The 144,179-nt window shown below is 37.2% G+C and overlaps 1 protein-coding gene across 4 annotated transcripts; it reads right to left on the minus strand.

Annotated features, from left to right (window-relative positions):
* Nucleotides 1-10,752: 10,752 nt before the first annotated feature.
* On the minus strand, nucleotides 10,753-117,654 carry AP4E1 (adaptor related protein complex 4 subunit epsilon 1). 4 transcript variants are annotated; one of them, XM_037833981.1, is made up of 21 exons: nucleotides 117,166-117,654; nucleotides 115,176-115,247; nucleotides 112,444-112,567; nucleotides 94,175-94,248; nucleotides 92,965-93,086; nucleotides 88,951-89,110; nucleotides 81,957-82,123; nucleotides 67,605-67,678; nucleotides 55,290-55,412; nucleotides 55,077-55,186; nucleotides 51,934-52,073; nucleotides 50,863-50,975; nucleotides 50,637-50,755; nucleotides 45,437-45,739; nucleotides 43,352-43,466; nucleotides 27,663-27,786; nucleotides 23,297-23,552; nucleotides 17,183-17,737; nucleotides 15,709-15,899; nucleotides 14,023-14,180; nucleotides 10,753-13,844 (listed from the first exon to the last, which is right to left on the minus strand). In XM_037833981.1, the coding sequence occupies exons 1-21, from the start codon at nucleotides 117,313-117,315 to the stop codon at nucleotides 13,684-13,686; spliced, it is 3,411 nt and encodes a 1,136-aa protein (XP_037689909.1). In that variant the 5' UTR covers nucleotides 117,316-117,654; the 3' UTR covers nucleotides 10,753-13,683. The 4 variants fall into 4 exon arrangements, with proteins under 4 accessions (XP_037689909.1, XP_037689910.1, XP_037689912.1 ...); XM_037833982.1 differs by having other exon boundaries at nucleotides 112,444-112,590; nucleotides 117,166-117,206; XM_037833984.1 differs by lacking the exon at nucleotides 17,183-17,737.
* Nucleotides 117,655-144,179: the final 26,525 nt, after the last annotated feature.

Genomic DNA, 144,179 nt, shown 5'->3' on the forward strand with positions numbered 1-144,179 from the left:
TTTTCTGGATGGAATGGTCCCAAATTACCAACTGAAAAGCAGCTCAGAAGTTCAATAAATGTATCCCTGATTATTCCAATACCCTAACAGAGATTTGTGATTCCAGCAGTTGCAGGGTCTTTTGCAAACAAATCCTGACCTGTGCAGCACAAGGGTATGCTACAAGCCCAGACCCTCTGGACCTCACCTTTCCCTCAGATGACATCGTCCCAGTCCTAGAGCTCATCCATGTAGATGACAAAACTTCTCGCCATGGGGCCATCAACAATAGAGACTACTCCCCCAGGACTTGCTTTTACCAGACACCCCTCATTTGTTCCTCACTACTCCAGTTCCTACCTCGAACTAGGTATCCAACAACAGCTTCAGAATTCTTTTCGCCAATATAAGCCCCTGAGTTCCACTTCCCTGGGACTTGCCTCCTGCCTTCAAAACAAAAAACAGAAAACAAACAAAAAACACAGCAGCTAAAACCATATCACCAAACTGTAAGTAATAACCCCCTCAATTGCAACACCACCCTGAAATGCACACAAACATTATGGGAAACCAGACAATGCTTACAAAACGCACCACATAGGGGATTAACATCACACAATGTTTCCGTCACCCTCCACTGAGGGCTTGTCCATCCTATTTATTCTCCCACAAATCCACCATGATTCCTGTTTGCCAAAACCTCCAGCAACACACAAATATCCTTCACCTTTAACATCTTCTGCAACACAAAGAGCCAACATAATCCAATCCTAACATCCCTGATGCTGAGGCATATAGGGTTGGTAGTAGTGAATTAAAACAAAATAGGGCTTTATACATGGTCGTGCTGCCTTAGCATCTCCCACCGTCTGCAGTAACATAAGGGACTTTTGCATTGTCTCAGCATCGTAGACCTATCGTTAGGTCCCTCAGTGACCACCCCCAAAACCTGTGTATACATAATAAACAGCTTCTCCCTCTCTTCCCCTCGATCTACCCAGTTTGTGCCCCAGTGAAAGTCAAATACAAAACAGTTAGTGCTCCAGTGAAAGTCAAAGACAAACTCCCCAATCCCCACTTTTGATTAACCAACTGTTACAGTTTCACCATATAACACCATAAAGTCATAGTCCCCAGGTCCACTGTAACCTTTCCTCCCAGCAGGCCTGCTTGAGCCTATGCTTCTGATGAGTTCCCTGTGTGATCCTGTGACATGTGCCATGCCTCTCGGTGCTAGGACATGTGAGTGCTAACTAATTAACCTAATTAACTTCTTTCATACATTTCTGGTGTCACTTGTCCTTGTCCCACCTGACTGTTAATATAAAGATACTTACAACACCCTTGGTTTGGGGGACAGAAATGGCTAAGAAGGGGAATATGTTCCAAGAATAATAATTCTGTGTACGTTATTTTTAACATACACTAAAAATTTTTAAAGCCCCATTCATTCTCAAAAGTGTCTTAGTTTTGACAGTAAATTATATGGTCACCTTATTTAGAAAAAAGTAGTCCAGAGTAATGGTAATTAGCTCCTCTCTACCCTGTGCCCAAATGCAGAAGAACCAAGACACAACACAACCTTAGTGAAGAGACCGTTCTATCTAAACACCCCAGGAGGAGAACAGGGCTCCACAGTTACCTGTCCCCATCCCCACCTGCAAACTGCCTTCCAGGAACGTGTCACCAGAATAGTTCCTCAAAACCGGGAACTCCCTAAGGGCAAGGATCTAGCCCTGTGACTGAAATCCAAAAGGTGCTCAATAAACGATGAAAGGAAGGAGGGGCCAGAGGAAAGGGAGAGAAGATTTCTTCTGCCCGCTGCATGCTGTGTTCCTGCAGCTCCAACTCCCGGGGGTGTGTCCCCTTTTGTTCTTGAGTGTGTTCGTCTGGGGAAAATCATGGAAAGTCTGGCGTGATAACTAGTGCTTGTCCCCTCTCCTCTCTGGGCTTCTGGGCCAGAGCCACTGCATCCCCCTGGACAGTACAGTAAAGCTGCATCTTGGCCTCACAGCCAGCCTGACCCAGCTTCAGACGCAGCCTCAAACAGCCGGCCCAGCCCTGGGGTTAGGACACACATCCCCTGAACTCTTTGGGGCTCCTGCAGATCTGCACTTGCTCCTAGCACTCGGTACAGGAGCTGGAGTTCTGATTATTCTACATAATGCCTTGTTGGGAGTCAATCATGGCACACTGGCTGGGAATTTTATACTCAGAGGGTCTCAAGTCGATGTGGCTGAAATTTGAAAACATATTTCACATATATAAATAAAACTTAATTTCAAACATGTTTATTCCATTAAAATACACATATATTAGATATGCTAGATTTAGCTGAGAAGCACTCATTTTGGGTGATGATTATTCTTCTAACAACACAATAAAAAACACCTGTGAATAATCAATCATTAATGATTAACTTGTTGAAAAGTTTTCCTCTGGCTTTACAGTTACCTGCTTCAATTAAATAAAATAATCACAGTGTTATTTAATTTCCTGACCCAACTACCAAATTAATGTGAAATAAAACAAAATACAATGATCTCTCAATTTTTTTTAGACTAGCTGGAATTTCAGCATTCAGAATGACTTCAAACCTGCAAGTAACCAAACAAACAAAAAAAGTAAAATGTGTCTCTCCCTCCAGTAGAAAAAAGAAGAAGAACCTTCCCTGTGACAGGCTGTGACTTGTCAATCTGCTCACAGAAGTTATGGCAGAGTTCCCAAAGGGCCAGCTGCTCCTCAGCAAAGCCAAGAGGTGTGGAGACAAAAAAAAGGAAAAACGAAATAAGAAAAAAGGCAGAAGATATCAGGGAAAATCATTAAATCCTAGTCCAAGTCCCGTGAGTCTATTGCTGGATATCTGTGACCTACAGCAAGTCACTTAAGCTCTCTGAGACTCAGTTTCCTCATCAAGAAAATAGGAAAATAATATCTGTTAGAGATTAAGTATGATAGTGTTTAGAATGACTTCTGACCCACTGGTACTCACTAAAATGTTTTCTCATTGGGATGAGAAATTATTTTTCCTTGGAGGAATTTTGGATTTAATTAGAGGTAGAGAGTCATTGTGGACAGTAAGTCAATCAAATGGAGACATAAGTCTGAGATATACTTGCCATCCACAAGCTGGGATATGAGGGAGGCTGTGGGTTACAAACTAATTATGTACTCCTTCAGACAGAGGATAAATGGGTTTCATTTTGAGTGGCATCTCAGATCAACTAGTAATGGATGCCTGAAGTGTTGTGTCAGGAAGGATTCTGAAGCTGAGTCTCAAATCCAGGGGTAGGAGTGATGTGACAGATTGCAATGTCTGTCATGGTCTCAGAAAAGGAAGTGAAGGCACATGTGCCATTCCTGATTTCTATGCATAAAGGACAAAACCGCAATGCCTTTTGTAGCCAATTTCACAAAAACAAGTCAGACAATAATAGCTCTTAAATCATGTAACAATTTAGTTGAGAATCACTTCATTTAAAAAAATTGTCTAACAAAGGAAAATATCCTTACTGATAATATCTATGGTGTTACAGGGACAACTTTTTAAGGTAAGAGTATCCCACTTTACTGACATAACACGCTTGACTTGAAATATGAAGAAGAGGTAGGGAAGAGAGTTGTACAGATGAGGGGCTGACAATTTCCAACATTTAAGTTTGATGTCCATAGAAGGAAGTTTTATTCAGGAAACAACAATCTTCCCCTACTCCAACCCCCCAAAAACTACTATTATGCAAACATTCAAATCACAGTAGCCCAAAGTTCGCAGCATTCACCCACAAAGAGCATTTCCAATCCACAATGTTGGGAAGAGTTCAGTTCAGACTGGCCTACCACAGAGTTCTTAGCCTTGGACTTTTCAAGCAAAGCCCTATGCTCTGTGCTTTCCTAACCTATCTGGCAGTGTCCTTGATGCAAATCTTCAGGAGCTTTATTCTGATGGGAAGATTTAAGAATTCCTCTCCTACTCCACTCAGCCCTCTTAACAAACACTTAGCTGATAGAATAAGAGGCTCTTCCTTTTGCTGTTAATTGCACCCTGCTCCAACCCAATGCAACCTCAAGAACAAAGAACACGCCAGGCAAAAAGTTACCCATGAGCTTTAATTAGGGACTCACATACAGGAAGATTTTTCCTTCTGGCGGTTGGTTGGGAAATGGAAGTCAATGATCCACCCAAACAAGAGGAAATGGAGTGCTTTATGTATTTCAGCAGAGCCTCAGGAGACTTGGTTACAAAGAAACCTCAGCTGATTCTCATGAAAGTTGATTACCAACAGTGATTAGGCTGAGTGACCATCAATGTCTGTGCTCTGGTCACACCTGCTGTTGCATGCTCAAGACTCTGCCCTTTTCCCTAAGGGATGGCAGTTCTGACCTTGGGCTGCCACAATCCACCCCTACACAGCTGTTTGCATTGACCATAGGACAGACATTGTATCTATACTCCACAACAACAGTATAAGAGACAACAGAACACTAGGAGCCCCCCACATGGAGATAACAACTTCACAAATGATGCTGTCATGGCCTAGAAAGGGAATTAAACCATTCTACTGATACTGATAAGACCTATGATTTCAGTCTTAAATAAGAAGATCTTCTTCCAGATTTTCTGATATGTTGAATTCTGTCAGGCTAGCGGGGTGGTATTTCACCCAGTCCAACACACAGGGGTCACAGTCCAAGGCAGGCTGGTGGCAGTTCAGCATTGAGATATATTGTACACATAGATTACTGCAGAAGCCTATTGCAGAAAGGTATTTGCTACAATGTTAAGGTCGAAAAGAAGGATGTTTATGGGGAACTATGAGAAGCAAATCCTACTAATCTAATAGAATACAAGCTAAATTTCCATTAGTAGCCAGAAGTGTTCCTGGAGAGGGGGTATTATGAGGGGGTTTCAAATACCATATATTTTTCTCCCTGAATTTGCAGGGAGTTTTCTCGGGTTACATCCATTGTTAACTTAGGCATAATGAGTGTCCATAAAGTCATACAAATAGTTCCCTGGGGTATTGGGAGTCCTGGATTGATATAAATAACCTGTGGCATCTTTTGGTATAAACTGTGGTTCAATACTCAAATTTTGAACAATACCAATACCCCATGGGCTTAGAATACCCAACCAAGGTGGCTGCATTGGCCAGGACCAGGGCCAATCAACTTTGTTTTCCCCAATTTCTAGGATTTGAGGCACAGGCAAGAACAAGTTATTTTCATTACCTTGTCATGGTTTAGCATCACTGGTCTCTTTACCTGTATTCACCAGGCTTACATAGGTGCAGCCATTATTAATTCAATGGGAGTGGGAGCAGCTGCTCAGGGCCATGAAATGAGGTTGGTGATGGCCAGGTATAACCAACACTCTGCAGCTGTGTCTACTGCTGCACAATTGCTTGTTATCTTCTAACTGCTCATTTAAAAGCCCATTCATTCCTTCAATTAACCCTGCTGCTGTAGGGTTGTAAGGCAAATGAAATATCCATGAGATGTCATGTTCAGTAGCCCAGGCTTGGGTTAGTTGTCTGGTCAAGGGGGTCCCTCTATCGGTGTCCACATGTGTGGAGACCCTGAAAAAGGCACTTAGCTTTTCTAGGCTATGTAGTTTTGCTAAAGCATCTGCTTCAACATTGGTAGGTAAAAAATCAGTGTTACGGGCAGAGACATGAAACACAGTTACCTTTTGCTTAAGACAGGCAGTCCTGATGTCCTCCCACATTTCTTTTCCCCATAAGGGGTGGCTGGCAACAGCCCATTGCTTTTGCTTCCACTTGACCATTCATACTATCAGGCCCTGGTACACTGCCCAATTGTCAGTACAAATAGTTAATGCACCTCCAGGTTCATGAATAATGACCACCCATACAGCCCTTAATTCCAAGCCCATTGGCTGCTTTGCATAGTCCTAGTTTCCCACCATATAGCATCCATACTAGGTTGTATGGCTACTGCTGTCCAGATGGCAGGCTGCTTGTGTGCTGATCCATCAGTATACCAGGCAGACTCAGCTGGGGTGGGGATGGAGGGCTCTTTACATGGTATTGGCTGTCTTTTGGACAGAATCCATGTCCTCCTCTAGTGACCTGGTGTAAAGCTTAATAAACCTCTGCTCCTTGGGTAGCTTGCTCCACAGTTTAAACTAATACTGCATTTGACTGCCTATCAATATCCTCAATTTTAGCTTCAGCAGCTATTAGATCTCTTCACCTTTGTCTCTACAACACCCGCTTTGGACCACCATGTCCCCTCAGGAGGCAACCCATAGCTCTAACTCCAGCTCCCCTTCACCTTAGGTGATCTCTCTCTCCCAGGTGTGCAGACATTTGGGCAGCCTGTGAGATAGGCTGTCCTATAAGTGGGTTGAGAATGGGCACCAAAGTCCCATACCACTGACTGGGAGCAATACATCGAATTATCTCATTAATTCCTGCAGTGTAAGTTACACTATCCAGTCCAATGGCACCTGGCGTATAAAGCGCATGCTTCATCCCTAGCCCCCTCAATACATCTTGCAGTTCATCAATGGTATTCCAATTGGGGGTATGATGGGACAAATCCCCCTTGTGGGGCCACACCTCCTTACACTGGAATGTAAGCCAATTAAGTAGCAAAATCATTTCCATTTTAGAGGCTAACCAATATATGCATTCATGCAGAGAAGGATAGGTGGTGAGAGAGGACAATTTATTCATCTCATGCTCTGAGAGCAGTACACTGTCTGCACTGGTATCCCACAATTGCAGTAGCCAATTTGATAAAAATTCTTGAGGTTTTTTTGCCTACACTGAGTCCGTTTCTTGTAATTCAGAAGCGGTAAAATCCCACATCACAGCGCGTATTCATTGCTCAATGGGTGCGGCTGGGGCTGTGGCTGCCTCAGCAGTGTCATCCCCATCTGCCTGGGGGCCCAGTTGGGCTGGGACATACTCTGACTTAATCTTACCTTGGACCAGAGGGCGAACAAATTTATACCCTTCATCCTCCTTCTCCCAGTCAGACAGGGAATCCTCATCATCTGAAGAAAAATCCACTGGGTTCCAAACTTTGGGATCCCAATCAGGGGAAGTTAGAATACATCTTACTTGAATCTTAGGTAACTTCCTCCTAAGGAACATAACATGCTATGCTAATGTTTCCAAATTTTTATCTACTCAGCATAGCCTGTCATTTAAAGCATCTTTCCTGTTTGGCTACCTGCGTATCCCTCTCTAACTTAAGTGCCTCTTCCAGGCAGCAAACTGCTGCTTTAGCCATCAAGGCCTCTTCCACAGCTGATCGCAAGGCCTCCAAAAGTGGCCAGGTGGTCTGGCAGCTTTCCTTTTTCTTGTGAAATCCCAACTGTTCTGCGGCTTGTTGCAGGAGGGCTATTAGTCCAGCCAGTTAAAAGCATCTCTATGCCCCCTGGGTGGTCTATTGGTCTAGGAGTATAGCCACCCCACCCCACATGGGTGCTGCAGGCAATCCCGGGATTCCCCCTGGGGAGCCCCCTTTCCCAGTACTCATTCCTCCTGCACCCGGCAGCTCTTTGGTCACCTGGCTGGCTCATGAAATGCTCCAACCCAACTCAACCCAAAGAACGTGCTAGGCAAAAAGTTACCCATGAGTTTTAATTAGGGACTTACAGACAGGAGGATTTTTCGCAATGGCCGCTGGTTGGGAAATGGAAGTCAATGATCCATGCAAACAAGGGGAAGAGGAGTGCTTTATATAGTTCAGCAGAGCCTTGTGAGAGCTGGTTACAAAGAAGCCTCAGCTGATTCTCATGAAAGTTGATTACCAACAGTGATTAGACTCAATGACCTTCAATGTCTGTGCTCTGGTCATGTGAGCCTCTGCATGCTCAATCCTCCACCCTTTTCTCTAAGGGATGTGGGGTTCTGAACCCTGGACTGCCACACACCCCCTAACTGTAGCTGCCTGAAACAGTAAAAACCAATCTATAGTGGGGAAAAAAAAAGTCAGAACAGTAGTTGCCTTGGGGTAGGGGGATGATGGGGTACAGGAATTGACAAGGGAGGAAAAAGAACTTACTGGGATAACAGTAATGTTTCATGGCCTGATAGAATGTAATTATATGGATGTATCCAACTGATAAAGTTAAGTAGTTAAGATTTGTGTTATTTCAATATATGCAAATAAAAGAACTGTAAAAAATAACCTAGTGGGAGCAGGGAGTGGAAAAGTACAGATGAAACAAGAATGGCAGATATGTTGCAGTTGTTGAAACTGGCTGATGGTATCTGGGGTTCATTATGCTATTGTTTATTTTGTATATGTTTGAAATTTTTTATAATAAAATTAAAAAAAAATTATTGCAACTTAGATATTTCCCGTTAGACTGCTTTTATTCATGGTGGCAAACTATCACAAGAAGTGAAAATGGCATTCAATGTCCTAATTATCTTCAACAAAATCTAAATCCATGTTAAGAAAGCAACGTGAGAGAAACGATACATTCAGAGAAACTCAGAATCACAGATCGGTGATTCTGTCAAGTGCTTTGATATGCAAAACAGTCAATGTTTGTCCCACCTCTTTATAAACAGTAAGAGTTTGCTAAGGCCTAGTATCTCTACATTCTGGACCCCTCCTGCTTTACCTATAAAAACCCAGGTTCTTCTGGCTTCTAAGATGTACTTATTCTGTCTATAGGTGAAGAGTGGTCCAATAGTGTGTTTAAATCATTTCATTTTTCAGAAAACTCCCCCAATTAACCTAATAACCAATCCTATTAACCCAACAACCCAATCGACCATTAATCAATATCTAAGCTGGGAAAAAAAATAAATTCTCATACCTTGATATTTATCACCAATGAAGACCAGTTTGTTCTAGCCAATGGGTTTGCCCTTAATTCCATTAAATTATGTGGTAGTAATTCAGACCAAATTCCTCCCTCAAGGAATATATATGCTTTGTTATCATTCCTTAAATGTCTGGTTCATCCTTTCTACTTGTCCCATAATATAAGGGGTGGAAGAGGTGTACAATTAAATAGATTTCTAAGCATTTTTCTCTCACTGAAACACAAATAATCTCTGGGCTTCAGTCTCTATCCAGACTCCATCAGGAAAAAACTGAGGTCAGCCATTTAGTGGCTTTGGCAGTTTAATGGTTTGGGGAAGGAAAAGTAACTCATCCATTTAGCAAAATAGTTTAAAATAACTAAAGGAAATTGATTCCCTTTCTTGGAAAGAAGTCCACAGTCTAGCTACAACCACTTAAAGGTCTCACTATGTTTTCAGTATTAATGGTGCTTCAAAAAATTCAGTCTATGACATTATTTGCACTTTCCCCATATGCAGCCCCATCCTTTCTGTATCCAGGCTATACTCCTGAAGTTCTCAGGGTTCTCTGGGACTCACTTTTTGGGTGCACTCCTACCTTGGATCCATGCATCTACCATAAAAAGTGCCCTTGTGATGCATATGAAACACATTTCCTTTTAAGTAACTCAAACTTTCCAACTTTATCCCAGAGGGCATGTTCCTTCCCAGCTTTCCTGATACTGTTGACTTGATGTTTAGCTGTCTTTCTCCATTATCATACGGTTCAGTTTTCTAAAGAAATATATGATGTTATTTAGCTGGTAAGTCTGCCTTATCATATTCATTAGCTAACTATCTTTAACTTCCCTTATCAAATGTCCACTACTTTCTGTTCTATAACAAGTTCTTTCAGGTCAATAAAACTTTATGGTCATATACCATAATACAGAAAAGTCCACCCCACACCACCTCCACCCAAGTAATTTCTATCTAACCACATTACATTTGCAGAAAGTATCTTTTAATTGGTATGTCATGTTCTTATAAGACAAACCTCAGGCTGGCAGAGGTCTCATCAAACTTCCTCTCCCCCATCTGGTACAAACTGTGTAAGTATTTTCACTGGAACCCCTTTCTGCTGACTTATATCTATAAACCAGATCAGACTGCATCTCTTTACTTCTTCTGCGAGAGCCACAGGATAAAATTTATTTATAAAATCAATCCCTGGGTATTAGCTGGTCGCAGATTACTTATTTTAGGTTGAAAAGGTCTCTCTTGTCAATCATTCAATAAAATGAATGCCTATTATGTATAAGGCAAAAAGAACATAAAATACACACATAGTTCCTAAGCATAAAAAACTCAGTCTCTCATTATGTATTCACATAAACAAGTGATAATTACATGATCATTAACCCTGGTCCATTTGACTGCAGGCTCCCTTTAACAGCCTACTTTTCCATTTTTTTTCAATGCAGTGGGTATGCTGCTTTTAAACCTTCTTTTCCTTCAATCCCCCAAAGATGGGGCTTCAAGTTTCAGTTTTTCCTGCAATTCACTATAGCCAATAAGAGGCATAAAACACTGGAGTTTAAATTCCATTTAGGATCTGGCATTGTATTTTAGTATACACAATACAGAGAAGGCCAGGTGACTCAGCTTCTTTGGTCACTAAGTTTCCAACTGATTTACCTTGTTTCCTGAATCTTGGAGCATCTAGAAGGATAAGGCATTATAATCCACACACTAACCTGTCTGAAGCCCACAAAGTTCTCTCTAAATATTGTACAAAGGACTAGCAATACCTTTACTTTTATTCAATTAGACCAAATTCTTTGGGACTGTAATGAGTAAATTATTCTTTTCATCTTATTCCAATTGCTTTTGCCCTTTTTCCGCTAATGCCTATCAAATTGCTGATTAAATAGTATTACTTAGTATTTAGCTATTTAGATAATAAATAACATACAGACCAAAAAACAGAATAGATCACCACTTCGTATTTATCATGTTTAATTGAATTTTTTCAAATTACAGAATTCAACTCCAAAATAAGGAAATTAATGCCTATTATTATTCACTTGCATTTTTCCCTCCTAAATTCTGAACACAGCAAAACACCTTAAAGCCACATGGATAGGGTTCAGTGCACTTTCAGTGGCTTATAATCATGAGACAAAGACCACCTCTACCCATAAAAATATAACACAGCTCAATATTAAAAATATTAATCACATGAAATAAAATAAAGGAAAAAAAATACTGCACTTTTACCACAATTGTTTTGATACATGATAGGAGAGTGCTGTTTAAAATAATGCTCCTGTGCAGAGCATACGCTGTTCTTGGCATGCTTGGCACATCAGCACTTGGTAACTGCTCAGCTTCCATCTGCAGTTTCTCTAGCAGGATCCTTTACTTGGGCCCACTTTCCCCTGAGCCTCTGATCTGTCTTTCCTCACAGGGACCATTTCACAGGGAGACTAACCCTTCTTCCTCTGCCTGCTCAAAAGGTTTCTCTTTATTCTCCTGCAGATTCACACTTGCCACCGTCTCCATTCTCAGCAAGATGCCAGGCACAGAACTCAAGACAGCTAAGCATCCCCACTATAACTCTTGCCCCAGTTGTTGCCCCTTTACCTGACATACAAATTATGATTATCAAGTAAAGAGAATGAGTCTATACACTCAAAAAATTCTCTCTACCTCACAGTCATATTCCCTACTATGCAAAAAAGTTGGTGATGCCTGATTTAGAACTTAAAAAATTCAGTGAGTTCAGGCAGAATATAAACTGCTCTGAAGTTCTTTAAAATATATTCTTTTCTATTACTTGCTTTTTAAAATCATAAAATATAAAAATCATAAATATTCTACTAAACATTTCAGTAGAAACCCTGTTACCCCGCTTTTCTGGGTTTAGAAAGAACACAATGACACCACATACCCTTTGGCAGACCCAAAATTATGCTCCCAAACCTTAACCTTCCATTACACATCTCCCCTCATTAGACAGCTCTATTTGCCAAGCATGTCTCTCATGACAACTGCTTTTGTCACTCATAAATACAGCCTGTAACAAAGCAGCAGCAATAACTTGTTGTAAATCTCTCCCGGACAGCAACCCATCAGTTTGCTGGGCATCTTACACACTGCTCCACACTCGCCCAGCCTCAATGACCATACAAATACATGGAAGTAAGGACATAAAACGTTGAAGCACCAACTTTGCCCCAACGCTGCCTTCCTTTGCAGAGAGGGGATTTCCTCTTTCTTTGTCAGAGTAACAGCAGAATCAGGTAAAGAGGGGAGGGGAAGTCCTGCTGACAGAGTAAGGATAAAGAGGAAGCTGTGTCCCACCAATGTCCACCACAGCCCCATGATCAACACATTCCCTTCACCATAACATTGCTGGGAGCTTGATGAATCTGATTTTCTATTCAAAAGAAGAAACCTATTATGTGCAGGAAATTCCAGTTACATTTTGTTCTTGTAGCAAGGTTCTACTGCATGTTTTTAAAAGAATGAAAGTAACAAGATGTTACATTTTTAAAAAATGAATAAAATAAAAAAAAATACTGCTTTTGTTTTGGGAGGAATATTCTAGACACAAATGACTAATGAAACTTTTCAACTCTGGAGAAACCTCTTAGCATCTTTAACAAATATTAATGAGACAACCTAAAACCAGCATTCCTTCCCTAGGTGGTAAACAGTACCAATCAACCAGATTATTAACTGCAATTACTTGAAACAGTATTACCTGAATGGTCTCCATGGTGAAATGCCAGAAAGTGACATAATAAATATTTTCCACAGCACCATAAGATTTTATAAAATACTATTTCAGTTTTTAACATCAATGTATTTTGGTCCAGCATTCATATTAGGACCTTTTCCTTTACTGATAATAGTTCACAGAGGCCATATAGGCACATTATTACAACTTGAAAATGTCGTATTTTACTGAAGAATCTGAACGGTATTCTTAGACAGTCATCACTTTGGCTATATCCATTAAGTCCTAGTGGATCGAAAGGCCAGGAAGGATGGTTTTGCCATTTAAGCCCTAATCCCAAATTTAAATTGTCCAAAGGACCTAAGCGGTAATTGACTAAGATGTGTGCCATAACTAAAAACTCATTTTATATCTGTTTGCTTTGGTACTGTCTATGCTCTTAGGGGTTTTGTTTCTATATGATATTTTATAAATGGCTCTGAGTTTTTAAAATAAGAATGCAGTGATTCTCTTTGAAATTTAAAAATAAATGCAGCTGGAAAAGAAGACAAATTTTATAGTCAAATCATCTGGAATTATGTGTAACAAATTATCTATAATAAAAAGTATTTTAACACAGATTGGTTCCACCCAACATCCAGCATGCTTATGGATACACTACAACAGTTAATGTGTGCTAGACCAACTTGGTTCAAAACTGATCTAATCAAAACATAATTGAAAGTGTTGGCTGGCCCACAAAAAAAGCATACACTGCATTCCAAAGCCAAATAAAATTAGGTTTGGGATAATTAATTTCATGTCCCTCATCCACTAATGCAGAGTACTGAGACTTGGCTTTACTACAAATGAGCTAGCACTAAAGTAAATTTGCTAGAAAATTATTTATAACAAAATAAATATTTTCAGTCCCTCTATACTAAGTGATATACAAATCGTTAGCAGTTTATAACATTAGCTTAGGTCACTTTTTTGGGACCCAAACATACTGTACAATCCTGAGTAAAAGGTTAGGGATAGAGTTTCTTGGGGATCTTCTGACCAGGCATCATAAAAGAAAACACAAAACAAAATTCCTAATAATCCCCATTTTCATTAGAAGTACCATGAGTTCTTTTTACTTTGGTAAAAAACTTTATCTATGTAAACCTTTTATTTTGATGGAGTAAAATGTAAGCACAGCTTCTGCTAGGATCCCTCCATCACCTTTTGACATTGATACAGTAAATAGTCAGGAAGAGTAGAGCAGGAGGATCTGAACCAGAGGGCTAATACATCAGCACGAACTCGGCAATGCAGCAGGCAGGGAATGGATGGGAGCAGCTGACACGCCAACAGCCCTTCATTGCCTACAACAAAATGAAAATGAAAATTCTTTAATACTGTCTGAACAACACACTTATCTGAAAGATACTCATAATAGGAAATAAAGCTCTAAGAAATTTGATACTTATAAGAGTTAATTTGTGTTCTGATTATGAGAAAGCCCCTATAAACATAGGACTGCCCTTTCATAAGTTTACGAACCTATAACATCAACAACATGAAGTCTTAGTTTCTGTTGCAGGGTCTTTAGGGCAGAAGGCAGAGCAGCTTGAGAGTCAGGCACTTTTACATTTTGCTTCACATCATTTGCAAATGATAACCAGAGTTTGCCAAAGTCTTCAGTAGAAATTTTTAATGGTCTGAAAATAATTTTAAAAATTACATTTATGTCCAAAAGAATTAAATGATTCTAAACAAATACATTTCAAGGAACACATGAGAAAAAGACATACACATTCTAATAATTTTTGTAAATGCTTATCTCACAAAATTAATCTTTTTAAACCAGTGATGATTAGAATGCTTAGCATCATCATCCAATATGATAAAATACTGAATGCAGGCGATGTTACTATATGGCAAACATCTTTTCCATAAAATCACCCAGTTCTTTCTCTTCTGAGTAGTAGTCATTCCAGAAAGATTTTACCAATTAATTTCATTAATCCATCAAATGGAATATAAACCTTTTCTTTCATGTATACTTTGAACTTAGGGATAATGAGATAACTATCAAGAGTCATGTCAAATATTATCAATACAAAGACCCAGTACCTTAAATAAATTAGAACAGAAGAAAGTCTTTTAACAAATGTATAAAAAAATGCTCCCAAATAAAGGGTCAAACAGTTAACATTGGGTTTCTTTGCATGTGGCATTACAGGGAACTTTTATGTTCTGCTTACATTTTTGTATAACATTTGAATTTTAGTAAGTATGTATTAATTTTATAATCAGGAGAAAAAAGTTTTAATTAGGGATATAGAATTTTATTAATATATACAGAAGAACTATTTATGTTACATATACTGTGCTTCTTCAGGTTACTGATGCTCTCTGCCATGGGATATACCTTCACCGAATATAAGTTTTTTTAAGGCCGGATTCTAACTTATATAGCACCATGGGCATAAATACTGTTTTATAGACTGAAAGACATGTTTTATTAAAAGATTGTAAAGAGTGGGCAAAAATTATGGTAGTGTAATACAAGTGGATGTGTGGAGGTTAGACTACTTTTACAGATTATTACTGGTATTCCATATTCTCGGATCAGGCAACCTTCCTTTAAAATAATGTTTGAACACAGTACAAATAAATTTATAAAACTAAAAGAGAACATATTAACGATTGTTTTAAATTATTTTGGAAATAATAAACAGTGCCTGGTATAATGCTAAATACTTACTGTATGTTTAATAAAAGTTTAATAATTGTGCTGAGTAATTTTCTTACAGATCTCTAAAGTTTAATGAGCAGATTTTATGAAAGAATTAATGGAATGAAACACAAATTAAGCAAAATTTTTAAAACTTAAAAAAAAAAAAAGATAAAAGGAGTCTCTGAAGTTATCGCAGTTTGTTACTTCCCCCAGATATTTTCTCAGGTCACCAACCTATTCCAACTTAAATCAGGTGCACATAATAATCTCTCCTTATGCCATTTACTTTCCCTTTATAGCACAATTCATAATTATATATGTATTTATGTGATTGTTCAACGTCTCTCTCCCTAGAGTGGAAGCTCCCTAAAGGTAGGCGCCATACCTACTTTTTAGTTGTTAATAATCCCTAGCATCTAGCATAGCGTCTCTGTCCAGAGAAGATGCCTAATAAGTATGTGCTGACTGAATAAGTAACTTGAATTAACATCACCCAAAATATTTACCTAATAAAATCTAACAGTGATAAGGTTACTGAAAATTCCAGCTGAACAGAATGATTATCCACCATTTGATAATTTACAAAACCAGAAAGAATGCCCTCTGTACAAGGTTTTTCCAACTGCACAATATGTTGAAAGTTTTTGGTGCTTTCTGCTTCTATTACAGGTAAACAGGATCCAAGTTGCTCAGTGATCTGTAAATAAAAGTACTGAATCAATAACAGACTATTATATGGATACCAATTTTCTATTTACAAAAGCATACTAATGTGAGAAATTAGTAACAAATTACATTATAAAGATGCCTCACAACTAACTTGAGAAAAGTTCACTAGCACAGATATTTAATAGCATGCAGGTCAAAATGATATTAGAAACAGCATTACAATTAAATCCTCTGCGTAATTTTAAAAAGAGAGGGATTACTAAACTCTAAACCATGTAGCTCTCAATTCTGGCTGGCACCAGATTTTTAAAGTTAGGGCTTTAAAAAGAATAATGCAAGTGTTTTCCCTTAATTCTCCACCTTACTCAAACTTTGGTGGTAGACCACAGGCAACTGGATTGGGTTTATTTTGGGGTGGGGTGAGGTGGTGGTTGGTTTAAGTTCCACAGGTGTTTCTAATGTACATCTAGAGTAAAGAACTTCTGCTTTGGTCAGCGGCCCAGACAATCTCTCATTTAACATATTTCTAGCTCAAAGAAGAAATTTACAAAGAAGATATTCACAAACAAGAAAATCACAATGACATTCTCTTGGAACCAGGGAAGAAAATTCAGTACTGAGGCATGAGCACTCAGTATAAAATAATAAATCAGTGAGAGAAAAATTAAATAAACAGTAAACACATCTGTCCTTCAATATTCTTACTCCTTGATGTTACTGGATTTACATAAGCTTTGTTTTAGTAAATACTTTGAGAATTTTGTTTGGATGTTTATGACAAGAGTGAATGAGACATTTAAAGAGTACAGGAAAAGAGAACACAAAATACATATTGAAAATAATACATTAATAACACCATGTGCCATGCATTGCAGTAAGCATTTTACAGATACTGTCTTATTTAGTTCTCACAGTAACAGGTACCCACTATTGGTCTCTCATTTTACAAACAAGAAAACTGAGGCACAAAGTACAAATAACTCATTCATGGTAACACAGCTAATAAAAAGCAGAGGCAAGATTCAAAGCCAAGCAGTCTGAGTTCAGAGCCTTCATTCTTCATCTATGCTTTATCGCAATTCACTTCTATCTATGGCTTCCCCAATACAATCTTTATCATATTTCCTTTTGTCTCTTATAAATAATTCTTCTCTACTCAAAATAATAAAAAATTTGTCACACTTTTTTCTTTTTTTGCCAGAGAGGCAAGAAGAATGGGGAAGAAATTTATAAACCATTAGAAGAGCCAACAGCACAAATACTAAGCAGCATCCAGTTAAGGCAGAAATGATGAACCATTCATTGTCTTACCTTGAAATTTTCTGCAGGAGCAATTTCTAAGTTGGCACTTTTCAATTCTGAACCACTCTTATTAACAACTGACCAGACCACCAATAAACAATCATCTTTCCAAATTTTGTAAGAAGACACTGATATGGTTTCATTATTACAGACCTCCTTACGATCTAAATCCAAGTGTTCGGTAGGATCTTCCAACAAAGAAACTAAAGATGTTTCATTGGCAACTGAGGCTGCAGTAGACTGAGATGGGTGAAATATTTCCATGTTATTATCAGAAAACAAAGAAGGGGTAGACAGACTGCAACTGGAGAGTTTCTCAACTAAGGGCAATTCTGTGAGTGACTCAGAATCCAAAAGTTCTGAATTGAGAGAAAATTTCTTTATTAATTCTTTGTCTCCTCTATTCTGCAAAGTATCCAAATAATACTCTTCTTCATATGTTGCATTTGACAAAGAACTAAAGGAAGAACAAGTCATATTTTGAGCACTTGTTTCTCCACTTTTGATTTCCTTTATTTTTGACTTTTTTCTGAATTTTTGAGAGATGTTATCAGCTTTTCCCAGCTGCAAAAACAAAAGATAATATAAAAAGAGAATCATTCTACTAGTTACGAGTTTTAAACATGCTTCTATAATTTCAACTGAGCAATATACTAACTTGCTAAGGTTCCATCTGTAAAGCATACATTGGCAAAGAATCAGCAATGAATAAAATGTTAAGCCCTGAAATTCTGACAGCTACATAACTTTGAACTATTAGCTCAATCTTCTTTCTCATTAAAAACACATAAAATTAGAGAAAGAAATAAGGGCAAAAGGTCAGTCGTGAACAATTTTAAAAACCTATTAAATTTCAGAGTACTAGCTTACAGGATTGTACAAGCTTAAAACAGTGAGAAACAGCCTTTTTTTTTTTTAAATATAGTTTTATTGAGGTATATTCACATACCCTACAATCATCCACAGTATACAATCAACTATTCACAGTACCATAATATAGTTGTGCATTTACCACCAGAATCAATTTTTGAACATTTTCTTTACTCCAAAAAAATAAAAATAAAAGTAATAAAGAACACCTAAAACATTCCATCCCCCCCATCCCACCCTATTTTTCATTTAATTTTTGTCCCCATTTTCTACTCATCTGTCCATACACTGGATAAAGGGAGTGTGAGCCACAAGATTTTCACAATCACACAATCACACCATGTAAGCTACATAGTTACACAATCATCTTCAAGAATCAAGGCCACTGAGTTGCAGTTCAACAGCTTCAGGTATATCCCTCCAGCCATTCCAACACACTAAAAATTAAAAAGGGTTATCTATATAGTGCATAAGAATGCCCTCCAGAGTCACCTCTCGACTCCATTTGAAATCTCTCAGCCACTGAAACCTTAGTTTGTTTCCTCTCTCTCCCTCCTTTTGGTCAAAAAGATTTTCTCAAACCCATGATGCCACGTCCAGGCTCATCCCTGGCAGTCATGTTCCTGCCTGTAGGTTTTTTTTTTTTTTAATTCAGTTTTACTGAAATACATTCACACACCATACAATCATCCATGGTATACAATACACTGTCCACAGTATGATAACATAGTTATGCGTTCATCACCACAATCTATCTCTGAACATTTTCCTTACATCAGAAAGAACCAGAACAAGAATAAAAAATAAAAGTGAAAAAAGAACACCCAAATCATCCCCCCATCCCATCCCATTTGTCCTTTAGTTTTTATCCCCATTTTTCTACTCATCCATGCACTAGATAAAGGGGGTGTGATCCACAAGGTCTTCACAATCCCACTGTCACCCCTTGTAATCTACATTATTATATAATTGTCTTCAGGAGTCCAGACTGCTGGGTTGGAGTTTGGTAGTTTCAGGTATTTACTTCTAGCTATTCCAATACATTAAAATCTAAGACGTGTTATCTACATAGTGCGTAAGAATGTCCACCAGAGTGACCTCTCGACTCCATCTGAAATCTCTCAGCCACTGAAACTATTTCGTCTCATTCTGCATCCCCCTTTTGGTCAAGAAGATACTCTCAGTCCCATGATGCCGGGTCCACGTTCATCCCCGGGAGTCATATTCTGCATTGCCAGGGAGATTTACAACCCTGGGAGTCAGGTCCCACATAGAGGGGAGGGCAGCGAGTTCACCTGTCGAGATGGGTCAGTTAGAGAGGGAGAGGGCCACATCTGAGCAACAAAGAAGTACTCAGGGGGAGACTCTTAGGCACAATTATATGCAAGTTTAGAATCTCCTTTGCAGCAACGAGCTTCATAAGGGCAAGTCCCATGATCGAGGGCTCAGCACATCAAACCGCCAGTCCCAATGTTTGTGACAACATCAACACCAGTCCAGGTGAGGATGTCCAATACATCCGCACCTTCCCCCAGATCCTCGGGGCTGGGGAGGGGGAGACTGTAAATATATTTTTTATTATCTGCCCAAATTACTCTGGGATGTGTCACTATTTCACTCCAGCCTATACTAACCTACCGTATCTCACTTCCTATTCAAAGTTCCTTGCAATTGTGGTGTTTGAACAAATTGACTGTAGAGTTGTACCGTTTAGAAAATTTAGATCCTGTACCAAATAGATATCTCTTCCCTTGGTCTCATATGGAAGTTGAAGTTTTAAAACACAATCAGTTTCAACCTTTACCCTTTGGCCTGGCTTGCCCTGGTCTTAACCAGACCTGAACAGCCATTTTTTGAGGTTCCAAAGTTATCCTGTAGAATCCTAAGATGGTATCCTAAGGGTTTGGTTGGCCTAAATTCTTTATTAGTAACCTGTAATAAACATGATCTCATGAACTGTGAGTCAAGAAGCAGGAAGAAAAGTTGGTTTTATCTCAAGAGAAAACTGGCAGTGGCTAACTGGAATGCTCAGCAGAAAAATTCTATAATTGATTAGTGATGTTTGCCAGAAAGTCAGGGGATAGCAATGGCAAATTTGCCATTCTTGAGCCAAACCTTTTGAGGAATGGTCTGTGAATCCATATAAGAGGAGTGATGGTTCAAGTGTTCTCCTGCCTCATAAAGTCCCATCTAGAATCAGCACTGAAGATGGGCTACTCTAAGTTCATGTCTCCATTCTCCTGAGGCTTGTAGCCACCCATCATGTTATTAGTTAATGCAAATTCTAGTTAGTTCTTTCATACCTTCTCTATTCTCCTCAGGCCCCAATGGATTCTTCCAATTCTCAGCAGATGAATTTGTTTCATATCTTTCATTTTAGAAATAATTAAATCAGAGCTAATATGCTATTAAAACAAAAACGAGGTGGAGCAGGGCTAGGAGGCAAAGGACTCAAATTGTCTCTTTTTTTTAATCTTTTCTTTCTGTGTTTCGTTTTGGATAGTTTCTATTACTTTCTCTTCAGGTTTACTGAATTTTTTTCCTTCTGCATTGTCTAATCTGCTGTAAGCAGAAGCTACACAAGCCAAAAGACATTGGAGTGACACCTTTATTAAAATACTCAAAAAAAAAACAAAACAAAACAACCAACCCCCCAAAACCACCACCACAACAAAAACCAGTCAAACTAGAATTGCACATCCAGAAAAACTAACTTAAAAATGAAGGTGAATGCCCTCCCCACTACATGGGACCTGACTCCTAGGGGTGTAAATTTCCCTGGCAATAAAGGATATGACTCCAGGGGATGAATCTGGACCCAACAACGTGGGATTGAGAACATCTTGACAAAAACAGGGATGCGAAATGAAACAAAATAAAGTTTCAGTGGCTGAGCGATTCCAAATGGAGTTGAGAGATAACTCTGGTGGGCATTTTTATGCACTATATAAGATAACCCTTTTTAGGTTTTAATGCACTGGAACAGCTAGAAGCAAATACCTGAAACTATCAAACTGCAACCCAGTAGCCTTGGTTCTTGAAGACGATTGTATAGCAATGTAGCTTATGAGAGGTGACAGTGTGATTGTGAAAGCCTTATGGATCACATTCACTTTATCCAGTGTATGGATGGATTAGTAGATAAATGGGGACAAAAAACTAAATGAAAAATAGGGTGGAAGGGGGGATGTTTTGGGTGTTCTTTACTTTTATTTTTTATTCTTATTTTCACTTTTTCTGGTACAAGGAAAATGTTCAAAAAATAGATCGGGGTGATGAATGCACAACTATATGATGGTACTGTGAACAACTGATGGTACACTTTGGATGATTATATTGTATGTGAATATATCGCAATAAAATTGAATAAAAAAATCCATCAATAAAAAAATAAATAAGGTGAAAACAAAAATGAACCTTGATCCTTAAGGTGAACTATATAAAATATTAAAATGGATCTTAGATCTAAGCATTAAAGCTAGTTAAAATGAAATATATCAATATAGCTTCATCTATGTAACTAATAACCTTAAACATTAGAAAAATCAGTAGGGAATAGGATTGCTGGAGAAAAGAAGCCATCCAAAAAGAGACAGGATACAGATGGAGCACATCCAGTCAGGCCCAATCCTGTTTGCTTTCCCCTAGCAACATAGGAAAAGTTGGGGTTGAGGGGTGAGAAGATACATGTTAATTTTAGGTCTCACTTGCTTCTCCTTCTGCCTGATGTCACTTGAAGAACAATATGATTCAAATCACCTGATTCTCACATAGTTCAGGGTCCTGTAAAACACAGGGAATCTTTCTTTCTTTCTCTTTTTTTAAACTATTCTAGCAACAGCTGGACCAAATGGGGGAGTATAAAGGATAACTCAAAAAGACTTTATCATAATTTAAACACAAAAAAAATCCTAATTTCATTTTATTTCAAGCTCATCACAAAAAGTCTGTTGTCAACCTGTATGTTCTCCTGAGAAAGAATCTAGCTGAAAATTAAGCACTTTGTTGAGAAGGCAGGAATACCTCTATAGCAACAAGATTTGCAAATCAGGGCTCAGCACCCTTGGTGTAGTCTGACCATGTTGTAGTCTGACAACTGAAAACTTGCACCACCAGTGCCAGAGCATATGCTGGTACCCTCTCACCTCAGCCTTCCTTAGCAATTGAGACCCAAGATCGTCACTTTGCTGCTGAACTGCAAATGTTGACTGAGCGAGCATTAAGTTGATTAACATTTTTAGGGTGATTTTTTTGTTCTTAAGAGTGAACATCAAGTTTGAAAGAAACTGGATCTAGGACTGGATCTCAGTCTGGAAGAGTAGAGAGAGAAGGAATGTAGCATGGTTTACTCTAAGGATGGAGGGAAAATTCCACCAAGGGAGAAAAGGAAGATGAAAGAAACAGTATGATGTAAAGCTGAGGAAAATTCAGCTCCAACCACAATTTTCCACTGGGTAGGTTCATCAACCCACCAAACGAAGGATTACATGGTATTCCCATATGCTCAAAATTAACACTTGTGCTTCACTCTAACCTTTTATTCTTTTACTATGAAAATATATCAAAATACAAAGTTTTGAAAATCATCATAATCCTAATATCTGAATACAGTTATCATTTTGCATAATTCCTTTCAGTCTCAACACACTTTTATCTTATTACAGTTGTAAACGAGATAAATGAAACTTAATATTTTGCTTTTTTTGTTTAATGTATCTTTTCATCTTGCAATGCAGTATTAATCATTTTTAATGACTGAATAATATTCTACGTGAATGTAATTTATGTAAACATTTTCCTACTATTAGACATCTAAATTGATTCCTGTCTATGACCATTAAAAATAACATTTTATGAAGTACTTTTTCCAGAAATACATCACTATTGTTCAACTACTACTGTTAACAATAATTCAATCAAGTCACCTTCCCTTTGAGAACTGTCCCATCCACCCATAGGGGCAAGCAACTGTGGGCATATTGTACTATAAGGCACTGTCCCTTGCCCTAGCTGACTGAACTGGAAAAAACACCTGACTCAAGCTGAGCCGATTAGATTTTCTCTTTCAGGAATGTAGAAAGTGTGTTGCTGGTGGCTCTGGAGGTAGGAGGTGACAGAGCAAGGAGGTGATAGAGCAGAGGAAGTCAATTCCCACTACATGTGCAGATGATAGCCAGGAGCTTTTATAGAACCAGTTTTTTTTGTACAAAACAGGAGACAAAGACATTTAGATGAATGTAACTGATTACTTACCAAACTGATTGTACTTTCTGATCCTAGCCCAACAAATAATGATGATGCCAGGACCTGCTTTTCTTTCTCTTCTTTGGATTGGGTGAGGCCTTGTGATTTATCCTTTTTTGTTACAGTTTGATCTACATTCTCCATAATTACAATCTCTTGAGGAACAGCCTGAACTTCAGTTTCATCAATTTTGCTTTCCTTCTTGGGAAGATAGCCTTCTTTTCCCCACAATTTCTTTATACCTTCCAGCTTCAAACTATTTGTCCTAAAGAGATTGATAATGAAATCAAGGCAATTTAAATATAAATAATTGTTTACTTGAGGCATTTTTCAAAACATGGGCCTTTTAGAAACAGCTTTCATATTATACTGTACATGCCAGAAGTAAAACTCAGATCTATAGATTTTCTTTTTGTTATAGCCAGCCTCCCCTCACCACTCCCATTCAAAGGATTTAAGGCAAATGTACTGTAGATTTAGTAAAACTTTCATATCATTTGGTTTTCACTTAATTGCCTGAATAACTTATACAAAAACAGAACTACTATAAATCAGTTCCTTCCCCTATTGACTTTTCAAAAATATCTTTATCTTCAATTCTGATGGGTTAAAGATCAAAAATGACTTTTTACTTTCTTAGTTATGATCACCCAAAAGGGATTAAAACAACACAAATTTACTAAAGGTCCTGTTGAAAATTAAAAAAATATTTCAAATGTTCTCCCATTTGTAAATTTAATTTTAATCCAAAAGGTTTTTTAATGTGAACACTGGCTACATTTCTCCAAATATTATAGACATATTTTTATAAAAAGTGAAATAAGGTTTGGTTTATAAAAGAAAAATGTCATTAGGATTTTAGGTAAAAGAATGAGAGTAAAGAATTATTTATACCTCAGTTGAAGAAGAATTAAAGTAGTGATTGAGAGATAGCTGCCCAGCTCAGAAAGCCTATGGCAAGGCATCTAGGCAAAAAGTCCAGGGCCAAATTTGAATTTGGCCTCACCTCTATGAATCTGGAGTGACTAACACAACTGTAAGTTCAGGATGAAAAAGCCAAAGATTGTCTACTGCTTTCACATGAACTATATGTCCTTAGCACTTGGTTCATTTAAATATCCCTGTCATAATCCAAAATAGCATCTTAAAAATTTGCACTACAAGATAAGCAAACAGTCAAATGAATCTAAAAGGAAGACTCAGAAAGATTCATGCTGATTATTACTCCCATCTAACTTGCTGAAGAGGAAATTATGACCGATGTGATTTTCTGTACTATGGCTGAAACAAAAAAACAGGTAGCTATTCTTTTCATACTAAGTGAAGAACTAATGCAATTAACTACTAAGTGGCTAAGGAAAAAGTGTGAAGGTTAATAAATAGTGCCTACAAGGAGTTGGTCCATTACTCAATTGATTTTTACTGCTGAGGGTTCCTTTACAAGTATCTTCATTTTTTTCCTTCTTTCAGGAACCAAATAAATTTAAAACAACAAAAAACAACAACAAAACAAAAACAACTTAAAAACCATAAGTGTTAGTTATCTAACAAACCTCCTAGAAGAAAGGTGGTTGTTCTTACCAGAAGCAGATCTAAAAGTGACCTCCACATCTCTAGGATGCTCAAAAGCACAACTCTAGGGGATTAATGAATGGCCACAGTAGGATTACAGTGTCTCAGTTATTTTCTTAACCAAAAATACATCCTTTATTTTTTTTAAAGGGAACTAATCCCTAAGTTTTACTAATAAATGATTCAAGTGTTAGTTTAATAAAAAAAAGACAGGTGTGTTAAACCAGGTGTGATGCTACATCCAGATCCCCCTTCAAGGAGTTGTTGCCCCAGCTGTTGGGAATGCTGTCAGAAGACAGACTTCTGCTCTCTGCCCCTTCAGGGACTGCCTGAGCTGCAGAGAGCAGCTTCACCTAATGTCATGCCCATTCCTGGGACAGCCCTAATCCAGAGACTGATGAACAGAACCCAGCTTGGTTCAACTCAGGACAATACCGAAGGGCCATTTTTAGCTCCAGAGCTCCCAAGTGGTTGGCAGAAGCACTGCATCTTGATTTCTCCTGCCCATACCCACTTGCTTTCCATTCCTTCCACAGGTGTTGGTCCCAAGGACCCTCCTGGTTGCTAAATTCCATCTCAGGATGTGCTTCCCAGGGAACCCACAAAAACAAGTAAAGATGGGAAAGGGAAAGAAATTTGAAAATTTTTCCAGTTTATTTCATCTGCATACATGCTTATTACCAACATAAGCTTTTTTCTGTCATGTAACACATATAGATTGTCTAAAAAGTGGAGAAATACATAAGAGAGCAACAGATGACCTTTATGATATAAAACATATAACTTTATGTAACAAAATGTAACTTTGTATCATAAAGATATAAAACATATCTCTAGAAATTTTAACATGTCATCTTTGCCTGGATTTTAACACTATTATATATACGTGATTTTATATAGTGCACCTTTGTATTGTTTTTCACCAGACTCTTCAAATGCAATTATAAACTCTGATCAAGTAACCTCAAAAGATTAGGGGTGTCCCTTAACTCAGCTCTAGGAATCCCATTTGAGGAGGCAGCTGCCCAGTAACAGAGTTTAAAAGTAAGAAATTCTAAACTAAGCTTGCTGCTGCTTTATTCTCAGCTTGCCAGAGACTGCAGTAGAACAACTGTCTTCCCTCCAAAGCTCATGCACCTTACTAATTACCACAAGGGTTCCACATCTGAAATAATAGGTGAGCTGTGATCCTCTTTGGAAAAACACTTCAAGTTCATCCTTCATGTTCCATTCCACAATATAACATGTATAATTCCTTAGTTAGCTTTGCCAAATGCCATTTCCCTAGTATATGTATGCATATAGGATTTACAGGGCCCTGCCACTTCCTCCAGATCCTAGTTCAGTACAAAAAAAAAGGAGATGCTGCCATCTTTTGTGAAGGTAAAAGGGACATGTAAGTTCCTTGCTGGGTTTGGACAGTTCCTGTCTCTTCTTTGCTTGCCCCTCTGTTCCCTGCTTGGGGCACGTAATTGCTATCACCTCCACCACCACATGCCTACCACCCTGTTCGGAATACCAAAGTTAAAATGGCAAAGAAATTAAGGGTGTCAACAGAGCAGGAAAAAAAAAAAAGATAAGAAAGAGAATTTGAACTTATGTCATTTCACTCAGCATACTATTCTACATTCCTCATAATCTGTGTCATTTCTCTGATAAATCCTTCTTATAGTCATCTCACTGGATGACTGAGATCCATAGGCATGAACAAAAAATAAGGTGACTAACTTCTTAATGAACATACAAGAACGCAAAATTCAGATTCATCCTTCGAAGTGGTCACCTTTGGGAGTTTATGACATTTATTCCAACAATGCTCCCATTACTTAAAACATTTTTTAACTCTTTTAAAAGAAGCCTTCTTCAGAGACAAGAAAGCCTTTTTCATTATTTTATTATCACTTCAGGATGTTGACCAAAATCATCCAGATTGAACACTAATTTTCTTTGGTAAAGCTGTGGGCTGAAATTTGCTCTATAACCACTTGCTAAATTGTACTTTGAAAGTTATCACTGTTATGTATATATGTTATATTTCACAATAAACAAAATGTAAAAACAAAGCGTTGGGATGATAACTATTATTAATTATAGCACCTGTCATTTATCAATCACATACTATGTACTGGTTATACTAGGCATTTTACACACATTATCTCATTCTTTAAATTTAATTGTGTTTCTAAAAGTAACATAAGTATGCTTCCAAAAACAAAACCTATCTTCAAAGGATGAAAATTTGGCTCCAGGTGAGACAGATAAATATATCACTGATTTTCAAGGAGGTTGGAAAGACGTTCTGAAAACATTCTGAGTAAAAGTACATAGGCTACTCCTTGGGGAAGGACAATGCTCACCTGGGTGTATAAGTTCTGATATGCTTCTTCTTCAAAAAAAAAAAAAAAAATAATGTGTGTGTTACTGCTACATAAATCATACATTATCACTATGTGTAAAGCCTGTACACATCCCATGTGCCTTAGAACATAGGCTCTTAAAGTATATGGGCATATTGTATAACAGCAACACCTTGAGATACATAAATAGAAAACGAAACAATTGACCCACACAGAATTTAGCTTTCAGGGACCCCTCTTAGCCATTATATTAAAACATTTGTCAAAAATGTATCCTTTCCTTTGAAAAGTTTGAAGGCAACTGAAATAATAAACTTCTTGGAATTCACCCTATAATAAGCAAACAACCATAATGATGATGATAATACAAAGCAAAAGGCAAATGGAGTGTTAAAAAAACATTTAAGCAGTCATGTACTCTTAATTTTAATAAGAAAGGAACTTACTCTTTTAGTCCTGTCTCAGCACTATTCCCAGATACATCTGACCCAAGAGAAATGCCAGCAGGAGACTGTCGTCCAGTGAAAACAGATGAAGAAAAGGATAGTCCATATGGTTCAAAATTGAGAACTAGAATTTTAAAACAATAACAGAGGTTCATATTTAAAACAAAGCAAAAATTTTTATGAAAAAAAATCAAAACTTATCAAAGTTGTCATTTACCATTGAGATAACTGAAGGGTGGAATCCAGTAACAATTTTTAAAGTGGAAGGAACTTTGGAGATACTCTAAACAAATATTACTAATAATAATACCAAAGCAGCTACAATTACTGAATGACTACCAAAATCTTCATATTATTAGGTGATCAAAAACAAACTGTTGAGGGGGAGGAACCTAAGATGGCGACCAGGTGAGACAGAGAAAAAAACACCTCTGTGGAAAACACTAGATAAAAAACCAGAAAGGACCCAGAACACCACTTCCAAAGTAGCACCAGCCAGACAAGTTCTGCTAAAGCCACAGGGAACGTGCGTTTGGTGAAACCAGGAGTCTGCATTCTGAAATGAGTGACTGAGTAGGCTGATCCGTCAGCCACGCTGCAGTGGGGGGAGACGCTGGGCTGGCGTTTTTTTTTTTAAAAAAAGAGAGAAGCCCGGCAACAGCTGCAGATAAGATGGGGGCAGTCTGGACTAATGCCTCGGGGTCTGGGGTGGAGGATACCCCTTCCCACACCCACTGCAGATTGTCTCGGGTCCAGGGAAACAAAGGGGAGAAACCCAGCCTCGCAGCTGTCACCCCAGCGGGTGGGGCTGCTCCTGCCCGGGGCCGAGCACACAGCGCAGAGCCGAGCTGAGAGTCCCAGCCTCACGGCCTTCACCCCAGCGAGCGCGGCTGCTCCTGCCCGGGGCCGAGCACGCAGCGCAGAGCCGAGACAAGAAACCCAGCCTGACAGGGAGTCTTTCCTGCAGCACCGCTCACATGACACAATATCGGCCATGGACAGTGGCCTTGAATACACCCACGGCTGATTGTCCCGGAGCTAGGAGAGCAGAGCTGTGCAGAAAGGGGGAAGTTAACGCGTCCCATTCAACCATCTTTGAAGCGGGCTGGGAACGCCCCTACACAGCCCAGCGGCCCAGGGCTTCCCTGGAGGCTGGCGCTCACTTGTGACGTGGCACGGCCCTCCCCGCCTCAACAGAGGTCCTGGAAAAGCACAGCAGGGAGGGGGGAACCACTCGGAAATCCCAGGGAACCTATGCCAATATGAAGGACTTTTGTGTCAGCGTCAGAGAACAGCCTTAAATCTCTGGGAACACCTGGGAGGTTTGATTGTTAAACTTGCCCTTCCTCCCTAACCACTCAGGCACACGCCCCTCATTGAGTGCAGACAGCACCAACAACACACCCAAATTAAGTGCACCAATTGGACCCCAAAATAATCAGATCCCCACAAAACACAAAGTTGGGGAGAACTGACTTGAGAGGAATAAGTGACTCACGGATGCCATCTGCTGGTTAGATAGAGAAAGTGTATGTCACCAAACTGCAATTCTAACAAATTAAAGATCAAGTAAAGCAAATGCCAAGAGGCCAAAAACAACAGAAAATCTTAAAGCATATGATAAAACCAGACGACATGGAGAACCCGAACCCAAACACTCAAATCAAAAGATCTGAAGACACAAAGTTCCTGGCAGAATTAATCAAAGAACTACAGACAGGCAAAGAGAGCATGGCACGGGACATAAAAACAAACTGTTGAGGACTTCCAGGGAAGATGACAGAGTAAGGGAACTATAAAACTCAATCTTCCAACCAAAACAACTATTAAACTGGCAGGAACCGACTAAAACAACTATTGTGAAACTCCAGTGGCCAGAAGAACACTGCACAGCATCCAGGGAAGAGCAGAAGAGGCAGAAAGATTACAGTGTTAAAATGCTAATGCATAAAAAGTAATGATAAATCTAGGTTTTTGGGTATACAATGTACAAAGATATAAGTGGTATCAAGTGCCCAAAAACTGGAGGGACAGAGATGTATGGGAAAAGCATATGTGCATGCTATTAAAGCTAAGTTGGTATCAAGCCAAATAAGATTGTTATATATTTAGGGTATTAAATTTTAACCCCATGGTAACCACAAGGAAAACAGATGAAAAATACATCAAGACAGATGTGAGAAGGCACTCAATATGGTACAACACAAACAAGCAAATAAATACAAGAAGGCATTAATGCAAGTAAGGGATAAAAAAGGTATAAAACTTACAAAGGCTATTAAATAGCAAAATGGAAGAAGAAAGACCTGTATTATCAGTAGTGACATTAAATATAAATGAAATAAACTCTCCAGTCAAAAGGCAGAGACTGGCAGAATGGATACAAAAGCATGACCCAACTATAGGCTGTCTGCAAGAGGCTCACCTTAAAGTAAAGGATACAGGCAGGATGAGGGTGAAAGGGTGGAAAATATATATCATGCAAGTAGTAACCAAAGAAGAGCTGGTGTAGCTATACTAACGTTAGATAAAATAGACTTTAAGTCAAAAACAGTTACAGGGACAAAGATGGTCATTATATACCGATAAAGGGAAAAATTCAACAAGAATGTGCAACAATTCTAAATATATATGCACATAACAGCAGATCCCAAAATATATGAAGCAAATACTGACAGATTTGAAGGGAGAAATTCATGGTTCTACATTAATAGTAGGAGACTTTAACACAGCACTTTCAATAATGGATATCTAGTCAGAGTGTCAATAATAATCTAGTCAGAGCATCAATAAAGAATAACAAGACTTGAATGATTCAGTAAAGCAACTAGACCTAACTGACATATACAGAACACTGCACCCAATGAAAATAGAGTACACATTCTTCTGGAGTGCGCATGGATCATTCTCCAGGATACAAACATATGTTGGGTCACAAAACAAAGTCTCAATAAGTTCAAAAGTATTGAAATCATATTCTCTGACCACAAGGGAATGAAGCTAGAAATCAGTAACAGAGGGAGAAATGCAAAATTCACAAATATGTGGAAATTAAACGACATATTCTTAAACAACCAGTGGGTTAAAGAGGAAATCAGAAGCGAAAAAGTACAGCATATCCAAACTTATGAGATGCAGCAAACACAGTACTGAGAGGGAAATTTATAGTTCTAAATGCTTATATTAAAAAAGAAGAAAGACTTCAAATCAGAGACCTAATCTCAAAACTGGAAGAACTAGAAAAACAAGAGCAAATTAAACTCAAAGTAAGCAGAAGGAAGGAAATAACAAAGATTAGAGCGGAGATAAATGAAACAGAAAACAAAAAATAGAAATCAACAAAACCAAAAGTTGGTTCTCCGAAAAGATCAATAAAATTGACAAACCTTCAGCTAGAATGACTAGAAAAAAAGAGAGAGGATACAAACAACAAAAATCAGAAATGAAAGGGGGAACATTACTACAGACCCTGCTGAAATAAAAAGGACTATAAGAGGATATTATGAACAACTGTATGCCAATAAATTAGACAACCTAGATGAAATGGGCAAATTCTTAGAAACACACAAACTACCTACATTGAATGAAGAACAAATAGAAGCTCTCAACAAAGCAATTACTAGTAAAGAGATTGAATCAGTAATCCAAAAGCTCCCAACAAAGAAAAGCCTAGGATCAGATGGCTTCACAGGAGAATTCTACCAAACATTCCAAGGAGACATAACTACAATTCTGCTCAAACTCTTCCAAAACATTGAAGAGGAGGGAACACTCTCTAACTCATTCTATGAGGTTCACATCACTCTCATACTAAAGCCAGATAAAGAAACCGCAAGAAAACTACAGACCAATATCTCTTACGAATATAGATGTAAAAATATCCTTAACAAAATACTAGCAAACCAAATCCAACAGTATATTAAATGAATTATACACCACAGTCAAGTGGGATTTATACCTGGTATGCCAGGTTGGTTCAACATAAGAAAATCAATTAATGTAAGATACCACATTAACAGAATGAAGGAAAAAAAAAAACATGACGATTATTTCAATTGACGTAGAAAAGTCATTTGACAGAGTACAGCATCTTTTCTTGATAAAAACACTTAGAACACTAGGAATAGAAGGAAACTTCCTCAACTAACATCCTACTTAGTGGTGAAAGACTGAAAGCTTTCCCTCTGAGATCAGGAACGAGACAAGGATGCCCACTGTCACTACTGTTAATTCAACTTGTACTTGTTTGTATACATTATACCCCCCAGGAAAAGCCATGTTCTTTGATGCAATCTTGTTGGGGTAGACGTATTAGTGTTGATTAAGTTGGAATCTTTGGATTAGGCTGTTTTCATGGAGATGAGACCCAACAAACCGTAGGTAATAACTCTGATTAATTTCCCTGGAGGCATAGCCCTGCCCATTCAGCGTGGGCCTTGATTAGTTTACTAGAGCCCTATATAAGAGCTCAGACAGAAGGAGCTCACTGCTGCAATTTACAGAGACCTTTAGGAGAACGTAATCTAGGAGCAAGCAGATGCCTAGAGAGGAATGTCCTGGGAGATAGCCATTTTGAAACCAGAATTTTGGAGCAGACGCCAGCCATGTGCCTTCCCAGCTAACAGAGGTTTTCCGGATGCCATTGGCCATTCTCCAGTGAAGGTACCCGATTGTTGATGCCTTACCTTGGACACTTCATGGCCTTAAGACTGTAACTTTGTAATCAAATAAACCCCCTTTATAAAAGCCAATCCATTTCTGGTGTTCTGCATAACAGCAGCATTAGCAAACCAGAACAAACACTGTAGTGGAAGTTCTTGCCAGAGCAATTAGGTAAGACACAGAAATAAAAAGCAATCGATAGGAAAGGATGAAATAAAAATTTTCCTATTTGCAGATATGATCCTATATACATAAAATCCTGAGAAAACAGAAAACAAAGCTCCCAGAGCTAAAAAATTATTTCAGCAAAGTGATGGGGTACACGATCAACACCCCAAAATCAGTAGTGTTTCTATACATAAATAATGAATCAGAAAAAGAAATTAAAGAGTAAATTCCATTCATAATAGCACCTAAAATAATCGAATATCTAGGAATAAATCTAACCAAGGATGTAAAGGACTTACATGCAGAAAACTACAAAACATTGCTAAAAGAAATTAAAGAAGACCAAATTAAACTCAAGTATAGTCCATGTTCATGGTTTGGAAGACTAAATATTGTTAAGATGTCAATACTATCCAAAGTAATTTATAGATTCAATGCAATCCAAATCAGTATCCCAACAGCCTTCTTTGCAGAAATGGAAAAGCCAATTCTTAAATTTATTTGGAAGGGTAAGGGGCCCCAAATAGCCAAAAACATCTTGTAAAAGAAGAATGAAGTTGCAGGACTCACACTGCCCAAAGTTAAAACTTACTACAAAGCCAGAGGAAGAGGGAGGGGGAGAGAGAGGAGGAGAGGGAGAGGGAGACCGGGGAGAGGGAAGGAGAATGACAGCTATAAGGCAACAAAAGCAATGATAGCATCAACCCAAAGTAGAACAGAGAATCAGACAACATCACCAATGCCAGGAGTCCCAAACCCTTCCCCTATTATCCCCTCTCCATATGCATTTAGCTTTGGTATATTGCCTTTGTTACAGTAAAGGAAGCATAATACAATGTTTCTGTTAATTATAGTCTCTAGTTTGCATTGATTGTATTTTCCCCCCAATTCCACCCTATTTTCAAGACCTTGAGATGCTGACATTCATTTGTTCCACCTCATGTAAAAACATATTTGTACCTTTTATCACAATTGTTGAGCACCCTAGGTTTCACTGAGTTATAGAGTCCCAGTCTTTATCTTTTCTCTTTCCTTCTGGTGTCCCACATGCTCCTAACCTTCTTCTTTCAACCATAATCACAGTCATCTTTGTTCAGCGTACTTACATTGCTGTGCTACTATCTCACAAAATTGTGTTCCAAACCTCTCACTCCTGTCTTTTCCTTTCTGCCTGTAGTGCTCCCTTTAGCGTTACCTATACAGCAGATATCTTGCTTACAAACTCTGTCATTGTCTGTTTGTCTGACAATATTTTAAGCTCTCCCTCATATTTGAAGGACAGTTTTGCTGGATATAGGATTCTTGGTTGGTGGCTTTTCTCTTTCAGTATCTTAAATATATCAAACCACTTCCTTCTTGCCTCCATGGTTTCTGTTGAGAAATCCACACACAGTCTTATCAAGCTTCCTTTTTATGTGATGGATCATTTTTCTCTTGCTGCTTGCAGGATTCCGTCTTCGTCTTTGATGTTTGGTAATCTGATTATTAAGTGTCTTGGTGTAGGCCTATTCAGATCTATTCTGTTTGCGGTACACTGTACTTCTTGGATCCGTAATTTTATGCCTTTCATAAGAGAAGGGAAATTTTCATTGATTATTTCCTCTATTATTGCTTCTGCCCCTCTTCCCTTCTCTTTGCCTTCTGGGACACCAGTGACACGTACATTCCTGCTTTTCGTTTTGTCCTTAAGTTCCCAGAGACACTGTTCGTATCTTTCCATTCTTTATCTATTCTTTTGTGTGTATGCTTTCAGGTGCCTTGTTCTCTAGTTCCTGAGTGTTTTCTTCTGCCTCTTGATATCTGCTGCTGTATGTTTCCATTGTGTCTTTCATCTCCTGTATTGTGCCTTTGACTTCCATAGAATCTGCCAGTTGGTTTTCAAACTTTCTATTTTTACCTTATATACGCCCAGTGTTTTCATTATACAGTTTACCTATTTTGCCATATCTTCCCTAAACTTTTTGAATTCATTTAGTATTAGTTGTTTAAATTCCTGTATCTCAGTTGAAGTGTAAGTCTGTTCCTTTGACTGGGCCATAACTTCGCTTTTCTTAGTGTAGGTTGTAGTTTTCTGTTGTCTAGGCATGGGTTCCTTGGTTACCCCAAACAGCTTTTCCCAGACCGAAATGGGTTCTGGTCCCAGAAGGAAGAAATATTCAGTATCCGGTTTACCTGAGGGTGTGTCTTAGAATATTGGTACACCCTGTGAGGCCTCAAGTCACTGTGCTTTTCTCCCCAGCAGGTGGCACCTATCAGCCTGTAATTCCAGACTGGTGTAAGGAGGTGTGGCCTGTGGCTATTTTCCCGCAGGTGCTAGGGTCTGGTTCTGAATGGAAGGTGAGTAGTAGAGCTGGACCCCACCTCTTTTCTCTTAGGGGAGATAGACCCACTAGGGAGAAGTCATTAGCATTTCAATAGTCTCTCGTTGCCTGTGTTATCTCCACCCTTGTCTGGGTCAGAACTCTGGGAACTGAAAATGGCTGAGGCTTTCTCCACTGAGCCAAAACAGGGACAGAAAGCCCCTTTTAGGGCCAGTCTGTGGCCACCCTCCGGCTCTCCAAGGTCAGTCATCACCCAAAGCCTCTGTCTGCTTGTTGGGGATTCGTAGCTTGTATCGAGCAGTCCACGTTTGTTAATCAAAACCACAGTTAGAGCTCAGCTAAGCTGTATTCACTTGCTTGAGAGAGCTGCTCTCTAGCACTGTGAGGCTTTGAAGCTCGGGCCATGGGGGGAGGGGGCTCCTGGCTTGGATCCAGTTTTTACTTACAGATTTTATGCTGCAATCTTGGGCATTCCTCCCAACTCAGGTTGGTGTATGACGAGTGGACGATCATGTTTGTCCCCCCACAGTTATTCCGGATTATTTACTAGTTGTTCTTGGTTGTTTATTTGTTGTTCCACAGGGAATAAGTAACTTCCACTCCTCTCTATGACCCATCTTAGAGCCTCCAGCCAATTGATTTTTGACAAGGGGTAAAGACCACTCATTTGGGAAAGAACAGTCTCTTTAACAAACGGTCCTGGGAAAACTGGATCTCCATTCACAAAACAAATCTCCGTTTACCTCACATTATATATAAAAATCAACTCAAAATGTGTCAAAGACCTTAATATAAGAACTGGAACTATCAAACTCCTGGAAGAAAACATAGGGAAGCATCTTCAGGATGCTGTTTTAGGCAATGTTTTCTTAGACATTACACCCAAAGCACAAGCCAACAAAAGAAAAAACAGATAAATGGGACCTTCTCAAAATTAAAAACTTTTGTTCCTCAAAGGACTTTATCATGAAAGTAAAACAAAAACCTACAAAACAGGAAAAAATATTTGGAAACCACACACCCAGTAAAGGTTTAATATCCAGAATATATAAAGAAATCCTTCAACTTAACAACAAAAAGACAAACAACCCAACTAAAAACGTGGGCAAAAGTCCTGAACAAACATCTCTCTAAAGAAGATACACACATGGCCAGAAAGCACATGAGAAGATGCTCAACATATTTAGCCACCAGGGAAATGTGAATCAAAACCATAATGAGATACCATTTCAGACCCATTAGAATGGCTGCTATTTAAAAATAGAAAATAACAAGGGTTGAAGAGGATGCAGAGGAATAGGAACACTTATTCACTGCTGCTGGCAATGTAAAATGGTGCAGCTGCTGTGGAAGACAGTTTGGCAGTTCCTCAGAAAGCTAAGTATAGAATTACCATATGTCCCAGCAATCCCACTATTAGGTATATACCCAAAAGAATTGAAGGCAGGGACTCAAACAGATATTTGGAAACTGATGTTCATAGAAGCATTATTCACAATTGCCAAAAGATGGGAGCAACCCGAGTGTCCATCAGCTGAATGGATAAACAGGTGGCAAAAACATACAATGGAATATTATTCAATCATAAAAAGGAACGAAGTCCTGAGACATGTGACAACATGGATGAACCTTGAAGACATCATGTTGAATGAAATAAGCCAGACACAAAAGGACAAATATTGTATGATCTCACTGGTTTGAAACAATTAGAATAAGCAAACTCATAGGGTCAGAATCTAGAATAGCAGACAGAAAGGGGGGATAGGGAATGAGAAGTTAAGACTTATATGTACAGGGCTCCTATTTGGAATGACAGAAAAGTTTTGGTAATGGATGGTGGTGATGGTGGTGATGATGGCACAGCACTGTGAATGGAATTAACAGCACTGAAATATATATATCTGAATGTGAATAAAAGGGGAAATGTTAGATTGTATATGTGGTAACAAAATTAAAAAAAGTTTTTTTAAATCCATGGAACTACACTACACAAACAGCGAACCCCAAGCTAAACCATGGATTTTAATTAATAGTACAATTATAAAAGGATGCTATCATCAATTGTAACAAATGTTCCACACCAATATAAAGTGTTGGTGGTGGGGTGGTATATGGGAATCCTATATTTTATGCATGATTGTTTTGTAAATCAGTAACTTCTCTGATTGAAGAAAAAGACATTGTCCTTCATTTTTCTTTTTATCTCCATTAGAAGCTAAAAAAAGTGTACAATTAGGAAACAGAACTGATAAACCAAGTCTTCTGAAAATTTATTACTCTCATGCAAAAATGTCTGATGAGCTATGAGTGAAGAGATGATCATGTTTTTCCTAAACAAAACACTCCTAGGCACATTCTTTCAACAAATGGAGCCCTCAGTGTGAGTTCTCCCTTAATGATAAGAATAAGGTTTATTCAGGTCCAGATTTCTTTGACTATGTATAACCCAAATTAATTCAATCAGAACCATGAAAATTCATACTGTTATTGTGGTAGAGCAGATGCCTACCCCAATATCCATTTCCCTCCTTCTAAATAATAAAACCTTTGACTAGGTTAATGGCCACATAGAAAAGAGCTCCATTTCGAGTCCTTTGGCCTTGTGATGAGTTTTGTTCAATGAAATTATGCACATTATGCAGAAAGTATGCAACTTCTGGAAGGGAAAAATTCTTTATTCTCTCCTTTCCTGTTTCCTGTTGGCTAGACTGCAAGGTGATTCATGGAATACAAGCAGCCATCTTAGATCATGAAGCAGCACACCAAAGATGCCAGAACAACACAACAATGGAGCCTGGGTTTTTGATAATCATGAAGCCATCATTAACCCTAGGCTTCCTACACCTCTGGATTTCTTTAATTGGAGAAAGTATTAACATTGTACCTTATATAAGGCACCACACTTTATTTTCTAATATGCAGCTAAACCTAATCCTAACTGACACATTTAACTTTTTGAACTGTCTGGATTATAATACAAAAGATCTTCTTAAATCATAAAAACATCTAATATAAATGTGAACTATAATTATCATCCTCATTTTCAGATGAGGAAACTATGGCAAAGAGTTCGCCATAATTTATCCAAGATTACAAAGATAGGAAATGATAGAAGAGGATATAAAAACAGACACTCTGGTTCCAGAGATGTACTCTTAACTATTACACTGCCTTCTCCAAAGGTTACAGCACCTAATCTAAAGAGTACTAAATACATGCTCGTTTGTTGGCTGAATGAATGATATAGAAGAGGAATCAAAATGCAGTAGGGAAAAAAAAGGGGGGCTAATAATTAGGAGAACTGAGTTGTTGACATAGATCCGGTGTTAACTAGGTGTGTGAACTAGCTCTTAATTTCTTCATCTATAAAGGGAAGAGTTGGACTAGATCAGTAGTTTCCAAATGCTGATCTGATGACCAGGATTAAGCTGACTTCAGAGAATCTCCCAAGGACCTTGTTATATATATGGCCGAGCTTTCAGCTATTCAGAGGTATCTAAATAGGGCTCAAAAATCAATATCATTTTTGGTTCCTCAAGAAATTAAATGTAGAATTACCATATGACACAGCAATCCCACTCCTCTATGCCCAAAGAACTGAGAAAAGATACTCAAAACAAACACATGCACATGAACATTCTTAGCAGCACTATTCACAATTACCACAAGGGGAAAGAAGACCAAATGTTTATGAATGGATGAATGGATAAACAAAATGTGGTATATCCACACAATAGAATAATATTCGGCTATAAAAAGAAATGAAATACTGATACATGTTACTACATGGATGAACCTCAAAAACATTAAGCTAAGTGAAATAAGCTAGACACAAAAGGACATATATTGTATGATTCCATTTATATAAATTATCCAGAATAGGGAAATCCATAAAGACAGAATGCAGATGGGTGGTTGCCAGGAGCAGCGGGGAAAGGGGAATAGGGAGGAATTGCTTAATGGGTATGCGGTCTCATTTTGGGGTCATAAAACTGTTTTAGAACTAGATAGAGGTGGTGGTTGCACAACATTGTGAATGTACTAAATGTCACTGAACTGTACACTTTAAAATGGTTAATTTTATATTATCTGAATCTTAGCTCAATTAAAAAATATGAATCATTTTCAAAAACCTCTCTTTGTGATTCTTATTCATAATTATGTTTGGAAACCACTTGTCTAAATATCTCTAAAGTCCTTTTCAGCTAGAATATTCTCTCATTTAAAAATTTTCAATCATCTAGTTTAACCTTCTAGCCTATACTGGTCTCTTTTTATTAGGATCTGTGACAGTCAATCATCTAGCCTCTGCCTTAACACTTCCAACAACAGAGAGTAGCTCAAGAAATGTTTCCTATGTACAATTAAAGATAGCCAAAGAACAAAAAGAAACTCAAAACTAGAGGTAGGGAGTTTTGAGAGTAGAAAGGAAAAGACTAAACATGGGAGGGAACAGTACCTGGAGAGTAGATAGATGAAATTACAATTCTAAAACAAAAGAAGTAAAGATTATCATCTAAGATGATCTGTAAAGGCTCATGGATGAGAATGAAGTTCAAACCACAATATTTTCATTCTTCAGTGAAAACCTCCCAAGATCTATATGGTGATGAATGACTAGAAGGGCCAGAGATTTTAAATAGTTACCTAGGTGTGCAAGAGCTCATTCATATGCATGTGTGGGATAGGAGGAGAATAAGGGTATGCAGAAAGAATCAAGGTAAAGAAAAAATGTCTGAATTCCAACTTAATGAATATTCAGAAATCAGCCAGAGGAAGACTGAGGGGAAAGGGCAATTCACATGGAAGAGGAAGCATGAGCAATTGGCAGGAAAGTAAAGAACAGCATCATGGATATAGAGAACCATAGCAGTTTAGGTAAGAAATGATGGTAAGAGATACACGGGAAGTTATGCAGTAGGCAATGATGGGTCTCTGAAAGGTTTTAAGCAGAGGAGGACAGCAGTGAGATCTCTGTTTTGGATAGGCCATTTAAGTGGCAATCCAGATGAATCTGAGAAGGCAAGAATGGAGGCAGAGAGATAACCTGGAGTTGGGAGTTACTGAAGTAATCCAGGTGAGAGAGAGTAAACTATAAACTATTCCGGGCATAAGTGAGTATTTCAACATTTAACTTGTTTGTATGTTAATGACTTCAGAGGCCTTGATTATATACACATTCCTTTATCTTACTTCCTACTGTAGCTCTTTTATACCTTGACTATTTAGCTATATTTCTGTGACCATCCCCACCTGTAATTATTAATTTTTTTTTTGAGAGACTAACAACGCAAACTTAACCTGGGTTTCCAAAAGCAGCAGCTCTACAGAAGACAGATTATACTGCTATTTCCCCTTACTATTTCTAGTATTATTCAACACTGGGGCTACAACGTTTGAATAATGTTTTAAATGAATAATCCACAGTTTCCTAAATGCTTTTTTTCAGTGGTACAGTGGTCTGGAGTTATGTACCTCTGAAAAACATGTTCTTAATCTTAATCCAATCCTGTGAGTGGGAACCCATTGTAAACAGGATCTTTCTTTCTTAAATTCAGTTTTATTGAGATATATTCGCATACCATACAATCATCCATGGTGTACAATCAGCTGTTCACAGTACCACCATATAGTTGTGCTTTCATCACCCCAATTTTTGAACATTTTCCTTACTCCAAAAGAATAAAAATAAAAGTAAAAAAGAACACCCAATGCAGTCCACCCCCCCCCATGCCACCCTATTTTCCATTTAGTTTTTGCCCCAATTTTTCTACTCATCTGTCCACCCACTGGATAAAGGATTGTGAGCCACAAGGTTTTCACAATCACACAGTCACACCATGTAAGCTACATAGTTATGTAACTGTCTTCAAGAATCAAGGCTACTGGGTAGAAATTTGACAGTTTCAGGTATTTCCTTCTAGGTATTCCAATACATTAAAAACTAAAAAGGGGTATCGATATAGTGCATAAGAATGCCCCCCAGAGTGACCTCTCGACTCCATTTGAAATCTCTCAGCCACTGAAACGTTGTTTCATTTCACTTCCCCCTTTTGGTTGAGAAGATTTTCTCAATTCCATGATGCTGGGTCCAGGCTCATCCCCAAGAGTCATGTCCCACACTGCCAGGGAGATTTACACCCCTGAAGTCATGTCCCATGTAGGAGGGGAGGGCAGTGAGTTTACCTGCTGAGTGGGCTCAAGGCAAGGACACATCTGAGCAACAAAGACGTTCTCTGGGGAAGACTCTTAGGCACAACTGTTAAGTAGGCTTAGCCTCTCCTTTGCAGTAACATGCTCCTTAAGGGCAAGCCCCAAGATCGAGGGTTCGTCCTACTAAATTGTTAGTCCTCAATGTTTATGACAGTATCAGTAATGACCCAGGTGGGGAAGTCAAACATTTCCACATTTTCCCCTTCAGGGGGGGCCTGCAAATATATTTTTATTCTCTGCCCAAATTACTTTGGGATGTATCAGGATCTCACACTAACCTAAACAGGATCTTTTGACGAAGTTACTTCAGTTAAGCTGTGGCCCAAATGAAACAGGATGGGTTTTAATTCTATCATTGGAGGACTTAAAGAGAAGGCTACAAAGGGAGAAGCCACAGGGAACAGCCAGAACCTACAACTCAATGGAACCCAGTAGAGAAAGGAGAAGATGCTGTCATATAGATTGCAGGAGGAAGCTAGCCTGGAAGCTAGCTCTGAAACCATAAGCCAATAAATCCTGTTGTTTAAAACAATTCATTGTATAGTTTTATTCTAGCAGCTGGGAAACTAAAACAAGTGGGAACATGTAATAAAGTTTGCTCCCCTCTACCTCATCTATTCTCCCAATTCTTAATATCTTTCTATATTTTCCTGACGTTTAACCTTATAAAGTTGGCATTTTTCTACACAAGAGAGCTAAGCAGCATTTATAAAACTGACATATTTAACCACTACTCTCTGCAAATGATTTATAAAAATCTCAAGTAAGAACTGATTGATACCAGAAGGATTTCAGAATTAATACCTTTTTTAGGTAGAAAATGACAAGTTTCCCCCTACTCTTATTTTGTCTTATAGACAATACCTTTTCCAAGTTATATCATTTCACAATTTATTCCACAAGAATTTATTAAACACTTTCTATATCCTGTCTCATAGCCAATTTCCCTTTCCATGATATAACATAAACACTCTAATCCCATTAAATCTCAATTTTACTTTAAAGAATTTTAGAAAAATAGATTTAGAAGGAGAGGGAAAGACCCTAATTTGAGAGCTTAACCCTAATTATAATTATGGTTCTATGGAACAAAATGTACTTGGTAAGGAAATGCATCAGCGTGGGAAATTCCAGGGCCATCTACTTGACTTAAGAAAGAAAACAGGCAGTGCCAAGAATTAGGCTCTCCCCCTACCTTCCCTAGTCTACTCACTCTTGACGTGCAGTAGCGGAAACTGACTGGCCCCGATGTTCGAAATCAGGAAATACAGCAATTGGATCACTTCTCCCACTATAGAACTCCAGAAGATTTTCACTCTATACCCTGGATGTCATAAGGTCTTTATATAGTATGGTTACGGGATGGGCAACTGTAATTCAGAACTTCACTTTTTTCCCCTACCATATACTATCAATATATAAGAAGTTAATGGGAAGGAAATGGATTACCCTTTGAAAAGAATTAAATCTTCTAGGGGATTAAGTATCACTGTGCTAAATAATATATCAAAAGCCTCAAAAGAGCAAATACTTCCGTAAAAAGATAAATTCAAGCACATATAACATTAGCATTTATAACTCTTTGGTCTTATTATAGCATCAACCTTTTAGGTGTACTCATAACTGAATATGCCTAGCACAGAGCCTGGAAAATAGTAAATATTCAATAAAATCATTAAATAATGAATAAAGAAAAAAGGTTTTTCGGCACTGAACTGTATCGAAATATATTCCGAACTCCTCAGTAGATTATATTCACCTTTACTCATATGGATACTTGCCACCCACCAGCCAAATATCACAATGATTTTCCCTGTACCAGAATCAAGTCTTTCCCTAACAGGCTACATTGCCTAAATATAAGTTACTCTTCCCTTTTTTTCAGCTTGTCCTAACTTCACTGATCAGATATTTTGTTGGAGGAGGCATAATAATACAATTAAGCAATAGTAGAATGCTCAGAATGAAAATAAAACTCATCAGTCCATAATGACCAAGGTTTTTCCTGAAATTTTTCTGCAAATATGCTCTAACATCTGTCAGCCCTCTAGAACAGTGACAAACATGAAAATTACACAATGGTTGTCATTCTATCTTAGGCATTTATGTTTACTGAGCCTATCCAGACCCATGACTTTGGAATGCCTCTAGGCTAACCTATTTTTTCTGGGTATCTGAAGATCTAGACAGGGTAAACAGATCATACGCAGATTTAAAGAGAGACAATAAAAAGTAAATGTCTGTTTTTTTACTTACATAACTATAATAACAATTGCACGATAAATTACTTCACTACAATCTACCCTGCACCCACAAAAAAATTACCCTTGTCCTGAGAAAGCTTTTCCTCCTGGCGCTGGTGGTGTGGTTTGTAAGGTGCTGCCCCCTGACTGAGTCCTTCAGCCACAAAACTATCCAGAAAAGATAAGGAAGCATCTACCTATATTAAAATGAAGAAAAAATTAGGATATTTTTATATTCATATAAATAATTTTAGCCACCATATACTAAAATTAAAAAAAATTTAGGTGAAAATCAGAAGCTTCAATTCTAAAAGTGCTACTCAACTCTCTACAATCAACATCTATAATCAAATCACCTAGCTAAGAAAAACAACATGTCATTTTCAGTTACTATTAATATCACTGCATTGTAGAACACATTTTTGGGTACCCAATATTTTAAGGTATCATGTAGGTGTTATGGTTGAGACATAGGAAGACACAGTTCCTATCCTCAGGAGACTCGATGCCTACTATTAGAGACAGACACAAACACTATGAGAAAACTATTAGTTTTCTGTTGCTGGGAGCTAAAATCAAGGAGTTGGCAAGACTCGATCCTTCTGGAGGCTCCAGGGGAGAATTTGTTCCCTCTTTCTTCCAGTTTCTAAAGGCTGCCAGTATCCCTTGGCTTGAGGCCAGGTCACTCCAATCTCTGCTTCTGTCATCACTTTGCCTTTTCCTCTCTGACCTCCTCTCTCCCTTTTATAAGAACACTTGTGATTACATTGGGCCCATCTGGATATTCCAGGATAACCTCCCTATCACAACATCTTTAACTTAATTATATCTACAAAGTCCATTTTACCACTTAAGGTAACATCATCACAGGTCCAGGAATTAGTATGTGAACACCTTTGGGGAAACATCACTCAGCCTAACACAGCATCTTTGATATAACCTTCTACCTGAAAATACTTTTTCAAAAATCTATGGAAAATTACTTAATTTCAGCAGAAACAGAAAAGTACAAGAAAATAATTAAGTGAAAAGAAATAAGGGATGAAGAAACTTGAGTGAGGGGAAAAGGAGAAAAGAAACACTGAGAAGAGAAAGAAAAATGAGACAAACACAAGAGGATATAGTAGTCATAACATCAGAAACCACAGATTTGCTTCTGATTCAGTCAAGTATAAGCAAACCGCTCAGATAATTTAGAACAGAAGGTAATTCTCATTTAAATACCACATCATTTAAGTGGTATTTCATACTTTGGAAAGGTTTAGTTTCAACAAGATGGGGCTATGTCCTTGTTATCTATTATAGATGGTGTTGTGTCCTTGTTATCTATTATTAGGGACAAGGGAGAGTGTAGTTAATCCCTAGTTTAATACTGTATATAGCATATTCATTCACTCAGGAACATCTCTGGAATGCCTACATATGCTAAGGCAAGGTCTCTGCCCTTAAGAAGCTACTAAAAGAATGAACGAACAAACATTCAAAATGAATGCAAACCATGAAAATTGGACTCAGAATTAGTGGGCATACTGCCCATCCTCTCCTCTTTCTCAGCTATGTGACATCTAATAAATAGCAATTTATATTTCCTATCTTTGTGATTAACACACAGCAGTTTGAAAAATCTGGCTTTTCTTTGAAGTCTTCTGATAACACAAATCTGAGGGAGAGCAAGGTATGAATTAAGAAGGAGAGGAGTATTCAAGGATTTTGGGTTAAAAAGGCTAGTGGCTGAAAGCAGATGGGAGGAGGCAAAGTGTGTGATCAGGTTATAAAGTGGTAAAGATACTAAATGAATAAAATAAAATGGAGGACCATTTTTTCTCACAGTAGACAAAGTAAGAGGTAAATTTATTTATATTATTGAAGTTCAGAATACATAAAATAAATTCCTGAATTATTGTATATTAAAAGGGATTGCCAGAGAATATAAATCCCATCACAGCAGTTCTCCAGAAGAGTTAATCTTCTATGTCTTACTATTTAGGATCAGTTCTGAATGGAAGCTCTTAAACTGTCTATCAGATTAACATGAGAAAAACTCCAACCTTCATCTTAAGTGGTATAGAAACTATACTTTTATGTATTCCTGCTATATCACAAATGCAAGAATTACTCTACATTAAAGACAATGCAAGTTTTAAAAGATGAAACACAGATGTCTTACCACCATGTCTTCACAACTCTTATCAACTGGAAGCAAGCTCTTCATAAGTTCCACATTCTCATGTAAATGTTTTAATTCAAAGGCATGCTGTCTCATACAAGTATCCAAAGATATAGTAAATTCCTGGATTAATTTCTCAACCATGTTAGAAGAGTGTGCTTGGGGTGTCAACTTGGTCAGAGCAGCAATTAACCAGGCTTTCGTTTCTGAAGAAATGGAGTTATTCTTAAGTAACTTGTAGAGTTTGTTTATAACCACCTCTGGCATGTCCTTATCTAAGAGGTAGGAATACTCTCCCAACACCTATGAATAAAACCAAGAGACGTTTACATACAAGTGTGAAATTATGCAGCAAACTACACTAGGAAATATAAATAAAGTTCCTACTCCTGGAACAAATTTAATCTAGATAAAATATCCCCTCACAATAAGGGAATTTTTAGATAAAGAAACAATTGTACATTTTAAGTTCAAAATTATACCACAAGTCGAAAACTCAATATGAGAAGTTTTCATATCTTTGTCTTAACAACGTATAAAGCAGCATACTTTTATAAGTTAGTTTTCTTTTAATTTTCCAGAGTTGGTCTGTTATTATCTTCCAAAAAATATTTAAACAAGTGATTCTCACATACTAGTATGCCTAAGAGTCATATGACGTATTTCATAAAAGTTTCTGGGCTTTACCCTCAGGGATTCTATTTAGTAAATCAGGGTGGGGATCTAGGTATACATTTTGAACAAGCAGAAGGTAATTCTGATGTAGATAGTTCACAGAACAGACACTGAAGAACAATGATCTGTTACATATCCTTTTTCTTACATTTAACTTATTCAGATGGTATAGAATCTAAGAACAATTAATAGACGGATACTTCATTAAGTGTAAGATCTTTCTGGAATAGTATTTACAGAAATTTTCATATTTCTTGTGGAATACTGACATAAGCAAGAAAAAAAAGGGAGATGGGGAGAAGGCAACGAAAGAATTCATAGTTAGCAATATGAAGGAGGAAAGGAGACAGAAGAAGTATGGCTAAATAAGTTCAGCCCTTAAATAGCAGGATAATTTTTAGAGTGGGGTAATAAAAGATGAAAAGGTGGATTCAGAGGGAGCAGATAACCTATATCCCAGTTAAAAAACCAATGGCTGGACTCTGGGCAAGATAGTGGTATAGAGAGGAGGGGAATTTAGTTAGTCCCCTGGAACAACTAATAAACAACCAGGAACAACTAGTAAATAATCTGGAACAACTGCTGGGGGACAATCGTGACTGTCCACAGATCGTACACAAACCTGGTTGGGTGGAATGGCTAAGATCGCAGCATAAAATCTGTAAGTAAAAACTGTGGAAACATGCCAGGAACCCCTTCCCCCGATAGCAGGCTGAGCTGCAAAACCTCGCTGTGGGAGAAACCAGCAGTCCTGGAGCAAGCAGATATAGCTCAGCCCAGCAACAACTGGGGTTTTAATTAACAAATGTGGACTGATGAATACAAGCTACAAACACAGACAAACCCCTAACAAGCAGAGGCTTTTAGTGATGAATGACCTTAAAGAGCCAGAAAATTCCTGTGTCCTGGGAAAGGGAGCCCAGAAGACCAGGCGCTATCTCTGGCTGACAGGTGAAACTGGGGGGTCATGGACTGCTTCTGAAAGGAGGCTTTCTTTCCCTTTTTCTCTCTCCTGAGTGGCTCAGTGGAGAGAGCTTCAGCCATTTCAGTTCTCAGCACTCTGACCCACACAGGGGTGGAAAAAATAGAGGGACAAAGGAGCAATTCAAATGCAGAAGATAACTCTCTAGGGGGTGTATTTTCCCTAAAAGGAAGGAGGTGGGGCCCAGCTCTACTGCAGGCCTTCACTTCAGAACTCAGACCCCAGAGCCTAGGGAAAACAGCTGAAACAGAAACTAAAGGGGCCACACCTCCTTACACCAGTTGGGAGCAACAGGCTGACAGGTGCCACCTGCTGGGCAGGTTAGGAAAAGCACAGAGGCTAGAGACTTCACAGGAAAGTCTTTCGATCTCTAAGACACACCCTCAGGGAGACTTGAAACTGAGTATAACCCCATTCTGAGATCTGAATCCATTTGGTCTAGGAAAATCTGACTGGGGTAACCAAGGAAACCAGATGCCTAGACAACAGAAAACCACAAACTACGTTAGGGAAAACGAAGATATGGCCCAGTAAAAGGAACAAACTTAACACCTCAATCAACATACAGTTGAGATATTGTTTCACTTTAATGAAACAAAGATTTTCAAAGAAATATGCGAAATCAAATAAAAAACCAAATCAACGAGTTCAGGGAAGATATGGCAAAAGAGATGAAGGATATAAAGAAAACACTGGGAGAACATAAGGTAGAAACTGAAAGTTTGGAAAAAACAACTGGAAGAATCTATGGAAATGAACAGCATATCTTACAAGAGATGAAAAACACAATGGAGACATACAACAGGAGATCTCAAGAGGCAGAAGAAAACACTCAGGAACTGGAGAACATGACACCTGAAATCCTACACACAAAAGAACAGATAGGGAAAAGAACGGAAAAATACGAGCAAATCTCAGGGAACTGAATGACAACATGAAGTGCATGAATATGCATTTCAGGGGGTCCCAGAAGGAGAAGGGAAAAGGGGCAGAAGCAATAATAGAGGAAATAATCAATAAAAATTTCCCATCTCTTATGAAAGACATAAAATTACGGATCCAAGAAGCACAGCATACCTCAAACAGAATAGATCTGAATAAACCTATGCTAAGACACTTAATAATCAGATTATCAAATGTCAAAGACAAAGAGAGAACCTGCAAACAGCAAGAGAAAAGCGATCCATCACATACAAAGGAAGTTTGATAAGACTATGTGCGAACTTCTCAACAGAAACCATGGAGGCAAGAAGGAAGTGGTATGATATACTTAAGCCACTGACCAAGAATCCTATATCCAGCAAAACTGTCCTTCAAATACGAGGGAGAGCTTAAAATATTGTCAGACAAACAGACAATGACAGAGTTTGTGAACAAGATTCCTTCTCCACAGGAGATACTAAAGGGAGGACTACAGACAGAAAGGAAAAGACAGGAGTGAGAGATTTGGAACACAATTTTGGGTCATTAGTTTCTGTGTAAATACACACAGAAAAAAGATGACTGTGAGTATGGTCGAAAGAGGAAGGTTAGGAGCATGTGGGACACCAGAAGGAAAGAGGAAAGATAAAGACTGGAACTGTATAACTCAGTGAAACCTAGAGTGCTCAACAATTGTGATAAAAGGTACAAATACATTTTTACATGCGGGAGAACAAATGAATGTCAGCCAGCCAGGGTGTTAAAAATGGGGTGGTATTGGGGAAAAAAATACAATCAATGCAAACTAGGGACTACAGTTAATAGAAACATTGTATTATGACATCACTAATATAAATAAACATACCAAAAATGATATTTAGCATATAGTAGCAAAAGTTAAAATATATAGCAGCAAAAGTTAAAAAAAACAAAACAAAACAAAACACGATAATGCAATAGAGAGGGGGTATATGGGACCTCTGTCCTTTCTGTTAATTTTTCTATAAAATCTACAACTGCTGTAAAAAATAAAGTATTTTTTTAAAAAGCTACAATAATCAAAACAGGGTGGTATTGGCACAAGATTAGGCTTATAGACCAATGGAATAGAATTGAGAGTGCAGAAATAAACCCATACATCTTTGGCCAATTGATTTCTGACAAAGGAACCAAGTCCACCTAATGGGGAAATAACAGTCTCTCCAACAAACAGTGCTAAGAAAACTGGATATTTGCAGGCAAAGTAATGAAAGTGGACCTCTACCTCAAACCATACACAAAAGTGGATTAATGACCTAAATATAAGAGAAAACTATAAAACTCTTAGAGTCCACTCAATGGGGAAAGAAAAGACTCTCCAACAAATGGTAAGAAAATTGGATATCCTCAGGCAAAGTAATGAAAATGGAACTCTACCACAAACTATATACAAAGTGGATTAATGACCTAAATAAAAGAGCCAAAACTATAAAACTCTTGGAAGAAAATATAGGGAAGTATCTTCAGGGCTTTGTAATAGGCAATAGTCTTAGACTTTACATCAAAAGCACCAGCAACAAAGGATAAACTGGACTTCAGCAAAATTCAAAACCTTTGTGCATCTCAAGAACATTGTGAAGAAAGTAAAACAACCAAAGAATGGGAGAAAATATTTGGAAACCATATATCTGATAAAGGTTTAATATACAGACTATATAAAGAGCGCCTACAACTCAACAACAAAGAGACAACCAACCAATTAAAAAATGGAAAAAGGACTTGAATAGACATTATTCCAAAGAAGATATACAATTGGCAAATAAGCACATGCAAATATGCTCAACATCATTAGCCATTAAAGAAATGGAAATCAAAACCACAATGCAATACTATCTGACATGCACTAGAAAGGTTATTACTACAAAAATGGAAAATAACAAGTGCTGGTGAGGATGCAGAGAAATAGGAACCTTAGCACATTGTTGGTGGGACTGTAAAATGGTGCAACTGCTCTGAAAAACTCTGGTAGTTTCCCAAAGAGTTAAACATAGAACTACCATATGACCCAGCAATTGCACTCCTAGGTATATACCGAAAAGAACTGAAAGCAGAGACTCAAACAGGTATTTGTACACTAATATTCATAAAAGCATTATTCACAACAGCCAAAAGGTAAAACAACCGAAATGTCCATCAGCAGATGAATATATAAAGAAAATGTGGTATACACATAAAATGGAATATTATTCAGCCTTTAAAAGGAATGAAGTTCTGATACATGCCACTTCATAAATGAACCCTGAAGACATCTGGCTGAGTGAAATAAGTCAAACACAAAGAGACAGCTATTGTATGATTCCACTTACATGAAATAGCTAGATATGCAGATTCATAGAGACAGAAAGTAGAGTACAGGTTACCAGGAGCAAGGAGAAGGGAAAATGGGCAGTTAATGCATAATGGGTGTGTGGTGTCTGTGGAGATGGGGAAATGTTGGTCATAGGTGGTGATGAGGATAATGCAACATTATGAATGTGATTAATCCCACTGAATAGTATGCTTGGGAGTGGTTGAGACAGGAAAGTTTAAGTTGTACATATGTAAAACAGTGTTATAAAAATTTATGATTTAAACTCTGCTCACCCAACTCATAACTTGAATAAATTTCTGTGGATAGAACACATTTTCCACATCTAGTAAAGAGAGATAAGACTGAACTGCATAAAGTCTCAGTTGTTGATCTTCTGTTTCATCATCAAAACCTACAAAGAAAATGACATACCATTTTAATTTCCTCTATATTCTCTAAGAACTTTGTAATAGAAACATTTAATTTAAAAATTTTTACAGAACGCAACAGTTTACCAACCTTCTGCTAGCAGTCTCAGAAAGTTATTGGGAATATCAGGATGTATTAGATCTCCTCCCACTGAAAACACAGCATTCATTGTCTGAATAAACCATGCGTTATCAGGAGCATATGTGCCCATAGTGTTAAGAACAAGTACACTTGCAAACACCACTTATTGAAATTACCCTTTCTCCTGCAATCTTTTAAAAAATAACCCAATTCATTCTAGCGAGCATTTTCACATTTAACTTCTGACAGTAATTGTTCTATACCTCAGTTTTAAATAACAGTTGCTCAGTAAAAGCTTATTTAATTGAATTGAATAAACTGAGCTCAGGTCACCTTACCTAGCACCATGCCTGGTATATACTATGCTGTGAGATAGCTAAAAGAAATGAACCAGCTAACTAGGGATAAATAAATAATGGAAAATTATACATACTTCAGAGAGGGTAAATATGGTGTGTCTACCTGAACAAGCTATTTCACCTCTTTTCTATCTCATCTGTTCCTTTTCAATTTAAAATTCTATGATTCTACTGGCCAGAGTTATAACACTGGCAAGGACAAAAGTATACTTAAGAAAATTTCCAAGATAATTTGACTAATATTATTCATCATTTCTAAGATTTAAATGACAGATATTTTTAAAAGAATGGAATGTCCTTGTGACCTAGTAAAGTCCTTCTGAGTTTAAAAAAACAAAAATGTGACAGCAAGTAACATGTGAATGGATTCCAACTGCTTTACTGCAACAATTTTCAGCATAAAAAAATAACTTATTACTAAGAAAAGAAACAGTAAAAAAAGAAAAGTAAAAGAACAGGAGGGACTGAGAGAGGAATCAGGCAGCGGTTCCTTTATCTTCCCGATCATAATACTGACCAACCTAATGACAAGAACCAGGAAAAAGCCATCCCCTAAGAAGTCTATATAAATTTCTGTTTTGATAAGAGAAGCTTGAAAATCAGTAACAGAAGTTATTGCTTGGTCTCTGAACTCAAGATGCAAGTGACCATGTCTCTCCTATCTTTTTCAAGTTGTTGTTTAATTAGTTATTTTATGACTCATGGTCCCAACAAAGGATATTTCTCAGCCAGCTCAGCTATTTTGCCAACCAAATTGACAATGATATATTCTTCTTTGCTCTGATGTAAATATTCAAGCATTTTATGGACAATAACAGTTATATTCTGTGCATTAGTAATTCTGTAAAGAAGTTCCAGAGTCTATTTAAGAGAAATAAAAGAGTATTATAAAACTACACATAATAACACCAATAAATATAGCAACATACAGGTTTATAACAGTTTATTCTACTTTTATGTATATCTACTGGGCAATTAATAGGCACTCAAGAAATACAAATTTTAATATTAACTAAGATAAAATTTAAGAAGGGTAAAATAGTCAAAAAAATGAATTATGATCAATTCCAAAACATAAAAGCCCTGACACAGATAATAAAGACCTAAAATTATAAGGTTTATATTTTCTAAAACTATACCACCTTTTGAAACCTGTATTACTTATACCTGTGTATGTTCATGCATGTATATATATATATATATATATATATATATATATATATATATATATACACATATATATATAATCCAGTCTTGCAAACTGTATTTCCCATGTTCCTTGAACAAAAGAAAATAGCACTTCAGTGGATTCGGAAGTTAAGGGCAAATGGTCTTGTGATGGTTAATTTTACATATCAGCCTGGATAGGTTATGAGGTCTATTTGTTTGGTCAAGCAAGCACTGGCCTGATTGTTCCTAAAGAGGTATTTCATAGATTTAAATCATTAGCCAGTTGACTGCATCTATGGCCAATGACACCTACAATCAACAAAGGAGACTGCCTTCAGCAGTGAAAGAAGTCTTATACAATCAGCTGAAGGCCTTAAAGAGAGAACTGACAATTCAGCTGTCAGAAAGAACATCTATCTCCACTTCAACTAGCCAGATACTTCTGGGGAATTCATCAACACCATGAACTTCCCTACTTGAGGCCTGCCCTACAGAATTCAGACTTGCCAAATCCCAGGGTCACATGAGCCAACTTCTACCATCAATCTCTTACTATCTACATCTATCTATATCTATATCTATATATTCCATTGGTTTTATTTCTCTGCAGAACCCTGACTAATACAGGCCTCTCTAATGGATGGACAAATGTTGGTGGCTCAAGCACTTCAAAGTCTTGCAGTGCCTACATTCAAAATCTCAGGTACTAAGAAAGTAATGTTTTATATAGCTAGTTTCTCAATGCTGAGGAGTATACCTCTTGTGACCTCAAGTAAGAAAAAGGCTGACCAGTACCAGAGTAAGCTCCCATTTAGCTGGCTTTCTTAGGCTTCAGATTAAGGTTCTAAAAATATCATAGCTCCCAGAAATCAATATGAAACCAAGGGGAATACTGAGAAAGCATCATTTACTGGTATTTTAGGATCAACAATACTAGCTGCAAGAGAATTCTGACACACTCTATTTGTCAAATGCATTCAAAATATTTTTAGGGCTCTTTCTCATTTTTCTATCCTTACAGTCATTACTACAAGTACAAAGGACAACATACTTTGACGGATTTAAAAAAAAAAAAAAACTATTTTAATTAATTCTTAACTCTATTTAAAGACAACCTATGCATAGGTCTCCTTCAGTAATAGTTTTCAATCTTTGGCTTCAAACATGCTCCCTGTCAGCACCAAATTCATTTCCTACCATAAGACCATGAAATTGATCGTTTCCAGGATTGAATGGGGTATAAAGTTAGGAATTGCATAGCTAGAGGTCTTTTCTATTCAGCTTTGATAGCTCCTACTTGCCTTCCCTCTCTCCCTGTAAGAAAAAGGTAATATGACCAGGTAAAAGGGAATCCCAGTCTTAAGCAACAGTTACTCCACTGCCCAAAGACTAAAGTTCCTTCCATCATCAGTGATAGAGGTTACAAGTGTCCATGGCACAGGAGAGAGAAGACTACAGTGCCGTTTTTGGACATCACTGATACCCAGCACCTTCCCCAAAGAAATCAAACTAGTTTTCTCACTGCAAAAAATGGACCACACAGATCAGACTTGATAACTTTATTAATTGCCTGTTTTGCCTTTGACTTACATCTTTAAATAAGAGGCCAGTAATTAAATAAAACAATAGGAAAACTGTACCTAAGTCAGATCCTGTTCAACTCAATAGTTAATTACATGCTCTATAACTATTTTTTTGTCTTTCCTCAAAATGAAAGGACCATATACTTATTTATTACTGTCCTGTGACACCTTCTCCTTTTTTCTACAAGGACTACACATAGTAATTAGTTATTTGAAAACTTCATCCAAGATTCATTATCCAAGGCAGGTAACAATTTTTAGAAAATTAAAAATATGAAAAAAAAAATAATTATATATATGAACTCAATTTCTCAAAAATACTTTATTTCAAAAATAAAATGCCTTTAAAATTCAAAATCGTCTTATCTTTTAAAAATACAATTGTTTAATGCAATGCTTTATTCTCTCAGGAAACTCCCTTATTTTTAATTCCCTGCTTTTAAAACATTTTTATCTTTATTAAATTCTTGTATTTAATCTTCATTATTTTTTTAAATCAGAAATAAAACTTTCAATCCTCTTAAGTTCCATGTACTATTTTAGATGAAGGTAAAGAGTGATTTCTCTACATGACAATTAACAGAAGTATTATATAGAATCCCAAGTAGATACTGAAGCAATTTTTCAAAAGGAAAAAGCTGAAAATTTAAGTAAATCATGCATCCTTCTTTTCAAGAAGTTCAAATCATTTTATGGATATCTTCATTAATTCTTTCAACATCCTGGGAATACATTAACCCATTTTATAAAAGAAAATAATAGAAAAATAGTAATCACCTTAAATTACATCTTAATTGTATAGTAAAAGAAAATATCTTAAACTCTGCCAACAGGAAGACTTGGGAATAGAATGCTCTGACCAAAAAGCTATCAAGGAACCCTCCAACTCATAATTTAAGAACATTCCGGTGGACTCTGACACAATTAATTTTTAGAAAATTCCTTAAACTTTAACAAAAAGAATAAAATGCATTCAAAAATTAAAACACCTAAACACACACACACACACACACACACACACACACACTGCCCAGCACTTTGAATCTCTCTCCATAATACCACTAAAAAGTTTAAAGATTATAACACATCCACTATTCAAAATAACAGTTACCTCTCTTTTAATAATAGGATCAGGATGGTCTAAGCATTCAATTATTGTCATCTGGTGTTGAAGAGCCAGACTGGGATCCTGTTGGATAACATAGGTAAGAGCCTTCAGTCCTGGAAACAAAGATTATTACATTATACAGTGATTTGAAATAAATACCCAGCAAATTTCAAAAGCTTCCTTTGTAAATTCTGCCAAAATAACCAATCATCTTACCCAAATATTTGAGATTTATTTTAGGTGACAGAACAAATTTTCCAATGCACTTGGCAGCCTTCTCAAGTAATTCTGATTTCGGATAAATAGAATAAACTGTATGCACACATTCAAACAGAATAGCTAGAGAAAGAAAATATAAAAATGGCAGGAATCATGTTAAGGCATAATTAAAAACATTTGTTAGAACTCATAATAAAACAAACTAATGGAAGGTCAGTTTTAGTCAAATTTTATTTATGGAAAATTTTCAAAGAAATGAATTTTATACTGTTTTCAGGCTTCTAATTATTAGCGTTAGGTTATTACACTACAATTTAAAGAGAATTATATTTATTAACAGATAAAAATGATACATTCATTCATACAACAAATATTTACTGAACACCTCCCATGTGCCAGGCATTGTTCTAGTATTGTGGATACAGCAATGAACAAAACAGAAAAAAAACCCTGCCCTTGAGGAGCTCACATTCTAATGGACAGAAAAATAAATAGCACTCTTATTGTTCCTATGTAAATGAGTATTTCTGACTCCTTGAATACTTTAAAATTGTTTATTCTTAAGAAGTTTCCAGAACTTATACAAAGAGGTCAGAATAATTTACTTCAATATAATCACCTAAAGATGCTCTAACATTTATTTGAAAGATAGGCCCACTACTCAACAATCTGCAAGCCTTTCTTTAAAATTAACCTCAAAACAAAGCATATAGAAAAAGCTTTTCAACACCTTAATATAGTGTTCAAGTTTGACTTTCTGATATAATCTAATTTCTAATAACATAATAAATGATCAAAGTGGGGACTAAAATTTTTTCTCAAAATATTGTAAAGAGCAAGAATAAGGACTTGGAATTTTTGCCACAATAAAAAAGCATCACTGAGATACTATTAACTCCTGTATGTCCTCAGCAATCACAGTATTAGAAGCAAAATACAGTGAAGGGTTAGAATCATCAGACAAAACAGTTCTACTTCTTGCTGAAGCATATCAAGTGTCCTTTATACAGTCACTTCTCTCTTTTCAAAAGCTTAAAAAATAAAAACCAGACATTTTTATGTACAAGACATATCCTGAATATTCCACTAGCCATGTTTTACAATGTTGTAAGTTGCCTATCAATTAATGCACAAATAAATTTTGGAAAAACCTTTATATACATCCCCTTCTTCAGAAAGAGAGAAAAAAGAAATCAGGAATGATTTCCCTTGAAGAGGGGAACTTACTTTAATTAAAGGAAAACCACAGAGTTAGTTAAGTGGACCTAATGACACTCTGTATATTCAGATGTGCTGTAAAATGTCATTACTTGGTGCTGCGAATAAAGTTCACTCTATGACTTCGTAAAGTAAACAAATTAAACAAAAATCTCTGGCCTATCAACTAAGATAGAAAAAGACAAACTATGACCAAATCCAGTCCGTGGACTTCTTTTGTACAGCCTTACAAAGTAAGACTGGTTTTACATTTTAAAAAGGTCATTTAAAAAAAAAGATAATAAAAATAAAAATTGAATATGCAACAGAAACTTATGTGGCCCACCTTTCCCCCCAAAAAAATTTGCCGAATCCTGAACTAATATAACATAATATGGGAGGAAAAGCCAAGGCACAATGGCCTTCTGCTCCGTGAAAGTAACTAGAAAGAGGCTGGAGGATGCCAGGGATCACAGTTTCAAGATGTGACTGGTCATAGAGAGTCCCCCACAGTACGTGGAGGAAACACCAACAAACACGGAGGCGAGACAGCAGCTCAAGGGACAGGGTGAGTCTGTTCCCATCTGGAATGCCTCCTATGCTGAAAGACTGCTGCCAGGCACAGGAGTGAGCAGCAGCTCTGTATGCCCATTCACCCACGTTGGTGGTTAGCTGAGGAGGTGATCCTCCACAGCCAGACAGCAGAGAGTTCCCATGAGCAAACCCAGTGGGAAGCGTTTGCTCTCCCCCCACGAGAGTCTGAGAGTGCAATGGCAAGAAGCTGGGAAGGAAGAGGCGCCATGCTGAAGATCAGGCACCCCTCCCACATCCCAGCGACTCGCAGGCAGATGGCAGGCAGGGCCCAAGTTCCATCTGCAGGGTGCCCTTGAGAGGACTCCATGCCTACCTGCTCAGGGCCCAAGTCGCAGACCCAGGCAGGCAGTCCCCAGCGGAGATCCGGTGCACTGACTGGTTCGCCACCCAATTTGGACACCATCAACTACACAGGAGAAGTTCGGGGAATACCTACTTGAGAATTAAACCTGCTGAAAGGTGAGGGAAACTTCCAGCAAGCTATACCTCCACAGTGCCACCTGCTGGTAGGACTGGGAAATTGCCTGCCAGCAAGTTATAACTGTACCAAATTGTATATAAATACTCAAATAATCCCGCATTTCCCAAAAAAACCCTATCAAGGCAAACAAATCCCCCAAAGCCAACAAAAAATTATAAAGGACTTGAAGAATCTTGAAGATATGGATAAACCAAACAAACAAAAAGCCAAAAGAGACACAAACTTTGGAGCAATTAAAGAAGTACAAACAAATCCCCAAAATAACTTCAACAAGATGGATAAAGACATAAAGGAAATCAAGAAGACTCTACAAGAACATAAGAACTTGAAAGAGTAAATAAAAAAATACCAGCCCATATGGAAATAAAAGACACTGTGGGTCAAATTTAAAATATACCAGAGACACACAATGGCAGATTTGAAGAGGCAGAAGAAAGAATAAGTGAACTTGAGGACATGGTAATTGAAAGTGAGCACACAAAAGAACAAATGGGGGGAAAATTGAAAAATTTGAAATGGATCCCAGAGAAATGATGGACAACATGAAGCAAACAAATATAAGACTCATTGGTGTCTGTGATGGTTGGGTTCATGTGTCAACTTGGCTAGGTGGCCTAGCTGTCTGGTCAAGCGGGCACTGGCCTGACGATTCCTGTGAGGCTATTTGAGGCTGGTTGGTTTGTCGGATCATCAGTCAATTGACTGCAGCTGACTGATGACTCATCAAGGGGCGTGCTTCCACAGTGAGAGAATGCAATTGGCCGGATTTGGTCCGGGTGATCAGTTGGAGGCTTATAAGCCGGACGGTTAGAGAACCTTCACTTCTTCTTCAGCTGCTCAGTGAAGCTTTTCCTGGGGAGCTCGTCGAAGTTGCCAGTTCGTTTCCTGAGGAGTTCGTCAAAGTTGTTGGTTCGTTTCCTGAGGCGTTCTTCAAAGTTGCCGGTTCGTTTCCTGAGGCGTTCTTCAAAGTTGCCGGTTCGTTTCCTGAGGAGTTTGTCAAAGTTGTCGGTTCGTTTTCCGAGGAGTTCGTCGGACGTCTTCCTTGGAGTTGACAGCTTGTTGACGGCTCTGCAGAATTTGGACTCGTGCGCTCCCGCAGTTGCATGAGTCACTTTTACAATTTGATAATAAGAGACATCTCTCATTGATTCTGTTTCCAAGGAGAACCCTAACTAATACAGTGTCCTAGAAGAAGAGAAGGATAAAGGGCTAGGAAGAGTGTTTCAAGACATAGTTGAGGAAAACTTCCCAAACCTTCTAAATGACATAAATATGCAAATTAAAGATGTCCAATAAACTCCAAATAGAATAAATCCAAATAAACCTACACCGAGACCTATACTGATTAGATTGTCAAAATCTGAAGAGAAGAGAAACCTCTGAAAGCAGCAAGAGAGAAGCAATTCAACACATACAAGGGAAACAACATAAGACTAGGTACTAACTACTCAGCAGGCACCATGGAAGCAAGAAGGCAGTGGTATGACATATTTAAGATACTGAAAGAGAAAAACTGCCAGTCAAGAATTCTTTATCCAGCAAAGCTCTCTTTGAAAATTGAGGGAGAGTTTAAAATTTCACAAACAAATGCTGAGAGAACTTAACAAGACCTGCTCGGCAAGAAATACTAAAGGGAGCTCTACCAGCTGAAAAAAAAAAAATAAAGGAGACACGGTCTGGAAAAGAGCACAGAACTGAAGAGTTATTGGTAAGGGTAACTTAGAGAAAGAAAAAGAGACAGAGAGGTTGAAAAAAAATAGATCTAACAACTAAAAACCAAAGGATAAGATGGCTGGTTCAAGAACTCTCTTCACAGTAATAACTTTGAATGTGAATGGATTAAACTCTCCAATTAAAAGACACAGACTGGTAGAACAGATTAAAAAGTATGACCCATTGAAATGCTGTTTACAAGAGACTCATCTTAGACCCTGCAACAAAAAGAGAAAGTGAAAGGATAGAAAAAAAAATTCGACGCAAACTGCAACCAAAAGAAACCTGGGGTAGCTATACTAATTTCGGACAAAATAGACTTTAAAAGCAAAGATGTCATAACAGACAAAGAAGGACACTATATATTATTAAAAGGGATAATTTACTAAGAAGAAATAACAATCATAAATGTTTATGCACCCAATCAAGGAGCTCCCAAATACGTGAGACAAACACTGGCTAAACTGAAGGGAGCAACAGACACGTATACAATAGTAGTAGTAGAAGTCAATATATCACTCTTTTCTATAGATAGAACAACCAGACAGAGGACCAATAAGGAAACTGAGAACCTAAACGATATGATAAATCATTAGACTTAACATACACATATAAATCATTACATCCCAAAGTACCAGGATATACATTCTTCTTTAGTGACCATGGAATGTTCTCCAGAAAAGATCATATGCTGGGGTACAAAACAAGTCTTAATGAATTTAAAAAGACTGAAATTAGTCAAATCACATTCTCTGACCACAATGGAATGCAACTAGAAATCAACAACCACCAAAGAACCAAACCTTTCACAAAAATATGGAGGTTAAAGAACACACTACAAAACAACCAGTGGGTCAAAGAATAAGTTGGCAATTGTCTAGAGATGAATGAAAATGAGAATACAACATACCAAAACCTGTGGGATGCAGTGAAGGCAGTGCTGAGAGGGAAATTTATAGCTCTAAATGCATAAATCAAAAAGCAAAAAAGAGCTAAAACCAAAGCTCTAACTGAACAATGAAAGAGTCTAGAGAATGATCAGCAAACTAACCCTAAAGCAAGTAGACAAAAAGAAATAACAAAGATTAAATCAGAAAAAAAGAAAAAATGAGCTGGAGAACAAAAAAAGAATAGAGAATAAATAAAACCAAAAGTTGGTTCTTTGAGAAGAGCCACAAGATTGACAGACCCTTAGCTAGACTGACAAAGTCAAAAAGAGAGAAGACCCAAATAAACAGAATCAGAAATAAGGGGATAATTACTACAGATCCCGAAGAAATAAAAAAAAAATCTTAAGAGGATACTATGAACAATTGTTTGCCAACAAGCTAGACAATTGAGAATAGACAATTTCCTGGAAACACATGAAAACACTGGACTGCTTTGAGAAGAAATAGAAGACCTCAACAAACCAATCACAAGCAAAGAGATCCAATCAGTCATCAAAAATCTACCTACGAATAAAAGCCCAGGGCCAGATGGCTTCACAGGGGAATTTTACCAAACTTTCCAAAAAGAACTGACACCATTCGTACTTAAACTCTTTCAAAAAATTAAAGAAAAAGGAACCCTACTTAATTCATTTTATAAAGCTAATATCACTCTAATACCAAAACCAGATTAAAGATATTACATGAAAGGAAAACTAAAGGCCAATCTCCCCAAAGAATATAGATGCAAAAATCCTAAAACAAAATACTTGTGAATAGAATCCAAAAGCACATTAAAAGAATTACACACCATGACCAAGTGGGATTCATTCCTGGCATGCAAGGATGGTTCAACATAAGAAAATGAATTAACATAATTCAACATATTAACAAATTGAAAGGGAAAAATCAAATGATCATCTTGATAGATGCTGAAAAAACGTGACAAAATTCAACAACCCTTTTTGATAAAAACACTTCAAAAGGTAGGGATTGAGGGAACCTTTCTCAACATGACAAATGGCATATATGAAAAACCCACAGCCAGGATAGTAGTCAACGGTGAGCGCCTGAAAGCCTTTCCCCTAAGACTGGGAACAAGACAAGGATGCCAACTGTCACCTGTATTATTCAATATTGTGCTAGAAGTTCTAACCAGAGCAATTCACCAAGACAAAGATATAAAAGGTATTCAAACTGGAAAGGAAGAAGTAAAAATGTCATTGTTTGCAGATGATATGATCTTATATTTGGAAAATCCTAAGATTTCAACCACAAAGCTACTTGAGCTAAGGAAGAAATTCGGCAGAGTGGAAAGATATAAGATTAATGCACATAAATCAGTAATGTTCCTATACCCAAGTAATGACCTAACTGAAGAGGCAATCAAAAAAATAAAAAAAAATTCCATTCACAATAACAACTAAAAAAATCAGCTACCTAGGAATAAACTTAACCAAGGATGTAAAAGACCTCTACATAGAAAATTACAAAATTTTACTGAAAGAAATAAAAAAGGACCTAAATAGGTGGGAAAATGTTCTGTGCTCATGGATAGGAAGACTAAACATTGTTAAGATGTCAATTCTACCCAAAAAGATCTACAGATTCAACAAAATTCCTATCCAAATTCCAACAATCTATTTTGCAGACTTGGAAAAGCTAGTTATCAAATTTATTTGGAAGAGAAAGGGGCCTCAAATTGCCAAAAACATCCTAACAAAGAACAAAGAGGGAGGACTTATACTTCCAGACTTTGAAGCCTACTATAAAGCTACTGTGGTCAAAACAGGATGGTATTGGCATAAAGACAGACATATTGATGAATGGAATTGAATTGAGAGTTCGGAAATAGACCCCCAGATGTACGGTTGACTGATTTTTGATAAGGCCCCCAAATCCACTGAACTGGGACAGAACGTCTCTTCAACAAATGGGGCTGGGAGAACTGGATAGCCATAACCAAAAGAATTAAAGAAGACCCCTACCTCACACCCCATATAAAAATTAACTCAAAGTGGATCAAAGACCTCAATACAACAGACAGTTACCATAAACCTCCTAAAAGATAATGTAGGGAAACATCTTCAAGACCTAGTATTAGTAGATCACTTTTTAGAACTTATACCCAAAGCACAAGCAATGAAAGAAAAAATAGATAAATGGGAACTCCTCCAAATCAAAAGCTTCTGTGCCTCAAAGGACTCTGTCATAAAGGTGAAGAGGCAGCCAACTCAATGGGAGAAAATATTTGGAAACCATATATCTGATAAGAGACTGATATCCAGCATGTATCAAGAAATCCTACAACTCAACAATAATAGTACAAACAGCCCAATTTAAAAAAATGGGCAAAAGTTACAAAAAGACATTTTTCTGAAGAGGAAATACAAATGGCTAAAAAACACATGAAAAAATTTTTCATCTTCACTAGCTATTAGGGAGATGCAAATTAAGACCACAGTGAGTTATCATCTCACACCAATAAGAATGGCTGTCATTAAACAAACAGGAAACTACAAATGCTAGAGAGAATATGGAGAAACTGGAACTCTTACTCATTGCTGGTGGGGAATGTATAATGGTACAGCTGCTGTGGAAGACAGTTTGGTGGTTGCTCAGAAAACTGGTTATCAAGTTAACCTACAATCTGGCAATTCCACTTTTCAGAATATACCCAGAAGATCTGAAAGCAGTGACATGTACAGACATTTGCACACCAATGTTCATAGCAGCATCATTCACAATTTCCAAGAGGTGAAAACAATCCAAGTGTCCTCCAACAAACTAGTGGATAAACAAAATGTGGTATATACATACAATGGAATACTATGCAGCAGTAAGAAGGAACAAGGTCCTGAAGTACGTGACAATACAGATGAACTTTGAAAACATAATGCTGAGGGAAATAAAGCAGACACAAAAGGAGAAATATTGTATGTTATCAATAATGTGAACTCCCTGAACAAGGTGAAATCAGTATTTTATAATGTAGCATATAGGGGACCTTGAGAAAGACAGAAGCTAGTGAAGGGGAAACGATTCCCTAATATGTACAGACATGTTAATGAGGGTGAACTTAGAGGTATGGGAATGGACAGGGGTGATGATGGTCTATTAATAGGATTCTAAGTATCAGGACCATATTGAAGGCAAATATGATCAAAAGTGATTATTAAAAGGCATGTATCCCACAGATTAGCACTACAAACATAAATAGGTATTTACACAATATTTTTCTAAGGTATGACACTGGTACAAAGAGTTAACAACAGATTGATATATGGGAAAATCTACCTCTTGCATACTAGGGACTATATTTAATAGGAATACCTTACTAGTCCCACGCAAATACTAGGGACAAATAATTAGGGGCTGATAAGAGCTTTGAAGTGTTTTGGGTCAAGATAACTGTTTAAAATTGAGAGTGATGATGATTGTACAACTAAGTGAAGATAACGTGAGGCACTGATTGTTCGTCTTGGACAGAATATATACTATGTGAGATTAGGAACCCCGTACTTAATAAGTCAAATCCTTAATAAGTCAAATCTTGAGGCTTGCTCTTGTGAAACTTATGGCTGTAAAGGGGAGGCTAAGCCTACCTATAATTATGCTTAGCAGTGACCTCCAGGGAACCTCTTTTGTTGCCTAGATGTGGCCTTCCTCACTCTAAGCCCAACTCTACGAATAAATTCATTACCCTCCCCCCCTACATGGGCTATGACTCCCAGGTGACTGAGTCTCCCTGGTGATGAGGGACACGGATCCCAGGAATGAGCCTGGTCATAGTACTGAGGGATTGAGAATGTCTTCTTGACCAAAAGGGGGAAAAGAATGTTAACAAAATAAGGTTTCAGTGGCTAAGAAATTTCAAATAGAGTCAAGAGGCTATCCTGGAGATTACTCTTGTGCAAGCTTTAGCTAGATATACCAAATGGCCACAGTACGACAAACCCAAATCATAGTAGTCCCGAAAACCCTAATGAATACCCTGGTCCCTTTCTGTGACTCTATAAAAGTTTCACTCTCTAAGTTTATTTTTCAGAAACTTAAGTCCTCCAGAGTGTTCCTGTGCCAGATAAGTCCAAAATGCAGAGACAAAAGCCTCTTCAAGAATATCAACCAGATGTGTTCCCCTTTCCCATAATGTCAACACCCCTTTTCAATACGAATAAGTTAGGGTGGCACTGTCTACACATCCCCAAAGATCAAGAACGTGATTAAATGAGAGGAAGGGGTAGCAACAGACAAATAGGATTTAACAAAGGATTACAAATACTGAATGTTTATATAAATGTTTATTTATTTACATATATATATTTTTAGTATCCAGGGTATTAGAATAGCTACAAGGAAATAACTAAAATGGTGGAACTATAACGTACAACATTCTTTGAAATGTGCTCTATAGCTACTCATTAAATTGTATCTGAAAGTTATCACCTTTCTGTATACACATTTCAGTAAATACATATACTGAAATGGTAGAACTGTTACCTATAACATTCTTTGAAAGTTCCTATATAACTACTTGTTAAATCGGACTTTGAAGGTTATCACCTTTCTGTACATTTGTTACATTTCACAATAAGGAAATAACTAAAATTGTGGAACTGTAACCCATAACATTCTTTGAAATTTGTTAACTACTTGTTAAATTGTACTTTGAAAGTTATCACTTTCCTGTATATATATTTCACAATTAGAAAATGTGAAAAAAAAATACACATCGAAGTGCCAAGAGGATGACATACTATGAATCCACATGGCAAGAATATAGAAGCTTTGTGTTTGAGACCCTTCCAGACCTTACCCTATGCATCTCTTCTTTTGGCTTCTTCTGATTTGTATTCTTTCTTACTATAATAAAACTATAATCATTAGTATAATACTTTCCTGAGTTCTGTGAATCACTCTAGCAAATTACTGAACTTGAAGAGCTCGTGAGTTCCTCCAAATTAGAAGTCAAGGTGGCCAAGGGAAACCCTGAGCTTATAGCTGGTGTCTAAAGGGCAATCTTATGGAGGATTGTTCTTTACCCGTGGAGATCAGGTAGAGCCAGAATTGGTGTAGTTGGTATCAGAAGATACTGAAGTTATTACAATTCCTTAAAGACAAAGATTATACCTTATACTTCTGTATATCCCCTACACCACTTTATATAATACCTGGCACATGGTAGATACTCAGTAAATATCTTTCATGTGATTTATTTCTTGATGTAAGTTATAATAATGAACCTTTATAAAAAATATGGTTCAGAAAATATTAAGACTGAAACCCAATTAGATAACTAATGAAAGAAAACTAACTTTTCTTTCTTTAATCCAATTAAAATGTATTAATCATCAATTAACCAAGTGGGGATATGGTGGTCAACAAGACAAACACAGTCCCTGCCCTTATGAAGTTTAAAACTTAAAATTCGCACTTTTAAACAGTAAAATAAAGATTTATATTAAGTTTACTAGAGAATACTCTACTATTGATCAACAGAAGCTATAAGGTATGTGTGGCAAGTTGAAATACTAGACTGACAGTCTACAAAGAAATAAATTGTTGTGTTGGTTCAAGGAATCTTAATAAAAATAGGGAATTCTAATGGAGAGCATAACAAATATTTCCTCAGGTATACAGTACTCTCCACATCAAAAGGAATGAATAACAACGGTTGTCTCTAGGAAGGGGAACTAGGTGGTGGGTGATAAAGGTGAAAGGGAGACTTACTGTTCATTGTATATACCCTTGTGTACCTTTTGAATTTTGAACCATGTGCATATATTACCTATTCAAAAAAATAAAAAAATTAAAGCTGAAATGTGAATTATAAAAAAAAATTAGCTTTCTGCAAACATCAAAAAAAAAAGCAGATTTTTAGCTAATTTTAAGCGGAATTCCTTGTGATCCTTTCTAATCCTTATCCTAAACACTGATTATATCCCAATGTTAATTTACTTTAGCTGCCTGGAAAGATTCTGACACTTGTGTGGGTTTTCTAACAGTTCATAGCCAAACCACTAGCTTCATTATGGGTCACCCTTGCCTTCTGGCCCCTTGTTTTCCTCAATGTATATCAGGAACCTAGATAATATCAACTGTTCATTATACTATTACAGTCACAAGGGCAGGGCCTGCACCTACCTTAACTTCCTCTTATCTTCCACACTTAGTATGGAAGAACACACAAATCAATTAATTTTTTCCTCAATCTGAACAAATGAATAAAACACTCAGTGCCTTACTAACCATTTATATATGCAAATATTAATCTATCCTTCAAAGTTTACTATCCCAATTCACTTCCGTGTGCATTATTTTTCCTACATGAAAGTCATGAATACAATCCTTTCTCCTTTTTCCTACTGGATCTTTGTTAAACACTTTTTATTTCAACTAATTAGTTCAATTTCTGCCCTCTAGTCTATCCTACGCTTCTACAACCCTTGTTCTTAAAAATACACATTAGTTTTTTACTGTCTGAAAGAACAAGTAATGCTGTTCATCCCCTACTTCATGGCATTTTACCAGATTGAGAAATGATTTTCTCATTTGAGTCATACCTCTGAATGCCTCTTCTACTACCCTCCCCAAAGCATGCAAAATTCAAACTGCCTCACTTCTGTCTTTTAAGTATCGCCAAAAATCTCAATTTTTCCACTGAGGCTTTCCAGGCTGATCATAAAAGAATTAATAATTCCTCCTCTGGCTAATAAACTTTGACTGTTTTTTATTACTTTCTCACCTCTCTATCCTCCTCCCCCTACTTAATTCTTGTCTCCTATTAGTAACTTATTTCCTCTTAAATGTTACATTCTTAGGAAAACCTTCCTTGTTCTCTCCTCTCACCTAAAACTAGCTGCTATATTCTCCTACAGTGCCCTATGACTCTCTTGTAACATTTACAATACCTGTGCCTTCCATCTATCTAGTCTGTGAGCCCCATGATAACATTGTTTTATTCACAGCTGTATTCCAAGCACTTTGCACAACACCTGACAAATAACAGAAATTTAATAAATATTTGACAACTATTCAATGTAAATGTTTGACAACCAGTTGACAGATTTAAATACTTCAAATGTAAACTTTCACAGAACATGGAACAGAACTACCGGATTAATTTCATGTCAATTAGATGTCTGATAAATGTTTTCAACAAGGAGACAATTATAATAATACATTAAGGTCAATATTGAGAACAATGCCATAATTTCAAATTACTTCTACATATTAATTATTCAATGCTCACATTAAAAGAAATAACAATAACCCAAAGAATCACCTAAAAAATTAATATATAAAACTCAGTCAGAACTTACAGCATTCAGACACAGATTCAGCTGTGATACTACAAAATACCATTAGTCATTAGAATAGCATTTACATGTTACCTACCGTAAGTGACATTGTGATTTAACTCAGCTCTTCGTAAGGATTCATCGAGTACGTCATACATTAAGTCACTTGTCCTGTTCAAAAGATATTTTATTTGCAGTAGAATTATAGTATTCTAACCCAATAAAACATAGTTTTTCAAACTTCTCTCTCTTTAAAACTGAGGATCTACAGAAGAGAAGTGAAAGAAATTCATTTTATGGTGAAGTTATGCAAAGTTCATTTACTGAAGATTTCATTTGCTGTTTTTTCGTGAGTTGAACTACTTTTTTTTAATCAGTGTTGGCTAATCAATGAAATATATATAAGTCAATCAACTCTTTCCTCAATCTATACCTAATTTACATATCAGGTTTCTGTTTGGTTGAACGTACTACCTTTTATAATTTTCTTTGCAATAAGAAAATTTATTAAGATACTTGAGTAATATCTCACATATCCAGATTATTCCACACAGTAAATGACCTGCATTTTAACCAGATAGTTTTTTTAAAGTACTCAAATAGTAGTCTATCCCTGAGCAGCAACTAGATCCTTCAGTAAAAAAATTTTAACTTACTTTCATGCTAAATATAAAGATGTGGTGATGAATGCACAGCTATATGATGATACTATGAACAACTGATTGTACACTTTGGAGGACTGTATGCTATGTGAATATATCTCAATAAAATTGCATTTAAATAAGTACATAAATATAAAAAAATTATATTTTATAGAATTAAATTCATACCATTCATATGTCACTGAGATCATTCATAACAGTAACTGGTTGAGGTAGATACTGTAGGAAAATGCAGTGGAACCTAACACTCTGCCTTTGAGCCTAAAAGAGAAAAGTCCTCTTTAAGAAGCTAATGTGAAAACTATGGCTTCTTTGCTGGGATTTTTGTATATTTTAAAATTCAAAAAACACTAATGAAAAAAATTACCAGCATCATAGGATGTATACATAATAGTTTGGAAGAGAAACTGTGTCGCAAAACTTATAAAAGATCAAAATAATCTGGAATTATATAAATTAGATATGTGTTACATCTCTTTAAGAATACTTCCTGTTTTGAAATACACTGTTAGAAAATTCTATTAGAAGGGCGTATACTTTTAATCTGTCTTGACTGAAGTATAAATATCCAATAATGAGAATCCAGAACCTGAATGATATTCTAAAATCCCTTTTTATTCTGTAAGCATTTCTTCTGCAAGAAATAACCATACAGCAGATATCACCAATCCTCCCCCTAAACAATGTGGCAAGGCTTCCCCTAGATTACAGTCTAGTTTCTCTATTTTAAAAGCCAATGTCTGGCGTAAGAAAGTCATAATTAACCACATGGAATCTGAAAATGTTTAAGGACATGATCAAGCTAGATGTTAATAACCTAAGAAGCACACAGACATAAAACACACAGAAAATATTCAAATTATGGATATAAAATACAATGGAATATCTATAAAATTGTTTTTCCAGTAAATTCTTTCAGTTAAATACTTTAGAATCTTGTTATAAAATAAAACATTTTACTTTGCCATTTTGAGCTAATCATATCCTAAGAAGTATGAAATTCATCTTAATGTAAAATCTCATTAAAGAATTAGACAACAAAGAAGAAAACAATCTAATGTTCTATAACTTTAAAAAAAAAAAAAAAGCACTCTATCTTTATTTATTCATTTAACTGAACCTAACTACTATTCACCTAAGTTCTTTAAAGGTAAAGGGTATCTTACTCATCCTTGTGTGTATTTTCCAAATTCATCCAAAAGGAAAGAAAGAAAGAAAGATATTAGGTAATGAATTTAGTAAATTAATTCACTAAATACCCACAACTTCCTCATGAGATATGATGCCATTAAGTTTTTTTAGACCAATAAGACATAATGCGTTACCACGAAATCAGTTGTTTTAAATCAGAATTCCTGTAAACTCCAACTGGACTCAGGACAGAATAGTTTGGGGCTATGTAAAATAAAATTTAATTAGGACAAAGAGCTTTAATGCGTATATCTGCTCCATCACCTACAGTTTTTACTCTAGTTTCAATTAGGAGTTGAGATTCCCATCACATCAAAGCATAACACTGGAGCCCAATTAGCACTGATAAGGAGCTCACAGGCAGACAGATTCTGACATGAAGTTGGTAAGGCATTTCTAGGAGCAACAGCCTAGAGTAAGTTTCCTCTGGAAAGCCAGTCTAAAGAATTAGAATATAAATGTATGTTACTGCACAAAAGGGGACCATATCTCACAAAGTCAGAACATTAATTAACAAATGCTTTCTTAAGAAAGAAACAGAGGGACATCATCAACATGGCAACATAAGATATCCCCTGAAAAAACCTCCCTAAAGATTCATCAAGTAAAATGACAAATCCCACAAGCTTATAACTCTGGAAGAAAATAGAGATTAGAACAGGATGCCACAAATGCAGAATGGAAGAAAAAGGAAAATATCAGGTAGGAAATTTCTGTCCTGGACCCGCTGGTCCATTTCATCTCCCTCTCAGTCCCATGCAGCTTGGGAGCTGCTCAGAGACAGCAGGCAACAGGGACCCACCTCCCACTGGGAAGAGCAGTGAGAAAACCCCACCCATATCCAGGGACAGGGAGCCAAGTCCACAGAGACCCAGAGCAAAATACAACCCACTGAGAAGTGCTGCATACAAAAGGGCACCAAAGAAGAAAGGGGGGTGGGGCACAAGGTGTGTGTGTGTGTGTGGGGAGAGAGGGGGAGACAGAGAGAGAGAGAGAGATATGGAAGTCTGAACTGGAACGCTCCCCTGTGGGAAAAAGAAGCTATCTCTGCTGGGAGCAAGGGAAGGCAGTGAACCAGGCTTGAATCAAGGTTTTAATTAACTAATTTGGACTACTGAATACAAGCTAGGAGCACATATAACCACAGGGCAAGCAGGAAAGGAACCCTGAGATCTCTCTTGGCAGAGAGTTGGGGCTAACGGAAAAAATAAATAAATAAATAAATAAACTAAATAACAACAGAGGCTTTTGGAGTTGACTGAGCCCTGGAAAAGGGCTGTAACCCAAGAAAAGGGATACACAGACAGGTACCAACTCTGGCTCCTGACTGGTAAAACTAGGAGACTGGCACTAAAAATGGGATTTTTTTCTTCTTTCTTTTTTTAAAACATTCAAAATAGCTCATCAGAGAAAGCCTCAAGCATTTTCAATTGTCAGCTCTGATCCGGACAAGGGTGGAGTTAACATAGGTCTGAGAGACAAAGTAAGGAGTCAAGTGAAGAAGATAATCCCTTAAAGGGCTTATCTTTCCCAAGCAAAGGGGGACAGGGCCCTTATCAAGTGGTAGCCCTCCTTCAGAGAATTCAGGGATTGTGAGGGGAAAAAAAAAAAAAAAACAGAAACAGCATAAGTTTGTCTTAACCATGCCCTGGGCAGAGACAGGGTCTGTTGAGAACTAAAGGCACCACACTTCTTTATGCATGTGGGGAACTGCTGACTGACAAGCACCACCAGCTGGGCAGGAGATGAAAAGCAGAGTCCAGAGGCTGCACAGGAAAGCCTGACAACTTGTGGGGTCTCATCCTCAGGGAAACATCATACTGATTACACCCTCCTCCTGAGACCTGGGCTTGTCTAGTCTAGTAAAAGCTGTTGGGGTCAATCACATCTGCATAGACCCTCTTAAAAAGTTAAAAAAAAAAAGTTTCCATATAGACAAGACAAGAACCGGAATAACAAGACCTCAAAAATTCTGATCACTTAAATGGAAGCTATGCTAGAGGTCTAGAATAAGTTGAACTGAATACCAAAGAACAGGTAGAGAACAAAGCCAACCAACAAAAAAACCCTAGGCAAAAGACTGAAAACAACCTCTAGGAAAAAAAACTAATCAAGGAAACCATATGCCAAGACACCAACAAAAAATCAGGAGTCACACTAGGAAAAACGAAGATATGGCCCAGTCAAAGGAACAAACTAAAACTTCAAATGAGATACAGGAGTTTAAACAACTAATTAAAGATGTTCAAACATGCTAAATCAATCAAAAATCAAATCAATAAGTTCCTGGAAGATATGGCAAAAGTGATCAAGGGTATAAAGAAGACACTGAGCGAACATAAGGAAGAACGCAAAAGTTTGAAAAATCAAATGGCAGAACTTATGGGAATGAAAAACACAATACAAGAGAGGAAAAACACAATGGAAACTTAGAGTTGAAGAGACAAAAGAAATGATTAGTGAACTAAAGGACAGGACATCTGAAATCCTATACAAAAATGAACAGATAGGGAAAAGAATGGAAAAATAAGAGCAGGGTCTCAGGGAATTGAACAACAACATGAAGTGCATGAATATACCTGTCATGGGTGTACCAGAAGAAGAAGACAATGGAAAAGGGGTAGAAAGAATAATGGAGGATAGAATCACTTAAAACTTCCCATCTCTTAGGAGAGACATAAAATTACAGATCCAAGAAGCGCAGCATACCCCAAAGAGAACAGACCCGGGTAGATCTGTGAGATACTAATAAGATTGTCAAATGTCAAAGACAAAAAGAGAATTCTGAAAGCAGCAAGAGAAAAGCGATCCATCACATACAAAGCAAGCTCGATAAGACTATGTGTAGATTACTCAGAAGAACATGGAGGCAAGAAGCCAATAGTATAATATATTTAAGATACTGGAAGAGAAAGCTGGCAGCCAAGAATTCCGTATCTGGCAAAACTGTCCTTCAAAAATGAAAGGGAGTTTAAAATATTTTCGGACAGACACTGAAAGAGTTTGTGAACAAGAGACCAGCTCTACAAGAAATTAAAAAGGGAGCAACAGGCAGATAGGAAAAGACAGGAGAGCAAGGGTTGGATAAGAATATAGAAATGAAGACTATCAGTAAGGGTAAAAAGAGAGAGAGAGGAAAAAAATACAAAATATGTCATATAAAATAAAGAAGACAAAATGGTAGAGGGTAGCACAATATTTTAAGTATACTGAACAAAGCTGAGTATGAGTAGGGTCAGTAGAGGAAAGCTAAGGGTACGTATGACACCAGAAGGAAAGACAAAAGATAAGGACTGGGACTGTATAACTTAGCTAGAATGAACAATGATGGTGATTAAATATAAGAATGCTTTTACATGAAGGAGAACAAATGAATGTCAGCATTGCAAGGTATTAAAAATGGGATGGAATATGGAGAAATACAATCAATGCAAATTAGAGTTTATAGTTAACAGCAACATTGCAATCTGTTTCCATGAAATGTAACAAAAGCTATTATCTTTAGTCTGATTTGCCTTAGTCCTAACCAGAACAGCTTCATTCATATCTTTAACTGAAGTCTGATCTGTATATACAAAAGCTAAATGTCAATAAGAGGGGGATATAAGGGAGAGGTATGGGATTCCTGGTAGTGTTGTGGGTTCTCGTTTTAATTTAGTCTTTTTACTTTTTATATTTTATTCATCATTTTTTTCCCCTCTTCCTTCTTTGCAGAAGATATGGGAATGTCCACATATAGACTGTGATGGTAAACACATAACCACGTGACTATACTAGAAACCCCTGATTACTTACTCAGGATGGATTGTATGGTGTGTGAATAAAACTGTTTAAATAATAAACAGAAAGATACAAGTGCTGGAGAATATGTGGAGAAAGGGATAAACCTATTCACTGTTAGCAGGGAAGTAGAATAGTGCAACCCATCTGGAGGGCAGTGTGGTGGTTCCACATGAGGACAATTATAGGGTTTCCCATATGATCCTGCAACCCTGTTAGGTAAATATTAGAAGAACTGGAAACAAGGACAAGAATGGACATTTGTGTACTGGTATTTATGGAGGCAGTACTCATGATTTACAATGGATGGAAGTGGCCTAAGGTACATCAACTGATGAACGAAAGGGCAAACTGTGGTGTATGCATACAATGGAATACTGAATGCATACAAGAAGGAATGAAGTTGTGAGGCATGCAACTAGATGAATGAACCTTGAGGACAATATGTTGAGTGAAATAAGACAGAAACGAAAAGTCTAATATTATAATACCTCACCTAACATGGACTCAATATAGTGCAAACTCTGAGAACTGAATTCTAGAGCATAGGTTATAAGGGGAAAGCTTATTGTAAAGGTTTTCAGATTTTAAGCTGAACAGCAGTCACATGTATCTCTGAATTGTTATGGTTATTTCTAAATTCTGTGATGCTGGGCTCTTTGTATACAACCTGGTGATTCTGGAACTTCAGGTATCTATGTGCACCTGAGACTCAAAGCTCGAGTTCTACAGCTATGAGAGTCAGTATTACTCCACACAGCAATTGTTAAAAAAGCTGAACAACAGATCAGACTTCAATTAAAGATACAAATAAAGCTATTCCGGTTAGGAGTAAGGCAAATCAGACTAAAGATTAAAGGAAGATATTGACAGTGTTTTAAAATGTCAAACTTCTGTGTGAGACCACATGAAGAGATGCCTACTTGGTGCAAAATTTTTATCTACTGAAGCACACTATCAAGTTTAACTTGTATGGTCAGTTTATTCAAACATCATAACTACATGGAACCTTGAATAGAGAGTGAGATCTTGTTGGTTTGTACAGGTTAGTGTGATGCCATGATTCATCCCAGAGTAATGTGGGCAAAGAATAAAAAAGGATTTGTAAAGACACCTTCAGGGATTGGGGGAAAATGCAGAAATATTAAACTTCCCCATCTGGGGAATTCCTGATATTCTTGCAAGCATTGGGGACTACCAATTTAATAGGCAAAGCCCTCAACCTTGGGGCTTGCCCTTATGAAACATATTCCTGCAAAGGAGAAGCTGAGCCTATTTATAACTTTGCCTAAGAGTCACCCCCAGGGAACACCTTTTGTTGCTCAGGTGTGGCCTCTCTCTTTAAGCCAACTCTGCAGGTAAAATCACTGCCCTCACTGCTACATGGGATATTACTCCCAGGGGTGTAAGTCTCCCTGGCAATCTGGGACATGACTCCCGGGGATGGACCTCGCCCTGGCATCATGAGAATGAGAAAGTTTTCTTGGACCAAAAAGGGGGACGAGTAATGAAACAAAATAGCGTTTCAGTGGCTAAGAGATTAGAAATAGAGTCGAGAGTCATTCTGGAGGTTATTTTTATGCATTATATAGATATCCTTTTTTAGTTTTTAGTATATTGGAATAATTAGAGAGAAATACCTGAAACTGTTAAGCTGTAGTACAGTAGCCTTGATCCTTGAAGATGACTGTGTAACTATATAGCTCTTAAGGTGTGTCTGTATAATTGCCAAAAACCTTGCAACTGATATTCCCTCTATCCAATGTATGGACACATGAGTAAGAAAACAAATAAATAATAGGAGGGTTAAGGGGTATGGGATGTTTTGTGTGTGTGTATGTACGCGCTTTATTTTTATTTTTATTCTTATTTTTATTTTCTTTTGAGTAATGAAAATGTTCAAAAACTGATTGTTGATGAATGCATAACTATATGGTGATACTGTGAACTACAGATTATACACTTTTGATGAATATCTGGTATCTGAATGTATCTCAATAAAACTGATTGAAAAAAAAAACCTGCAGCTGGAAAGTGCTGCACTCACTCAATCCAGTTTTTGATAACTGGACCACCTGAAAGAAAAAGGAACTTTTCTAGAGTGACCCACCTTTCTGGATTGACCGCATCTGGATCCCGGAGACAGAATACCCTATAGGTGAAGAAACTGGAGGCAGAAAAGCCTCATAGAGGGAAAAATAAAAAGGGAAGGCAGGAGGAGTGGGGTTAAACTGAACTGCTGTAAGACAGGAGGGTCCCAAAACTGCAAAGAATCAGAAAAACAGGACACTGAGTCAGAGACAATTTAAAGAAATCACACGAGCTGAGGAGAAAATTCTACACAAAAACAAACAAAACAGATCAAGACTCCTGGAGAAGTATCAGAGGAAAGGAAGCTTCCTCCCAGAGGTGAAACCATTACACAAAAAGCACAATCCAAAAAATTGTAACTCATATCCAGGGCAAGAATAAGATGATGAGCTGAGATAATCAGTTAAACAGGGAGTTTTCTAAGGACCTAAAATAAGTTGGACATAGCATCAAGGAAGAAACTTAATAAAAAGCCAATCAAGAATACAACCCTAGAAAAGGGGGAGAAACTGACCTTCAGTGTTAACTCATCAAGATAATCAGATGCCTAGACATCAGAAAAAAATTACAAGCCATACTAAGAAACAGGAAGATATGCCTCAATCGAAGATAAGGCTCAATCAAGGGAATAAATTAAAATTTCGGAAGAGACACAGAACTTAGAGCGACTAATCAAAGAAGTTTGAACAAATCTCCTAAGTCAATTAAAGGAGATGAAGGAAAATGGGCAAAAACATAAAGGATATTAAAAAGACAATGTGTGAGCATAAAAAAGAATTTGAAAGTACAGAAGAAACATAAGAGAAATTATGAGGATGAAAGGAACAATAGTTGAGTTTAAAAATACACTAGAAGGGGGCAGGGCAAGATGGCGGAGTGGTGAAGTGTGGAATTTAATCACTCCCCCAGGGTGGCTGGTAATTAGCCAGGAACTGTATGAAATAGCATTCTCAGGGTCTCCAGGGACCAGTCATACATTGCACACTAGCCTGGAGAAAGTGGAACAGCTGAGGTCGCAGCAAAATTTAAAGCCTCAGATATTAGCAACTGACTCCTGAACAGAGGCAAGGGAGAGCTGAAATAGATCTGACAGACAAAGCAATCAACCTATTGGGGGAGACAGTTCCCAAAAGGGCATAACTCCCTCCAAAAAGGGGGGTGTGGACCAGCTCAACTGGCAGCCTCCTTCAAAGAACTCAGACCCTAAGGGCTGGAATTCAGAAACTAGCTTCAGTCAGCCATGCTCCCGACAGGTCAGGGTCACAGGGAGAACTAAAGGCTCCACGCCTCCTCACACTGGTGTGGGGAGCCGCGGGCTGGCAAGCGCCACCTGCTGGACAGCATAGGAAAAGCATACAGTCTAAAGGCCTCACAGGAGATTCTCATTCTCAGGGAAACTCCACACCCTCCTCCTGAGACCTGGGGCTCTCTGGACTGGGAAAACCTGACTGGGGTTGACCATATCTGAGGAGACCCTCTTACAAAAAAGCTACATAGAGGCAAGACAAGAAACAGAAAAACAAGAGGTAAAAAAACTCTGATCAATTAAATAGAAACTAAGTTAGAGATCTAGAATAAGTTAAACTGAACAAATGTTAGAGAACAAAGCCAACCAACAAGAAAACTCTAGGTAAAAGAGCGAAAATGAGCTCCAGGATAAACTAATCAAGAAAATCAGATACCTAGACAGCTTAAGATAATGAGCCATACTAGGAAACATGAAAATAGGACAAGCCAAAGGAACAAACTAATAGTTCAACCGAGATACAGGAGTTGAGACAACTAATCCCAAATCAATTCAATGAACTGAGGGAAGATATGGCAAAAGAGATGAATGATATAAAGAAGACACTGGGTGACCATAAAGAAGAATTTGTAAACTTGAAAAAACAAATGGCAGAACTTGTGAGAATGAAGAACACAATGGAGGAGATGAAAAAAACAATGGAGGGATACAACCGTAGAATTGAACATGCAGAAGAAAGGATCCGTGAATTGAAGACAAGACATTTGAATTCAAACACACAAAAGAACAGATGGTGAAAAGAACGGAAAAATATGAGGGAGCTGACTGACAACATGAAGCACAAAAATATACGTGTTAGGGGTGTCCAAGAAGGAGAAGAGAAGGGAAAAGAGGCAGAAAGAATAACAGAAGAAATATTAACTGAAAATTTCCCAACTCTTAAGAAAGACAAAAAACTACAGATTCAAGAAGTACAGCGTACCCCAAACAGAAGAGATCCCAATAGACCTACTCCAAGGTACTTAATGATCAGATTGTCCAATGTCAAAGACAAAGACAGAATTCTCAAAGCAGCAAGAGAAAAGCAATTCATCACATACAAGGGAAGCTTGATAAGACCATGTACAGATTTTTCCACAGAAACCATGGAGGCAAAAAGACAGTGGTATGATATATTTCAGATACTGTTAAGAGAAAAACTGCCAACCAAGAATTCTATACCTAGCAAAACTGTCCTTCAAAAATAAGAGAGAGATTAAAATATTTTCAGACAAATAGACACTGAAAGAGTTTGTGAATAAGGGACCAGCACTAAAAGAAATACTAAAGGGAGTGCTACAGGCTGATGGGAAAAGACAGGAGAGAGAGGTTTGGAGAAGAGTGTAGAAATGAAGTTTATCAGGAAGGGTAAAAGAAGAGAGAGAGAAAAAATAAGACATGATATACAAAATCCAAAAGACAAAATGGTAGAAAAAGGTACTGCCCTCACAGTAATAACATTAAATGTTAATGGATCAAATTCCCCAATAAAAAGACAAAGACTGACAGAATGGATAAAAAAACAGGACCCATCTATAAGCTCTCTACAAGAAATTCACCTCAGACACAAGGACAAAAATAGGCAGAAAGTGAAAGGCTGGAAAAAGATATTTCATGCAAACAACCAGAAAAAAAGTGAGAGTAGCTGTATTAATATCAGACAAATTAGACTTCAAAAGTAAAACAATTAAAAGAGACAAAGGATACTATGTATTAATAAAAGGGTCAATTCATCAAGAAAATACAACAATATAAATATTTATGCACCAAGCCAGAGTGCCCCAAAATTCATGAGGCAAACACTGAGAATACTGAAAGGAGACGTAGATACCTCTACAATAATAGTTGGAGACTTCAATATACCACTCTCATCAACGGATACAACACCTAGACAGAGGATCAATAAGGAAACGGAGATGTTGAATGGTATGATAAATGAACTAGACTTGACAGACATTTATAGAAACTTACACCCCACAGCACAGCAGCAGAATACATATTTTTCTCAAGTGCTCATGGAACATTCTCTAGGATAGACCACATGTTGGGTCACAAAGTAAGTCTCAACATATTTAAAAATATTGATATTTACAAAACACTTTCTTGGATCATAATGGAATGAAGTTGGAAATAAATAACAGGCAGAAGATAGTAAAATTCACAAATGTATGGAGGCTAAACAACACTCTTAGAAAACCAGTGGGTAAAGGAAGAAATTACAAGAGAAATTAGTAAATACCTTGAGACAAATCACAATGAAAATACAACATATCAAAACTTATGGGAGAAGAGAGAGCAAAAATTGAAGAATTAACTGTTCACCTGGAGGAATTAGAGAAAGAAAACAAACTAACCCCAAAGCAGACAGAAGGAAAGAAATAACAAAGGCTAGAACAGAAATAATGAAATTGAGAGCAGGAAAACAATAGAATCAACAAAACCAGAAGTTGGTCCTTTGAGAAAATCAATAAAACTGATGGACCCCTAGCTAGGCTAACCAAAAAAAAGGGGGGAGGGGATGCAAATAATGACAATCAGAAACGGGAAAGGAGACATTACTACTGATTTTGCAGAAATAAAGGAGATAATGAGAGGATACTACAAGCATCTATATGCTAATAAACTAGACAACTTAGACAAAATGGACATCTTCCTAGAAAAGCATAAACAATCAACATTGACTCAAGAAGAAACAGGAGACCTCAACAAACCAATCAAAAGTAAAGAGATTGAGTCAGTCATCAAAAAGCTCCCAAAAAAGGAAAGCCCAGGACCAGATGGCTTCACATGTGAATTCTACCAAGCATTCAAGAAAGAATTAGTACAAATCCTGCTCAAACTTGTTAAAAAAATTGAAGAGGAGGGAAAGCTATCCAATTCATTCTATGAAGCTGACGTCACCCTAACACCAAAATCAGACACAGATAACACAAAAGAAAGAAAATTACTGACCAATCTCTTTAATGAATACAGATGCAAAAATCCTCAACAAAATACTCACAAATTAAATCCAGCAGCACATTAAAAGAATTAAACACCACGACCAGGTGTGTGATTGTGAAAATCTTGTGGCTCACCTTTTATCCAGTGTATAGACTGATGAGTAGAAAAATGGAGACAAAAAGTAATTGAAAAATAGGGTGGGATGGGGAATGGGATGTTTCAGGTGTTCTTTTTTATTTTTATTCTTATTTTTTTGGAGTAATGAAAACATTCAAAAATTGACTGTGGTAATGAAACACAGCTATAAAATGGTACTGTGAACAACTGATTGTACACTGTAGATGACTGTGTAGTATGTGAATATATCACAATAAAACTAATTAAAAAAATAAAGCATAATGAGATATCATTTCACACCTACTAGAATAGCTACTATCAAAAAATCAGAAAACTACAGGTATTGGAGAGGATGTAGAGAGACTGGAATACTCATTCACTGCTGGTAGGAATAAAAAGTGGTGCAACCCCTGTGGAAAAGTTTGGCAGTTCCTCAGGAAGCTAAGAATAGAATTACCATATGATGAGGCAATCCCACTACAAGGTATATACCCAGAAGAATTGAGAACAGGGACTCAAACAGGTATTTGCACACTGATATTCACAGTGGCAGTATTCACAACTGCCAAAAGACAGAAATGACTCAAGTCCCAACTGTCCATCAAAAGATGAATAGATAAACAAAATGTGGTATATACCTACAATGGAATATTATTCAGCCATGGAAAAGAATGAAGTCCTAATACGTGCAACAATATGGATGAAGCTTGAGGGCATTATGCTGAGTGAAATAAGCTAGACTCAAAAGGACAAATATTGTATGAACTCACTGATATGAACTAATTATCTATAAGCAAACTCATAGATTCTAGAATACAGTTTACTAGGGCATAAATTGGGATTAGAGAATGGGGAGTTGAAGCTTTATACAGAATTCCTATTTAAATTGAATGTAAAGGTTTGGAAATGGATGGTGATGACGATAGCACATTACTGTGAGTATAATTAACAGCACTGAATTATATAAGTGAACGTGATTAAAAGGGAAAACTTTAGATAGTGTATGTCACTAGAATGAAAATTAAAAGATAAAGAAAAGACTGTCTAACATGGTGAACCCTACCGTAGAAAACAGACTATACTTTATAGTAAAAATATAAGAATGTTCTTTCATCAGTTATAACAAATGTACAACAGTATACAAGCTTTTAATAATAGGGTGGTATATATGGAAAAAAACACACCTAATGTAAACTATGGACTAGAATGAGTACTATTTTAATAATTTTTCATCAGTTGTAACAAAGGCAACTAATATTTTAAAAATATTAGTAGAATTACAAAAAAGTGCTACCATCAACTTTGAAATGTTCCACACCAATGCAAGGTGTTGGTGGTGGGATGGTGATTAGGAATCCTGTATTTTATGCATGACCAGTCTATAAACTCATAACTTCTCTAATAAAAACAGTAAAAACAAAAAGAAAGCATATCAGGGACAGTGGATACAAAGAAACTTGAGCTATGGTTCTTGCTTTCAAAGGAACTGAAATCTAGTTAGACTTGCTCTCAAATAGTTCACCCATGCACACATACACATATATACACCTGAAAATGATAAAGTAAATGTAAGTAATTGATGAATCTAAGCACAAGATATAAAGGAATTTCTTGTACTATTCTTGAAACTTTTCCATATGTTTGAAAAATTATAGAAAGATAAAAAATTTTCAAAAATACATATAGTTAGAAAGATACCCATAAAAAATTAATGTAAGTTATTGCCCAAAAGAGCAATTCAGAATAATGAATTCAGAAGGTGAAGTGCTCACATCCAACTAAAGCAAGGGTCAGCAAACTATAGCCTGCAGGCCTAATCTCGACCACCCGTTTTTGTATGGCTGGCTAAAAGCTAAGAATGGTTTAAACAGTTTAAATGATTGGGGAAAAATCAAAAGAATAATAATATTTCATGACATAAAGATGATAAGAAATTCAAGTTTGAGTGCTCATGAAAACTCTTGTTTGGAACACAGCCATGCTCATTTGTTCACATATGATCATGGCTGCTCTCATGCTACAACAGCAGAGTTGAATAACTGCAACAGACAACATATGGCCCACAAAACCTAGAATATTTATTATCTTACCCCTTAAAGAAAGCTGCAGATCCCTGAACTAACATGATTAAGAAAGTTTCACAGAGGAGATGAAGCTTCAGAAGTACCTTTAACAACAAGCAGGATTTAGATTAGCAGAAAGACAGGATTATCCCAGCAACCTGGAAGAATTTATAGATTTCTTAAAGTGGTTTATTTATCACTGTTTAGTCAATTAAGCATTAAGAGAATTTGGCTTATCACAAAACCTCTAAGTGGCTAAAACACTGGTCTATCATGCGTTATGGAGTCATTAAGTAAAATTACTTAAAATAGTTTACCTTTGATCATCTTTTCCTAGAAGTGCTAGTATTCTTAGGAGTTGAATTTGTAACCAGGGTGCTGGCACACTGTGATAACTGAAATCTACAGGGAGTTTTCCTCCAACTACTTGCTTCAAAATTGTCACAAAACTCCCAGTCAAGTCTTTAAATCCAGATGAATTCTCCTACATCCAAAAAAGAAAATAAAAATAAAAAAAACATTCTTTTAATAATAATTTCTTAACAAAAGTAAAATAGACCTGTTTGAAATACTTTAATCTACTTAACAAAAAGAGCATCACTTAATACATGCTCACTTAGAAGTTTCATTTTTGCATTTAATCAGTTCTCCAATTTGTACAATTTATTCCATGATGAAACTCTTCCAGTTACCTAATTCAAAGTTTGCCTGCTAAAAATACTTAACAATACAGTATTTAAACATATTTGTATTTCTAAATGAGGTGCTTTGATTATCTATATGACTGACCTCTTAGAATGGGAAAATTAAATACACATTCCTCTAACCAAACATTAATATTCTTCTTTGTAATTTTCATTATGCATCAAGGGCAAATTTTTGGAAAGAAAATAATAGTTCTTTCAAAGTTTAGTAGATGTTAGAGGGAAAATAAAATTTAGGACTTCCAGGAAGATAGCAGAGTAAGAAGCTTCTGGGCTCACTTCTCTCCCAAAAACAACTAACAGACAGGCAGAAACTATCTGATACAACTGTTCTGGGGCTCTGGAGACCAGGGGAGTCCTGCACAACATCCAGGGAAGAGTGGGACTATGAGACTGAGAAACTGCAGCGAAAAACTGTGATAACTTGCATGGCCAAGGCTCCTGGCACCCATCCCCTACTGTTGAAGGAAGCAGCTTTGGGTCAGCCTGATCCCTGCCTGGAGGACTGCTGCGGATGGGGAGAGCCAAAGAAGCTCTCCTCCTTAAGATTAGAGGGGGACACAGCCTATTTCTGAGCCAGCTATAGCCAGCAAATTTAGACCACTCAGTCCCAATGCATTAGCCCTACCTGGACAGGCGCCACTCATGCCACTGTTAGCACCTGCATCAGAGGTGGAACTTCCAAAGGGCTAAAAATACCCTGCCTTCTTAGGGCAGCAGGAAATTGGTTGCCGAAGAGTGTATGTTGCGCAGGCCAGGAAAGCACACCTTCAGGGAACCATCAAAAAGCCTTCTTGCAAAGAGTGCAATCTGCTGGGCAAGCCAGGAAAGCACACCCGTGGGGAGCTAAAATAAAGGCTTTTTTTGCATCTATCCTGACCCTCTCCCCAATGCCCACTAGAATTGGTCTGTGCCCACAGCATGGGTCTCTGGCCCTGTTTTGGCTGGGAAATACTGATGAACCAAGGATCAAAGAAGAAACTTAACAAAAAGTCAAACAGCAACAAAACTCTAGTTAAGAGAGAGGAAACTGACCTTCAGAATAATCTCATCAAGATAAGCAGATGCCCAGGTAATAGCAAAAAGTTACAAGCCACATTAAGAAAGAGGAAGCTATGCCCCAGTCAAAGGAACAAATCAGAGAGCTGGAAGAAAGACAGAATTTGGAAAAACTAATCAAAGTTCTTCAAACAAATCTCCTAAACCAATTCAAGAGGATGAAGGAAAATATGGCTAAAGGATGTTAAGGAGTCACTGGATGAGCATAAAGAACTTGAAAGCATGCAAGAATTTATGAGAATGAAAGACACGGTAGATGAGATTAAAAATACACTAGAGGCATGCAACAGCAGATTCACAATATATGGAGGTTAAACAATATAGTCTAAAACAACAAGTGGGTCAAAGAAGAAATTTCAAGGGAAATTAGTAAATATCTGAAGACTAATGAAAACGAGAATACAAACACATCAAAACTTATGGGATGCAGCAAAGGCAGTGCTGAGAGGGAAATTTATAGCCCTAAATGCCTATATTAAGAAGGAAGAAAGAGTTGAAATCAAAGACCTATCTGCTTACCTGAAAGAGCTAGAAAAAGAACAGAAAACTAATCCCAAAGCAAACAGAAGGAAAGAAATAACAAAGATTAGAGCAGAAATAAATGAAATTGAGAACAACAACAACAAAAAAAACAGTAGAGAGAATCAACAAAATCAAAAGTTGGTTGATAGAGAAGATAATAAAACTGAAAACTCTTAGCTTTATCATTATAAAGAAAAAAGGGGAGAAGATGCAAATAAATAAAAATGAGAAGTGAAAGGGGGAGACATTACAACTAACCCCACAGAAATAAAAGGATCTTAAGAGGATTCTATCAACAACTCTTTGCCAACAAATTAGACAACCTAGATGAAATGGACAAATTCCTAGAAACACATGAACAACCTACACTGACTCTAGATGAAACAGAAGACCTCAACAGACCAATTACAAGTACACATAGACTCAGTCATCAAAAACCTACTAACAAAGAGAAGTCCAGGACCAGATGGCTAGGTGAATTCTACCAATCATTCCAAGAAGAATTAATACCAATCTTGTTTCAACTCTTTCAAAAAACTGAAGAGGGAACACTACCTAACTCATTCTATTAAGCCAACATCACCCTAATACCAAAATCAGATAAAGATACTACAAAAAAATAAAATTACAAACCAATCTCTATAATGAATATAGATGCAAAAATCCTCAACAAAATACTTGCAAATCAAATCCAACATTAAAAGAATTATACAACATGATCAAGTGGGCTTTATTCCAGGTATACAAGGGTGGTTAAACACAAGAAAATCACTTAATGTAAATAGATTAAAAAATCAAAAGGGAAAAACCACATGATCATCTCAATCGACACAGAAAAGGCATTTGACAAAATTCAGCATCCTTGCTTGATAAAAACACTTTCAAATATAGGATTCAAAGGAAACTTCCTCAACATGATAAAAGGCATATATGAAAAACCCACAGTTAACATCATACTCAACAATAAGAGACTGAAAGCTTTCCCTCTAATATCAGGAACAAGATAAAGATACCCAGTGTCACCAGTTATTTAACATTGTGCTAGAAGTTCTAGCTAGAGCAATTTGTTAAGAAAAAGAAATAAAAGGCAACCAAATCAGAAAGGAAGAAGTAAAACTTTCACTATTTGCAGACATGATCTTATATTTACAAAGTTCCGAAAAACCTACAAAAACAAAGCTACCAGATGTAATAAATGAGTCCTGCAAAGTAGCAGGATAGAAGGTCAATGCACAAAAATCAGTAGTGCCTCTATACACTAGAAATGAGCTATCTGAGGACACAATCAAGAAAAAAATTCCATTTACAATAGCAACTAAAAGGAACAAATATCTGGAATAAAAAAATAAATATAAGGAATAAACTTAAGCAAGGATGTAAAGGACCTATATTCAGAAAACTTTGCTAAAAGAAATCAAAGAAGACCTAAATAAATGGAATGGCATTCCATGTTCATGGATTGGAAGGCTTTAAGATGTCAATTCTACCCAAATTGATCTACAGGTTCAATTTAATACCAATCAAAATTCCAAGAGCCTACTTCACAGAAATGGAAAAGCCAATTATCATATTTATTTGGAAGGATAAAGGGTCTCGAATAGCCAAAAACATCTTGAAAAAAAATGAAGTTGAAGGACTCATGCTTCCTGACTTCAAAGCATATTACAAAGCTACAGTGGTCAAAACAGCATAGTACTGGCATAAAGATTGACATATTGAACAATGGAACTAAATTCAGAATTCAGAAATAGACAACTGCCAAAAGATGGAAGCAACCCAAGCATCCATCACCCAATAAATGGATAAACAAAATGTGGTATATATATATACAACGGAATATTGTTCAGCTGTAAGAAGAAAAGAAGTCCTGATACATGTGACAACATGGAGGAACCTGAAGGATGTTACGTTGAGTGAAATAAGCCAGTCACAAATATAGGGTGATCTCACTAATATGAACTAAATACAACAAGCAAACTCATGAAGTTAGCATCTAGAGTATGTTACCAGAAAACAGACTGTGGATAGAGAATGAGGAACTGATGCTTAATTTGTACAGAATTTTTTAATAAGAGTTTTTGTAAATTTTTAAAAATGGATAGAGGTGATGTTAGCATGTTTTAACACATGTAAACAACAGTGCTGAATCATGTGCGTGACAGTGGTTGAATGGGGAAGTTTAGGGTCCTGTTTATCACTAGAAGGAAAGCTAGAGGATGAAACAAGGGATTGTATAACATAGTGAACCCTGTTGTGGATGACAAAGGTGGTTAATAGTACAAATACAAGAATGTTCTTCCACGAATTAGAACAAATGTATGTCACAACTACAAGCTGCTAGTAACAGGATGGTATATAGGAAAAAATGCACCTAATGCAAACTATCATCAACAGTAATATCTCAACATTCTTCCAACAACTGTAACAAAGGTTTCCCACCAAAGCTAAGTATCATTAATAGGGGGTATAAGACGTGATGGTTGCTAACGTGCCCACAGACATAGGGGACTGGTGGTTTGATGGGTTGAGCCCTCTACCATAGGTTTTACCCTTGGGAAGACGGTTGCTGCAAAGGAGAGGCTAGGCCTCCCTATAATTGTGCCTAAGAGCCTCCTCCCGAATGCCTCTTTGTTGCTCAGATGTGGCCCTCTCTCTCTAGCTAAGCCAACTTGAAAGGTGAAATCACTGCCCTCCCCTCTATGTGGGATCAGACACCCAGGGGAGTGAATCTCCCTGGCAACATGGAATATGACTCCCGAGGAGGAATGTAGACCTGGCATCATGGGACGGAGAACATCTTCTTGACCAAAAGGGGGATGTGAAAGGAAATGAAATAAGCTTCAGTGGCAGAGAGATTCCAAAAGGAGCCGAGAGGTCACTCTGGTGGGCACTCTTACGCACAATTTAGACAACCCTTTTTAGGTTCCAAAGAATTGGGGTAGCTGGTGGTGGATACCTGAAACTATCAAACTACAACCCAGAACCCATGAATCTCGAAGACAGTTGTATAAAAACGTAGCTTATGAGGGGTGACAATGGGATTGGGAAAGCCATAAGGACCACACTCCACTTTGTCTAGTTTATGGATGGATGAGTAGAAAAATAGGGGAAGGAAACAAACAGACAAAGGTACCCAGTGTTCTTTTTTACTTCAATTGCTCTTTTTCACTCTAATTATTATTCTTGTTATTTTTGTGTGTGTGCTAAGGAAGGTGTCAGGGATTGATTTGGGTGATGAATGTACCACTATGTAATGGTACTGTAAACAATCGAAAGTACGATTTGTTTTGTATGACTGCGTGGTATGTGAATATATCTCAATAAAATGAAGATTAAAAAAAAAAAAAAAAAAAAAAAGACGTGATGGTTGCTAACGTGCCCACAGACATAGGGGACTGGTGGTTTGATGGGTTGAGCCCTCTACCATAGGTTTTACCCTTGGGAAGACGGTTGCTGCAAAGGAGAGGCTAGGCCTCCCTATAATTGTGCCTAAGAGCCTCCTCCCGAATGCCTCTTTGTTGCTCAGATGTGGCCCTCTCTCTCTAGCTAAGCCAACTTGAAAGGTGAAATCACTGCCCTCCCCTCTACGTGGGATCAGACACTCAGGGGAGTGAATCTCCCTGGCAACGTGGAATATGACTCCTGAGGAGGAATGTGACCTGGCATCATGGGACGGAGAACATCTTCTTGACCAAAAGCGGGATGTGAATGGAAATGAAATAAACTTCAGTGGCAGAGAGATTCCAAAAGGAGCCGAGAGGTCACTCTGGTGGGCACTCTTACGCACAATATAGACAACCCTTTTTAGGTTCTAATGAATTGAGGTAGCTGGTGGCAGATACCCAAAAATATCAAACTACAACCCAGAACCCATGAATCTTGAAGTCAACTGTATAAAAATGTAGCTTATGAGGGGTGACAATGGGATTGGGAAAGCCATAAGGACCACACTCCACTTTGTCTAGTTTATGGATGGATGAGTAGAAAAATAGGGGAAGGAAACAAACAAACAGACAGAGGCACCCAGTGTTCTTTTTTACTTTAACTGCTCTTTTTCACTTTAATTATTATTCCTGTTATTTTTGTGTGTGTGCTAATGAAGGTGTCAGGGATTGATTTTGGTGATGAATGTACAACTATGTAATGGTACTGTGAACAACTGAATGTATGATTTGTTTTGTATGACTGCATGGTATGTGAATATATCTCAATAAAATGAATATTAAAAAAAACGGGTATAAGAGGCATGGTGTTTTTCTTTTCGGAGAGATGAAAATGTTCTAAAATTAACTGTGAAGATTTAAGCACAGCTCAGTGATTATACTAAGAGCCACTGATCGTACACTTTGGATGGACTTACAGCATATAATTACAACTGTGTTAAAAAATAATAATTATTATGCTGCATGAAAAAAAGCCAGACACAAAAGGGTATATATTATATGATTCCATTTATATAAAATCCTAGAAAATGCAAACTAATTTACAGTACAGAAAGAAGATGAGGTATTACCTGGGTGTGGAGTAGGTACAAAGAGGAACTAGAGGGAGGGATTACAATGGGACATCAAGAAACTTTTGGGGGTGAGAGGTATGATTGCTATCTTAATTGTACGTATAGTTTCATGAGTATATGTGTACATCAAAACTTATGGTATTGTACAATTTAAACATATGCAGTCTAATGTATGTCAATTATATCTCAATAAAGATGTTTTTTAAAAAAAGAATGCTTAGGGTAGGACAGAAACTAAAGGGCTGGGTGTCCAGGGACAGAAGGAAACTTACTTTTTCACTGTGTATACTTTTATATTGTTAGAAAAATTTTTATCTTATGCATATAGTATTTTTACAAAAATCTGCTTAGGAAATAAGTAATAAAAATGGAGAATCTTTTTTAAAAAAGGCAATCAAATTTAAAATGTTAACTGAAAGCATTTTACTGAAAGATCTGAGGGTTTTTTTTTAATTCCTTAATTATATTTTTCTAATGGTTACTCAATACCTGCTGAAATTTCCAACTTACCTTAATCATCCTAAGGTATATGTGCAAGGAAGCAGCCATGACTCCAACATCTCTGTCACAAAGTGCTTTCCGAAACTTAATATGAATATGCTGTACTTGATTGGGAGCAATGAGATGGAATTTGTATAGTGCCAGAACAGCTTTTCTTCGTATGATTTCCCTAAAGATAAAATATGAAATCTAAACAAACCCATTTGAACCACTGGACATTTAATTTAAAAAGATGATGGGCCACATATCTACGGCCAACTGATTTTCAACAAGGATGCCAGGTTCACTGAGTGGGAAAAGAATAGACTCTTCAAAAAAGGGTGCTGGGAAAACTGGATATCCACATGCAAAAGAATGAAAGTGAACACAAACTTGAAACCACATATAAAAATTAACTCAAAATCGATCAACAACCAAAATATAAGCGCTAAAACTATAAAACGCTTAGAAGAAAATAAGGAAATATCTTCAGGATCTCATTTTAGGCAATGGATTCTTAGACTTGATACCAAAAGCGTAAGACAAAATAAAAAATAGATAAATGGAACTTCATCAAAATTAAAAACTTCTATGCATCAAAGGGTATTAGGAAGAAAGTGAAGACAGCCAAAAGAATGGGAGAAAATATTTGGAAACCATATATGTGATAAGGTTCTCATATCCAGAATATATAAAGAACTCTTACAACTCCCCAACAAAAGACAATCCAATTAAAATACATGTTTCCAAAGAAGACATACAAATGTCCAATAAGCACATGAAAAGATACTCAACGTCATTAGCCATTAGGGAAATGCAATTTAAAACCACAATGAAATGCCACCTCATACACTCCAGAATGGCTATTATTAAAAAATGGAAAATAATAAGTGCTGGTGAGGATGCAGAAAAATAGAAACCCTCAAAAATTGTTGGTAGGAATGTAAAATGGTGCAGCTGATACGGAAGTTTCTTAAAAAGTTAAACACAGAACTACCATATGACCCAGCAATCCCACTGCTAGGTACATACCCAAAAGAACTGAAAGCAGGGATAAAACAGAACACCAATGTTCACAGCAGCATTATTAACAGTAGCCAACAGGGGGAAGCAACCCAAATGCCCATCAGCAGATGAACGGATAAATAAAACGTGGTATATACATGCAATGAAATATTATTCAGCTATAAAAAGAATGAAGTTCTGATAAATGCTCCAACATGGATGAACCTTGAACACATCATGTTGAGTGAAATAAGTCAGGCACAATCACACAATATGATTGTGACAGATAATGGATGATTCCATTTACATGAAATAATAGAAAGGATGGACAGACGGATGGAAGAATAGATATTGTATGGTTTCATTTACATGAAATAGAAGGAAAGAGGGAAGGAAGGGAGGGAGGGAGCATGGAAGAGAGGGAAGTGAAGAAAGAAAGGTATAACAAATGTGACAAAATGTTAAAATTTGGTAAATGTGGGTATTTGGGTTGGGGTTATATTGGAGTTCTCTGTATTGGTTTTGTATTATTTATACAACTGTCCTGTAAGTTTGAAATTATTCCAAATAAAAAGTTTTAAAAAAAGATTATGGGCCAGATGGTATCAAGACATCAGCTACTACCTTATAATCTAAAAAATAAAAATAAGTAAGAGTTATGCATTTATTATGAATTTCTTTATTCTAATACACTAAGCTGTAAAAGCAGTTATCTCTAAGGAGGTAAGACCTCAAGAGACTTTAACTGTCCATGTTATAAATATGGCAATAACCATATTGCCATTGGATATTAACCAATATTAGTTACAGGGAAAAGTAGGCAAACAAGGTGAGGAAAAAGAATTCAAACTCTGAACAGTCTCAGAAATCTCTAGGCATGGCCTGAGGCCTATAGGGGAGACATCAGGAGACTTGAATTCTGGCTCTGGTTCTGGCTTGCTGAAATAGCCAGGGATTTAAATGTCGAATTAGAGCCCTGTCTCACATCTTTGTGACTAACTGTAGCTTCCCATATTATTTAGCTCTTTACTCTATAAGTATAGAGTTGGGTATGGCCATAACTGCAAAAACAAAATTTCAAAAAGTCTGAATTCTCGTTGTTAGAAAACATGAGAGGCCAGGATGCAATTAGAGTAGACAGGAAGTAGTAGGGGAAAAAAAAAAGAAATTTAGGCGGTCTTTTAATTCTCAGAAGGATTTCATATAAAGGGTGAATAACTATGATCACAAGACTGGTGGTTAGGAAAAATTACCTAAAAATATGCTGCTGCTATGATCAGATAAGCCTATAATTAGTTAAGAAAAACAAATATTTTATTTCCAAAAAATTGTCTACACCCATCCTTTCTTCTAAACACAGATTTGACATCAACAAAACATAAAAAGTTCAAAAAAACTATGACGTTATTCTATAATTCTTAGCAAAAGCTATCATTTTAGCTGGAAAATTCATGGTCCAAGATTTCTTAAAGACCAAAAGCTATAAGAAGATATTTCACAGTCTTAGAACATTAAAAACACTGACTTAACAAGAATATGGAATTAAGAAATGTGGTTTTAGTAACAAAAAAAAAAATCTTTATCAAGAATGTAGGTCTGCTGCAAAGGAGAGGCTAGGCCTCCCTATGGTTGTGCCTAAGAGCCTCCTCCCGAATGCCTCTTTGTTGCTCAGATGTGGCCCTCTCTCTCTGGCTAAGCCAACTTGAAAGGTGAAATCACTGCCCTCCCCCCTACGTGGGATCAGACACCCAGGGGAGTGAATCTCCCTGGCAACGTGGAATATGACTCCCGGGGAGGAATGTAGACCTGGCATCGTGGGACGGAGAACATCTTCTTGACCAAAAGGGGGATGTGAAAGGAAATGAAATAAGCTTCAGTGGCAGAGAGTTTCCAAAAGGAGCCGAGAGGTCACTCTGGTGGGCACTCTTACGCACACTTTAGACAACCCTTTTTAGGTTCCAAAGAATTGGGGTAGCTGGTGGTGGATACCTGAAACTATCAAACTACAACCCAGAACCCATGAATCTCGAAGACAGCTGTATAAAAATGTAGCTTATGAGGGGTGACAATGGGATTGGGAAAGCCATAAGGACCACACTCCACTTTGTCTAGTTTATGGATGGATGAGTAGAAAAATAGGGGAAGGAAACAAACAGACAAAGGTACCCAGTGTTCTTTTTTACTTCAATTGCTCTTTTTCACTCTAATTATTATTATTGTTATTTTTGTGTGTGTGCTAATGAAGGTGTCAGGGATTGATTTAGGTGATGAATGTACAACTATGTAATGGTACTGTAAACAACCGAAAGTACGATTTGTTTTGTATGACTGCGTGGTATGTGAATATATCTCAATAAAATGAAGATAAAAAAAAGAAAAAAAAAAAAAAAAAGAATGTAGGTCTAACTAAAATATTGTAGTCAGAGAGGAAAAATGTAAAATGATTATAAAATTTTTCCTAGCTTTACAGATCATGAAGCTAAGGGGCATGGTCAAAAACAAAATAATTCTAAGTGATGAGAAAGTATATCAAGCTTGTAAAAAGAGAAGGTTAGCAAAATATTACCAGTTAATATTCAATTATATATATTCTACTTTAAAATAGAATTTGAACACTGTGGTTTTGCTATAAAAGCACCTTGCCTATACATCAAACTTTTGCATTCATAGCACCTGAACTATTTCCAAACATCTTCCATTATTTCATTTTATTCTAAAAACAATTTTGTGAGAACTAAGGAGCTTAAACCAACCCCACATAGCCAAGGGAAAACCAGGACCACTGCTCATTAGAGGTAGAACTGGGAGGAAAGCCAAAGATTCCTGATACTAAGCCTGTCAGTTTAATTTTTAAAAGCTAGCTATCAGTTTTTTAAACCCATATAAAGGACAAACCTATTGGGAATATTTGCATTATAACCGGCAAAGATTATTCTCTATCCTGGTAACATTAAGTTCAAGTTATAATAAAATTTCAAGTGTAAATTTTTGTTTTGAAATATATGGTGAGAAATAACTATCCAAAAATAATTTACTTACTTAGAATGTTGCAGTTTATCTTCTATTAATGGAAGAACAGCTGGAATCATTTCTCGAGGGAAGATCTGGCTGACGATAGTAAGTGCCATGCATACTTCTACCAGATTAGTACTCTGCAAGTCCTGGCATAATTATTAAGCAAACAAAACATTCAGTGTAAAATTTGGAATTAGGGATGGTGAGCTCAATATCCTAATAGTGCTACTAGGTTGTTTTCCACTAACTGTTTAATTTGTACATATTTAGGCTTTTATTTTATAGGACTGTCCTGTCCCTGTTTATTTCATTTGCCTTAATAAAGTCAATAGATAAATATAGCCCAAAAGCAACTAAAATTAAAAAAAAACTGTATTTCTGTTCTGATATTGGCCAAAGTAGTCTCCTTTTCTTTACATGCAGGCTTTAAAACTTTTTTAAACCAATAACAAAGTATGAATTTTTCTTGTTAATCAGCAATAATATAAATGGAGTTTAAAAGGAAGTTATTCCAGAATATATGTAATAAAATGCATTCATATATACTTATATAAGCATAGTTTATAAATAATTCTAATGGAACCAAAAAATATGTTTGAGTATGGAAAAAATTTGAACTTAACAATAACCTTAATACAACATATTGACTTGAAAGTCAGAAAATACCATACACACACACACATATCAAAAGACTGCCACAAGACAAACAGGAACAAGTGTGACCATTCAATTATACCTTATTATTAATTTTGATAAAAAGTTCAGCAGGAAAAAATACGTGAGTGTGGCTTAATTGTGTTTTTATTATCTATACATCTCACTTATCCAATTATACTCTATTTCCCTTTAAAATGACTCTTTAGAATTCAAAGACTTCAATTACTCAGTTTATATCGATATCCAAATAGAACAAATCCGAGAGAAAAAGTGCACCTGGCAAAGAGCCTGAAGACCTGATTATAATTCTAGTTCTGTTTTCTTAAATGAAACATTAAAAAACAACAATAATAACAGCTACAACTTTACAGTCATTCCTTTAACATACACAACTATAAATTCTATTATTAGCCCCATTTTATAGTTGCAAAAACTGATCTAAAAGATGTTTCTAGGCCCATTCTGTAAGCTTATCTTCTTCCAAAATTATTATTTAACTCAACATGAAAGAAGAGAACTGTCAGATGCCTGAAGGATTAATATGAGACTTCATATTAACCAACACACAATACAGTACCTTTACAACTGTATTCACAAGGAGAAGCAGCAGTTCATGATTTTCATGTAGAAATAAAGAAACAGCCAAATAACCTATAAAAGTTGAGGGGAAAAGTCTCATAACTGCCTTTCAAAAATAAACTTTTCCAAAGAAGGTACACAAAGTAATATATATTCCAAAAATTTAAGTGCCAAGATATCAGTTAAAAGTAAAAGTAAAAACAAATTGCAAAATATAAGGTCCAGAAACCTTCAGTAAGGAAGATTTTAGATGTTCTTCATCCTGAAATCTTTCAGAATTAGTAATTCACTGAATACACCTGAAATGGAAAAGAGGCTATGCGTACCAACTTAAACTCCTATAAATTACCTTAGGTTATATACCTGATACCTTCTGTGCAAATTTTACACTATCAAGCAAAACATTCTCTATCTTTTTGGCAAACACACAATTATACAAAAATTAAAAATTATTATAGTTAATAGTGAGTAACTGGCTATTTGTATTGTTTAGTGAGCTGCCTAATATCAACCCACACAATGTAAATCATATATTAAGTAATATACAATATCTTATTTTCTCAACTTGGAGATATAGCGTTGAATGAATAACAGCTTTTGAGGAAAGAAACCCCGTCTATCACATTAAATGTAGTTACTGTCTTAACTGTGCATTCTTATTTCAGTAATACTAAAACATAAAAATGTACAGCTTAGAATGAAGGAAATACATTAATAATATGGCAAATGCCAAAAGCATGGAACCAAGATACATCATGTCATTTTCTCTGTCACCCCTGTATTATCTATTGATAATAACTAACATTAGTTACTATGGGTCAAGTACTTTACAAGCATCATCTCAACCCACCAACAACTTTATGAAGTAGTAATATTATTATCCCTAGTATAATAATGAGGCCCAAAAATGGTAACTGCCCAAGGTCACAGCTATTACATGGTAGAGCCAGGACTCAAACACAAACAGTCTGGGTCCAGTGCATGTTTTTAACCCTTATGCTCTACTGCCTCTCCTCAGTCTACCTTGAGGCCTTATGCTCTGACTCCCATTCTGCGTAATTCCTTCAGCCCTTCAGTTAGGGATACTACTACTGACTATGCTCATCATTACCCGGCAACCATACTGTCTGCAACTGTTGAATAACATGAGAAAACAGTTAGAAAACACCTATTCTCAATACCAACACAGAAGTAGCTGCATGACCCTCTGCAATATCTTTACTGAAGGTCAGAGGAGCAGAGATATTACTACCACAATCATGAGAATGGAAAAAAATCCTGAGCAGGGCCAAGAAAGAAATGAGGAAACCAGAGAGAACATTTAAAGCAGAGATTAGGTCTTATCAGACTGCTGTGAACTCACTGTTCAGCCAAGGTATGACCCATACTCAAGTCACCAATACGAAGCATGATGGTTAATTTCATGTCAGCTTGACTAGGTTATGGCATCCAGTCGTCTAGTCAAGCGAATCCTAGCCTGACTGTTACTGTGAGGGTATTTCGTGGATTTAAATCATTATTCGATTGATTACATCTACAATCAACAAAGGAGAAAGCCTTCAGCAATGAGAGGAGTTTCATCTAATTAGCTGAAGGCTTTCAAGGAAGAACTGATGACTTAGCCATCAGAAAGAAGAACATCTACCGTTACTTCAGCCAGCCAGCTTCTCCTGGGGAATTCTATGTCACCATCAAGTTCTTAACTTGTGGCCTGCTCTACAGACTTGCTAATCCTCACAGTCACATGAGCCAATTCCTACAATAAATCTCTTAATATATATGTGTGTGTGTGTGTGTATATATATACGTGTGTGTGTGTGTGTGTGTGTGTGTGTGTGTGTGTGTAGATCTTGTCAGTTCTGTTTCTCTGAAGAAACCTGACTAATACACAAAGGTACAAGAAGATAAACTAATCCACAGATCAACTCAATCAAACCTTAATTCTGCCTGTTAGCAAGAACATCCTAACTCTTCTGACAATCAGAAAACAGGGAAAAAGATATTCTATCTCCAAAAAATGGAAAAGGTTTCAGTGCAATACAGAATAAAAACTATGATTATGAAATAGACTTGATATGACCAAGAGTGAAGTGTAGGATAAGAATACAGGCTTTGACTCATAGAAACTAGGGTTCACATTCTGGCTCCACCATTCATTAGCTCTACAACCTTGGACAAGTGGGTTAACTTTCTGAGCCTGTTTTCTCATCCGTAAAGTGAAGATAAATACTACCTAATACAACGCCTGACTTATAGAATAATGAAATTTCTTTAATCAATAAAACAAAAAATAAGAAGGCATTCTCCATCAGAGAAGGTACCAAAGCTGGTCTTACAAATGTCAGGCAAGAGGATAAGACAATAATATCAGACTGAAGACATATGTAAAGATTAAATGCCATCTTAAAAAAAAAAAATTTCCACTCAATAGCACACATTAAAAATATCTGGGCTTCAGTCAACCAAGATGGTGGCATAGATGTTATAGATGCTGTTTTCCCACTGAACCTTTGAATAACTAGCACAAACTGGCAGAACCATTTTCCTCAAAACTCCAGAAAACAGTTAAAGGGTTGCAGTAACTGGGTGGGTGCCGAATCAAAAAAATCACAGCTTTAAAAGCAATAGGAAAAGCTCCTGGTGCCCTTGCTGACTCCTCTCACACCCTCCCAGATGTGGTGTGGAGCCAGCTTGTGTTCCAATTATGGGTCCCTGGCCCTGTTCCATAGGAAGCAGAGTAAACCCTATGCACGTACTGCGGAGCTTGTATGTGGGTGCCAATCTATAGGGTAGAAACCCGAACCAGAAAACTCTTCTCTGGCTGGCTCTCCCAGAACCTGCAAGCAGATGCAGATTACTGACAGCTAAAGCAGTGTAAGAAACAAGTCCAAGCAGCCTGGGGCAAAGGATTACTTTCTTTAAGTCATATAATAGAGCACACAGGAGAGGGAGAAAGTCTATTCCTTGGGGAGTACAGAGGGCATTCAAATTCCTGTTAATGGGGGAATTCCTAAGGTCAACAGAAAGCACAAGCCAAGGGCAAGACACAGGTTCAAAAAGACAGAGAATGGGGGCCCTTCACATTTGTCTCCAGCTGATCTTGATGGGAGGACTAAACTCTAAAGGAGAGCAGCAGGAAACATACAGCCAATTTACAAAGACTGTGAAAGCTGTTGTTTGCATTGGTTTATTTTTTTCCCCTTTATTAGAGAAGCTGTGGGTTTACAGCACAATCATCCATAAAATACAGGATTCCCTTATACCACCCCACCACCAACACCTAGCATTGGTGTGAAACATTTATTACAACTTATAATAGCACATTTTTATAAGTGTACTATGAAGTCCATGGGTTTAGCTTAGAGTTCAACGTGTAGTGCAGTTCCATGGGATTTTTAAATTTATTTTTATTCTGTTACTATATACATAATCTAATATTTTGATTTGTTTACTTTTGTTAGCTCCTGGCACTCAAAGAATCTCTGTCCTATCACTAGTCTGGATACAAACTTAAAGAACAGAGAGCTCAGTGGCCAAATCCCAGAATTAACACTTTAAAATATTAAAGTGTACAGCATACAACAAAAGATTACAAGACTCACAAAGAAACAGGAAACAGTGGCCCATCCACACAAACAGGATGAAAATCCAGAAACCATCAAAAAAGAAAAGATTTTGCACATACTTTTTAAAAAATGATCCTCAATATGGTCAAGGAGATAAAGGAAAGCACAGAGAAAGAAATAAAAGACAGCAGGAAAACAATGAATGAAAATATGGGAATCTGAATAAAGAGAAAGAAATTTTTAAAAGGAACCAAACAGAAATACTGGGGTAAATACAATAACTGAAATGAAAAATTTCCAAGAGGGTTTCAACAGCAGGTTGGCGCTAGTAAAAGAAAGAATCAGTGAATTCGAAGGCAAGGCAATTGAAAGGATTCAGGCTGAGGAGCAGAAAGAAAACAGAATTTAAAAAGTGAACAGAGCCTAAAAGACCTATGGGAAACCATCAAGTATATCAATATATGCATTATGGGAGTCCCAGTATGAGCAGAAAGAAAGGGGCAGAAGGAATAGTCAAAGAAAAAATGGCAGAAAACTTCTCAAATTTAACAAGACTTGAATGCACCCATTCAAGAACCCTGAAGAACCCCAAAGAGAACTAAGTCCAGACACATAATAATCAAACTGCCCAATGCCAGTGATAAGGAGAAAATTATGACAGCTGCAAGAGAAACGCAATGTATTATATACAAGGGAGTCACAATAAGATTAAGTGCCGATTTCCCATCAAAAACCATGGAGGCAAGAAGACGGTGAGGCTAAATATTTTAAACTGCTGAAACACAACAACTGCCAACCAATAATTTTGTATCTGGTGAGACTTTCTTTCAAAAGTGAGGGAGAGATTAACACATTCCCAGATAAACATAAGCTGAGAAGGCTTGTCACCGCTAGACCTGCCCTAAAAATGATGGAAAAAGCAGTTCTTCAGACTGAAAGGAAAGGACACTAAACTGTGGACCAAAGCAGCATAAAGAAATAAAGACCTCCAGTAAAGGTAACCATTTGGGTAATTATAAATGCCAGTACTACTCCATTGTATTTTTTTGATATGTAACCACTTTTCACTTTTACAGGTTTTAAAATGCAAATGCATAAAGACCCGACTATATGCTGTTTACAAGAGATTTACCTGAAATTCAAAAACACAGTAGTCTGAAAGTGAAAGAATGGAAAAAAAATATACTATGCAAATAACAATAAAAAAGGGGGGGGAGGAGAGCTGGGTAGCTATACTAATAATAGGTAAAACAGACTTTAAGTCAAACCTATCAAGGGGGACAAAGAAGGTCACTATATACTGATAAAGAGGTCAATTCAACAAGACCTAAAATTACAGATATATATGTACCTAATAGCAGAGTACCAAAATATATAAAGCAAATTTTGACAAATTTGAAAGGAGAAATAGATGGTTCTACATTAATAGTAGGAGATTTCATTATACCACTTTTAATAATGGATAGAACATCTATACAGAAGATCAATAGGAAATAGAAGACTTGAACAATACTCTAAACCAACCAAATCTAACAGACTATATTGAACACTTCACCCAACAGCAACAGAATAAACATTTGTCTCTAGCGCACATAGATCATGCTCCAGGATAAACCATAAATTAGGTAATAAAACAAGTCTCAACAAATTCAGAAGTATTGAAATCACACAACGTATTATCTCTAACTACAATGCAATGAAGCTAGAAATCAGTAACAACGGGAGAAATGGAAAATTCACAAATTTGTGGAAATTAAATAGCGCACTCAACCAACCAATGGGTCAAAGAATAAATCGAAAGGAAAATGAGGTACTATCTTGAGGTAAATGAAAACAAAAACACTACATATCAAAATTTACAGCATGCAGCAAATGCAATGCTGAGAAGTAAATTTATAGCTCTAATGCTTACATTAATAAAGAAGAAATACCTCAAATCAACACCTAACCACACGAGAGGAGAATCTAGAAGAGCTAACTAAACCCAAAAAGAGCAGAAGAAAGGAAATAATGAAGATTAGAGCAAAGATAAATGAAGAAGAGAGTAAAAAATCAATATAGAGAAATCAACAAAACCAAGAGTTGGTTTTTTTAAAAGATCAAGAAAATCGACAAACCTTAAGCTACACTGATAAATAATAAAAGGGAGAAGACACATATAATCAAAATCAGAAATGAAAAGGGGAAAATTACTAACGACTTCACAGAAATAAAAAGGTTTATAAGAGGATACTATGAACAACTATACACCAACAAATTAGATAACCTAAATAAATGACAAATTTCCCAAAACACACAAACTACCTACCACTGACTAAAGAAGAAATAGATCTTAAGAGACCAATAACTGGTAAAGAAATTAAATTAGTAACCAAAAACCTCCCAACAAAGAAAAGCCCAGGACAAGATGGCTTTCCTGGTGAATTTTACCAAATATTCCAAGAAGAATTAACACCAATCCCACTCAAACTCTTCCAAAAACATAGAAGAGGAGAAAACACTCCTCAACTCATTCTATGAGGCCAATATCACCCTAATATCAGAGCCAGATAAAGATATCACAAGTAAAGAAAACTACTACAGAACAACATTCCTTATGAATATAGATACAAAACTCAACAAAATATCAGCAGTCAAAACCCAAGAGCATATTAAAAGAATTACATACCATGATCAAGTGGAACTTGCCCCAGGTATGCAAAGGTGGTTCAACATAAGAATATCAATTAATGTAATACACAACATTAATAGAACAAAGGGGAAAAAAAACAAATGATCATCTCAACTGATGCAAAAAGGCATCTGACAAAATCCAGCAGCCCTTTTTTTTTTTTAAATCTTCATTTTATTGAGATATATTCACATACCACACAGTCATACAAAACAAATCGTACTTTCGATTGTTTACAGTACCATTACATAGTTGTACATTCATCACCTAAATCAATCCCTGACACCTTCATTAGCACACACACAAAAATAACAATAATAATAATTAGAGTGAAAAAGAGCAACTGAAGTAAAAAAGAACACTGGGTACCTTTGTCTGTTTGTTTCCTTCCCCTATTTTTCTACTCATCCATCCATAAACTAGACAAAGTGGAGTGTGGTCCTTATGGCTTTCCCAATCCCATTGTCACCCCTCATAAGCTACATTTTTATACAGTTGACTTCAAGATTCATGGGTTCTGGGTTGTAGTTTGATATTTTTGGGTATCTGCCACCAGCTACCTCAATTCATTAGAACCTAAAAAGGGTTGTCTATATTGTGCGTAAGAGTGCCCACCAGAGTGACCTCTCGGCTCCTTTTGGAATCTCTCTGCCACTGAAGTTTATTTCATTTCCATTCACATCCCGCTTTTGGTCAAGAAGATGTTCTTCGTCCCATGATGCCAGGTCACATTCCTCCTCAGGAGTCATATTCCACGTTGCCAGGGAGATTCACTCCCCTGGGTGTCTGATCCCACGTAGGGGGGAGGGCAGTGATTTCACCTTTCAAGTTGGCTTAGGTAGAGAGAGAGGGCCACATCTGAGCAACAAAGAGGCATTCGGGAGGAGGCTCTTAGGCACAATTATAGGGAGGCCTAGCCTCTCCTTTGCAGCAACCGTCTTCCCAAGGGTAAAACCTATGGTAGAGGGCTCAACCCATCAAACCACCAGTCCCCTATATCTGTGGTCATGTTAACAACCATCGAGGTGGGGTAGGCAAATACCCCTGCATTCTCCACAGGCTCCCCAAGGGGGCACTACATCTTTTTTTCCTTGTTTTCCTTTTTTTTTTTTTTTTAACTTTCCCTTCTTTTTTAAATCAACTGTATGAAAAAAAAGTTAAAAAGAAAACAAACATACAATAAAAGAACATTTCAAAGAGACCATAACAAGGGAGTAAGAAAAAGACAACTAACCTAAGATAACTGCTTAACTTCCAACATGTTCCTACTTTACCCCAAGAAAGCTACCTAATATAGCAACATTTCTGTGAACTTGTTCCTACTATATCCATCAGAAATTAACAGACCATAGTCATTCCTGGGCATCCCCACAACGTTAAATAGCTTATCTGTTCTTCTTGGATTATTGTTCCCCCTTCCTTAATTGCTCTCCACTGCTAGTTCCCCTACATTCTACATTATAAACCATTTGTTTTACATTTTTCAAAGTTCACATTAGTGGTAGCATATAATGTTTCTCTTTTTGTGCCTGGCTTATTTCGCTCAGCATTATGTCTTCAAGGTTCATCCATGTTGTCATATGTTTCACAAGATCGTTCCTTCTTACTGCCGTGTAGTATTCCATCGTGTGTATATACCACATTTTATTTATCCACTCATCTGTTGAAGGACATTTGGGTTGTTTCCATCTCTTGGCAATTGTGAATAATGCTGCTATGAACATTGGCGTGTAGATATCTGTTCGTGTCACTGCTTTCCGATCTTCCAGGTATATACCGAGAAGTGCAATCGCTGGATCAAATGGTAACTCTATTTCTAGTTTTCTAAGGAACTGCCAGACTGACTTCCAGAGTGGCTGAACCATTATACAGTCCCACCAACAATGAATAAGAGTTCCAATTTCTCCACATCCCCTCCAGCATTTGTAGTTTCCTGTTTGTTTAATGGCAGCCATTCTAACCGGTGTGAGATGGTATCTCATTGTGGTCTTAATTTGCATCTCTCTAATAGCTAGTGAAGCTGAACATTTTTTCATGTGTTTCTTTTGCCATTTGTATTTCCTCTTCAGAGAACTGTCTTTTCATATCTTTTGCCCATTTTATAATCGGGCTGTCTGTACTATTGTCATTGAGTTGTAGGATTTCTTTATATATGCAAGATATCAGTCTTTTGTCAGATACATGGTTTCCAAAAATTTTTTCCCATTGAGTTGGCTGCCTCTTTACCTTTTTGAGAAATTCCTTTGAGGTGCAGAAACTTCTAAGCTTGAGGAGTTCCCATTTATCTATTTTTTCTTTTGTTGCTTGTGCTAGCCCTTCTTGATAAAAACACTTAGAAAACTAGAGCTAGAAAGAAACTTCCTCAACATGACAAAGGGCATATATAAAAACATCATAATCAATGGTGAAAGACTGAAAGCTTTCCCTCTTAGATCAGGAACAATACAAGGATGCCCAATATCATGTTATTCAATATTGTACTGGAAGATCTAGCCAGAGCAATTAGGCAAGAAAAAGAAATAACAGGCATCCAAACAGGAAAGGAAGAAGTAAAACTCACTATTTGCAGGTGACATAATGCTACATACAGAAAATCCTGAAAAAAATTCACACAAAAAAACTACTAAAGCTAATAAATGAATTCAGCAATGTGGCAGGGTACAAGATCAACATGCAAAAATTAGTAGTGTTTCTACCCACTAGTAATGAACAATCTGAAGAAGAAATCAAGAAAAGAATTCCATTTACAATCGCAACTAAAAGAATAAAATAGCTAGGAATTACTCTTAACAATGGACTTGTACACAGCAAACTATAAAACAATGCTAAATTAAAGAATATCTAAATAAATGGGAGGGCATTCCATGTTCATGGATTGGAAGACTATCATTAAGATGTCAATTCTAACCAAAGCGATCTACATAATCCTAAAAAAATACCAACAGCCTTTACTGTAGAAATGGAAAAGCCAATCACCAAAATTAAATGGAAAGGTAAGGGTCCCCAAATATCCAAAAACATTTTGAAAAAGAAGAATGAAGTTGCAGGACTCCTACTTCTTGATTTTAAAATTTACTACAGATCTTCAATAGTCAAACCAGCATGGTACTGGCATAAGAACAAACATAGAATAGAATTGAGAGTTCAAAAGTAGGCCCTCAAATCTATGGCCCATTGTTTTGACAAGGGTGCCAAGTCTATTCAATGGGGAAAGAAGAGTCTCTTCAACAAATGGTGCTGGAAAAACTGAATATCCACATGCAAAAGAATGCAGGAAGACCCCTACGTCACACCACATACAAAAAGCAACTCAAAAATTGCTGAAGGAGTACAGAACATTTAAGAGGATTGATTGTAAAGATCCAGAAATGGATAGTACAATACTATCTGATGTTAGCACAATATTTTAAGCATAATGAACAAAGCTGAGTGTGAGTATGGTTGAAAGAGGAAGGCCAGGGGACTGTAGGACACCAAAAGGAAAAATAGGAGATAAAAATGAACTGTATAATTTAGCAAAACCTAGGGCAGACAATGATGGTGATTAAATGCAGAAATAGGAAAAAGTTCTTACATGAGGGGGAACAAGTGAATGTCAACATTGCAATGTGTTGAAAATGGGAAAAAATACAATCAGTGAAAACAGGGTCTATACTTAATGGTAACATTGTAATAGTCTTCCATTAATTGTAACAAAGGCAATAAACCAAAGCTAAATGTCAATAGACGGGATACAAAGGAGGGGTATGGGATTCTTGTTGTTTTTGTTGTTTCCCCTTTTTTATTTTTTTATTCCATATTCTTTTACTTTTTCCTCTTCTCCTTTCTTTGCAGAAGAAATGGATACGTTCTAATATAGATTGTGGTGGTGAATGCATAACCATGTGATTATACCAGGAGCTATTGATTATTCACTTAGGATAGACTGTAGGGCATGTGAATAAAACTGTTTTAAAAAAATAAACAGAAAAATACAAATGCTGGAGAAGATGCAGAGAGAGAGAGAGATACCTATTCACTGTTGGTAGGGAAACAGAATGCTGCAACCCCTCTGGAGGACAGTGTGGTGGTTCCACAAGAGGCTAGGCTAAGGATACAGTTACCATATGATTCTACAACCCTGTTATTTGGTATATAATTGCAAGAACTGAAAGCGGGAACACAAATAGGCATTTGCACGCTGGTGTTTATGGCAGCAGTATTCATGATGGAGAGGGGCCCATGGAACAAAGTGGCCCTCATTCACAACGACACATAAATGGAAGAGTGAACTGTTGTGTATACATACAATGGAATATTGAATGGCTGCAAGAAGGAATGAAGTTGTGAGGCATGGAACTAGGTGAATGAATCTCGAGGACATTATGTTGAGTGAAATAAGCCATAAACAAAAGGATAAATATTGTAAGCCTTCACTAATATATACTAACTATAATGAGCAAATGCTGAGAATTGAATCTCAGCACAGATTATCAGGGGACAGAATGTGGGCAAAGATTGGGCAATCAACGATGCAGGAGTACAGAATGTTCAATAAGGCTTATTGTAAAGGTTCCTAGAATGTAAGCTCTTACAGCAGTTACTTCTATTCCTGAGTTTTAACTGTTATTTAAGAGATGTTTATTTGGTACAAAATTTATATTCTCTAATTTATGTATCTAATTTAACCTTTATGGTCAGTTTATTTAAACAACATAATGACATGGAATCTAGAATAAGGAATGAGATCTTGTTATTCTGTACAGGTTAATGTAATATCCTGATACATCCCAGAGTATTTGGGGCAAGAAAAAAGTATTTGCAAAGTTCCCTTGAGGAACTAGGGAAAAAAAAGTGGAAATATTAAACTTCCCACTTGGGGAATTCCTGAAATTCTGGAAGCATTAGGGACTCCCAATTTAATAAGTCAAGCCTTTGATCTTGACTTATTATGAGTCAAGGGACTTGCTCTTATGAAACTTACTCCTGCAAAGGAGAAGCTAAGCCTACTTATAATTATGCCTAAGAGTCACTTTCAGAGAACTTCTTTGTTGCTCAGCTATGGCCAATCTCTCTCAGCCAACCTGCAAATCAACTTACTACCCTCCCCACTATGAGGGCCGAGTGGTTCATGACTCCCACAGATGAGCCTGGCCCTGGCACTGTGGGATTGAGAATGGCTTCTTGACCAAAAGGGGTAAAACAGGTTAAACAAAATAAAGTTTCAGTGGCTAAGAGGTTTCAAATAGAGTGAAGAAGTCATTCTGGAGGTTATTCTTATGCATTATAAAGAAATTCCTTTTTAGTTTCTAGTGTATTAGAATAACTAGAAGGAAATACCTGAATCTGTTGAACTGTAGTCCAGCAGACTTTATTCTTGATTATGACTGTATAACAATATAGCTTTTATCATGTGATTGTGTGATTATGAAAACCTTGTGACTGATACTCCCTTTATCCAGTGTATGGGCAGATGAGTAATAAAATAAAGACAAAGAAACATATAAATAATAGGGGGGAATAAGTGGCATGGGAAATTTTGGGTGTTCTTTTATACTTTAATCTTTTTCTTTATTTTGGAGTAATGAAAATGTTCTAAAATTGATTGTGACAATGAATGCGCAACTATATGATACTGTAAGCCATTGACTGTGTACTTTGGATGGATTATATGGTGTATGAATACATCTCAAGAAAATCGCCTTTAAAAAAATTGATTGAAGACCTGAATATAAGAACCAAAACCATAAAAATCCTAGAAGAAAACATAGGGAAGCATCTTCACGTCCTTATGTTAGGCAATGGTTTCTTAGACTTTACACCAAAAAGCACATGCAACAAAGGAAAAAAAAGACAAATGGGACCTCTTCAAAATTAAAAAGTTTTCGGCATCAAAGGACTTTACCGTGAAATTAAAAGAACCTACAGAATGGGAAAAAATATTTGGAAACCACATACCCACATGACTAGATAAGGGTTTCATAACCAGAATATATAAAGAAACCCTTCAACTCAACAACAAAAAGTAAAACAACACAATTTCAAAATGGGGAAAAGATTTGAATAGATATTTCCCCCAAAGAAGATATACAAACAGCCAAAACACACAGTAAAAATACTGGACATTAGCCATTAGAGAAATACAAATCAAAACCACAATGAGGGAGGAGCTAAGACGGCAGCATAGAGAGGAGTGGAAGACTGTTAGTATCCCCCCCTGGAACAATTCATAAATGACCGAAAAACTAGTAAATAACCTAGAATAACTGCAGGGAGACAAACGTGACTGTCCACTCATCATCCACCAACCTGAATTGGGAGGAATGCCAGAGATCGCAGCATAAAATCTGTAAGTAGAACTGTGGAGCCGCGCTGAGAGTCAAGAGCCAAGAGCCCCTCCTTCACGGAAGCCTCGCGGTGCTAGAGAGCAGCACTCTCTCAGCCAGGCTCCAACTGGCATTTTAATGTTAACTGCTCAATACAGACAGCGAATCCTCAACAAGCAGAGGCTTTTGGTGACAAATGACCTTGGGAGAGTCGGGGGACATATCTGTCTCAGGAAGGGGAGCCCAGAGGATCGGGTGCTATCTCTGGCTGATGGGTGAATTTGGGAGCTTTCTGTCCCTTTCTCTCTCTGTCGAGAAGACCTCAGCCGTTTTCAGCTTGCAGCGCTTTGCAGTAAAGAAAGCCTCAGCCATTTTAAAATCAAAACACTGATCAGCAGTCAGAGAAACAAAGAACTTATTGATATGCAGATAACCTCTTTGGAGGGGGCACAGCTTCCCAAGAGGAAAGAGAGGGGTCCAGTTCTACTGCCTGCCTTTAGGAACCAGACCCCAAAGCCTGGGGGAGGAGACCCACAGGCCACACCCCCTTACACCAGCCGGTGACAGGCTGACAGGTACAAGTGCTGGGCAGAAAAGCACAGGTCTGTCAGTCCGCTAAGAAAAACCATCAGGGAAAAACTGGATACTAAATATTTCCTCCTTCTGTGACCTGAGACTGTTCTCATCTGGGAAAACCTGATTGGGGTGGCCTAGGAGGTCAGATGCCTAGACAACAGAAAACTACAATCTACACTAAGAAAAACGAAGTTATGGCCCAAAGGAACAAACATACACTTCAACTGAGATACAGGAATTTAAACAACTAATGATAAATCAATTCAAAAAGTTTAGAGAAGATTTCGCAAAAGAGATAGAGGCTGTAAAGAAAACACTGAGCATACATAAGGCAGAAATAGAAAGTTCAAAAAAACAACTAGTAGAATCTATGGAAATGAAAGGCACAACACATGAGATGAAAGACACAATGGAAACATACAACAGCAGATCTCAAGAGGCAGAAGAGAACACTCAGGAACTGGAGAACAAAACACCTGAAAGCCTATACGCAAAGGAACAGATGGAGAAAAGAATGAAAAAATATGAGCAACATCTCCAGGAACTTAAGGATGAAACAAAGTACAAGAATGTACGTATCATTGGTGCCCCAGAAGAAGAGAAGAGAAAAGGGCAGAAGCAATAAGAGAGGAAATATCAATGAAAATTTCCCATCTCTTATGAAAGACATAAAATTACAGATCCAAGAAGCGCAGCGTACTCCAAACAGAACAGATCTGAATAGGCCTACGCCAAGACACTTAATAATCAGATTATCAAATGTCAAAGACAAAGAGAGAATCCTGAAAGCAGCAAGAGAAAAGCAATCCATCACATACAAAGGAAGCTTAATAAGACTATGTGCGGATCTCTCAGCAGAAACCATGGGGGCAAGAACGAAGTGGTGTGATATATTTAAGATACTGAAAGAGAAAAACTGCCAACCAAGAATCCTATATCCAGCAAAGCTGTCCTTCAAACATGAGGGAGATCTCAAAATATTTTCTGACGAACAGACAATGAGAGACTTTGTGAACAAGACACCCGCCCTACAGGAAATACTAAAGGGAGCACTACAGAGCAACAGAAGACAGGAGTGCATGGTTTGGAACACAATTTTGGGAGATGGTAACACAGCAATGTAAGTACACTGAACAAAGATAACTATGAATATGGTTAAGAGAGAAAGGTTGGGAGCATGTGAGACACCAGAAGAAAGGAGGAAAGATAAAGACTGGGACTGTGTAACTTGGTGAAATCTAGAGTGTTCAACAATTGTGATGAAATGTACAAATATGTTCTTTTACAAGGGAGAACAAGCAAATGTCAACCTTGCAAGGTGTTAAAAATGGCGAGGTATTGGGAGAGGGATGCAATCAATGTAAACTAGACTGTAACTAACAGAATCATTGTATTATGCTTCCTTTAATGTAACAAAGGCAATATACCAAGGTAAATGCAGATAAAAGGAGGCGTAGGGGAGGCATGATAGCCACTTGACATTTGTGGTGTTGTCTGACTCTTTACTCTACTTTGATTTAAGGTTATTTTTCCTATTGCTGCTTGCTAGCTGTCATCTTTTTTTCCTCTTTCTTTTGCCTCTCTACCTTCTTTGACTCTCCCTCCTGCCTTGTGGAAGAAATGTAGATGCCCTTATATAGATACTGGTGAAGGTGGTAAACACATAAATATGTGACCATACAGAGAACCATCAATTGTTTACTTAGGATGGAATGTATGGTGTGTGAACAAAACCATCTTGAAAAAAAAAAAAAAATGGGTTGATGACAAAACCTCAAGGGCAATATACTGAGTGAAATAAGACAGACACATAAGGACAAATATTGCAGGGTCTCACTGATAGGAGCTAATTATAATATGTAAACTCACAGACATGTATCACAAGGTACCAAGATATAGGAGAAGGCTTAAGAATGGGGAGCGGTTGCTTAGTATAAGCAGAATGTTCAACTAGGGTGAACTTAAATGTTTGGAAATGAACAGAGGTGTCGGTAGCAAGACGTGAGAATAACTAACAGTGCCGAATAGTGCATGACCCAGGTGGAAACGGGAAGCTCAGAATCATATATGTCACCAGAAGGAAAGCTGGAGGTCAAAAGACGGGAATGTATAAAACTGAATCCTATGGTGGGCAATGTCCATGATTAACTGTACAAATATTAGAAATCTCTTCCATGAACCAGAACAAATGTATGACAATACAATTAGAAGTTAATAATAGAGGAGCATATAGGGAAGAAATATATACCTATTGCAAACTATATACTACAGTTAATAGTATTTCAACATTTTTTCATAAACAGTAACAAATGTACTATAGCAACGCTAAGAGTCAGCAATTGAGGGGGGTTGGTTAGGGATACGGGAGGATTCGAGTTTCCTTTTCTTTTTTCATCTTTCACTTTATTTCTTGTCTGGAGTAATGAAAAGTTTCTAAAAATTGAACAGAAATTAAGTGTGGTGATGGATGCACAGCTGTATGAGGGTACCAGGGGCAACTGATTGCACACTTCGGATCTTTGGATAATTGTACGGTACCTGAAAAATCCCAATAAAAATTAAAAAGGAAAACAACAACAAAAAAAACCACAATGAGATACAATTTCACATCTTCTAGAATGACTACTATTCAAAATGAAAAATAAGTGTTGGAGAGAATGTGGAGAAATAGAAAACACTCATTCATTGTTGGTGGGAATATATAATAGTACAGCTACTGTGGAAAACAGTTTCATGGTTCCTCAGAAATCTAAGTATAGAATTACCATTATGACCTGGTAATCCCACTTCTAGATATATACCTAAAAGAACTGAAAGCAGGGACTCAAATAGATTCTGATGGTTAACTAGTCCAGAATCTCCATTTAGGATAATGGAAAAGTTTTAGTAATGGATGGTGCTGATGGTTACATAAACCATGTGAATGTAATTAACACCACAGAATTATATATTTGAATGTAGTTAAAAGGGGAAATTTTAGGTTGCATATATGTTAGAATAAAATTTAAGGGGAAAAAAAAAAGCAACCATAAGACTGTACAAAACAAACCATGAACCCTAATGTAAACTACACATTATAGTTGTAGATGATACTGTGAACAATTGTTTTATATTCTAGATGATTGTATAGATGCAAATATACTTCAATTTTTTAAAAAAGTAAAAGGGGGGAGGAAGGGATGCTTTGAGTGTTCTCTTTTATTTTTATTATTTTCATTTTTATTTTTAATTTTTTGGGGTGATAAAAATGTTCAAAAATTGATTGCGGTGTGGAATGCACAACTATATGATGAAACTGAACAATTGTACACTTTGGATGATTGCATGGTATGTGAATATATTTCAATAAAATTACATTAAAAAAGAGAGTACAATTACAACAATATTCTTTAATCAACTGTAACAAAGATAGCACTCTAATGCAAACTGTTAATGCGGGGGCATATGGGAATTCTGTATTTTCTGCATGATTTTTCTGTAAATCTACAACTTCTCTAATAAAATATAAATAGAGAACATCTGATCTACAGATATAGATTTCTCTCATCAGCAATAAAATATTTTCCTAAGAAAAAACCTGAATCTCAATAAAAATTAATTTGAAGTCTCCTTTAAGATAGCCTCCAGAAACAAAATAACGCATGTACAAAGTAATTCACTGCAACATTTTTTATGAGAACAAAAGATCAAAACAATCCATGTGTTCACCAATGAGAATCTGGTTGAAAAAACTATGGTACATCCACCTGATGGAATATTATATAACTGTATGAAAGAATGAAGATGTTAAAACAAGAAGCAGAAGAGGCTAAACATTATGCTATCTTTTGTGTAAGAGACAGGGTATATAACATACTACCTTTTGTATAAGAGAGTGTATGGAGTGGGAATGCATACATTTGCTTGGTTTTTCAAAAAGAAATCATGGAAAGATAAATCAGAAACTAATATAAATCATTACCTATGAAGGCAGGGTGAACTGGGTGGAGGCAACTGAAAATGAGACTTTTCTTATACCTTTTTATAAGAGCTTCATTTTGAATCACATAACGTTTTACATATTTTTAAAATAAAATTGAAATTGAAAAAAACTTCATGTAACTCTAAGAAGCAGAATATAGCAACAGTTGTAGAAAATAACTATACCATCAATCATTCAATATTTATTTACTATCTATTGTTTTAAAAATTTCCTGCCTTTAGGTATCCAAGAATAAGTTCAGGAGCTAAAACATTAAGTGAAAACATAATACCATAAGATAACAGATGATAGGAGCTACCTGACTGCTTGCAAGAAGAGTTAAAATCTGGATTATGAAAAGGGAAACAGAGGATGCTAAAGGACGTTCTATTTGGAGGAAAGAATATATATAGAAGATAGGATAGCATTTTGGGTGAAGTGAGGCTGAACAAGCAGAATATTGTATGCATATAGTCTCAAAATCTTTACCAAGACATTTCCAACTCTACCCCATCATTTGACAGTACAAGTCAATATAATTTGTGGAAGAATGCTAATATTTGACAACATTACACTATCAAACCCTGACTTTGAATAAAGAACATGTTCCATTCCTATACTATTCCAAAGTACATAGTTCTTGGGATTCTGATTTAAGGCTGAACCTATATGAATAAATTTAAGTCCCTGAAAGAATTTTTCCTAATAGCGCTAAAGCATGGCTACAGAAAACAAAATTTTTAAAAAGATACTTCCAATCCTCTCAGCTAACATTTGTGAAACTGAGAACAGGAAATTTAAAATTATTCAAGTCAATTTCAGTTTTATTCTATAAAGAAGCATTCCTGACCTTTAAACTGATGAAGTGAGACAGACCTTTAAAATTTACATACAAGAAAATCCACCCATTTTAAGTGTACGGTTCAATGAGTTGTGACAAATTTATATAGTCATGTAGCCCCTATCACAAGACCAGGTAATTTTTAATTTCTATAATTCTAAAATGCTATGAATCAGGGAAACTGATTTCATTTACAGGCTTTGAGTTTCTGAAATACCATCTTTTAAAGCACTGGAAATTACAATGCAAATGTTCTAAAAAGATTTTGTAAACCTGCCCTCTTCCATTTTATATAGTAGCTGGAACTTTAAGGACAATATCTGAGAAAGTCTTAAATACATACATACCTACTCTCTTTTCGAAGAGATTTCCTTGTTGAGCCAACTTGATTGCATGTATATAGCCAAAGGAAGCATCATAGCCAAGCATTTCACAATATATTAGTCTCACCATACATTCCTTCATCATTTTCTGAAAAGCAAAATATCCATCAACTGCATAAATAAGTAAAGTGGTTTGACTTAAAAAACAAATTTTTTTACTCATTTAGCAAGGAATCCTTTAATTCTGGCACTGAAGAGATACCATTCATACTATAAATTAATTACCACATATCAGACTTTATTATACAGAAAAGTTGCTCCCAAACTTAATTACCAATAGCATTAATTTTAGAAAAATTGTTTCACTGGTAGTTAACTATTTTGTTAGTGGCAAAACTATAAAATAAATCAATAGTAGCTATTTCTAATTCTACACACCTCTAGAGTAAAATTTGGCTATTATGTGAAAAATGTGGTTCTCAGACAAAATTGCATCCATAATGATCTTATTTGGCTTCTAAAACATGGCACATCATTTTGATATACTTCATGAAATAAAAATATACATAAAATTCCCAAAAGTTGGTAATAATTTCTGCAACAGAAATATTTTTCACATTTAAAAGTCAGATTTTACCTGGACTTTCTTCAGAACTATTATGCTATATATAAAACCAATAGTTTGCTTTACAGGCATTCTTTTTAAACAACTCTCACAATTATGAACGGAGAGACACGATTTCCTTACTGGTATAGCCAATCTGATAATATTTAACTTTTTAACTGGATTTTCAATATTTACAATGCAAGCTAAAAATTTTTAAGATTCTATAGATTTGTCTTACTGACATGATAATATTTGTATTTTCAATATTAACAGCAAATTTTAATCAGAAATAAAAATATAAATAACATGTACTTCAAAATAAAGAAAAGCTCACAGACTTCTAATATCTAAAAATTAGAGTTAATATGTTACAGGATTACTAAATAGCGAAATGTTTAGGAAACAGAAATATAAAATATTTTAAAGCAAAGATACTAATATTTAATATTATATATATAATATATATATATTTTATATTATATATATATAATATATATATAAAAACATATATATATATGTTTTTTGGGTTTTTTTGGTTGTTGCTGAGTTTAAAAAGAGAAACCACAGGAAAATCTTAGGAGGGGTAGAGGGTTAAGATTTAATTCAGGTCACTTGTGTTTAAGGCAATAAAAATTATTTCATTAACACATTAATTAAGACTACTAAATATTGAAGAAAAAAACTTAAAAGATACTGGAAGTCCTCACCAAAGGCTTTCTACCTCAATTAGCAGTGAAAAGCTAACTTAAGTTATTAAGTTGCAACCCTGATTTTGCAACATTTTAACTTAAGAGTTTTTCAAGAGTCATCATGAACTCTATTTAAGTAAAAATACATTGCTTACATTAGTATTCTCTTATTTTTAGAGAAACACATTCTCCAACGCAGAAGTTCTCTTTATAATTTCTCTAATAAACTGTACCCAGCCTCAACATGACCACCTCAGGGACAGACTGCTCTGTAAGATTTGCCTAGCCAAAATTATTATAAAATCTTCCTTCTAAACTCTGATTCCCTAATATCTCTCTATTTATCGTAACCCAACACCAGGTTTATGCAATAAGGCATGAAAAAGTGTATCTACTGATGCCAATTACAGAGAATGGAAAGCTAACAAACTAAAAAGAGAAAATCTATTTCTGCTTGACATTTCTATCAAGGACCACAGAGCATAAAGACTATACACATAAACACACCCATACACACAAGTATACATAAACACATATACAAACATATACACAGGTATATCAGGTTAACTATGTTTTAAGTTTTATTTGGCTATATATTATTATTATGTCCACAAAAGGAAATATATAAATTTTCTCAGATCTCTCAAGTGTTATTCACACACATGAGCATATTTCATGCAAAATGATCACCCTGATGTTTGTATTGAGTGAAGGGAAGGACACACCTACAGTGACTTTCACACAGAAGTCACTCACTAAATATTTGCTACATGAATGTTTCTTGGAAAAATCTCATTATATGAAACCACATTTTAAAAAACAAAAAACAACTTGAGTCTTAATCTAGATGTAGGTACAGCCCCACCATGGCCTACACATAGTGGCTGAATGAATGTTTTCTGACAAAACAAATTATATGGAACCATGTTTAAAAACAACTGGTCTTAATTTAGCTGCTATGCAATATCCTCAATTTTACAACAAGAAAACTATTATTCCACCTTAGCTGCTATACATTATCCTCAATTTTACAAGAAAACTATTATTCCACTGTTAACTCCATCAGCCAACTTACACTAAAAAATGGACAATAGTAATACTAGAGATCTACAACGTATGGACTCAAGTCTGAAAATATCATGTTAAACGATATATTCTAACCTTTGCCCAGTTCACAACATTAAAACAACAAGAGCAGGTTCCATGAGTATTCCTACTTTGATGTAATTATCTTCATGCTGGCACTGACATGACACCAACCAGGCAAGTCTTGCTCCTGTGCATCCAATGTGTAATAAAAGGCTAAAGTCAAAGTCTGACTTGCTACAATTCATAGCTGATTTTTACTATGATAAATTAGTTTTTAGAAACTGATCAGTTAGATGCCACAGGGGTTGTCTGAGTCCATAGTGGACCAGATTTCAAATTCAAAATGTGTTGGCAATGCGATGCAAACTTACCAGTGTTGTAGTAGGAGCAGAAACAGTCACTTTCAGACTACTCAGTTCCTGCTGGATTAACTTCTCTTCCTCCTGAAAAAGTGAAAATATTTAAATGCATGAATAATTACCTTTCTAAATGTAGCAGTATTTTTCAGAAAGTGAAAAATATAATTTATAATACTTTCAACAAAAAAGAAATGTTATTTTAAAGGACAGTTATAAAAATTGTGTACTTAAGATTTGCCTAAAGGTAGCTCTCCAACCCTCAACATCATCCCTGAAGAGGACAAATATTTCCAGGTTAACCTATCATCATTCCCTTTTTATTCACTCACTTATTAATCATTCACAATGATTACAAGAAATTAAAGGTGGAAAGAGTTAAAAAGAAATTCTCCATCTACTAACCCAAGATAACATTCTCACACCTTTCCCTTAGAAGTGAAGACTTCACAAATAGAGAAAAAGCATAAGAAGGCAGAAACAGAAACTGATCTTTTTTCCTGAAGGTATATTCTTCCTCCTGATCCTTTCTCTCACTTTCCATCTCTCTCTCACACACAGGACAATAAATACACCAATCTGGTCACTTTTACTGTCTTCATTGTATTTCACCTCTTGAAGAACTTGAAAATTGGCTCCATTTTTGGCTAATATAATGCTACCTTTAAATTAACACACTGAATTAGCAGGTATTCATTAGGGAGCTAATCAAAAACTACCAGTGAAGTACTGCAACATCTGGGTATCTTATGTGCTGTTTCACATTGCAATTTAAGACCAAACTAAAATTCTTTTTAAAAATTTCCTTCAACATCTCATAAAAATTAGCAAAGGACAAAGCCTTAACACAAACACTATTCATGAACTACATTTAATAGCACAATTATAATAATATTCTTCCATCAATTGTAATGTACCACACTAATGCATGGTGTTAATAATGGGGAAGGTATATGGGAATTCCGTATTTTCTGCAAGATTTTTCTGTGAACATACAACTGCTCCAATAAAAAAAAATTCTAATGGGCACACCCCCACCCCCCAAAAAAAGAAAACACTGAGTCCACAAATGATTTTGGAATGTGAAGCCCTCTCCAGTACAGAATCATCTTATTTCACTGTAAAAAAAAAAGAAAAACAAAACATAAAAATAACAATGTTAAACCCTTAGAACACTTCGTTTTTCTTCTGTCTTCTCTCATTTAATTTATATTGCAGTCACGTATACTTAAGCGCAAGACGGATGTCAAATTCCTTGGGAGAAAGGGACAAGTTTTACTTTCTTTTCCCTCAGTGTCTAACACACAACCTTGCTCCACAGATGTCTTTGAGCAAATTATGACATAACAACAGCTCTTTTAAAATATAAAGTCCTTGAAACCTTAAGTCAGTATCTTACACAACCCGTGCAACTACCAAAAGTCTGTGGGAACTTAACTATAACTGCTCATTTTCAAAGGCTGTCTGAGGCACAGACTTACTCAGCAAATTTTAAATTTTGAGAGAATTATTCTTCTTTTCTTTGCCCAAGCTATTGTTCCAACCTAAGAACCTCAAACCCCCCAAAGATATTCAAGAGCAGGTTCAGATGTCAGTATCTGTTCATGTATGTGACATCTAGCAGTTGGAGAGACTAAGAGAGAAAAAGAAATTGACTAAGGAAAGAAACTGCATAAAATGAATAATGCCTGACGCGTTATCACGCTTGGAATTTTCACACGCTTTATATATCTAATCCTCAAAACAACCTATGAATTGTGTATAATCACATCGGATTTGCCCCCCAAAACAATGATTCAGTGTCAGCGCCAAGTGTGGAAATCTGTCCTCGCTGTCCGGACAGGAAAGTAAAGCTTTCAAGACCCACGGACAGACACACACATAGTGCCTTAGCCCCGCCGGCCAGGCGGCCGGCTCTGAAACCTCGCCGCAGGCCAGGGCCTCCTGGCGCGGGGACCTCGCCGGGGCTCCTCTGGCCGACCTCGCGGGCCCGACGGGCACCTACGTGCTTGGAAGTGAGCGCGGTAATGCCGCGGATGAGGCCTCCCAGCCGCGAGGAGAACGACGCCTTGGCTGCCGTGGACCCGCCGCCGGGCGGGTTCTGCAGGAAGAGCCCGGGCAGCGCCGTCAGCGTCTTCTCCACAATATCGCTCATCGCCGCCGCCGCCACCCGTACCAGCGTAGCCACCGGGCCTCATGTCCGGCCCTTTCTACCCCCCGCCAGCTCGGCCTCCGTAGGCACTTCCTGTTTGTTTGAAAAATAAATCTTTATTCGTGTCCCGCGTGAACAAAGACAGTATCGCTCTCGAGGCCGCGGGAGAGCGCAAGAGGCCGCCGGGAAAAAGCCGCTAGCCCAAGCTCGCCTACAGAAGTTATTTTCTGCGGAGGGGTAGAGAGACCGGAAACTCTCCGTTTCGAGCGGAACCCCGAGATTCAATTCCCTGCTGAGTCCTCCTAAGGAAGCCACTTGGAACTCGTCCCTCTTGCACTTCGTTCCTCTTTCCCACCAGCCGCCTCCGCCCTGCCAGACAGAGCACTAAGTACACATTCCTGGACAGTTGAGTGGATGAACCTCGCGCTCTCGTAAGCATTCCTCGTGCCGGGTCAGAGTCCACCGCTTTCTCGGAACTCGTGCCCCTGTAGCTCCCCGTCCACCCCTCTTCTGTGGCTTTGGGGAGGCGGACAGGAAACGGTACTGTCCTGTTGCTCTCCGCAAAGTCACAGGCCACCCACCTTCCCACTTGTCCTACTCCTCAAATGGTCGCAGCTTAAAGGTTATTTTCCTGGACAGCCTTCTCTGGCCAGCCAGACTAAGAAGGCTCTCCCGATCCTACTCTCTTTCCATTTTAGAATTTATCACAGTTGCCACTACAGAAATAATTATCTCCCTGTAGGGAGAATATCTTATTCATTGCTATACCTCCTACCTCCTACCTACAAGAGAATCTAGTACAATGATTCTCAAAATGTGGTCCTGTGACCTCTGAGGGTCTCTGAGACCCTTTCAGGCTGTCAGCGAAGTCAAAACTATGTTTATAATAATATTTAAATATTTTGGGCCAGTTTTACTCATATATTCCCTCGGAAGTATACAGAGGAGTGCTCCAGAGGATATATGATGTTTATCGCTCTGCTGGCTGCTGAAATGTGTGCTTCTGTATTCCTGTATTTTCTAGAATTTTCTAAGGTAGTAGATTTAGGGTATAAATATGTGTGTATTCAGAGATTGACTCAGTTTGTTCCTAGTACTTCTGTGTTCTCACAATCTATCTTGGGTTATACCTGCGGTAATCTCTGTAATCTCGTTATCCTTCAAGAATGTGGATTGTTTTTTGTTTTTGTTTTTTTTAAATCCTGAAGTTGTCCTTGTGCCTATAGGGAAAAACAAAAAATAAGTACACTTTGATGAATGGTTTTACAGGAACATATTTTTATTTATTGATTGAAAACTTTTCTAAATATTTCAATTTTAATTAAAACTTATTTTAGAATTTAATATTTTATTCTAAAATAAAATTTTGTTTATAATTATTTTTAATTTGAGGAACTTTCATTGGCTTAAAAAAAGGAGATTAGAAGGTTTGCATTGTCAACCCTTCCACATCTGAAGATGATGGAAAAAAATGATACTGATATCAGTATCAGAACATAAGCTAACTCACAGAAGGGAGGACTGGATGAAACTAAAGAAAGGAAAGTTAACAAAAGCTATTTTTCCCTTGGCTTTAGTAATATATAATTTACCTTATTGTGTCTTATTCAACAAAACATTTTCAAATACTTTTATGGGCAGTTAGGTTGAAATGTGTTTTTGAGGTCAAATCATTCAGAATTTAAAGGAAAAGGAATTGGTATTTTAACTGTAGACATGATGAGCTCTTTAAAAGCCAAAGCTTTTTGGTTACCACTTTTCGAACAAGAAATGAAAAACCTACTAAAGCATATGACAGAGCAAATTATTTTATTGCATCAGGTGAAGAAGGGCACACAATAGCTAAGAGACTAATAAGTCCTTGTGTATTATGGAATGAATGCCTACCAAATGAAAAATCAGTAAAAGAAGTCATGGCAATGCTACTTTGCTAAAATGCATTAACTGGTTGAATTGGAAATTTGGTTACAAACACTGAGTTAGTATCTCAGAATTATACTTCCTTCGAGATAAATAAAATTATAGCCCTGACTGGACTTGTTTTGCTTTTATCCATCCAGTGTCAACACCAACTAATAATTGAAGAAGATTTCCCTTTATGTTAATGCTTGGCAACAAAAACAAGTGGTACTGAAATAAATCAACATGTTGAATAACTTTTTTGAGTCTCATAGTTTATACTGGAACAACTGTGGTAATATTTGTGCTGATGGTGCAACAGCAATGTCGGGTACCACTGCTGGCATCTTAGCACAAATCAAGGCAGAGGCACCAAAATGTTCTTCAACAGTACAACTCAATTAATTAATTAATTAATTAATAACGTAAGTAAATATCAGATTCTAATACCAGATTCTCTTAAGAAACTTTAGTGAACCAGCAAAAATTACTAATATTTTTAAAATCTCAGTCTTTGAGTACACTTATTAAAATATTTTGTGTTACAAAATGGGAGGTACACATAAAGCTGTTCTGCTGCATGACCAAAGTAAGGTGGTTTCTCAAAGAAAAGCCCCTGGGGGATTATTTGATTTGCAAACTTGAACCTGCTGCTTTTTTTTTAACAGAACACCATTTTTAATTGAAAGAATGACTGAAAAACAATGGTTTTCTTGAAAATGAACAATGAGTCTGTCAATCAAGGAAAATAACTGACAATATTTGTTGCCAATGATAAAATTCAAGCTTTCAAGTGAAAAGCAGAGTTTTTAAAAATATGTATCCACTGCCATGTGTTTGATCATTTCCCAATACTTAAGAGCTGTTCTCTTAAGATTAGTGGTGATATTAATGAATGTTATGTTTTGATATTGTATAATGAAATATGTCAATATTTGGGAGATTTTTACAACTTAATGAACCAATATTTTTCAAATGATCAATGTATGATGTTATGTATGGGCTAAAGATTCATTTACAGTGCCTGACAGATTAATAATTTTAGTGTAGTCCAGTACAAAAAGTTCACTGTATGGTTTCAGTTTCCACATTGCAACTCACCTTTAAGAAACTACTTCTTATCAAGTTTTGGTGTTGGATCAAAGAATATCCACTATTATTTGAAAAGGCTATTAAAATACTTTTTCCCCCCCAAATATATATTTGTGTGAGGAAATATATGTTTTCATAAACTCCAACCAAAGTAATAGCCTGTGGTAGATGGATAATGGCTCCCAAAGATAAGTTGATGTCCTAATCCCTGGAGTTTGTGAATATTACCTTATATGGTCAAGTTTTTGTAGAAGTGATTAAGATAAAGATTTTGAGATGAAGAAATTATGCTGGATTATCTGGGTAGGCCCTAGATGCCATCACAGGTATCCTTATAAGAGAAAGCCAGAGGGAAATTAGCCACCACACACAAAATACAAGAAGGCTTATGAAAGCAGAGATAGAGATTAGAGTGATACAGCCACAAGCTAAGGAATGCCAGCAGACACCAGAAGCTGGAAGAGGCAAGGAACAGATTCCCCTCTAGAGCTTCCAGTGGGAGCACAGCCCTGCCAACACTTTGATTTCCGCCCAGTGAAAATGATTTCGAACTTCTGACCCCCAGAACCATGACAGAATAAATTTCTGTTGTTTTTAGCCACCAAGTTTGTGGTAATGTGTTATGTCAGTCACAGGCAACTAACACAAACCTAAAGCAACACATTGAATGCAGAACCAGACATGAGACTCCAACTGTCATATATTAAGCCGGATTGTTAAGAGATTTGCAAAATTCTAAAACAATGCCGCTCTCCTAGCTATATTATTTGGGTTTGAAAATATAGCTATTTCTTCACAAAAATATAAAAAATATTTCATATTAGCATGTATTAGGTTTATTGCCACTATTTTTAATGAATTTAAAATATCTTAAAGTTTTACCGGTTTTGTTTTCTAATTCAGTAAGTATCAATAACTATAAGCCATATAAACAAAAGCTTTTGAGGTCCTCAATAAATTTTAAGTGTCAAGGGATTCTGAGATCAAAAAATTTTGATCTGGATATCTAGAACATAATAGAAGCTCAGTTACTTGTTGATTAATAAATCATTCAATCACATCAATCAGTATATGAGTATAGGCCAAGGAACAGCAAAAGAGTTTAGAGGTAAGTAAATCAAGAGAAGAAGACAAAGGAGATATTGGAAAAGAGAAATTTGCAGAAAATACAAAATTAAATCAAGTGGCCAGATTATGAAGGGGAAGGTGTTGGAACAACTTCCAGAGCTTTCTACCCCATGACCCAGGCACGAAATTTGTTGAATGCCCACCAATTACTGCCTCTGGCTCCCACTTCTCGAAGTTAAATTTTGAAAATAGAACAGAGACAAATATCAAAATCTCAGTGGTTTTGTGCTTCAAAGGATATTATCAAGAGAATGAAAAAAGGCAACCTACAGAATAGGAGTCACTGATAAGGGTTTAAAATTCAGACTACATAAAAGAATTCCTACAACTTGACAACAAAAAGGCAAATATCCCAATTTAAAAATGGGCAAAGGATTTGAATAGACATTTCTCCACAGAAGATATATAAACGGCCAATAAGCACATGAAAAGATGATCAACATCATTGGCCATTAGAGAAATGCAAATCAAAACCACAGTGAGATACCACATCACACCCACTAGAATGGCTATTGTTTTAAAGACAGAGTCATAATAGGATTTGGGAAAACGGTAGCATTTAGATGAAATTTAAGTAAGGCAGTGTTTTGCTATGGTCAAAGTAAAGTTGGGCCCATATAATGAGTCAACATTCATTCTGGGTTGCTGGGGAGACCCAATTGTATAATTTAAAAAATTAGAATCATAGAGATTTTGCCTAAACATGGGGAAATCTTTATAATCTTTACAATCTAATGTTTAGCTATAAAAAGTAGTTTATAAAATACTTATGGTATAGTGGCAATTATATAGATTAAGTTGTACATTCAAATAAAAGCTACAAGGAAAATAGTTTTCTTTTGGGGAACTGAAATTTGGGTGATTCTCTGAAAATTTAATTGTTGTTATATTGTTATTTCTTTAACTGAAAAAAAAATTGGTCTTTGTATTTCCCATTGCTCTTAGCACAGCACCTTTTATGTAGCAGACAATTCTACTTAGGCACATTTGTTTATTTTAATGTTTACTAGTTTGCTTAACATTTTTAAACATGCACACCAAGACCCTAGGTCCTTTATTACTAAAGAGACCAGAACTCCAAGTTTGGAGTAAATAACACATTAAAAATGCATCCCACAATGATAGTGACTATAATTTATAATATTGACCTATCTCATGCAGTTGAATTAAAGAAACCAAAAGTATAAACCTGAATAACAGCTCTAATTTGGGTATGAGAAATGTACCTACTTTCTTTAGCAATTGACCAGTGTATCTCTGGAGGCATTCAGATCTGAAAGTACTCTCATTTTTGTAAAACCTTCCCAAAGGGTTGCCTACCACACTCCATGATCTGTGGGAATATACACAAGTACACACTGATGACCATCTCTACCAATTCCTATAGTTTGGCCAAAATCTAGACAGTTTATTTGTCCCAGCATTTCCCAAACTCTGTTTCTTTAGTTATTAATACATATTGCTTGAAAAAGGTATCCTGTGATTAAATTGTTGGAAAATGCTGCATACTTATAATCTACCCCCAACCCTGTTTTTAAAGCTATGCGATATATTTTGGCATATTATTGACCCTGTGATGTGCTGCAAATAATTTTATTTACTCAGCGTTTCCCCCCAATTTTTAAATATGAAACTATTTTTATTATCAAACAACTATTTAGTATTTCACAGAAACAGTTTGGAAAACATAATTTTACTAACCTAAAAATGGATTTTGGATAGGGCTTCTTGTATGATAGAGTAAGGAGATCAGCACATCTTCTCCATGGAAAACAAATATAAAATGGTGCAAAATTATCAAAAGTACCCATATCAGTACCCTGGAAATCAATCAAGTTCCCCATACCCCCTGCTTGGTAAGTGCTAAAATGCTATTATGATGGGGCAAGCCATGAAAACTAGCATCCTCACTGCTACTATGCAATAGAATGGCTAGAATCAGAAAGACTGAAATGCTAAAAGTTGGCAGGGATGTGGAGAAACTGGGACCTGCGTATATTGCTGGTGGAAATGTAAAGTGGAACAGCCACATTGTAAAAGCCTGTCAGTTTCTTATTATGTTAACACAAATTTGCCATATGACCCAACAACTCCACTCCTACTCATGAGAAACGAAAAGACATGTTCATGTGAAGACTTGTACTCAAATGTTCATAGCAGCTTTATTCATAATAGCCAAAAAATGGAAACAACTGAAATGTCCATCAACACAATGCAGTATAACTATACAATGGAATACTCTTCAGTCATAAAAAGGAATTAAGTTTAATACATGCTACAATGTGGATGAACCTCAAAAATATTAAGCTAAGTAAAAGAAGTCAATCACAAAAGACCACATATTATAGATTCATTTATCTGAAATGACCAGAAAAGGCAAATCTATAGAGACAGACAGAAAGCAGATCAGTGGTTTCCTAGGGCTGGGGGATTGGGGTTTGGACTGACTAAATGCTCACAAGGGAACTTTCTGGGATTTTGAAAATGTTCTAAATCTGGATTGTGGTCTTGGTTGTACAACATTATAAATTTACTAAAAATCAATGATTGTACACTTACAATGGGTAAATTGATGGTATGTAAATTATTTCAATAAAGCTATAAAAACTTTTAATGAATTTCAAAATTCTCATTTAATTATTGATTGAAAGTTTGCTATAGGACCTTTTTGCAGTAATTCTAATAGTCTTATAGTATCAAAAGATGGACAGGTTTTAGGATAATGAGCACAGTGGCCCCAGATGATGTAATTAGAGGTGATCTAATTATTGAGAACGCACAGATTGATTACATGCTTAGTCACAGAACATATGTAAGAAAATGGTGGCCTTAATATGATGATGGGTGTAATTTTTAGTATTATGATGAGGTATAGGTCACTTATAGGTTAAAGTCTAAGCTACTGCACATGTCAGTGGATCCATTTTGGTTAGATCCAGCTTCGGTTATCAAGATAACTTTGGACTTGGGGTGGGTTAGTTCTGGGCTGACCCAAGACCCTTCATCAGTAAACATTAGGGGATGTCTTTAGTGAGCATAAGACTCTGTAGTCAAAAACCTGGATAAATGGGTAGAAGTGAAGGTTGGTCACAAGGTTTTACAATCACAGGGGCACAAGATAAAGGCTGTACAATCATTATCAGAGATCAAGGCAGCTGAATTACAGTTCAGAGATTTCAGGTTATTTCCCTCTGTCTAATATACCAGGAAGTAAAAAGGAATATCTTTATAATGATTCAGTAATCATAATCATCCCTTAAATCCAGACTTCTCGGTTACAGTGACTTCATTTTAAGTCTGAAAATGTGGCAGGAAGGGCCAAGTGAGGCTTTGTGCCTCTGTCCAGAGGAGAAGCAGCAGTTACAGCCAAAAGCAACTGCCCTAAGAAGGGCTTTTTCAGAATGACACATGCTATTTTCTTCCTCTCCCCCTGTGACTCAGATTCACGTTTCCACAGAACTTTGCCTGCGTTTTCCTTCCTCTGCCTTGACCACTAGCCAGCAGACTGTGTGCACAGTGTTTTCTCACCCGTTACCTGGTCTGAATCAGCCTGGTAAAAACATTAGCTGAAGATATCTGTTTACCAGGTGAATTCCTCTACAACAAATACCATTGCAATGAAAATCTGTTTAACCAAAAGTCTTCCATGGCCTTGCTTATGTCTAATCTATTTCAAGCAGTAGTCAATGAAACCAAATTCTAATCCATACCACGTATTTGGACAGTCCAGTCGAGCTTCTTGTTGAAAGATTGACCTGTAATTCTTTGTTTCCCCCAAGGAACTAGAGAAATAATTAGAGGCAAAAACAGACCCCCTCTATACTCAGAGAGTATTTTTCCACACACACTCTTTTTAAAAATCCAGTTCCCAGGAAATCTTTGAAAGGATTTTTCCCAATAGTCTATTAGATCCAGGACAAGAAAAGGATATAGGCTCCAGACTGGATAAGCGGGGACCTTCCCAGTAGGAAAACATGGCAAGTTTCTCAATCTTCAAACAGGCTCTGATCCAGAGTATTGTAGCACATGATCAAGGGATCAGAAAAGAACTAAGTTAAAAGAAACTAAAGTTACATTCCAAAGACGTGGTAGTATTGTTTAGGCCTGAGGCTGTACTACTGTACTAATGAGAATCAAGTCTTTAAAAAATACTTACAATATGGCAGAATTACTTAAAATCAGTGGTTCTTACGTACTGCTAAGGGTAAGCTCCTCAAAGAGCATTATTGCTGGAGGAAGCCATTTTCTCCCTCTCTTAGGTCTATAAATTAGAAACTTCTACTTCTTCAGAAGAATTGGGAAGAGAGCATTTCCCTTTCTGCGATTTTTCCCCAAGGAAAAGGTAACTTATCGGACTGGGGCTCTGAGGAAGGAACTGAGCATACTCAGCCCCTTCTGCATCCATGTCCTTGGACTAGCCTGCCAACCAGGTAGGTGCCCACTCCCCTGTGCCCCCATCTCTCCAGAAGGTCTTGTGGACCATCTGATTGTAAGTCCTGACCTGTGGCTTTACCAGTTTGGCCTTACCCTCATTAAAGCGGACGCTTTTATCTTTGTCTCTCTGATTCCTGTGCCTATTTCTGAAAGGGTTCTGAACTCAGAGGATTAAGAGCTCTCATTTATTGGCCCCTTCAGAGCTTCCAAATCATGACTGAAGTAGCCCCATCTCTGAAAATCTTGAAAACCAGTGAATAACCTAAGGAAGTGACTCTAGCCTTAAAGCAAATTCAATACCTGCTCTTGAGCAAGGGCTGAGCTCCTCAGACAGGGAAGGGAGCCACTTCTTCCAAAAGAGAATGCAGCTTGAGGGGGACTGCACCTGGGGTGGTGAGAGAGGAAGAGACAGTTTCCACGAGCCTGGGATGGGGAAATCAGCGTCACTTCTAGATTCCCTCATGTCTGAAGTGTGGAGTGTGGCAAGAGCCCTGAACTGGGACCCGAACAACTTGCATTCACACCTCAGCTCTTATGTGATTGCAACCTTTACCATTTTGAGCCTCGGGTTCCTTATTTGTAAATGCACATAAATATTGTTCCTGCCCTATAGGGTTACCATGAGGATCACATTATATCATGTATATGAATGTTAATATTTACTGGAAAGCACTATAGAAATATAAGATGGCATGAAAAAATGGTGAGGAGAAGGTATTTGAAGATATTTTGGAGCATACATGCTGGTTATTTTCCATTTGCTCCTCCAGATCCACTCCCCTCCCTGACCTGTGACCTAGAAGCTGAGATGTATGAACTTTATCAATGGGCTCCCCTACCTTTTGACTTCTGGTAGGACTCCTTCAATGAGCAGCAACAGAGGGAAACCGAGAGGGAGAGAGAGTAGGTTGATTGGATTACATTCTCCTGGTATCCTCCCTGCTAGATCTCCTCAGGTTGGCTACATTTCTCTACAGCTTGTGACAAACTGCCTTCACACAGTTTTCTCCCCAGACCAGGGAATTCGTGAAAAATGCAAATTCTCCAGTCCCGCCCCAGACCTACTGAAGCAGAAATTCCAGGGATGAGAACCAGCAATCTGTCTTAAGCCCTCCAGGTGATTCTGATGTCCAGACACTGCAGTAACTAACCACTCTCTTCCCTTTGCTTGCATTTACAAAACCTTAGATATAGTCCAATCCCTTGTCACTTTCCAAAAACCCTGTTTACCTCTGTAAATATCTTTTTATTGTACTTTCCACAAAATACCCATTTTTGAGTGTGCAGTTTCCTGCAGGACCCTGACATATACTAAGGGCTCCTTGGAATCTCAGAAATTTGACAAGTAACTCCACCTGTGAAAAGGTCAGGCTCTCTGACCAAGGTGAAAGAAACAGTCCACCAATGGGCTAGCCAAATGAGGAGAACTAGTTCATCACAGGTAGCAAGTTCCCCAATTCTTTAAGCAAAAGCTTGCAGCAGGTCTCTATGTTTCAGGAAATGTCTCCTCTTGGTAAACTAAAAAATGATGTAACATCCTTGTGAGACATATGACTAAAATCTGAGGTTTTTATGTGGGCTTGGATTGTAGTGTTGGTTTCTACCAAGGGTTTTAGTCTGAAGAGGAAAGATGCTAAAATAAGTTGCTACTTGCAAAAGTAAGCTGCTTGGATTTCTTTTGGCTAAGGCCAAAGCTATAGCAAGCTAGAATCATACCATTTATTTTTTATTCAATATAAAAATTGTATAGGCCAAAATATAATATTTGAGCAGCCGTACAGAGTAAGTTTAAAGGATCATCCTGACTGTAGTATTGGAACAGAGAGAGACTATTTTTGGGTGTTTGTGTCCTCAGGTCCCCTGTTAGAAGGACTCTCCTATTTCCAGGGCATAAATCCAAGGCAGGAATATTCAACAGAGATCAGGAAAGGAGCCTTCAGTAGAAACTGAGAAGTCCCCACTCCTTTGGAAATGTAAGGGTTAAGAAGCCAAGGTAAGAAAGATGCTTTAGGCCACCCACCCACACCCCTCAAAAAAAAATCAACTACAAAATGTTTTTCTCTTTTATTTTATATCTTTGTGCATTTAATCCATTGCTTTTTGCCTAAAAATTAAGGAACTGGTTTTCAAAAGAGTATCTCCTATTTATGCCTTATGATTTATTAATTTAACCATTAAGAGTTGGACCCTAAAAAATGGTGAGGCAGGCCATGCTAGTCTTCAAATTTGTCCCTTCATCCACTTCTTTTATACAACACCCCCTCCTTCTCACAGACACCTGGTATCCTCAAGCTGTCCTGTTTGGTCAGAGTACACCACTTGGAACACCCCAGATTTTCCTCTTTGACCTTTTTCAGAGCACACTCAGAATTTAACAGAACAGGATCCTATCCCTTCAGGGCCAAAGACTGGTGATGTGATTATCTAATTAACTCTGATGGATAATAACTTGATGCTAGGAAACTCTTGCTTAAGGCAGCCCAGTGGTCTGCTCTGATCTCAGGGACACAAAGCTTGCTTGGCCCTTTACTAGGTGAGTGACCTTGGGAAGGTTACATAGATTCACAGATTCCTGGGAATGAAAAGGACCAATGCTTGAATGTGTATTATAACCTCCTCACATAGGTGCTGTCCATTTTCTATTTAATTTTCTACTGAAAATAATTTTTACTACTTAGTGAGCACCTCCTAATTGCCAGGGCGGTGCTAGGCACTTTGTATTTGTTATCACTAATCCTTAAAGTAGTAGTACTGGCCCCATTTTACAATGTAGAAATTGAGACTCGGAAAAACTGATATGATGAGTCCAAGTAAGTGGCAGAGCCAGGGTTCCCACCCAATTACATTTTGCCCCCAAATCTGTGCCCATTCCACATTACTATGTGAGTTCCTGAAAAATCCCCTACTAATCCTACAATTAAAATGTTTTTTATAAAAAAAAAAATGTTTTTTATACTGAGCTGAATTCTGTCTTCCTCTAACTCCCACTCACTTCCACTTCTAAGTTCTACCCCCCTGGGTATAGCAAACCAATTCTGCTTTTTCTTCCACAAGCTACTCCTGCAGATATTTGAAGACAATAAACTACTCTAACTATTCTGAAAATTTTTCCATCTTTCCTCCTATGAAGGTTTACAGTTCCTTCACTATCTTGGTGAGTCCCTTTCGGTTTGTCTATGTCCCATAAAACAACAACAACAACAACAACACAAACCCTGAAGCTTAATATACATACAGAAAACTGCACAAAATCATAAACATACAGCACAATTAATTTTTACAAAGTGAACACTCCCTGATCAAGAAGTGGAAATATTTCCAGAACCTTAGCAGCCAATGCTACATTTCAGTCTGTAGTTCTCCACAAAGTAACCACTCTCCTAACTTTTAACACTCCAATTGTATAAATGGACTTACACACTTTTTTGTGTCTGGCTTCTTTTGCTCAACATTGAGAGAGTCATCCCCGTAATATTGTGTTTAGCTATAGTTGGTTCATTCTCATCACTTTTTGTGTACTTGTCAAAGTGTGTGGCCTTAAAACAAGACTCATTGCCCCCGGGGGGTTGGCCTGACTCAGCCCTTTGCATGTTCCATCCCTGCTCTCGCACACTGTTTAAATAGCTTTTGAGTCTGGCTTCCATCTAGGCGAGAGTGCTCCTATATGTCACCCATCTTTGCCTACCCAACACCTAGCTCCAAGGAGAAACTCAGTGAACAACATCTGTTGTTAAACAAATGGATGAAAATATAACCATCCCATTAAGTCCCTCCACTTTACCTCTCTGAGCCTCAGTTTCCTCATTCTTGAAATAAGGGGTTTTTGACTATTCATTTCTGAAGTTTTTCCTACTTTAATATCTCTAGTTTTGTGACAGACTTGCACTTAACAGTCTCTTCAGTGACCCATTCCAAGGGTCTCACTAACAAAAACAAGAGTGGTGAAAAAATATGTTCTATGGGTTCCAGTTTATGGAATTTCATCGTATCCCCTTGGGAACCTTTGAGGTAATGTGAAAATTTAAGTGTCAGTACAAGAGATACCTTTGGAAAAGGAGACTGTCTTACAAAGTGGATCATTAGGTGGTCTCTGTTAGGGGGGCATCTGCCAATCTGACTTCTCTCATTCCGGAACTCTGAATTGACTGTGGAGTGACTTGACAGGTTTTCCCCGAGACGAAGAAGATGCAATTCCCAACTCAGCCACTGGATGGCTACCAAATTTCATCCAGAGGGGATACAGGAGAAAAACAACTGGGCCCCAGAGCCAGGATAATCCCAGAGTGGCAGTAGAGCAAATTAAGCTTTTTCTAGGAGCCTTATCCAGATATAAAATGGTTTGGAGGCACTGAGTATTCTGGAAGACATTATGACAGCATTAGACTTAAAATGCTACTTGCTCTGTCCTGAGCAATTAAAAATATCCATAATATTTTATCTTCCATCTTGCGACTTCTTGAATTTAATTCCCTCCTCTCTTCCTTCTGCCTCAGCCATCAGAATTTATGGGGGAGGCACAGAGCCAAATTTTTGATGGGCCCATGATTGAAACACGGTGACTTAAAATGTCTCGAGGGACAGTAAATTTACAGGCAAATCGGTAGCTCTCCACCTGGAATTTTGAAAGGAAGTTGAGCTTACTGTTTCATGAAACTGAACACTCAGCACATATTTAAAGAAAATTTGGAAACTACTGTATCAGGTCAGATAGAAATCTGGCAACCACCGTTAATACGGTAGTGTATAAGCGTCCGGATATTTTTCCTAAGAATGTATTAGCCCATGTTTCTTCTTTATAAAAACTAATATTTTCAAATAATCTGTAAAACATTATTATTAAAAGGATTATTAGTTAAACTATGACACCTACCTATTAACCTCACTCTACATTCTCTTCTCTTACTTTATACATTCATTTGCTAAAGTTCTGTTCAATTATTTCTTATTTTATCTTTTTAAAAAAAGATGAAATGAAATATTTATTTTTTCTTTAAAAAATAACATCAATTTATTTTTGCCTGCTTCTGAATTAAATGAATCCTTTATTGTTATTAGTCTGTTCATTAATTTCTGCCAGTTATCTCTTATCCTCTGGAATTGCAAATTTAATTACTGAATTTAGGTTATATTTTTTAGATTGATTTATCACTTTTGAAATATATCTTACTCTATTTTATTATTGTTGCCCCTTGGTTTCAATCATTACTAACTTTAAGTGTATTTAACATCCCTAACTGTCCTTCATTCTATTATCTTCATGGAAGTTCTGTGACCCGCCTTTGTGTTCATTCTTTAGCATTTGTAATGCTCTGATGAATGAAAAGCAGGCAGAAAATCAGATATAAATTTTTTTAAAATGGAAAAAAATATTTTGGAGGCCACAGAGAACAATTTCAACCTATGCATTAGGAATATATAAGGATAAAATGAAATAATGAACCTTACCACAATTTTAAAAGTACAAAGGTACACCATATACGTGTAAATAAAAGCAATATTTGGCTTGACTTCAAGTGGAAACTAAGAAGTGCTAAAATAATGGCTTCTTAGGATTTACCTAATGTAATGCCTGGGGTCAAATATCTCCAAGGAAAGAGCTTAGGGATGTGAAACTAGCATCATTTCTTAAACTATTTTACACTCTTTACATTGATGACTTATAAGTGTTCTGGTTATGATTGTTACTCAATATATTTTAGTATTAGCACAATGGGAGAATGCATTTTTACAGTAATCCAGAGATTCCAACAGTCTTAAATGTGGCTGGTCTGACAAGACGGAGCCAGTGTGATGTGGCTTTTCTATTAGCTTGGCTGTAAAGTTGGCTATTAACTTACCACTTAATTGGATCCTCCTGCAGTGGAACCATAAGAGCATTTAGTCCTGCAGGCTAAAGAACATGTTGTACTTGTTGAGTGGTGTTTAAGGTCTTTTAAAAGTCTAGTTATAATTGAGTAATCTAAATACACCTTTATTATATCGGACTTTTAGAGGTGGTAGGCATGGTGGCATGTAAACCATGCAAAATTAGGTCTCAATCCTAACTCTACCATTTACAAACTGGGTGACTTTTAACCTTTGTGAGCCTCAGTTTCTTCTTCTGTACAATTAGGGTAATGGTATCTGTACTTCTTACTTCATAGAATTATGTTTTTAGTTAGACTGTTTACAGAAAAGAGCTTTGGAAACTTAAACACTACACAAACATTGGTTATAATTACCAAGTGTAACCATCTGCCTTACAGATGAGGAAACCAAAGTTCAGAGCAGCTAAATGATTTCGTCAAGGACCTAGGGTGGCAGACTTAGATCTAGAACATAGATTGCCAAGACCTCTTTCTTTTCAGTATATCAATCAGTATGTTTTTTGACATTTTATATAAACTCAGGTCTCCATCCATGACTTATTTACATACAATTTATTACCTAACCATAAAAGGTCATTAAAATTTAACTTTAAATTCATTAGAAACTAGATTTAATTAACATTATGTGTTGATGCATTACTGAACTTCCAGCTAAAATTATAACTGGGCTAGTGCCTGAAGGAAAAAGTTGTTGGTTTTGTGAGTATGTGTGTGTGTGTGTGTGTGTGCATATCACTGCTTAGCTAAAAGTTCTACTGTTTTTGTAAGAGAGTCACATGAGATAATCTAAACCCTAAATCTAATTACTAGGAAGAATCTACAAAACAAATTCAAATCTTGTTTGAAAGCCAAAATCCTCATTGTATTTTCACAGTCTCCTTAAGATAACTTTTCTTTTTTCACCCTTATTCTAACATAATTCAAACCTGTAACTTTACTATTAATTTGAAAGAACCGGGTGTGGCTTTAAAGACATCTTGCTCTTATATTATTTTGTCTCAATAGATTCATTTATAAATAATGTGTCTGTGAAAACAGCATTGCCTAAAGGCATGTTTTTTTGTTGTTGTTGTTTTAAATAAAACTATTCTGAGTTTATGCTGGATTTGGACTAAATAATATCTAAAGTTGTTTTCAACTCTAAACTCCTACAATCTTAAATGCAGAATTATAGGTGTAAACTAAACCAATACTTATTTTTCCAGCTACAGTCATGTGGCAATGTGGGGCTGTTTTCTTTTCTACTGAAAGAAATGCATGGGGACATGTTCAACCTTGGGGCCTTGTTAAGGATGTCTCTCAAAGTCTTTGTGAGTTTATAGCAGTTGGATTTTATAATAAGCAGCATTCTGTGATGGGAAGCACAGGTGGAATTTTGAGTTTATAGCAGTTTAATTTTATAATAAGCAGCAGTCTAGGATGGAAAGCACAGATGGAATTTATATCTGAAGATCTGGAATCAAGTCCTAGCTAATCTTGAGCAAGATATTAAGCCTCTTTAAACCTCAGTTTTCTAATCTTTTAAATGGGGTTGCTTTAACAGGCTGCTCAGATCTTAACTCTAAAGATTTTTTTAAATCGGGCTGAGGTAGAAAATTTAGAAAATCTATAATTTCAAAGCTAGAAAGTTTCAGTCTATAAAGAGGTGAAAACTTGACTACTTGTAGTCAGTCACCCTTTATTCCAGAAAATGACCTCAGACCTTTACAGAAACTAAAGCTTGTATCCTTCCTGGGCTGTGGAGAACATGATGAGGAAACCTAAATGCAGATGTTTTCAGCTGAAAAACCAGGTATTCTCGTTGTAAACACAATTATTGTGAGCTTTTGCGCCTGTTCTTTATCTCTGCCTACTTGTGATTGAGGTGAGGCGATGTTTCTTTTCTTTCCACAGGAGTCTAAATGGATTGTGGCAGCTCTGTTCTTGTGCCTGAGAAAACGTGTGTTCTTGCCTAAGAAGATGCTATCCAGAAAGCTGAAGCTGAGGCCCAGGAGACCAGAGTGGTCAGCTAATCCTCACTTGACACAGAATGAACCATGCTACCCAGAACTGGGCTAAGTTCCCCTGCACTGTGCTGTCTGCCCTAATCGCACTTAATTTTTTAAGACAACATGAACTTCAGCCCTTCCTCCTTTCTCCAGAACTGCCAAAATAAAGAAGGTAAACAAAGCTAACAGTGGAAACATCCTTATACCCTTAATTTCTTCACAAAGTGGTTGAGAGAAGATCTTGAACTGTATTTCAATACAAGCAGAAGTTTTGTTTACAAACTCTCAAATCACTTTAGACATTCTACACCAAAGATTGTTTTCAATCTAAGTGCTCTCCTTCATTCTCATTAATTCTGGGAAAGTAGGTCTACTGAGTTGAATTGTGCTGCCCCGCCTTCCAAAAAATGCAAATAATCAAAGTAAGATGCGGTCATACTGGATGAGGATGGACCTTAAATCCAAATGACCAGTGTCCTTATAAGAGAAAAGAGAGGGAAATTTGACACAGAGCCAAATGCAGAGGGAAGACCATGTGAAGATGCAGGCAGAAAGTGGAGTGATGCAGCTATGGAACAAGGAACACCAAGGATTGTCAGCCATCACTGGAAGCCGGGAAGAAGCAAAGAAAGATTCCCCCCTAAAACTTCCAGAGGGAACATGGCCCTTGTTGCACCTTGATTTTGGACTTTAAACCACCAGAACTGTGAGAGAATAAAGTTCTGTTTTATTAAGCCACCCATTTTGTGGCAATTTGTCATGGCAGTCCTAGGAAACTAATATGGAAAGGGATACATCTTTTAGTCATAAGAGAGCAAGTAGCATATGCAGGCATTCAACAAGTGTTCATGGAATCAGGAGGAAATACCAAGTCCTTTCAGTAATGAGTGGAGGGAGAGACAGGTCTGTGCAGGTCTCCTGAGAAGAACTCATCAGGGTTTGACTTGATTCTGATAACCATCTCCATTTGGGTTATATTTAGGAGATATTCTCTTGGAATTGGTCTGTCTTCTGTCTTCACTTTGTTCCCTTATCTTGGGGTCAGTATGCATTAAAGGAGCAGAACTAGATTCCATTTCCTTTGAAGGTTATACTTCATTGGGAAGGTGAAGACCAAGGTATTTGTGCCCAGAGGCATGAGACTATTTTAAATAATTTCAGTCCTTTCCTTTTATGGGCTTTTTATGTTTGGAAAAAGCAAACTTAGCAAAATAGATTAAATGTATTGATTAATTCAATAAATATTTATGGAGTACCTACCTTACGACATACTGTTCTACGCACTAGGGATACAGTAGTAAATAAGAAAAAGTCTCTGCCTTCCTGAGGTTTACAGTCTAGTGGGGAGAGACAGATAATAACAAATAGATAAATACATAGTAAGTCAGATTGTGATAAGGGCTATGGAGGAAAATAAAACAGGGAAAAGAGGACATGGAGTGACATTATATATGGAGAGAGGTGCACTTATATTGATTTCTGTTCTAGATACTTATTGCTGTGCAATAAAACAGCAACACAACCTAAAACCTGTTGGCTTAAAATATACTTTACTATTATTTCTTATAATTCTGCAGGTCAACTGGGCTCAGCTGGTGGTTCTCACTCAGGGTCTTTGAGTCATATGGCAACTGGGGCTTGAAGACATGAATGGGCTGGATGTTTAACATGGCTTTTTCATTCATGTGGTTAGTCCCTCAGCTGGGATGTCTGGGACAGCTGGGGTCTGGGAAGGCATCACTCTGTCTCTGCATGACCTTTCCAAACAGCTATTTTGGACTTTCTTACAGCATGGTGGGCTTGGGTAATCAGGCTTATTACATGTTATCTGGCTTCCCCTGGAGCAAGTGATCAATAAAGTCTAGGTAGAAGCTGCAAGGCTTGTTATTACCTAAACTTAGTAATCATGCAGTCACTTCTGCCACATGCTGTCAGTCAAAAGCAAATCCCAGGTATACCCAACAGAATTGCAAACAGAGACTCAAACAGATACTTGTATGCCAATGTTCACAGCAGCATTATTCACAATAGTCGAAAGGTGAAAACAACCCAAGTGTCCATCAACAGATGAACTGATAAACAAAATGTAGTATATACATACAATGGAATATTATTCAGCCGAAAAAGGAATGAAGTTGGAATTTTAAGTAATAGTGCTGTATTGTAATTGAATTTGATTGAAAGTGGTTGTTTAAAGTCATGTATGTCACCAATCAACACTATAAATTAAATAAATTCTTGCATGAACTACTACTACAAATTAAAAAAAAGTAAGAGGGGTATATGAGAAAAAACATAGCTATTTCAAACTATGGACAATAGTTAATAGTAATGTTTCAATATTCTTTAATCAACAGTAACAAATTTATTACACCAATACTATGGGTCAACAGTAGAGGGGAATAAGAGGTATGGGAAGAGTTAGGTTTCATTTTTTATTCTTATTTCTCTTCCGGAGTAATGAAAATGTTCTAAAATAGATCATGGGGATGTATGCATGACTATGTGATGATACTGTGAGTCAGTGATTGTATACTTTGGATGAGTGTGTGGTATGTGAATATATCTCAATAAAATTAAAAAAAAAAAAAAAAAAAAAAACTCAAGCAGCCTCTAGAAGCTGGAAAAGTGAAGGAAACAGATTCTGCCGCTGGAAAGGAAAGCAGCCCTGCCAACAGTGAGGCCTGTTTTGGACTTCTGACCTCCAGAACTGTGAGAGAAAAAAATTGTGTTCTTTTTAAGCCAAAAAAAGAGGAATGAACTTCTAATACATGCCACAATATGGATGAAATTTGAAAACATTATGCTAGGTGAAATAAACCAGACACAAAAGACAAATGTTATATGATTCCTCTTGTGTGAAATAGCTAGAATAAGTAAATTCATAGAGACAGAAAGTAGAGTAGAAGTAGCTGGGGTCATAGGAGAAGGAAAGGGGGAGTTATGGCTTAATGGGTACAGAGTTTCTGTTTGGGGTGATGAAAAGTGTTGGTAATGGATGGTGGTGATAATGGCACAACATTGTAAATGTAATTAATGCCACTGAATCATACACTTAAAAACAGTTTAAGAGGTAACCATAAAATAGTAATTTTATGTTATACATATATGTCATCACAATAAAATTTTTTAAAGAAAGCAAGTCACGGGGTCCACTAGATTAAAGGGAAAAGAACTGTCTAAGAGTGTGGCTATCAGGAGATGTGGTTCATTGGGTTAGGGGCAGGTATCACTGGACATTAGCTACTACAGTTGTTAAAGGGATAGCCTCACTGATAAAGTAATACAGAGAAGTGAGGAAGTGAGCCATGCGGATATCTAGAGGAAGAGATTTTCTAGTATGGTGAATAGCAAGCACAAAGTCCTGTGGCAGGAAGAGCTGTGATATGTTTGAGGAAAACAAGACCTTTGCGTCTGGAGGCAGTGAGACGAGTAGAGAAGTAGGAAAGACATCACTAAAGGAGTGACAGGTCAGATAATGTGGCCTTTTAAGCCATTGTGAGGACTTTTTAATTTTGAGTAATATGAGAAGCCAATCGGTGATTTTGAACAGAAGAATATGATCTGGTTTCTGTTTTAAAGGCTTATTCTGGAATATTGTATTGAGCAAAAGCCATAGGGGGACAGAGGCAGAGACAGGAAACAAGTTGTTGCAATAAATCATCCAAGAAACAAGATGGAAGCTTGGATCAGGGTGCTGGCAACAGTAAGAAATGGTCAGATTCTAATTATATTTTAAAGGTAGAGCCTTTAGAATTTCCTAATGGATTGACTGTGGTCTATGACAGAAATGCCACCAAGTTTTTGTTTGTTTGTTTGTTGTGTGCCTGAGCAACTAGAAGAAAGCAGTTGTCATTTATTAAGATGGGGAAGACTACACAAGCTATAGTTTGGGTGTTATAGTCCTCGGGAGTTTCGTTTTGTATTTGCCAAGTTTGGGATGCCTAGCCAATATCCAAGTGGGAATGAAAGTAAATACTAAATCTAGTTAATTTATCAAATTATTGTCATACCCTGGTTTTATATAATTGCATATATCAATAAACACTGTGATGCTTGAAAGAAGAAATAAAAGATTTAAGGTAACTCTCAGCACTCTGGGAAGGCCGGATGCTGAGGCTCAGAGAACAAGCTGCTAGAACCACAACCAGAAGTCCTGGATCCTTCAGCGTGCCCCACGTATACCTCTACACCAGACAGTGGACATTGCCACTCCACTGCACCCACGGATACTTTGGAAAATATATGTCACTGCCAGTGCTGCAGCCACTAAAATGATTCCCCATTACTAGAATAAAAATTAAAAAAACAACAACATAGGACTGTACAACTCAGTGAACCCTATTGTAAATGATGGATTGTAGTTAATAGTACATTTATGAAAATGTTCTTTCATGAATTGTAACAAACGTACCACACTAATGCAAGGTGTTAATAATAAGATGGTATACGGGAACTCTGTATTTTATACATGATGTTTCTGTAAACCTACAACTTCTCTAGTAAAATTATTTTTTAAATTAGATTTGAAAAAAGTAAAAAGCATAATTATGGAAAGGAGAAAATAAACATCATGACTTAAAAAAAAATGATTCCCCAATATCTCTAATCCCCTATGGCACTGACTTCCCATACAAAGTTGGCCTGACATTTGCCTGTTGGCTCTCACATCTATTCCCTGACCTTCTGCTCTGCTCTGCACCACACAGGGCTTATCCCTGAAAATTATCACTTCCCAGAGCCTTTTGCTTCTATAGAGGGGAGGGGGCTTTGCCTATTATGAAGACTCATATGGTAAAGAATGGTCCAAATATGACCAAATGGCTGAGTCAAAAACAAAAGAAAGGTTCTTTGTGTGAAATTTTATCTTTATGCATGTGATTTGCATTTTTTATTTCACCATTCTACAATTAGAAAACTCTACTCTTCAATAAATGCAGTAAAATGTGAAAAACAAAAAATAAACAAAAAATAAAAATAAAACAAAAGGAAGGAAGAAAGGAAAAAACAGAAGAGAAGGAGGAAGGAAGGAATAAGGAGACAAAGGAACAAAGGAATGAAAGAAGAAAGGAAGGAAATATCCACTAGTGGAGCAGAAGGAGGAGAGCCAGGTTTGCATTCTTAGAGAAGATAAATCTTGAGCTGAGTTGTAAAAGTCGAGTAGTAGATACTGTTTTTTGTATATATATTATATTTCACAATAAGGAAATAACTGACATTGTAGAACTGTAACCCATAATATTCTTTGAAATTTGCTCTATAACTACTTGTTCAATTGCACTTGGAAAGTTATCACTTCTATGTATATATGCAATATTCTACAATTAAAAAAAAAAAAAGACAAGTAGTACAATCTCCAGGAAGATGAACTGACAGAAAGGAGTACAAACAAAGTCACAAAGGCAGATAAAAGATATTGAGTTCGGGGTACTAGAGAGTTCAGTCTAACCGGAGAATAAGGTGGAAGAGGATGTCAAGTGAGAAAGTCTGTCAAAGACCACTGGTATTTTAATAACGGTTACAAATTACTCTCTGGGTTGAACTGTCATTTAACCCAGAGCCTTCTGTTAGCGATGGCCTGGGCCTAGTGACAATGTGGGGAAATTTTAATGAGAATCTTCTGCTCCATGGTTGGGTCAGAGGGAAAGGAGGAAGGCTGGATGGAGAGCAGCAGTCCCAGAACCACTGACTTAGCCTCCAGGATGCTCCACAACACACCAGTGACAGAAGAAATCTGCACAGCCAGATCTGAGGGCTCAGTGAGGAGTGGGCACTGCGAAACATCCACCCTGTGAAATCCCTCAGAGAAGCCACGGGGCAAGGAAGCCTTAAAGGCGGGTAGGGGCCTGCTCTCGTTTGCACATAAATGCTCTCATGGCAATCACACGGGGAAGTCCCAAATTTGGCTTAATGCTCTTCTGTCATCATCTTGAAATTCTTAATAATTTTTGAACAAAGGGCCCCACATTTTCATTTTGCATTGGCCACCACAAATTATTTGGCCAGTCCTGAGCCTGGATCCACAAAGGGGATTCAGTAGATCTCCTCCAAGTCAAGGGTTCCAGTTACACCGCAAGTAGCTCTTTCAGCTCCTTTCCACCCACAAGGAAGAGTCTCAGGTTCTGCTATTGACAACGTGGGAATTCCACCCCACCTCACTCACTGAACAATCAGTCATGCAGGAAATCCCTCGTTTCAGAGTCCAGCTAGTTATTTTTTCATGGCTTCTGGTGAAGTTTTCCCACCATAGGAGTTGGGCAGGAGGCATAGGAAAGAGCTGGACATTGCACCCTCTGGTCTAACTCATCCCTGCATCAAAATGCAGTCAGGAAAACAGAATCTATAATGTGCATTCAGTAGATAATTTAATATGAGGAACTAGTTTAAAAGGTGTTAAAAGAGCTGAAAGAGCAAACTGGCACTTGTGAGTCAATTAGAGATGAACAGCACAGGGCTGGAGAGACAAAAGGAAGAGAGAAGGTGGCATTTCCATATCTCAGAAGCCTGAGCCACAGCAAGAGCTAGGAACACCAAGTGAAGGGCTATTGGCAAGAATTGGGACCATAGATGCAGTAAATTAAAATAAAATAATAAGGGTAGCCTTTGGTACATTGCTGTGGGTATTACTGAGCTTTATTATTGGATATTAATGTTCTTGTTTAAGATTAACACAGGAGAGTCCTCATGGACCTTCTTAGGAATATTGTTAGCACAAATTTCAGCTTTAGAGAATTTCCAGAGCTGTGCCAACAGGTGCCTTCAGCAAGGGACACCTGAGACCACAGCATTTCTATGGGAGGCTGAGAAGTATTCAGAGTTCAGGTTTGAACTCAGGCAGACTTGGGTCTGAACATAGCCTCCTCCCTTTATTAGAGGTTATTTGACACATGATGTAATCTCTCTCAGCTTCAGTTTTCTCTATAATGTGAGGAGGAGAAAACCTTTGAGAGTGATTGTGGGAATTAAGTGAACTAATGGTGTGCAAACACCTGGCACATAACAGATACTTGGTAAATGGTAGCTGTTATGAATATGCCCAATATTGTTTTTCTCAGTCCTACCATGGCCCCTTCCTCTGGCAGACAATAGTGAAAGTAGCAGAAAGCAGAGCAGCTCTTAGTGGGCAGCCCTACAAAGGTGCTGTTTGTAGCATCCCACCCCACCCCTGGGACATGCACATGCAACCTACCCTCCTGGCCCACACCTTGGGCAAGCCTCTGGGTGGCAGCTGGGCAGAGCTAACAGTTGTGAGAACCAAAAGCAGTCTGTACATCAAGAATCCTCCCCATGCGGGTCCACTGAGACATGTGAACTGCAGTTCTGCAGGTAAATAGGGGACATATGTTCGGGTCCATAATTTAGACAGGTGTGCACTCACTTCTTGAAGTTTCAAACAGAAGAGAAGCAGTGTCACAAGGCAGAGGGGAACTGCCTCCAGGGAGCATGCCCAGGGTAGTGCTATCCTGATGCTCTCGGGGTGCTTTAACTTCTAGCAAATGTGCTGCCCTTTTAGGTAAATGACATCTAGAGTAGGAGCATGTAGATGATGCTGGGCACCATCTGCCAAGGGCTTAGTCGTGCATGTAGTGTAGGAGCTGAGGTAATAGGCACACATGGCAGATCCCTCTGATTATTCCTATTAATGAAATAAGGATTAATTTAAGTCCTATTAATAACAGGACATTTCTGAAAATGCTCAAGGTAAGCAAATATTTTTAAATGCAATACCAATCTTGCAATTCTAACTTTAAAATATGTTTTAAGTGATTATTATGATTTTGGTGGTAAAGATCCCCCACATACAGCCACTGTGAGGAAATGATGCCTCATTTTTTTATCTTTACGAAAAGATAAATAGTAAAAATTGATCAAGGTATTTTGTATTACCAAGGCATGCATATTCAAATGCTCCTTTGAGAACAGTGACTTCCTCTGCTCTGTTAGTCATGTGAAACCTTGTTCATTTCCCTCAACACTGTAATGTTCATTCTTGTATAGCCTTCCCTTTCATGACTTTAAGTTCTACTTTTCATTAATCGTTACCTGATATTAGTTTTTAGTGCTTCTTATAGCAGAAATAACATGTTTTTAATTCTTAAAAAAGAAAAAAAGATAGAAGCAAGGTGATAAGCTGAGAGTTGAAAGGGGCGGCAGGTGTGAAGGAGCCGACCAAGGGCATGGGGCTGTGTGGGGGAACAGACTGGCAGCAGGGAGGGCCACCCGTGATCACGAATTTAAAGTAAGTCCAGTCACCCTGGTTATATGTTTGCCCCAACACTTTCAGCTGAGGGGGCAGCAGCATGAAGTAGGCAGAGTTGGTTTCCATCAGAGTTAGGATTTGCCAGGTGAGTTCCAAGAAAGGAGAGAGGAGCAAGGGAGTTGAGGGTGTATGCCTCAACCATGACTGGAATTTGGACAGCAGGGAACACGTGGACATGATGGGTGTGAAGGGCAATGGAAATGTCAGGATGAATGGACTCTATTAGCATTATATATATTTTTTTAGGTATTTAAGAGTGGGACATTTCCTTACCATCTTCCTACTTTGCTCTACTTTTTTCTTCCCACATTTTTTCTTCCTTTCCCTTTCCACAGTTTATGCCACAGTTCATGAGATAAAGAACATTGCTACCTGCTTTGCTTCTACAGAAAGAGAGAGACAGACAGACAGGCAGACAGACATCCTTCCCAGTGCACCTGCTTGCACTTCTGGCAAAGAAGGGTTAAATGGTGCTATTTGGAAGTCCTTTAACATTATCCAGATTTGGCTTAGAGATAGAATTATGCTGCTGTCCTTTATTTTTCTCTGTAATTTACAAAGAGCCTCTTATCTCAGACATTTTGGTGGTTTGTTGGAATTTTCTAAGTAATGCTTGCAGCCTATTTACAGAGCAAGTTTGGGGGACAGCTGCAACCTGACACTGTGGGGCAGGATCCTGGCAAAATGAGGCCCCCTGGCCAGAGCTTCTTGCTGAGGTTCCTAACTGAACCCCTTCTTGTCAGAATGGCTGCAGGGTTTCGGATGACACCTGCCATTTTAGCAGCTTGTTGGGCTGGTCTTTCCCCTGCCTGAAAACTGTCTTAAATGATTGTTTTCCAAACACAATGACACAGGAATCTGCTGTCTAGACCACTTAAATTCAGTAAGCTCCTTACTCAGAATGTTTGTCCTGGTAATTCTGGAGGTGCTTTAGGTAAAATAGCAATTCAGAAAGGACAGAGAAGAGTGTAATCTGTATGATTTTGAAACCACAAAGAGTGAAAATGACCCACTGTGTACCTCCCTTGCTGGACGTGTCCCTGAATGGTCCCCATGTCCACCTTCCTGACTTCACAGGACTGCGGGACTGCAGCAAAGCAGTTCTAGAAAAAGAGCTCCCTGCCTATTTGGAAATTTGGTCTAATGCTCTGTCAATGCCCCTGGAATTTTAACAGTTAATATTATATTAATATGAATCAGATTTACTCTTCCATACTTTTACTTGTACTGGCTACTAAGGGAAATTTCCATTTTGGAAAGTAATTCACTCCTTGTTACTGTAATACAATTTTTAAATTGTTCTGTTATCAGAAGAAAAATAAGTCATGTTAACCTAGTTTTTTGAATTTGAGAAAAGCACACCTTGTACAAGGTGCTTGAATTCCCTGAGTTCAAAGCTCTCATCTTTCCTGGCATTGTGGACTGGTGGAAAGAGAAAGAGAGCTGAAGTCAGAAAGCTCCAATCCCAACTCTGACGTTTACAATCTGCATCTTCACAGTTTATATTATTCTTAATTTATAGCCTTGATTTCCCCATCTGCAAAATGTGAAGAAACACAACAATGCCACAGATTAATCAGATAATGAATGTAAGAGGCACTTTGTAAACAGTAAAATATTGTGAAAATGTGTTTAATTTTAGAGTTTACTCCCAAATGTTAGCTTGTTTGAGGTCCTCTCTGGGCCCCTATCCTTCTTTGTTGCTCTCTTTCTTCTCTCAATTTACTCTCTCCTTTCCCTAGTGTCCTGCTTTCCTCCATGGCATATTACTGTAGCAGAATTGCAGAGACTACACAAAAGCTAAAAATTCAGCCAAAGAAGAAATTAATACCAGTATACAAAGACCTTCTTCTTGCTAAACACTTTTCTTAGAGGGCACTGCAAGACAGAGCAAAGGAGGCGAGAAAGGAAAAGTAGATGGGTGCTGGAGAAACCAGTGACAAGAAAGCAGGAGAGGGGCAGAAGGAAGAATAAGGGAGGCAGAAAAGAGTCAACTAGAAAGGGAAGAGAACAATCTCCCATCATCCCAAGTCTCTGAAGCCTCTCCAGTTGGGAGTGGAGGAGAGCATAATTCAAATCAATTGTAAGGGTTTATAAAGGGGAAATTATACAGAAAACAACAAAGAACAGGAAAAGAAAATTGTTTTTCAGGGATTCAGGAGGGTCCGTGGTTGCATTGCAGGTAGGAACTGTGATAAA

The sequence above is a fragment of the Choloepus didactylus genome, chromosome 4 (genome assembly GCF_015220235.1).
Source record: "Choloepus didactylus isolate mChoDid1 chromosome 4, mChoDid1.pri, whole genome shotgun sequence".
Classification (NCBI taxonomy): Eukaryota; Metazoa; Chordata; class Mammalia; order Pilosa; family Megalonychidae; genus Choloepus; species Choloepus didactylus.

Coding starts and splice junctions, on each gene's coding strand:
- AP4E1 (XM_037833981.1), bottom strand. CDS start 117,315: ATGAGCGATATTGTGGAGAAGACGCTGACGGCGCTGCCCGGGCTCTTC. Junction 45,740..50,636: donor TTATTCAAGTTATGAGTTGG/GTGAGCAGAGTT, acceptor TTTTATTCATAG/GTGTTGGGAGAGTATTCCTA. Junction 14,181..15,708: donor TCACTGTTAGATTTTATTAG/GTAAATATTTTG, acceptor AATTATTTTCAG/ACCATTAAAAATTTCTACTG.